General features: G+C 43.7%; 2 protein-coding genes and 2 long non-coding RNA genes across 5 annotated transcripts; 3 read left to right on the top strand and 1 right to left on the bottom strand.

Annotated features, from left to right (window-relative positions):
- Positions 1–10,121: 10,121 nt before the first annotated feature.
- LOC309346660 (phospholipase A2 inhibitor PIP-like) lies at positions 10,122–19,789 on the top strand. Its single transcript, XM_081870537.1, has 5 exons — positions 10,122–10,230; positions 12,067–12,174; positions 13,551–13,697; positions 17,728–17,859; positions 19,363–19,789. Exons 1-5 carry the CDS (start codon positions 10,182–10,184, stop codon positions 19,536–19,538), a joined length of 612 nt encoding a protein of 203 aa, XP_081726663.1. The 5' UTR covers positions 10,122–10,181; the 3' UTR covers positions 19,539–19,789.
- Positions 19,790–37,174: 17,385 nt separating this feature from the next.
- LOC309347427 lies at positions 37,175–38,632 on the bottom strand. The gene is made up of 3 exons (XR_014158944.1): positions 38,025–38,632; positions 37,643–37,795; positions 37,175–37,264 (listed from the first exon to the last, which is right to left on the bottom strand). It is a non-coding gene; the product is annotated as an uncharacterized lncRNA (long non-coding RNA).
- Positions 38,633–43,527: 4,895 nt separating this feature from the next.
- Positions 43,528–119,762, top strand: LOC309346093 (phospholipase A2 inhibitor gamma subunit B-like). 2 transcript variants are annotated; one of them, XM_081869777.1, is made up of 5 exons: positions 43,528–43,622; positions 111,890–111,997; positions 115,983–116,129; positions 118,823–118,954; positions 119,323–119,762. In XM_081869777.1, exons 1-5 carry the CDS (start codon positions 43,574–43,576, stop codon positions 119,484–119,486), a joined length of 600 nt encoding a protein of 199 aa, XP_081725903.1. In that variant the 5' UTR covers positions 43,528–43,573; the 3' UTR covers positions 119,487–119,762. The 2 variants fall into 2 exon arrangements, with proteins under 2 accessions (XP_081725903.1, XP_081725902.1); XM_081869776.1 differs by lacking the exon at positions 43,528–43,622 and adding an exon at positions 111,153–111,323.
- LOC309346615 lies at positions 48,528–59,221 on the top strand. Its single transcript, XR_014158709.1, has 3 exons — positions 48,528–48,654; positions 58,162–58,293; positions 58,837–59,221. It is a non-coding gene; the product is annotated as an uncharacterized lncRNA (long non-coding RNA).
- Positions 119,763–144,179: the final 24,417 nt, after the last annotated feature.

Raw genomic sequence — 144,179 nt, 5'->3', positions numbered from 1 at the left:
GTTATCAGTGGCTACTGACTCAGATGGTCATGCTGTATCACAACTGTTGGAGGCAGTAGTCTTCTGAATGCAGGGGTGTTGCATGAGTTGCTGGTGCCCAGAACATGACAGTTGTTGCATCCCCTGGTGGACTGGGCAGCAGTCTGTCAGTTTGCTGGTCTGCATCTAATCAAGGGAGTCACCAGGGAGCAGAGATAAGGCAGAGAAACGTGAAGCCCTGAGTGCTGTGGCTCCCTTGCCCTGCTGTCCTTGCAGTTAGGCACTCTGGGCAATGCACGGGGTTCCAGCAGTGCTGTCCGATCTTCCTCTTCCTCCCACTCCCTCCATCTCAACCAGCCCAGAGGTGGGGCACGTGCAGGCATCCCTTCACTGTTCACAAGGAGAAGGAGGTGACACCACGGCCCCAGCCCTGAAGGTCCAGCCCAGAGGTGGCTTGCCTCCCTGCACCTGTGACCTCAATAACCTGCTGTGGGGATGCCTTTGTTGCACTCCCTCAGAAATTTGCACTCCGGGCCACAGCTGCCTGGTCCCCAATGCTATGCTACTGTCTGAATGTTTGTTGCTGGGAATCACAAGTGGGGAGAGTGGTGTTGCTGTCAAGTCCTGCTTTCAGGCTTTGCACAGGCATCTGGTTGGCCATTGTGACAACGGGGTTCTGGAACAGCTGACCTGGTTCAGCAGGTTGATGTAAGCTCTGGCCAACTGAAGCTCGTGGGGAATCTAACATCAGCCAAATTTTAATTGCCTCAGAGTCTTACTCATCCAGTGTACCTGCTGAAGAAGAGTGGATTCATAATGTACTTGCTGAAAAAATGTGGTTTCATAATTTTGTCTAAAATAACCTAGCTGCTCATTAGGCTGAGTAAGCGAAGCTAAAAGAGATAAAAAAAAAAAACTGAGAGACTACGGTGCCCTTTTGTAATCTGTACCAGGGGTGAATAACCTGTTTCCTTGGGGTCAAATGCAGCCCCTGCATTCCCACATAAGTTAGAGGGAGAAGACTGGGAAGAGGAGGTAGCTTCATAGTCAGCTGGGAGATTCTATGGCAGAAAGAAGTCTAGAATCAGAAGCTGAAGCTGGCAGGTGGGAGGAGGGAGGTCAAAGGGCAAGATGAGCCTGGCTGTTGGAGAGTCATGGGTGTCTCCCCCTCCTGTTGTGACAAGTTCCTCTTCCTCCTCCCCACAAAAAACAGAAGAGGGATGAATAGGATGGAAGTCTCTGATTGCTTGGAAAAAACCCTGGAAAGTAGGAGACATAGACAGGTGTGGGGAGTCAGGGATCTTTAATCTCAGCAACTGATTCCCAAAGGGAATGAGTTGCTGTGCTCACTGGTCTGACACACAGTGAAGTCTGTGAAGATCATGTTTTTGCTAATAAAGAGTTAATTCCAATTTGAACTGTGTGGTTTACTGAGTATGTGAGACATACAGACAAATGACATATTGCAGACATGTCCAACACATCGATCGCTATCGACTGGTTGATTGCTGGATGGATTTTGATCGATTGCACTATGGCTAGGCAGAGCAGACTTTGCTCCTCCCTCACAGCTGGGGCTCTTGCTGTCCCATTGGCTAACGAGGCAACTGCAGGAGGAATAGAGTTCAATCTCTGCTTTTGCCTCCCATTAGCTCCAGAGCGTGCGCCAGCAGGCTGGATGGGGCTTGTGAGGGGAGGGAGAGAGCTGCGCCTCCGCTATTGCTGTCCTGTGAGCACCAGAGCTTTGCTCTCTCACTTCGCTCTGCTAAGGAAGCCTCCCTTGGCTGGGCAGCCCTTACTGGGTGCTTCAGGGCCTCGCTCGTAGGGGGGGGGGAGCATGCAGCAGTCTGCCTCAGGAGCAAACTAAAGGTGGTGCGAAGGTGCTGATGTTATGCATTTGGGACAAGGTTGGCTAAAAGGAGAGCGCCTTTCCTTCCTCCTCCATGCAGAGCATCCTGTAGCTTAATCAGCAGTCATCTTCATTTTAGGCAATGCATGGAAGAAGGCGATGAAATAAATCCGTGCTAAGGAAAGAAAGGGGTTTTTCCTTGCCACCAACAATGCCTTATCGTTTGCCTCTAAAGCAAAGAAACTGAAGTTTGACAATGTGAAAGTGTGGTAGATCACTGCCAGTTTTTGATACTGGATAGTAGTTCACAGCCCACATGAAGTTGGACATGCCTGACATATGGAACTGAATTTGGAAGGTAAGTAGAGGAATCATAAAGTAGACCTTGCCACTGGCTGTATCACAACCGAGTTTCTATCTCCAAAGGAAATAGAAATTTATATTGCAAAAAGTCCCCTTCATGGATCACTGCCTTGCCATGGCGAAGGGGCTTGAATAACTCAGAGAAACTATGAGCTATGCCGTGCAGGGCCACCCAAGATGGACAAGTCATAGTGGAGAGTTTTGACCAAACGTGATCCACCTGGAGCAGGAACCAGCAAGCCACTCCAGTATCCCTGCCAAGAAAACTCTATGGACAAAGGCAACAGGCATATAAAAGTTATGATGCTGGAAGATGAGCCCCTCAGGTCAGAAGGCGTCCAACATGCTACTGAGGAAGAGCGGAGGACAAGTACAAGTAGATTCAGAGCTGATGAAGCGGTTGGGCCAAAGCCAAAAGGACGCTCAGTTGCGGATATGCCTGGAAGCGAAAGGAAAGTCCAATGCTGTAAAGAAAAATATTGCATAGGAACCTGGAATGTAAGAACTATGAACCTTGGTAATTTGGATGTGGTCAAAAATGAGATGGCAAGAATAAATATTGACATCCTGGGCATCAGTGAACTAAAATGGACGGGAATGGGCGAATTCAGTTCGGATGACCATCATATCAACTACTGTGGGCAGGAATCCCGTAAAAGAAATGGAGTGGCCTTCATAGTCAACAAAAGAGTGGCAAAAGCTGTACTGGGTTGCAATCTCAAAAATGATAGAATGATCTCGATATGAATCCAAGGCAGACCTTTTAACATCACAGTAATCCAAGTTTATGCACCAACCACTGCTGCTGAAGAAACTGAAATTGACCAATTCTATGAAGACTTACAACACCTTATAGAAATGACACCAAAGAAGGATGTTCTTCTCATTATAGGGGATTGGAATGCTAAAGTAGGGATTCAAGAGATAAAAGGAACAACTGGCAAGTTCGGCCTTGGAGTTCAAAATGAAGCAGGGCAAAGGCTAATAGAGTTCTGCCAAGAGAACAAGCTGGTCATCACAAACACTCTTTTCCAACAACACAAGAGACGACTCTACACATGGACATCACCAGATGGGCAGCATCAAAATCAGATTGATTACATTCTCTGCAGCCAAAGATGGAGAAGCTCTATACAGTCAGCAAAAACAAGACCTGGAGCTGACTGTGGCTCAGATCATCAGCTTCTTATAGCAAAATTCAAGCTTAAACTGAAGAAAGTAGGAAAAACCACTGGGCCGGTAAGATACAATCTAAATCAAATCCCTTATGAATACACAGTGGAAATGAGGAACAGGTTTAAGGATTTAGATTTGGTGGACAGAGTGCCTGAAGAACTATGGATGGAGGCTTGTAACATTATACAGGAGGCAGCAACTAAAACCATCCCAATGAAAAGGAAATGCAAGAAAGCAAAGTGGCTGTCTAACGAGGCCTTACAAATAGCAGGGGAGAGAAGGCAAGCAAAATGCGAGGGAGATAGTGAAAGATACAGGAAATTGAATGCAGGTTTCCAAAAAAATAGCAAGGAGAGACAAGAAGGCCTTCTTAAACGAGCAATGCAAAGAAATAGAGGAAAACAATAGAATGGGAAAAACCAGAGATCTGTTCAAGAAAATTGGACATATGAAAGGAACATTTCGTACAAAGATTACCATAATAAAAGACAAAAGTGGAAAGGACCTAACAGAAGCAGAAGACATTAAGAAGAGGTGGCAAGAATACACAGAGGAATTATACCAGAAAGATATGGATGTCTCGTACACCCCAGGTAGTGTGGTTGCTGACCTTGAGCCAGACATCCTGGAGAGTGAAGTCAAATGGGCCTTAGAAAGCACTGCTAATAACAAGGCCAGTGGAAGTGATGATATTCCAGCTGAGCTATTTAAAATTTTAAACGATTATGCTGTCAAGGTGCTACACTCAATATGTCAGCAAGTTTGGAAAACTCAGCAGTGGCCAGAGGATTGGAGAAGATCAGCCTACATCCCAATCCCAAAGAAGGGCAGTGCCAAAGAATGCTCCAACTACCGCACAATTGCACTCATTTCACACGCTAGCAAGGTTATGCTTAAAATTCTACAAGGCAGGCTTAAGCAGTATGTGGACCGAGAACTCCCAGAAGTGCAAGCTGGATTTCGAAGGGGCAGAGGAACCAGAGACCAAATTGCAAACATGCGCTGGATTATGGAGAAAGCTAGAGAGTTCCAGAAAGACATCTACTTCTGCTTCATTGACTATGCAAAAGCTTTTGACTGTGTCAACCACAGCAAACTATGGCAAGTTCTTAAAGAAATGGGAGTGCCTGATCACCTCATCTGTCCCCTGAGAAATCTCTATGTGGGACAAGAAGCTACAGTTAGAACTGGATATGGAACAACTGATTGGTTCAAAATTGGGAAAGGAGTACGGCAAGGCTGTATATTGTCTCCCTGCTTATTTAACTTATATGCAGAATTCGCCATGCGAAAGGCTGGGCTGGATGAATCCCAAGCTGGAATTAAGAAATATCAACAACCTCAGATATGCAGATGACACAACCTTGATGGCGGAAAGTGAGGAGGAATTAAAGAACCTTTTAATGAGGGTGAAAGAGGAGAGCGCAAAATATGATCTGAAGCTCAACATAAAAAAACTAAGATCATGGCCACTGGTCCCATCACCTTCTGGCAAACAGAAGGGGAAGAAATGGAGGCAGTGAGAGATTTTACTTTCTTGGGCTTCATGATCACTACAGATGCTGACAGCAGTCACGAAATTAAAAGACGCCTGCTCCTTGGGAGAAAGGTGATGGCAAACCTAGACAGCATTTTAAAAAGCAGAGATATCACCTTGCCAACAAAGGTCCATATAGTTAAAGCCATGGTTTTCCCAGTAGTAATGTATGGAAGTGAGAGCTGGACCATCAAGAAGGCTGATCGCCGAAGAATTGATGCTTTTGAATTATGGTGCTGGAGGAGACTCTTGAGAGTCCCATGGACTGCAAGAAGATCAAACGTATCCATTCTTAAGGAAATTAGCCCTGGGTGCTCACTGGAAGGACAGATCGTGAAGCTGAGGCTCCAGTACTTTGGCCACCTCATGAGAAGAGAAGACTCCCTGGAAAAGACCCTGATGTTGGGAAAGATGGAGGGCACAAGGAGAAGGGGACGACAGAGGACGAGATGGTTGGACAATGTTCTTGAAGCGACAAACATGAGTCTGACCAAACTGCGGGAGGCAGTGGAAGACAGGGGTGCCTGGCGTGCTCTGGTCCATGGGGTCACGAAGAGTCGGACACGACTAAACGACTAAACAACAACACACTGTTGTCAAATGAAATTATGTACTCACTGCCTACTTGGTCATTTATATATGAGCATCTTTGTATCTCTGAAACATGAGCCAATAGGCAAATTTATTGTTGTTTTTGTGTTCAGTACCTCGAAATTGGTAAAAAATTTTTTTCCTATTTTCATTTCAGAGGCATCTTGTGTGTTGTGCAATATAACATCAGGAATAACTTTTTTACAGAGCTGTCAGGAGTCACTTGGGAGGTTGTGGACTCAATCATATACATGATCTTTAACTTGTCCATATGGTTTTAATTTCCATTTTCCTCCTTCTTTAATTACCAATTCACCATACGTAACCCATTTGTCTCTCATATTAATTTTCTTTACACTCATAACTTCCAATGGGGATAGCCAGTGTGGAACTCTTGGTTCCAAAAGATTTTTGTACCTGTCCCATACTTCTATTAACGAATTCCTGAAAATGTGGCTCCCAAAACCTTTATGAACTTTCTCCTTATCACACCATAAATATGCGTGCCATCCAAATCTGTAATCAAAACCTTCAAGATCTAATATTTCCTTATTTTCTAGTTTAATCCATTCCTTTAACCAACATAGGCATGCTGCTTCATAATATATTTTCATATCTGGCAGGGCGAAGCCTCCTCTTTCTTTTGCATCCGTTAATAACTTATATTTTATTCTTGGCTTCTTCCCCTGCCAGATATACCTTGAGATCACTCTTTGCCACTCTTTGCAAATCCCTACCCCCTTTATAATGGGGATAGTCTGGAATAGAAATAACATCTTTGGAAGCACGCTCATCTTTATCGTAGAAATTCTGTCCCAAAAGGACAGTTTCATTCTACCCCACACCTCCAGATCATTTCTTATACCCTTCCAAACCTGTACATAATTATTCTGGAACAGGTCAATGTTTTTAGGAGTTAACCAAATTCCCAGGTATTTTACCTTTTTCACCACCTCTATCTCTGTCTGTTGTTGCATTATCTCTATCATATTTTGCTCCATATTTTTAACCATTATTTTAGTTTTTTTCTTGTTCAATCTAAACCCGGCCACATTTCCAAATTGTTCAGTCTCCTCCAATACTTCTTTTACACTTTCCATTGGTTCTTCAATCGTTATTACCAGATCATCGGCAAAGGCTTTAACTTTATATTCATTCTGACCTACTGTCACCCCTTTTATTGATCTATTTTGTCTAATCACACTTAAAAAGACCTCCAGGACCGTTATAAATAACAATGGAGAGAGCAGACAACCCTGTCTTGTTCCTTTAGATATTTTTATATCTTCTGTAATTACATTGTTAACTATCAGTTTAGCTCTCTGTTCTGTATATATTGCCTTGATTCCATTAAAAAACTCTTTCCCCACATCCATGTACAGTGGTGCCTCACAAGACGAAAACAATTCGTTCCACGAGTCTCTTCGTCTAGCGGTTTTTTCGTCTTGCGAAGCACGGCCATTAGCGGCTTAGTGGATTAGTGCTATTAGCGGCTTAACGGCTTAGTGGCTTAGCAGCTATTAGCGGCTTAGCGGCTTAGAAAAAGGGGGGGAAGGGAAAAAACTCGCAAGAACTCGCAAGACGTTTTTGTCTTGCGAAGCAAGCCCATAGGGAAATTCGTCTTGTGAAGCATCTCAAAAACGGAAAACTCTTTTGTCTAGCGAGTTTTTCGTCTTGCGAGGCATTCATCTTGCGGGGCACCACTGTATTCCAAATTTTTCAACATAAAGTCCCATACTATGTTATCAAAGGCCTTTTCTGCGTCCACAAACATTAATATCGCTTGTTTCTCATTCCTGGCAGTCAGATATTCCAAAATATTAATTATATTCCTCACATTATCTTTCATTTGTCTGCCTGGCAGGAACCCTGCTTGGTCTTTATGGATGATTCTTATCAATATCTTTTTCATTCTCTTCGCCAAAATCCCCGCAAATATTTTGTAATCCGTATTCAACAGTGAAATAGGCCTATAATTTTTAACTTGTGTTAAGTCCGAGTCTTGTTTTGGAATCAAAGTAATAAATGCTTCTTTCCACGTTTCTCGGATCTCTCTTACTTTTAAAATATTGTTCATGACTTCTTTCAATGGTATCATCAAAACGTTTCTCATTTCTTTATAGTAACCTGATGTAAATCCATCTGGTCCTGGGGCCTTTCCCCTCTTCAATTCTTTTATAACCTCTTTAATCTCATCAATTTCTATTGGGGCATTCAGCTGGTCTTTTTGTTCGGTCGGGATCTTCTGCACCTTTTTATCTTTTAAAAATCTTTCTATTTTCTTCATATTATTCCTTTCCTTATTTCTATATAGTTGCCTGTAAAAATCCAAGAATCCTTTTCTAATTTCTTTCAGATTGGCTGTCTCTTCACCATTTACAATGATTTTGTTGATTGTGTTCTGTTCCTTTCTCTTTTTAATTTGCCACGCAAGCCATTTACCTGATTTGTTAGCGAACTCAAAGTTTTTCTGTTGCAACATTTTAATATTCCATTCTAGTTCTTTGTTTATTATCATTGCAAATTGAGTTTGTAGAATCTTAATTTCTTGCTTAATTTTTAAGTTGTTTGGTTTTTTAATTAATTTTTGCTCATTGTCCATAATCTGCTTTCAAATTTCTTTTCCCCCCTTTCCCCTGTGTTTATTCTTCAATGAATTCTGCTGAATAAAAAATCCTCTCATAACTGCTTTGCTTGCGTCCCAAACAATGTTCATCTTTGTACCTTTATCGATGTTTTCAATAAAGCATTCAGTTAATTTCTTTTGTGCTTTTTCTATGATATTCTGGTCATCCAACAGATAGTCGTTGATTCTCCATCTAAAAGTTCTGTCTTTAAAGCCTTTTAATTCCAATTTTATTGGGTTATGATCTGAAATTACTTTAGGTTGTATTTCAATTTGTTGGATTCTTGGAGTCAGTTCATTCGAAACCCATATTTGATCGATTCTTGACATTGACTGATTTGGTTCTGAGTAGTACGTAAATTGCTTCTCCAATGGGTGTCTAAGTCTCCAAATGTCAATCAAATTACAGTTCTTAGTCATTGTAAAGAAAGTCTTAGGTAGTTTCCCTTCTTTGTTTGTTCCTTCTTTTAGCCTGTCCATTTCCAATGAAACCACTCCATTCATATCTCCCATTATTATGATTTTCTGATCCATATATTCAAATAATTTTTCTTCCAAAACGTTATATAAATCAGTCTTATTTGCATTAGGTGCATAGATCCCGACAGTTATTAAATTTTCGCCTTGCCATTTGATCTGAACTGCTATAATTCTTCCTTCTTCATCTTTAAATATTTGTTGGGATTCAATTTTGTTTTTGATATACAGTGGTGCCTCGCAAGACGAAATTAATTCGTTCCACAAGTTTTTTCTTCTTGCGAGTTTTTCGTCTTGCGAAGCACGGTTTCCCATAGGAATGCATTGAAAATCAATTAATGCGTTCCTAGGGAGACCGCCTTCAGACCAGGTCCAGGGACAGTCTGTCCCCGGACCTCTTCTGAAGGCTGGTGGGGGGGGGAGAAGGACTTTTCTCCCCACCGCCAGCCTTCAGACCAGCCTTCTGAAGGCTGGCGGTGGGAAGAAAAGCCCTTCTCCCGCCGCCAGCCTTCAGAAGAGTTCCTGCAGGGCTGCCTAGGCTGCGGATAGCAGCCTGCTGCCCGGTGCGAGGGACGCTCTGAAGCAGAGCGCCCCTCGCGCGGGGCAGACATCTGCAGCTTGGGGAGCCCTGCAGGACTTCCCCGCAGGGCTCTCCAAGCTGCGGATAGGGGCAGCAGGCTGCTATCCGCAGCTTGGAGAGCCCTGCGGGGAACTCTTCTGAAGGCTGGCGCTGGGAAGAAAAGCCCTTCTCCCGCTGCCAGCCTTCAGAAGAGTTCCTGCAGGGCTGCTGTAGCAGAGCGCCCCTCGTGCGGGGCAGACATCTGCAGCTTGGGGAGCCCTGCAGGACTTCCCCGCAGGGCTCTCCAAGCTGCAGATAGGGGCAGCAGGCTGCTATCCGCAGCTTGGAGAGCCCTGCGGGGAACTCTTCTGAAGGCTGGCGTGGGAGAAGGGCTTTTCTTCCCACCGCCAGCCTTCAGAACAGCCTTCTGAATGTTGGCGGTGGGGAGGAAAAACCCTCCTCCCACCGCAAGCCCCAGGAACAGAGGAGAGGCGCTGCATGCCTTCTCCTCTGTTCCCGGACCTCCCACCGCAAGCCTTCAGGACAGGTCCGGGAACAGAGGAGAAGGCGCGCTGCGCTTCCCTGCTGTCCCCGGAGATTTCCCTATGGGCTTTCGTCTTGCGAAGCAAGCCCATAGGGAAATTCGTCTTGCAAAGCCGCTAAAAAATCGGAAAACCCTTTCGTCTTGCGGGTTTTTCGTTTAGCGAGGCATTCGTCTTGCGGGGCACCACTGTATAAGACAACCCCCTTTTTTCTCTTTATCCGAAGATATAAATTCATTCCCTAGTCTTTTGTTGATCAAAATTTTCCTATGTCTCCTTGCCACGTGTGTTTCTTGTAGGCATATAATCTGTATTTAATCTGTATGTAATCTGTATTTCCAAAATATCCTACCACTCCTTCTCTGCTGGAACTCCCAGGAACCTTTCCTTCGCCTATAAATTTTCTCAAGCCAACTTCTTCTTCCACAGGTCGCCTGGTGGTTCATTCCAAGTGCTCCTTGGCTTTTGATAGCTCTGGCATTATGAAGGCCTTCCTGAGTATGTGCTTTCTCTTCGTCCTAGTTTCTTCTGGTGAGTAGGAAGGTTTCTCTTAATCAGTGCTTTTTTTTCTAAAAAAAATTTTTTTAGGGGTACTCACATTTTCCTACTCATACAGTGGACCCTCGGATTACGTAATCACTGGGTTGGGAACGCAGCAACCTGGAAGTGTATACTTCAAGGTTTTGCCCAGCGCACATGCGCAGAAGCACTCTGCACACTGCACGCATGCACAGAAGGACACCTCTAGTTATGAAATTTTCGGGATACGGCCGGGCCTCCAGAACAGATCCCATTTATAACCGGAGGTACCACTGTTTTAAAATACTGCCCTTCAATGAGGACAAACTAAGATTCACAAAATGTTTAGGGGTATGCATCCCCCTGCATCCCCACCCCACTCTCAGCTGACTGCTCTCAATCATATCGGGATGGTTGTTAGCGGCGGTCAGATTGGGAAAGCTGAAATAGGTTTTTGGAAGAGAAAAGGAGCTGAGAATATGGATAAGAATAGGAGGATCTGAGAATCTGGACTCTAAATTTTGGAGAGGGGAGAAGACCAGTAAACTTCAGATACATGTTCTAAGTTACAGGTCTCATTTTGAAGTCTGGAAAGGAGCACTGCTTTTACGTCTATTTTCTTTCGATTGGGAGATGAGTTGAGTTGAGTATAATGGGTTAGAAGTGCATTAAAGGAGCCAAGAGAACATGGTTCTGAGGGTTAGAAAAGAGTGAAGACTATGAGTCATTCACAAGGATTTGTGAATGACCCATAGGATCTCAACTCAGTTTCAGCCGTAAGGAATCAGTGGCCCAGCAGAATAAAGGGACTGCTCCAAATTGCAAACAACTGAACTCAACCAAAAGGCAGTAAGTCATTATTTCTTGCTATTCAGAGTAAAACAAGTGTAAATAGAAGAGTGGAGTATTAGGAGTTTAGAATGGGGGGCAAATGTGTCCAACATGCATCATGGACATGCACCTCATACATACCTCACATTCAGATGGTGTAGCAAATTTTGTAAAGGTGGCTGTTACACTAGTAGAGAGTATGTCTGTTTCTTGAGGTCAGCTCAACAATGGGACTCCCAGATTCTTTCATATTTTTTTCTTCCTGAAGCAGTGATTGGTGACACCAAATGGAGAAATGGGGAGTGGGTGGAATAAAACACAGGGATCCCAGGTGCAGCATGACTTCAAGGTAAACAGTTGCGCTTCCTGTGCTGTTCTGGCTACCCTGTTTGGGATTGATACACTTTTCATGAAGACCTCATGAAGCCTGTAACAGGTTGCCTACCTGCCATCCCTGTGTTGGCAACTGGCAGTGTTTGGGAAGGAAGGTAGATGGGGAAGCATCTCCTGCTGCACCTTTCTTCCCATAACCTCCAGGCCCTCCCCATCTAGCCAACAGCTATTTGTTGGGCTGTTGGTAGCACACTTACCAGCACCAGTAATGTGGCTGTGTATGGAAGTGTGTGATAGGACTTATGAAATCCTATCTAAAAAGTCACTGCTCAAATGGTTGGTGATGGCAAGAACTGAGAACAACATTGGGACTGTGAGAGGGAGGTTTGAATCTTCTCATCACCATGTGTTGAGGTGCAGGGAAATGTGTGTAAATAGGAATAAGGCTGTGCATCTGTCTGTGTCTGTGTATATTTGTGTGTGAGAGAGATAGACACATGCAGCCTCTGCCCCACCATTAGAAGTGGATCTTGAGATAAGTAAGATTCCTCATGTCTGGTAATAGTGGTTTGAATCCAAGAGCTGAGATCAAGGAAAGATTTCTCTCTGTGAATGTACGTAGATGTCATTTCTCAAGGAATGAGAAACTCATGGCAATGAGTGTTTCCTACGCTTTCCTTCCAGATGTGCCACATCTATGTTACAATTTTTTTTACTATCGAATGGGAGTTTCAGAGGTCTGTCCTAATGGAGAGGACAGCTGCTTTTCTGATTTTACTGAAAATGAATTAGGTGAGTGTAAAACCTTTTAGCCCAATCATAGCTGAGTGTGTAGGCCCTAGATTATTTGGGGATGATGTGCATGTATGAATGCAAAATGACCACAGTGTGCTCTCGCCAAAATGTCAAGAAACACAGCCTGTTTTCAGTGTAGAAACCTTTCATGCATAGTGTGTGCTGCCGCAATTCACCTGTATTTCCTTGTTCATGCTTTCTTCTTTAAAGTCACATTCCACAACATTTAGAAATCTACATGGAGAGGCTGAAAATAATAAGAATTATTATTATTATTATTATTATTATTATTATTATTATTATTATTATTATTATTATTTTATTTACACTCCACCTTTCCCCCTGACGAGACTCATGACGGCTTACAGACAAAAACAAGAACCTCTAAAAACATAGACAAATCAACCATATTGCCAAGCAGGCCTGCAATATGGTGACAGCTCACATCCTCAAACTCTGACAGGTACACTCTAACATCAACTGAAGCCACAAGGGATCTATTTTTAAAATAGCAAACATCTATCATCTATCTGTCTGTCTATTTCCCCACAAAAGCTTACTTGCAAAACATTTTTAATTTTTGAGAGCCAGATTGAGGCAAGATCAAGGGAATGAAAAGAGTAAAGGGAAAAGGAAAGAGCAGGAAATAATACAACCTGCTGGGGGTCTTCAGGAAGTAAGAACATTATAGAGAAAGGACAAACCAACTTTCTTTTCTGTATCTCAGCAATAAATATTGTAACAATGCTGTAACAACAAATAATATTGTAGTGTAACCATAAAATAGGAATGTAAAGTTTCTGGGGTATCATTACTTGAATGAATTAACTCTGCCATGCCATAGTTTGAAATTTGGGCTAGTGAGGGTCCCCAAACCTTTTCCCCCATGACTAACTCGCCTGTTTTAAGCAAAGAGTGTAATATACTAGGTGATTCTTAATTGTAATTTTATTACATCCACAAACTCCTTTAGTATCATTGGGTGCAGCTCATCGGACACTGGAGATTGGAATTGCTTTAAAATAGCTAGGTGTTCCCTTGCCATGTCTTTTCCTATATTGGGTTACAGCTCCCTCCTGACATCCTTTATTATGTTATCAGCAGGTTGGGCGTCGTTTTTCTTTTGGGTAAAGATGTTGTCACTCAGCAACAATTATCTGACCTCTCCAAGCAGAGGTCCTACTACTGGCTTGTTCATTCTCTTGTTTCGAACATAACCAGAGAAACTACACACACACACTTTGCATTGTTGCATCAATATGTATATCAATATGTATATTAGGAAGCATCATATAAATTTCAATTATTAGGGGGTTGGTTTGAAAAATTTTGGTTTTGAATTGTACCTATTTCTTTCTTTGTCTCTCTCACAGGTGATGATATAGAAGACATATATCTATGGGGATGCACTACAAATTGCACCTCAGGGAATTACAGCTTTACTACACTAAATGATGCTTCTTTCTACCGTACAACCCACTGCTGTCACGATAGTTACTGCAATAACCAAAGCATGCCAGGTAAATATCTGCAGGCTTTTGAATCTTCCCCAGAAGCGGCTTAGTCATGCTGGCCACATGACCCGGAAAAACTGTCTGTGGAAGCGGACAAATGCCGGTTCCCTCAGCCTGTAAAGCGAGATGAGCGCCACAACCCCAAAGTTGTTCGTGACTGGACCTAATGGTCAAGGGTCCCTTTACCTTTACCCCTGAAAAAGAACATCATTCTGGTTTCAGGTTTCATCCTTGGGTACCCATAGAATAAACTAAAGATACTGATCTAGGCCAAGATTATTTTTTCTAGTTTGCATGGGCAGTGGCGTAGCGTGGGGGGTGCAGGGGGGGCCGGCTGCACCGGGCGCAACATCTGGGGGTTAGGGTTAGGGGGTGCAAATCCATGGGTTAGGGGGTGCAAATCCACGGGTTAGGGGGCGCAAATCCACGGGTTAGGGGGCGCAAATCCACGGGTTAGGGGGCGCAAATCCATGGGTTAGGGGGCGCAAATCCACGGGTTAGGGGGCGCAAATCCAGGGTTTAGGGGGTGCAAATCCACGGGTTAGGGGGCGCAAATCCACGGGTTAGGGGGCGCAAATCCACGGGTTAGGGGGCGCAAATCCACGGGTTAGGGGGCGCAAATCCACGGGTTAGGGGGCGCAAATCCACGGGTTAGGGGGCGCAAATCCATGGGTTAGGGGGCGCAAATCCACGGGTTAGGGGGCGCAAATCCACGGGTTAGGGGGCGCAAATCCACGGGTTAGGGGGCGCAAATCCACGGGTTAGGGGGCGCAAATCCACGGGTTAGGGGGCGCAAATCCATGGGTTAGGGGGCGCAAATCCACGGGTTAGGGGGCGCAAATCCACGGGTTAGGAGGCGCAAATCCACGGGTTAGGGGGCGCAAATCCACGGGTTAGGGGGCGCAAATCCACGGGTTAGGGGGCGCAAATTACTTGCCTTGCCCCGGGTGCTGACAACCCATGCTACGCCACTGTGCATGGGAGGTGGTTAGAATCAGCCTCACCACATGTTTCTTGAAAACAGGCAGCCTGTGTCAACAACTGATTAGCTCAGAGCTTCAGATGGCCCCTAAGGATGTGAATAGAAAAACCTGGATAAATTGGGGGATTAGAGAGAGAGATAAGAATGCATGTCCTTCTTGTTCCCTGATAGCCGTGCTGACCCTGACCGTTATCCAGTTGGGCCAATCTAAGGAGGAAGTGAGGGGAAGCATCTGTTGGTACTAATGGCCCAGGCATGGCCAACTTGGCCCTCCAGCTATTTTGTGACTACAACTCCCATCATCCCTGACCACTGGTCCTGTTAGCTAGGGATGATGGGAGTTGTAGTCCCAAAACAGCTGGAGGGCCACTACCAAGAAGGCCCCTCTGCCTACTACCCCGCAACCTCACTTATTGTAGTGAAGGAGCCACCAGAAAGCCCTTGGAACTGAACCTCAGTGTCCAGGCTGAATGATGGAGGTAGAGATGCTTCTTCAGGTATACTGGATTGTGGCTGTTTATAGTTTAAAGGCCAGCACCAACACTTTGAATTATGCCCAGAAAGGTATTGGGAGCCAGTGTTATGTGGTTCCAGCGGCTGCTCCCAGTCACCAATCTGGCAGCCTCACATAGAGTGTGCTGCCGTAGTCCAAGTGGGAGATAACCAGAGCATGCACCCCTCTGGCAGGACAGTGCACAGACAAGTAGGGTCTCAGCTTGTGTACCAGATGGAACTGGTAAATAGCTGCCCTGAACACAGAATTAACTTGTTCCTCCATGGACAGCTGTGAGTCCAGAATAACCCCCAGGCTGTGCACCTGGTCCTTCAGGGGCATAGTTACTCCATTTAGGACCAGGAAGCCCCCCCCCATGCCCCCCCCTGTCCCCTAGAAACAGCACTTCTATCTTGTTGACATTCAGCCTCAATCCATTAGCTGTCATCCATACTTTTTTTTCCTGAAGGGAAGGAGTGAGTGGGGTTAGTGGTTGGTGACTGATTGAGATAGAGATACTGGAGTGACTGGGTGCATGATGTGTTTTGTATGTATTAGCTGAACAGACTGGGATGAGTCATATTAAATATTATCATTTGTGCAGATGTAAGGCAGGATTTGACTGTGGTGTGTAGTGTTTAGTCCATGAAAGAAGGGATATTTCAAAATGTGTTGCTCTTTTTAAATATATATATATATTATTGCAATGTATTGTAGTTATATTGAAAACTCCATTTTATTTTATTGTGGTTACTCAGTTTCATTCATATATATATATATATATATATATATATATATATATATATATGGAGTGATACAGATGGTGCTGTGGTCTAAACCACTGAGCCTCTTGGGCTTGCCGATCGTAAGGTCAACTGTTCAAATCCCTGTGATGGGATCAGCTCCCATTGCTTTATCCCAGCTATTCCTAACCTAGCAGTTAGAAAGCACACGAGTGAAAGTAGATAAATAGGTACCGCTGGGATGGAAAAGTAAACAGTGTTTTTGTGCAAATTCGGCTGGACTTAGCTTCCTAGGGATCTCTTAAAAACACACACATACACACACACACACACACACACAGAGAGAGAGAGAGAGAGAGAGATATTTTGTAAACCACTTAGGGACTGTTTTATGTACTGAGTGGTATATAAATATAATAAATACAACATGAAAACAAAATTTATTTATTTGAGAAATTTATATACAGCCCCTCATCAATAGGTCACAGGTCAGTTTACAACACAGTAACAAAGTAAACAACATACTACAGTGGTACCTCTGGTTACGAACTTAATTCTTTCTGGAGGTCCATTCTTAATCTGAAACTGTTCTTAACCTGAGGTACCACTTTAGCTAATGGGGCCTCTCTCCGCCAATTCACGATTTCTGTTCTCATCCTCAGGCAAAGTTCTTAAACCGAGGTACTACTTCTGTGTTAGCAGAGTCTGTAACCCGAAGTGTTTTAAACCCGAGGTGTTTGTAACCCGAGGTACCACTGTATACCTACATAACATTATATTCATAAATATAACTCATAGTATTAAGTCATGTGTAACAATACATCATGGAATATAGTACATAATATATAACACATAAAGAGCATCCATTTCAGCTTATTCACTTTGACAGTCCAGTAATAATCTCCACAACTCATCCCAATCAAAAAAAGAAAAAAGATTATCTATTCATCTCAGATGCAACTATTAATAATAACACTTGTTTATCAACAATATGAAAGAGGGGGGGAGAGGGGGGAAAATATTCATACTTGAAGTCCCAAAACAGTAAACAAAGCATATTATTTGTTCCTTGTTTATTTAATCTGTATATTGCCCTCCATCCCAGGGAGGTTCAAAATAGAAAAATATAAAATGAGAAAACAATATATTTCTCTCTGTACAAAAGTAGCTCTTAAGCTCTCTCCCCAAATGACAGACCATCCTCAGTTCTCTTCTGGGAGCTTTCCTTTTCTCACCTAGCCTTGCAACCTGGGAAATCTCAACTTCCCACTTTTTTGACCACTTATTGAACACTTTCAGGGGATGCTGCCCCTAACGGTGCCCAAAAGAGAAAATGCCAAAGTGTGTTTGTGTGTCGTGGTGTTTGTGATCAAAGTCGTGTCACCCCTTCAGGGTCATCCTTTAAGGGCTGGCTGGACAGTCTGCCACCTGCTCAACTTATCTCTCCCCTTCCTCAAACACACCATCAAGGCAGGTGAGGTCCAGCAATCTGGCTGCTGGCAAGAATCTTGCCAATATGTTGATGCCAAGATGTTTCTTTGTCACCTCCTGCAGTAAGTCCACCTCTCCCCTCAATAGTGAAATTCACACATAGTGTGGATAGAGTCTCTCCAGTCTATCTCAGGACAGCAGCTCCCTTTTCTTCATAAACTGGTTGCCAGACACTTCAACTGCATTGTGTGGACGACTGATTCCAGAAGCAGAATGCGTTGGAAACAGTGCACGTGTCTCATAGGATTAGACAACCGAAGCCTAGGAATTAAAATAAAGACATCTGGTCTGGATTCATGTGTTGACTCTAACGCTTGCTTTTGGCAGTGCTGGATATGCTCTACAATGGTCTGGAGTGCCCAGGCTGCTCTGCTTCCAGCTTTGAAGATTGTCAGAACTCAGAGACTGTCAGGTGTAGAGGTGAAGAGAATCTGTGCATAGAGTTTGTGATGGCTAATTGTAAGTACTGTTTACAGATAGGTAGCCGTGTTGGTCTGCCATAGTCAAAACAAAATAAAAAAATTCCTTCCAGTAGCACCTTAAAGACCAACTAAGTTAGTTCTTGGTATGAGCTTTCGTGTGCATGCACACTTCTTCAGTAAGTACTGTGGTTAACCATTGAGTCAGAGGTGGGAGGTGGACACAGTTTACTAGGGTGTGTGGGTGGGTTGCTCTCTCATTCAGTCTGTGGCTTCCTGCCAGGAAATACATAAGATGTGTATGGGGGGGGTGAGTTTTCTTTCCCCAAAAAATATTAGCATTCCAATAGCCTTTGCTTTGCATATAATGTCAGCGGGTGGTGCTGTGGTCTAAACCACTGAGCCTCTTGGGCTTGCTGATTGGAAGGTCGGTAGTTTGAATCTCTGTGACGGGGCGAGCTCCCTTTGCTCTGTCCCCGCTTCTGCCAACCTAGCAGTTTGAAAGCACGTCAGTGCAAGTAGATGAATAGGTACCACTGTGTAATGGTTATAAGGGGTTGCTTGTGCGTAAGTTACCGTCGCTGCTGGCTAGATTCCCTGGTTAACCTTGTCTCGGCTGACAGCCCTTCATCCGTGGCCGTTCAGTCACTCGCAGAATCCATCAGTGGGCGTTTCTTGAGCCTCTTCCAGCAAAGAAGCTGTTTGACGCCAAGTCTCCTCCTACTCTCCCTGCGCGGAAATCTTCTGCGCAGGGAAGGAGTTGGCAGAGGTGTGCCCGTGCTCTCCCCACTAGTTTCGGGCGAAGAGTCTTGGAGACCCCTCTCTGGATCCTCCATCTCCCTCCCTTCTCTACTGGTGTTGTGCTGCTTTCCTTCCCCTCTGCTGGGCCCCTCTCCTGCATCGCTCGAGAGCCTTGCCCCCACCTCTCGCTCCGATGTCAGTTCCCTGACACACTGTGACAGAAAGGTAAATGGTGTTTCCATGTGCTCTGGCTTCCGTCATAGTGTCTTGTTTTGCCAGAAGTAGCTTAGTCATGCTGGCCACGTGACCCAGAAAACTGTTTGTGGACAAATGCCGGCTCCCTCAGCCTGACAGTGAGGTTAGCGCCACAACCTCATAGTCGTCTTTGACTGGACTTAGCCATCCAGGGGTCCTCTACCTTCTTTACCTATATGGATGAGACTGTGTACTTCTGTCCCTGGTGTGTATGTGTGTATGAGAAAGAAACAAATAATCTGTTTGTTGAATTACATTTATATAAATATATATAGGGAAAGCACATTTTAATGAACCTTAAAAATACAGACAACCTTAAAGCAGCCATGGATTTTGAATTCCATATCCATATGGGTTGGGGCCCTGCTACATAAGAACCAAGTTCTTTTTCTGGATTTAAACATCAGTGTGATATTAGGACGCATATTGTTCTATATGCACAATACAGTTTATAATGATTAAAATGTTCCCATTCTCTGTCTTCTGCACCCTGTGACCCTGGTACTACCCAAGGATTTGTATGACTATGCTTTTTTCTCTTTACTAGATGGCAGTAATCATTCTGATAAGGTGTTCAAAGGCTGTGCAACACGGGATTTTTGCGATCTTGCAAGGACATCAACGGATGATGACTTTTTTCGCGATATCTACCAATCACAATGCTGTGATCCTAAAGCACCACCAAAACACCACCAAAGAAGTCCAACCTTGATGAGTAATTAGAAGATAGCAAAGTCTTCCCCTTTGACATCCATGATTTGCAGCTGCATTGGGGGAGGAAATTGCTTGCCTGGTATTGGGAGTGCAGAGAAAGGGGGTTTCACAGGACTGCAGAGTCCCCTATTTGGCATTTAGTGTAGGGTGAATGGGATGCAGGGATGGAAAAGCTAAAGTAGAAAAGTGGGGCTTGGGGACTCATCCTCATGATATTATAATGTATGGTTAAAACTTCTCTTGATCATGATCACAATAAATTGGTGTGGCAAATAAAACTGTGTTCTGTGTCTGTATTTGTCAAATAAAGAATAAGCTCTTTTTCTCATGTTGAAGCCCTCTGGACCTCTCATGGAGGGGGCACACGAAGAATTTGCCAAATAAAGGGTCTTTGATGGTGTTGGGGATGGTGGTGAAGGGCAGTCTTTGCCGAGGGAAGAAATGGGTATGGTTACAAAAGTCGGGTGGCAAGAGCCCTGGGTGTTCCAGGCACTCACACAAGGTTTGTGCTCCTTTGGAGAACTGAGACGTATCAGAGAATGTTGTGGCTTTAAGAAATATGGTTTCTTCGCCTATTTAGACCTTCAGGTGAAGCATAGGCCTTTTAAGGTGGCATTGTACCCCACAGCAGTGTGGGTGGCCTTCTAGCAGCCTGCTCATAGAGGATCTCAATTCTTTTTCCTCCTTCTTCCTCCAGACACCCTTGTTCCAGGGGTAGTTACCCTGGCAACCTTCCAAATCCCTAGTTTCAGGGCAGAGGGAAGGAGTTGCATTGTTCATGTTCCTCAATTGCCATATATTGTTCTTTGATGGCCATAGCTCAGCCACAGGAATTCTTCTGCAGCTTGCATTCTCCCTTTATATCCCAAACAAGCAAAATCTGCTGGTTTTTAAATTAAGGATTGTTTTTTATTTCCTTTGTTCCTTTTTATTTCCTTTGTTCCTGTTTGTTTGTTTGTTTGTTTGTTTGTTTGTTTGTTTGTTTGGATCTGAGAGAGACTAGATCTAGACTGCAGGCGATGTAATTTTCTATTCTTTATATACCGATTAATGGGTGACCTTTTGGAAGAAGATGAAGGAAGGGGGAAAGGAGACTTGGTTTGAAAACCCTAAACCTTTTTTTTTGTTTTTTTATATTTGCTTTTTTTATGAACATATATATGTGGATAATAGAAAGGCCTTTTGAAGAGGCTGAAGAAAGAGACACACTGCTGAGAAAGATGATTTTGGGGAATGGAAAAGGTGACATTGAAAACCTTTGTTTGAGTTAAAAAAAGAAAAAAATTGAAAAATTGGGATTAAAAGCTTTCTTATTTCATTTTCTCTTTTCCCATAGCCTGGGAAACTTTGTGAATAAGCTGCAGTCAGTGGGAGAAAACAGGAAATAAGAAATCAAAGCAACAGATAAGGGGAAAGCACAGTGTGAGAAAGCAGAGCAAGAGAATAAGGATGAAATATAGTGATACAGTGTGGCTGGAAAAAGAATTGCAGGGGTTTTCTATTTTGTGCTATTAAGGTAAGGTAAGGTAAGGTAAGGTAAGGGGAATATGTAGGAGAAATAATTTTGAGGAGATATGGAAGGTGTTTGTAGAATTTGTACTGTTGAAATGGAAAGGGGTCAAACCGTCTCAAGAGGTGTTGAAATTTTGGGAGATCGGATAGTTACATTGGAATGGTCTCAGGGGTTGGGTGCATGTTTTTCCCCTTATTTATTTATTTATTTATTATTCAGGTGATCAGGAGTTTTCTTCATCAGGCATAGGTAAACTCGACCCTCCACATGTTTTGGGACTACAAATCCCATCATGATGGGAATTGCAGTCCCAAAACATGTGGAGGACCAAGTTCTCCTATGCCTGGTTTTTATCATTCTAGAAAGCTGAAGAGTCTGAAAGGAGTTTGAGAGGGAATTGATGCATGAACAGCCTTAATTGGAGGAAAGTATGGGAACCCCTTGCCAACACCCAGGAAAAATAGGTTAAGCACAGTGTCACAAATTGCTAGAATTCTAATAGCACTATATCATGATTTAGCATCTAGATCAAGGGAAGTAATAGTGCCACTGTATTCTGCTCTGGTCAGACCTCACCTGGAGTACTGTGTCCAGTTCAAGAAGGACACTGACAAACTGGAACGTGTCCAGAGGAGGGCAACCAAAATGGTCAAAGGCCTGGAAACGATGCCTTATGAGGAACGGCTAAGGGAGCTGGGCATGTTTAGCCTGGAGAAGAGGAGGTTAAGGGGTGATATGATAGCCATCTTCAAATATATAAAAGGATGTCACATAGAGGAGGGAGAAAGGTTGTTTTCTGCTGCTCCAGAGAAGCAGACACGGAGCAATGGTTCCAAACTACAAGAAAGAAGATTCCACCTAAACATTAGGAAGAACTTCCTGACAGTAAGAGCTGTTCGACAGTGGAATTTGCTGCCAAAGAGTGTGGTGGAGTCTCCTTCTTTGGAGGTCTTTAAGCAGAGGCTTGACAACCATATGTCAGGAGTGCTCTGATGGTGTTTCCTTCTTGGCAGGGGTTTGGACTCGATGGCCCTTGTGGTCTCTTCCAACTCTATGATTCTATGATTCTATGATTCTATGTGTCAGGGGTTCCGGAGGAGAGACACAGGAGGGGGAGCAAATGGAGAGTGAGGAGGAGGAATCCGAGGGAGGTGCAGGCAGTGACAGTGGCCAGAGTCGTTCCACGAGCCTCTCCAGCAAATTGGAGGACTCACAGAGGGGAGCGCCGATGGCCAGAGCAAGGGGGGCTCCAGGGGGGAAGTCCCAGGAGGAAGGGGCCAGCGGGGAGTCCCTGAGCAGCAGTTGGAAATCAGGACCAGCTTCCCCACCAGAGCGCAGTGGGGAGGGGGAGTCCCAGGAATCGGGACCAGTGCTCTCACCACCAGCGGGAGGAGAGGAGTCAGGTTTGGCCACGCCCACATCGGGAAGTGGGGAAATGGTCAGGAGGAAGGTTACCGGCTGGGCGCGCGCGCCAAGTTCAAATGTACAGGCGAGCGGCACAGCAGGGAGCCCGGAAAGGGAGCCAGGTCCTAAAGCCCACCGGAAGGAAGGGCAAGACCAAGGGGGGTCAGCGTCAGAGGAGTCCAGGAAGGAGGAAACCCCAGAGGGCAGAAGGACCCAGCGAAGGAAAGAACAGCGTAGGAGGTGGAGCCGGGCTAGGATCTTAAACTGGTGTGGAAGGAGCAGTGAGTCAGAGGGGACTTAGCCGGTCTAGAGTCAAGACGTAGGGCTGCGTGCCCTGGGGTTTGAAATGGAAACTAAACTTCAATAAAGACTTTTGTGCATTACATCAACCGGGCGTTGGTCCTCTGTGAGCTGGGATCTAGAGGCAGTCCTGACAGTAAGTCCCCTCTCCATATTTTACAACCTCGCGACGTGAGGGAACGCAGCGAGGGGCGAAGATTGATGCTTCACGAGCTCACGAATACCAGGCAAAATGACTACCGAAGAGCTAATAGCAAGCCTGCAGAACGCAGTGACACAGCTGAACGCAGAAATTTTGGCGTCCAGAAAGAAGGAACAGGAAGCAGCTGCTGCCTGCCAGTATCTGCGAACCAGGTTAGAAGTACTGACTACACAGGGGCTACCGGCAGCCAGACCAGAAGGGATTGGGCTGGGGAAGAGAGGAGGGAGCCTTGTGTCTCACTTCGATGGGGACCTGCAGCAGTATCCTAACTTCAGAGCAGATGTGATTTATGCACTACAGTTGCTGGAGAAAGAGTTTACAAGGGAGGGGGAGAAAGTGGGATTTATAGTATCGCATCTCCATGGAGAAGCTAAATCATGGCTGCGCAATCTCTGGAGAGATAAGGATCCAGCCCTCCAAAATGCGGCTGCCTTCATTAAAGCAATGGATGCGTGTTTTTTGTCAGAGATTGATGTGGATATAGCCAGGAGGGAGATTCACGGACTAAGACAAGGCAAAGCCACTGTAAGACAATATCACTCACGCTATTTTGCATTGGTGAACGCACTGGGGTGGGAGAGAGAGTCAGCTGCCGTCAGAGACCTGTTCTGGGAGGGGCTGAACGGAGCTGTGAAAGACGAAATTGCAAGGGGGGAGAGACCCCAGACCACCAAAGACGTGGTGGAGAGGGCACTCAGGATTGGAGTTAGGCTGGAAGAACGCCCTTGGGGCAAGGAGGAAGGGCGTTGGGGACGCATGCCAGCAAGAGCACCGCCCCTCTTTCCCAAGGAAGTGGCGCGCGCTCAATCCATGCCTCCGCTGGGAGGGGAAGAGGAGCCGATGGAGATAGGTGGTGCCAAGGCTCAGTCAGCAGCCAGAGCCCTAACGCCGGGAGCAGTCAAAATGAAGCCTCCTAGAGGGAACAGGAAGTGCTACATCTGCGACAGTGTTCAGCACATGGCGAAAGAGTGTCCCCACAGGTTTCACAAGCACACTGCAGCCTCAGCAACAGTAACTGAAGCAGTTCAGCAAAGTGAAACACAGCAGGGAAACGCCACTGTCTGGCTGGAAGTGGAGCCACTGGGGGCCAGCCAGACAAGTCAGTGAAACAATCCCCAGGAATATTACAGCCCACAGACCCCCTCCCACCCAAACCAGTGGTGCAGCTCACCGCATCTCTTCAACTTCCCAATGGGCTCACAGTGGAAATCCCCATTACCATTGATTCTGGGAGCAATGCAGATTTTATAGGCGTGGATTTCATACAGCAACATAGCATAGCCCTTCTGCCAGCGACGGTGCCCCTGAACGTCGTCACGGTGGACGGCAGGGAGCTCCTGGGAGGACAAGTGCTGCAGCAGACGCCGCCAATGGTGATGCGCATTGGTAATCACCGCGAAGTCATCAGCTTCAACGTCACCCGCCTGTCAGACACGCCCATAGTGTTAGGCATGAGTTGGCTGGATAGGCACAGCCCGGCATTAGCATGGTACCAGCGTCAACTGACCTTCGGCTCCTCCTACTGCGCAGAACACTGCATCCTAGCTAACCAGGAAGATGAGGGGCGCGAGGATGGACCACAGCTAAACTTGGGCATGTTGCAAGCGGTACCCAACAAGTACAAAGAGTTTTTGGAGGTCTTCTGCGAAAAGGAAGCGGACAAGCTACCTCCCCACAGACCCTACGACTGCAAGATTGACCTCCTGCCGGGGGTGACGCTGCCGACGGGGAAACTGTATTCCATGTCTGAGGATGAACTGCAGGAACTCAGGGAGTTCATAGACCACAACTTGAAGCGGGGATTCATCCGGGAGTCCAAGGCGGTGGGGGGCAGTCCCGTGTTCTTTGTGAAGAAGAAAGACACACCCCAAAAGAGGTTGGTAGTTGATTTCAGAATTTTAAATTCGAAAACCAAGCCGTCGGCCTTCCCCATGCCCAAGATCGATGACCTGCTAGCGACGGTAAGGAAGGGTCGCATCTTTACCAAGTTGGATCTACGCGGAGCGTACAATCTCATACGCGTGCGGGAAGGCGACGAGTGGAAAACGGCCATGTTTACGCCGCTGGGCACCTATGAATATAGAGTTATGCCTTTTGGATTACAAAATGGCTCCCACTGTTTTCAAGCATTCATGCACCATGTCTTGGCGGGTCTTCTCTACAAGAAGTGCGTCTGCTTCCTGGACGACATCCTGATCTTCTCGGAGTCGCAGGAGACTCACGAGAGAGATGTCAAGGAGGTCCTGCAGCGGCTGCGGGAACACAGGCTTTACGCCAAGCTGGAGAAGTGCCAGTTCGACAAAACGGAGGTGGATTTCCTGGGCTACAAGCTGTCCGACAAAGGACTCGCCATGGACAGTGCCAAGGTACGTTCGGTGCTGGACTGGAAAAGCCCACGCAATCGGAAGGACGTCCAGAGGTTTGTCGGCTTTGCCAACTTTTATCGCAAATTCATCAAGGGTTTTGCTATGCAGACAGCAGCCATCACCGACACCCTCAGTTCCAAGAAGAAGAAGTTCGTCTGGACGGAGCAGGCGGAGCAGTCCTTTCAGAAGCTCAAGCGTCTCTTCGCGTCCGAAGAACACCTGCTACACGTGAACCCCAGCAGGCCCATGAGAGTGGAGACGGACGCCTCAGACAGGGCCGTGGGGGCCGTACTGTTGCAGCAAGATCACCAGGGGGACTGGAGGCCATGCGCTTTCTACTCCAGGAAACTCAGCAAGGCGGAGCAGAACTACACCATCTGGGACAGGGAGTTGCTGGCCATACATGCAGCCTTCAAGGCGTGGCGGCACTTCCTCGTTGGAGCCAAACACACGGTGCAGGTCCGCACAGACCATAAGAACTTGGAGTACTGGTGCACGGCGAGGTTCCTGAACCAGAGGCACATCCGCTGGTCGGAGTTCTTTGCAGATTTCGACTTCAGGATAGAATACATCCCAGGAAACAACAACGTCATGGCGGACGCGCTGTCCAGGAAACCGCAGTATCTCGAGGAAGAGGCACCAGCGGCGGCCAAGCACATCTTCGCACCAAAGGCGTGGGCATGCGCTTCAGCCACGGTGGACCTGGACGCGGTGCGTCGCGCGCTGCAGACGGACTCCTTCGCTCGAGCCAAGATGGAGGAGGTGCGCAGCGGCACGGCGGGGGACGACGATTTCCAAATACACGACGGCCTGCTCATCCGCAAAGGGGCACTCTACGTACCGGGAGGCAACCTCCGCGCTAAAGTACTGCAACAGCTGCACGACGCGCCCAGCGCTGGGCACTTCGGCAAGGAGAAGACGGTGGACTTAGTAGCCAGAGACTTTTGGTGGCCCAAGATGCGGGGGGATATCGCGGACTACGTCAATAGGTGCGACACCTGCCAAAGGGCCAAGCCAGTACACAGGCCGCCGGCGGGCCTGTTGGAACCGCTACAGACACCGTTCGAGCTGTGGGAGAGGGTGGCCCTGGACTTTGTCACAGATCTGCCCAGCTCAAGAGGCAAGACGGCAGTACTCGTGGTGGTAGACTTGTTCACCAAGATGGCCCACTTCATTCCTTGCGTGAAGGTGGCCACGGCGGAGCAGACCGCTAAGCTGTTTATAGACCACGTGTTCAAGGTGCACGGCCTGCCACGGTCTATCTTGTCCGACCGGGGGCGCCAGTTCATCTCCAACTTCTGGCAAAAGCTAATGGGCTTCCTGAACGTCAAGGTCAGCCTGGCGTCGGCGAGACACCCGCAGACTAACGGACAGGCGGAGAGGGTCAACGCCATCATGCAGCAGTACCTGAGATGCTACGCGAACCAGCAGCCCTCGACCTGGGTGGACTATCTACCGCTGGCCGAGTTTGCCTACAACAACACGAAGCACGTGTCCACGGGGGTGACACCATTTTTTGCCAACAACGGGCGGCATCCCAGAACCTTCCCGGGTTTGGAGAAAGTGAGGGAGGGGGAGCCGCAGGGAGCAGAGGCCGTGGCAGCAGAGTTGCAGGAGGTCCACGAGCAGCTCAGGAGGCAGTTAGAGATGGCGAAACAGGCTTACAAAGTGCAGGCAGACCAACACAGGAGAGTTGGGGAGGACATCCGGGTAGGAGACTGGGTCTGGTTAGCAGCCCAGGCAGTTCCAGCCAGATCGTTGGCCAAGAAGAAGCTCGGGCACAAGCAGTTAGGGCCTTACCAAGTAGAGGCGCAGATCAACCCAGTGGCCTTCCGGTTGACACTCCCGGAGGGATCCAGAATGCACCCGGTCTTTCATAGATCAGTGCTCACACCCTACAAAGAGCCCCACAGGTTTCAGGCACCGGGGACAGCACCAGACCCGCTCAGGGAAGCGCCCAAGAAGGGGGGGTCGCCGACAGGGGGGCCACTCAACGAAGCCACAGAGATTTTAGACTCAAGGTGGGGGGAGGACGGGATTGAATATCTCCTCGCCACAGAGGACACCCCGGCCAGCGCCAACAGGTGGGTGCCGGATTATGCATTGGAGGAGGAGTGGCTCAAGGAGGAATTCCATACGCTTTTCCTGCACAAGCCCATGCCAGCGGACTTTTTCGACGACTGTCTGTTCACACCCACACTCTCAGCCAGCACTTTCCAGGGTTTCTCTTCAGCTGAGGAATCAGCTCCGGGAGGCAGTTCCCCAGAGGGATCGTTCTCAGGGTTTGGCACGGGGGGATCTTATTGGTGGGAGGACCAACCCGAAGTGGGCTGGCGCAGAGACCTGCCGAAGGGACCCTGGGAAGGGGCGTCACCTCAAGCGACAGGGGGAGAGGGGGTCTTGAGTGAATTGGGGGCGGACTCAGGTTTCGAACACACAGCCCAGGAGATGGAAGCGGAGGTGATCGCCATCGACGAGCCCATGGAGGACTTCCCAGACTTATCCTGATGGCTGCACGCCTCGGGGGACGAACTGTATCCTGAACTCACCCCCCACAACATTGGAGCACCCGGATCCCACACCTGAAGAGGGGGAGGGGGGAAGGGGGGCTTCGAGGGGGGGATGGATGTCAGGGGTTCCGGAGGAGAGACACAGGAGGGGGAGCAAATGGAGAGTGAGGAGGAGGAATCCGAGGGAGGTGCAGGCAGTGACAGTGGCCAGAGTCGTTCCACGAGCCTCTCCAGCAAATCAGAGGACTCACAGAGGGCAGCGCCGATGGCCAGAGCAAGGGGGGCTCCAGGGGGGAAGTCCCAGGAGGAAGGGGCCAGCGGGGAGTCCCTGAGCAGCAGTTGGAAATCAGGACCAGCTTCCCCACCAGAGCGCAGTGGGGAGGGGGAGTCCCAGGAATCAGGACCAGTGCTCTCACCACCAGCGGGAGGAGAGGAGTCAGGTTTGGCCACGCCCACATCGGGAAGTGGGGAAACGGTCAGGAGGAAGGTTACTGGCTGGGCGCGGGCGCCAAGTTCAAATGTACAGGCTAGCGGCACAGCAGGGAGCCCGGAAAGGGAGCCAGGTCCTAAAGCCCGCCGGAAGGAAGGGCAAGACCAAGGGGGGTCAGCGTCAGAGGAGTCCAGGAAGGAGGAAACCCCAGAGGGCAGAAGGACCCAGCGAAGGAAAGAACAGCGTAGGAGGTGGAGCCGGGCTAGGATCTTAAACTGGTGCGGAAGGAGCAGTGAGTCAGAGGGGACTTAGCCGGTCTAGAGTCAAGACGTAGGGCTGCGCGCCCTGGGGTTTGAAATGGAAACTAAACTTCAATAAAGACTTTTGTACATTACATCAACCGGGCGTTGGTCCTCTGTGAGCTGGGATCTAGAGGCAGTCCTGACACTATGATTTAAAGCACAGTGTGAAAAACAAATTAAATCTCTTACCTCTCCCAAGAACCCCAAGGATACGTCTCTCCTAAGCTGTGCCAACCTCAATTTCACCACCCTGGATATGGGGAAATGAGTGCCATCAGGTCACACTAGAATTCAACGCTCAGCGCTGAAATGGGATTAGATTTCCAGAAGCCAAGGCAATTTTGTCAGATTTCCCTGAGAGTCAGCTGCATGAAATTTTGTGATAGGGGAGAGGGGTGTCTTTCCACAGTTTCCTTTGTGGTACAGTAATAAAATGCACAGTGATTCGAGTGCTAGATGTCCTCGGCCCCATTAAATCCACTTGGCATAAAGAATATGGTCACTTGCTCTTTAGAATAAGTTGGTAGTAAGTGCAGGGTTAGGGGAGATCATTAACCAGAAAAGCTTGTGGACTTTAGGGGCTGTAATATACCCTAACACAGCTATATGTCCTTTGCTTTTGTTTCACTAGTGATGGTTCTGAAAGCCAAAGGCAGTGTGAAAGAAGTGAACTTTGGTGTTTGGATAATGAGAGAGAGGGACAGTGGCAGCATCACAGATGTCTAGGAGGATTTTTCTTTGTTTAATATTAGTATTATATATTTAAACAATATATATTTTTGATATAGAACTGACTTTTTAAGCTTAGGCCCTTCAATGTGTGTCTTCTAAAAATGAGAATGAGACATTGGGACTCCCATATCCTGGGAATCACATGGAGAAGGGGGAGAGTGCTTTTTTCCACCTTTCATGCATTCAGTTGAGTCATTAAATGTTGAACAATCAAATAACTAGAGATGATACAAGGTGTTTTTGTGAGTGAGTGAGTGAGTGAGTGAGTGTATATGTGAACCAGGCCTGTGATTCTGCCTAAAAGACCCTGTTGAGTCTGCTAACATATAATGGGCTTGCTATCTTCAAGGTATCTATTGTGGGGGCCCAGGTAATCCCTGCTCCACATAATCTCACATGACTCAATGCCCATCAACTTTATTGGGTGGGGTGATGCCCTCTCGGGCCCTAGGAATTGGCTCCTAAGTACATGGTGCTGTAACACACCCCTGTATTTTCTTTATCCAGATGTTTTGCTGTTTAGACTCACTTTACATAGCATTTAGAAGTTGTCACAGTGTAGCAAAGAACCCTCATAACTGTCAGTTGCTTATTACTACTACTACTATTATTATTATTATTATTATTATTATTATTATTATTATTATATTCCAATTTGTATACCACCCTTTATCAAAAGATCCCAGGGCCATGTACAAGATTACAAATAAATCACAAAACATCAGTGATAAAAAACATAGTAAAAAGCATACTGACAGACAACCCAATAGCAAAATAATCATAATAACGACATATGAGTGAGTGCAGACCACAGCATAGTTTTTTCGGTATGATTTAGTGATGGTCTGTATGAACTTTTCTCCCATTTGGTATTTTCAGAAAACTTCAGGGATAATAAGCAAAGGCCTTGTCAGAACCCAAGGACAGGAGGGCCAATGCTTTTGGTGTATGTGAGCAATTACAAATAACATCAGATCTCCGGGGAGCCGTGATTTGGACTGCTACAATGTCTGGCTGGTCAGAAGCACGGGAGGTAGGTGGGGCTTCACTTTCAGGCCTTTTAGCACACTCTAGGCTGCCATTTTGAAAAAAAATGCAGACTGCACTGTCCTCCATTTGCAGGCCAGTGAAGTTGTGGCCTAAATTCTGCCAATAATCAAAACCAAAATTTGAGTCAAGTGTGAATTTTTATTTTTATTTTGGGGGGGGGGGGGAGGTCTCTGGGTCTGAACATGCAAATGGTAATTTATGGAACTAATAGGTATCTAAAGCCATTTGCACATAACAAATAGGAGCCTGTGCAACACAAAACACTGTTGCTGTGTGTAGGTTTTATTTTATTTGTTTTTTATCTCATATTTTGGAAATTTCAATCCAGTTTTTTTCCTTTAATTTTTTTTTTTTTTTGGCCCCCAAGAAGTATACCTTGTTTAGCTTCTATGCTTGGCAGGGGGTTGGACTCGATGGCCCTTGTGGTCTCTTCCAACTCTATGATTCTATGATTCTAAATCTGGCACTGTATATGGGTTGGATCCATGTGTTAACTGTAGTCAGTGCTTTTGGCAGTGTATCATCTTAATGAAGAGAATGGGTGAAAGTGTGAGGCCTATCATTATTCTGGCTCAAAAGCTTGTCCAAACCCAAAAACTGTCAATTGTCGTGGTGATGAGACTCAAAGCGTTTTGTTTGCCATTGTTCACAGTAAGTTGCACTGCCAGCCAAGGAGTGGGAGAGGAGAAACCCAGCCTGCCAAGGTTGCTTTCTAGTTCTGTTTGCAGCTTCATGCTAGAAAAGAGATTGCATGTGTGATAGGGGCAGCTCCCCACCCCCAAAATATATTACAGAGTTAAAGTCACCTTTGCTTTGTATGTAAATAGACGAGCCTTTATCTTTCAGAGGTGGGGTGGGGGAGAATGAGAAGGATAAAGGAAATAATCTGTTAAATTATATGCAAAACTGTTTTTTTAAAAAATTAAAAAAATAGTGTTTTGTTTTGTTTTTAAAAAGTAAAAGCAGCCATGGAACCCCAATTCGGAATGCAATATCAGTGCAGAGTGGGGGCCCCCTCCCTTAATTAGAAAAAGAGACATTTATTTTTTCTTAATTTTAAAGAATTTTGTAATTCTGGTATGCTTTCTATACTTGCGTAATAGAGTTAATAAAAACTATTATCAGTCTTCTGCACACAACCAAACCTCTGTTACTACCCAGCACGCAAGTGACTATACCTCTTTCTCTTTACCAGATGATAGTTCGGTTCCTGATGTGTTTTATAAAGGCTGTGGCACCCCATCTTTTTGTGAGTTGGCCAAGAAATCACAGTATAATGAGTAGTTTTCAGGTGCTATAACTAATGTCCTATGCTGTGATGTTGCACCTTCGTCACAGCAGCTCAACTTTGAAGGGTAGTTTGGAGAGAACAACATCTTCTTCCTTCAGGATACCACAATTTGCAGCTTCAGTTGAGCTGTAAGTTACCTTCCTGATAACCCAAAAATAATTCAACGATGCTGGTCAAAGCACAGAGGAATAGAGAAGCTAAAGTAGAAAGGTGGTGCTTGGGGACTCTTCCTCATGATGATATGGTGTATGGTTAATAATAAATTGCTGTGGCAAATAAAATGTGCTCTGTGTTTATATGTGCCAAATCAAGAATATTAGGTGGAGGTGGTGATTAAGGGCAATGGTTATAGCTGGGTTATTATTTTATACAGATGGTTATTGTATACAGCACTCTGTATTTCAAAGAAATATCATAAAAAAATCTTCCCACCGTATTTTTCCAGAGGCGGGGCTGAAATGCAGCCCAATTTAGGTTTGTGACTGTTTGTCTGGAAACTTTGCATAAAACAATAGGCAACCAGTGCAGATGATTACTGTTTGACAGAACTCTGGGACCCACTACAGGAGTCAGGAATCAGGGACATAATAGGTTTCCCACTGATTCTGACCAAAAGCCCATTTAGTCCAGCATAGTGTTATCACAGTGCTTAACCAGATATCTGTCAGAAGCACATAAAACAAACAGAGAAAATCTGGACAGAGAAGATGGCGAAGTTGTTGAGGTTTTTTATAGTTTTGTTCAGTTTTGAGCTATTTTTCTGCAATATGTCAGGGAAATCACAGACATACGGCAACCCTAGAACATATAGGCATCATGACCAGTAGATATTTGTAGTAGGGATGTCCACAGACCACATGACTCAGTTTGGAACTAGGTTTCACAATGAAGAACTTTGAAGTCTGTCCAACTCAGTTTCAGATCAAAAGCCAAATCTGCTTAGGAAAAACAACACTTTGTTCTCCCCGCTTTCACTATTTGGGGGGAATAAAATGTGGCCATAACTAATTATTTGGCCATTCTGTCCTGCAACAACTCCTCATCACCTGCTGTCTGTTCATTCTTATGTCTGCTTGCTGGCCCTCTCGCCCAGCTGCATCCGTAGGGATGTTCAAGGATTTTGCTTGTTCTGCATTTTAGGTGCACCATGAATCACACTTCCTGACCTAATACATGCATCAAACTAGGTATCTCTTATATTTTCCAGTTCTCTAGTTTTTGTGCTCAAAGAAAGTGAAGACTTCAAAATACATTTTCTGGGGGTGTCAGATTGGGTGCCTCCACTTCCCCTCCCTACAGCACCAAAACATGTGATCACCTTCCACCTCCCATTCTCACTAACAGAAGAGATTCACAACCTCTGAAGCGACTCCAAACAGCTTTGACAGAAAGGTCTTCCTGGTGTCACTGTATAACACACATAATGCTTCTGAAATGAAAATAACCAATCTTTACTAATTTTAAACACGAAAAATGACAATATTATCTGTCAGTTGGCTCCTGTTTTGGAGATACAAAGATGGTCATTTATAGATAACCCAGTACCCATTGAGTACATCATTTCATTGGCAACAGTGTACTTCACTGTATGTCGAACTCCTGATTGCGACATATGGCATCATATTGCATCAGCCCAAGTGCAATTGCAAAATGGTTGCCATCCTGGAAGAGAAGATACAGAAACTTGAGGCCTGCCTAGCCACACTTTGAGCTACATTTCATTTCATTTATTTTATTTCTATGCTGCTTTTCACTCCCACGAGTCACGAAGTGGCTTACAAGCAATTAATAATAGTAACATAATTGAATATAACAATTACAACATAAATCAGTTAGAAGAATTAATAGAGAAAATTGGAAATTAAAATTATATTTAAAAAACAACCCAGCATTTTCTATCTGGGTATTCACTCCCCCACCTTTTTCAACATAGGTCCAGGAAGGGTGTCTCTGTCCAGAAGTCCACACGGGGAACATTGGGCTTTAGCAGCTTTCCCAGTGGCAGCCCAAGTGGGGTCAGTGCACTTGGTCCATGTCAGGGGTGACTCCCTATTTATCAACCAACAGATGGGCTGCTTGATACCACATTGATACCCAATGCCTTGGCGAAATCCTACTTACTTCTGTATTCAATAAAGTTGTGGACTATTTCAAATTATTACCTAACTCCTGTGGGGTTTTTTGGGGAAATTTTTTTTTGGCCTTTACTGCGGCAGCATGTGCTCATGACAGCAAATTAGAGTAGATTTTGGGATGACGTGTCCTCAGAGGAGATTGAGAGATGACCTGATCCTGCAGGCTAAGTTCTTGCCACTTGAAGTTGTTATGAAATCTGAGGGCAGCCATAATCTTAATTGTGTTGAAGCGGTGATCACCCAGTATACCTTGGAAGAAGAGTAGGTCCATTATGTACCTGCTGAAGAAGCAAGGTTTCATCATATTATCTAAAATGACAAATTGCTTATATCCCTTGCTTGCTTAGAAGGAAGTGTTTGTGTGAGTGTCTCTCTCTGTGTGTAAAGACACTTTTGATTGCTGTGTCATGGGGGCACCTGGTCATGGCTCCTCACAAAAAATGTGCCCAGGTGCATGCCCCCCATGCTCCCACACTATGAAACTGCTAAAATGGGAACACTCAGAAACACACAACTGCAATAAGCTGAAGTTAATTGTCTCTAACTGAACAACCAGCCAACAGGATTCCTTATAAGAGCCAAATAAGCATATCAACCTGATGTGTGTGGCTAAAACAGGCTGCAGAAAAGCAGAGAAGAAACCTAGAAAGTGGAATGGCCTGTGTGCCAGGGAGCATAATAAAATGAGGAAGGGGGAAGTTAGGAGTGAAGGTGATAATAGTGCGTGTGCATGTTCATTTCCGCAAAGGAGACTGCAGAGTGGGAGAGAGGTGAAGGAGTGGAAGTGGGGGACCTGTGTGCAAGGGAAAGTTGAGATGAGCAAAGAGAAGGAGTGGAAAAGGAGGTAAAGTAAAAGAAGACTGTGCCAGGAGGGTTGCAAAACAAACAAACAAACAAACAAGAAGGGAGCAGCTGGCATGGGGACATGGTGAAGACAAAAGCAGGGGCATGAAAGAGTCTGCAGAATAGGAGGGGGTGGCTTCCAAATTGGGTGGAAGGTGAGAAGGGGCATATTAGTTGTAGTCTGTGACAGGAGGAAGATACAGGAGGAAACCACACGCTGGCTTCCCTTCCAAGTGGGTTGCACAAAAAGAAGGGGAGGGAGCATGGGGTGCAAAAGGGAAATTGGGTGCAAAGCAGGCCTGCAAAATAGAAGTGAGAAGTGGTTTCAAACATGGGTCCTTGACAGGTTAAACTCAAGGCTAGTACTAGCTGCATCGGGTGGGAATGGGGAGGTCTACGAATCTGATGTGCAGAGGAAGCAGAGGAAAGCCTGGGTAACATCATGGAAATGTCAAAAAGAAGTCCAAAAAATCTACCCACCTATCTGCTTATCAAGAGGTTGATAATGCATAATAATAATAATCTTTATTGTGGTGCAATGACCCATAACATGGATTCAGAATAAAATACAGATTCATACAGACAACCCCCCAGGGAAGGAAGACCAAAGTGTTATTTGTTTAGTCATGGGTATGTTGACTAAACAAATAACGCTTTGGTCTTCCTTCCCTGGGGGGTTGTCTGCATGTATCTGTATTTTATTCTGAATCCATGTTATGGGTCGTTGGACTGCAATAAAGATAATGAATAAAGAATTTAACTGCAGCTGGCTTTGGGCTATAATGTACAATTCTTCTGGAAATTTGTTACACAGTTCATGGCAACCAGGGCAGATTAGTATTATTTGATAGGCCACTGGAGATGCACTGAGGAGTCAGGGACATAAGAGGATCCCTTCTGGACTACACAAAAAGCTCATTTAGTTCAGGATCCTGTTGTCAGAGAGTTGAAGCAGATGCCTTTGGGATTACTTCAAAACAAGGCATGAGCAGAGCAAACTCCCAGAGGCTTCTTGGCTTTCATACCAGAGGAAATGTAGCCATTCTGTCTAGTAACCTTCTCTCATAACAATAGAACCTGTGGACAAGCAATGAAACGGAAGGAGGGAAAATTCAGGACAGATGGAAGCAATAAGTGCATCACACAGCAAGTATTTAATCTTTGGAATCTGGTATCAGAAGAAGTAATGGTGGCCAACAACTTGGATGTGTTAAATTGCAGATTACCCTCATCCTCCATGAATTTGTGTATTGATGGCTACTAAACTTGATGGTTATGTTCTATGTCTGCCATCTGGGGCAGTTTGGCTCTTAATGTCTGCTTCTGGGAACCAGCTGTGGAGTTGTTCTCAGGTCCTGCTTGCTGGCTATGCCAGGCATCTGGTTGGCCACTGTGAAAATCGTTTTCTTGAACAGATGGCCTGATTTAGCAGGCTGATGCAAGTTCTGACCAGCTGAAATTTCCTGCATATCTTCTTACAGCAGCCAAACTCCTAATTGGCTTCAAGTGGGGCTCACCCAGTGTACCTGCTGAAGAAGAGTCTTTCCATAATGTACCTGCCAAAAAACTGTGCTTTTCAATCTCTAATTGAATACAATTGCTCATGTGCCTGAGTGAGGGAAGCCAAAAGAGACAACAGTTTGAGAAACTATGGGGCCCTTTTATAATATGTACCCAGGGTTGGGATCCCCTGTCCTGGGAACCAAATGCAGCTCCATATCTCTCTATCTGGGGTCTCAATAAACCATAAGAGAGGAGACTTTGACAGACTATGCACCCCCTTTATAATTGACATGGAGCAGGACTGTTGACACTTCATTTTTTATTTGATTTTATTTATTAAAGTTCCATCCCATCATTCCTCCCAAAGGAACTCAGGCTGAATATTCAAATGGTTTTTCAAAGTGCAGGACTCCTGAGGGTGCCTAGCTGTCATTGGATAAGAAGCCAGATCTGTTAAAAATCTGCAGGAAGCAGAATTAGGTGTTAGACGTACAATCCATAAAGGATCATTATTTTGTTTTCAGCCATATTCATTTATTAACATGTATTGCAACCCCACCATTCCTCCGAAGGAACCAGGACAGGTGACAACAGAAAAAGACACTAGTAAATATAAAAGTAAAATGTATATTAAGAAACTGATTTTTTACAAAAAATCTGAAAAGGTTGAGAAACATTAAGAACATTAAAAATTAGCAATAACTGGTTCCAGATAATACAGTAATTTAAAGGCTGCTAGGAGCAGTGCCTTTCAGACTTTAAATGCCTGGTAGAATAGGAATTTTCAAAATCCTCCAGAAAATGAAGAATGAAGGAGATGGATATACTTCAGCAGGAAGGAACTCCCTGTCAAGGGTACGATACGATAAATCTTTATTGTCGCTGTCCCATGCAGGACAATGATATTGGAAAAAAACTACATAAAACTACATAAATACTGCATAAAACTACCACAAAACTACATAAAACTACCTAAAAACAACCTAAAACTACTACAAAACTACATAAAACATTCAAAAACCCCTAAAAACTCTAAAACCCCATTTTAAATACACTATACTATAGAAACCCCTTATGCTGTGTTTAGAACCAGAATTGCATTTGCATAGAAACTGTTTCTCAGGCGGCTAGTCCTGGCCTTTATAACCCTATACCTTCTTCCAGAGAGGGACGTGGGTGGTGCTGTGGGTAAAACCACAGTGCCTAGGACTTGCCGATCGTATGGTCGGCGGTTTGAATCCCCGTGGCGGGGTGAGCTCCTGTCTTTCGGTCCCAGCTCCTGCCCACCTAGCAGTTCGAAAGCACCCTTAAGTGCAAGTAGATAAACAGGTACTGCTTTATAGCGGGAAGGTAAGCTGTGTTCCGTGTGCTGCGCTGGTGCAGGCTCACCAGAGCAGCGATGTCACACTGGCCATGTGACCCGGAAGTGTCTGCGGACGGCGCCGGCTCCCGGCCTCTAGAGTGAGATGAGCGCACAACCCTAGAGTCTGTCAAGACTGGCCCCTATGGGCAGGGGTACCTTTACCTTTTACCTTCTTCCAGAAGGCAGAAGCTGAAAGAGATCATTTCCGGGGTGCGTACTATCCTGTGCTATCTCTGCCGCTTTCTTATGGCACCTGGCAGCATAGATTTGATCTAAGGTTTGAAGAGTGCACCCAATTATTTTCTCTGCAGTCTTTACAACCCTAGATAGCATTGTTTTTTCCCTGGCCGTGCAGCTCCCGAACCACACACACAGACCATAAGTTAGTACGCTCTCCACAGTGCAATGGTAAAATGCCATCAACAGGTCCTTTGAGAGATTGTTTTTCCAGAGGATTCTCAGAAAATATAACTTCTGCTGTGCTCTCTTCACCAGGTCTTTGCTGTTCTCTCCCCAGGTTAGGTCGTCTCTCAACTCCATTCCCAAAAAACGAAACACTGAGACCTGTTCCACGCACTTCCCCTCAATAATAAGTGGCTGAATATTCAATTTACATTTCCTAAAGTCCACAATGATTTCTTTTGTTTTCTTTAAGTTAAGGAGTAAGTTGCTTTTCCTGCACCACTCCCCCAACTGCTCAACTTCCTTCCTATAGGCCGCCTCCCCCTCTCCAGCCATGATTAAACCAACCACCATTGTATCATCTGCGAACTTAATGATCTTATTACTGGGATATTTGGGGGCACAGTCAGCTGTATAGAGCGTATATAAAAGTGGGCTCAACACACACCCCTGTGGCGTCCCCGTATTTGTGATGAGATCTGCAGAGAAGTGGGAACCCAACCTGACCCTTTGGGAACGGTTTGATAGAAAATCTAATATCCACCTGCACAAACATGATGGAAGTCCCAGGTCTAATAATTTGGGCACCAATCTATGCGGAAGAATAGTATTAAAAGCAGAACTAAAGTCTACAAATAACAGTCTCACATAGTTCCCTTGCTTCTCCAAATGAGTCAGGGCAGCATGTAAAGCCATTGCTACAGCATCCTCTGTGGATCTCTTTGCCTTGTATGCAAACTGGTAAGGGTCAAGTCCCACTGGCAGACAAGATAAGATGTGGTTCCTCACCAGTTTTTCGGAACATTTCATTATAATGGGTGTCAATGCCACAGAGCGAAAATCATTCAAACTGTCTATCTTTGATGTTTTTGGCAGCGGTATAATGGTAGCGGATTTCAGACAGGGTGGAACAGTGGCTTGGGCCAGAGACTGGTTAAAAATCTTTATAAAGATTCCTGCCAGTTGGTCCAAACAATCTCTTAGCACCCTGCCAACCACCCCATCCGGGCCCATAGCCTTCCTTGTGTTTACCTCCATTAATATTCGCCTCACTTCTCACTCTTCCACCCTGGCAGCATTTCCTGTAGGTAGTGACGCCAATAGCTCTGGCATCCCTGTTGGAGTCACCTCAAATCGGGCAAAGAAGGTATTCAACTCTCCCACCAAGGAAGCAGTACTCTCTACCATTGATGAATTCCTTAATTTATAACCAGTCAGATGTTGGACTCCCTGCCACATTTGTCTAGTATCATGATTTCTCAGATGGTCCTCAATTTTTTCTCTGTACTCCGCTTTTACTTTCCTGATACCCCTCTTCAAGTTCGCTCTTTCTATACCATACAATACCCGGTCCCCAGTTCTAAAAGCAGAATTTCTGGCCTTCAATAATCTCCTAACCTCTCCCGTCATCCAGGGCTTCCTATTCAGATACAACTTAACATACTTTTCCCTGGTGACATTTGCTGTGCAGAATCTAATATAATCCAGGACCGTTGATGTTTAAGTTTCTAGATCTTGATGGTCGAAGATATTCCAGTCGGTCTCCTGGAAACAGTCCTGCAGTTGCTGAGAGGCTCCCTCAGGCCACACCGTAACCATTCGTGTTTGTATCTGGCCTTGTTTCCTGAGGGGTGTGTATACTGGTGTCAGAAGCAGGGACACATGATCTGAACCACCGAGGTGCGCTAAGGTCTTGACCTCATATGCCCGTCTAATGTTTGTATACACCTTGTCAAGAATATTTTCTCCCCTTGTTGCACACTCAATGTGCTGATGGAATTTTGGGAGTACTGCCCTCACATATGCGTGATTGAAGTCCCCCGCAATAATGCGCACAGCCTCCGGGTATCTGCTCAATTTAGCATTGATGTTTTCATGCATACTGCTCATGGCGCTGCATGCATTTGCAGTTGGTGCTATGTACACCGCTGTTAACACCACAGTTGTAAATTCCCAGGGAAGATAGAAAGGTCTGCATTTAATTGTCAGAAATTCCACATCCAGAGAACAGTAGGTATCCAACTTGACAGAGTCCGTACACCAGTTTTGATTTACAACACACACACACACACACACACACACACACACACACACACACACACACCTTGTTTCTTGCCAGAGTCCTGTGTCCTGTCCCACCAGTACGTTGTAAAACCTTGTAATTCAACAGCTGTGTCTGGAATAGCTGAATTCAACCATGTCTCTGTGAGTATCAGCACACAACAATCCTGGATGTCTTCCTCCACTCATACACGAAGCCTCCATTCGTCAAATTTTTTCGCCAATGATCTCACATTAGCGTAAAAGATACTTGGAAGAGGTAGTTTACATCGTTGTTTCCTTATCTTCCTTATCTTTATTCTCTCTTTCATTTGACCTTGTCCTCTACAGCCTCTCTTCTGCTTCCGCTCTCTCCTCCTCCTCTTCCTCCAACACCGCTGATTTACGATTTCTGGAATCTCGCACGCCTGTAGCTGCTCCCACACAGCACAGTTTCTACATCTGTATCTGCTGCTACTTCTGTCCCTGTACAACAGCATTTCGTATCTACTATAAATAATTCATCCTAACAAACCCTGACTTCCCTCCAGGGAGCTCTCAGCCGCAGCGTCTGCATGCGCCACCATCTTGCACATAGAATGCAAGGCGAGAGATGGGGAGGTTTAGTGCTCATTTACGTTCTTTGTTGTGAAACAATTCTTCTTGGGGGGTCTAAAGTTAAATCTGCTTCAGAAAAAGAAGGCATCATTCCTCTCCCCCCCCCCTTCATTATTTTGGAGGAATAGAAACATGGCTATATATAACTAATGCTTTCGCAGTTCTGACCTCAGATATCTCCACTTGCTCTCTGTATATTCTGATGGCCACTGGCAGACTTTGGGGTCAAATTTCAGTGGCACCCTGTGAGACACCAAAATTTGTCACATCCCCCCATCTCTCACCTTGTATTCTATGTTGTATAGTTATTTAGTCATGTCCGACTCTTCGTGACCCCATGGATCAGAGCACACCAGGCACTCCTGTCTTCCACCGCCTCCCACAGTTTGGTCAAACTCATGTTAGTAGCTTCGAGAACACTGTCAAACCATCTCATCCTCTGTCGTCCCCTTCTCCATGTGCCCTCAATCTTTCCCAACATCAGAGTCTTTTCCAGGGAGCCTTCTCTTCTCATGAGGTGACCAAAGTATTGGAGCCTCAGCTTCAGGACCTGTCCTTCCAGTGAGCACTCAGGGCTGATTTCCTTTAGAATGAATAGGTTTGATTTTCTTGCAGTCCATGATCCTCTAAATCTGCCTCTGTGGTGCTTCATCACTGGCTAAATACCCAAATGCTATACAGCATACAAGGATGCTCAGCGATTCTGCTATTTCTGCTTTTTATAAGCCTTGAATGACACGAGGATCAGAATAGGTATCCTTTAGCTTTTGTTCTACAATTTTGTGAAAGAACTCAGTAAAATTGGATCCATTTGATTATAATTTGAGAGGGGGACAAAAACACAAAATCTCCTCTCCTTCCTGATCAAATATATATAATTAGGATATTCTGGGATCAAATCAGAAACTTCTGAAAATCTGGGACAGTCCCTGGAAAATAGGGACACAAGTTCAGTTCAGTTGTGTACATAGATGCATTTTCTGGTGTGTATGTTTTAAATCATCCAGGGTGAGTGTCTGGAGGTGGTTGGTAGATGGATGGCAGCTGACAGATTGAGGTTGAATCCTGACAAGACAGAAGGACTGTTCTTGGGGATAGGGTGTGTGAGGGGGGGAACTCCCTAGACCTGAATGGGGTAACTGTGCACGCCTGGAAGAAGCGGACTGTTTGGATCCCTTCCAGTCATGGGACTCAAACTGCCTTGGTTGCACTGGTTGATGATCTCCGGTGGGCTAGGGACAAAGGTGAGAGCTGTTTCCTAGTTCTGTTGGATCTTTGCTGGATCTCTCTGCTTTTGACACCATTGACCATAACATCCTTTTGGACCATCTAGAGGGGCTGGGAGCTGGGGGAACTGTTATACAGTGGTTCTGCTCCTTCCTCCTGGGCCATGTTCAGAAAGTGGTGGGGGGGTGAGTGTTCAGACCCCTGGGCTCTCACTTCTGGGGTGCCTCAGGGTTCTGTACTCTCCACCATGCTTTTCAACATCTACATGCAACCGCTGGGAGAGATCATCAGGGGGTTTGGGCTAGGTGTTCAACAGTATGCAAATGATACATTTCTACCTCTCTTTCAAATCAGAATCAGTGAAGGCGGTGAAGGTCCTGTGTGAGTATCCAGAGGTGGTTAATAGATTGAGGTTGAATCCTTACAAGACAGAAATACTGTTTTGGGGGGACAGGAGGCGGGCAGGTGTGGAGGACTCCCTGGTCCTGAATGGGGTTACTGTGCCCCAGGTGCACTGCCTGGGAGTCATTTTGGACTCACAGCTGTCCATGGAGGCACAGGACAATTCAGTGTCCAGGGCAGCTGTTTATCAGCTCCATCTGGTATGCAGGCTGAGACCCTACCTGCCCACAGACTGTATGGCCAGAGTGGTGCATGCTCTAGTTATCTCTCGCTTGGACTACTGCAATGCGCTCTGCATGGGGCTACCTTTGAAGGTGACCCAGAAACTAAAACTAATCCAGAATGCAGCAGCTAGACTGGTGACTGAGAGCGGCCTCCGAGACCACATAACACTGGTCCTGAAAGACCTACACTGGCTCCCATTACATTTCCAAGCACAATTCAAAGTGTTGGTTCTGACCTTTAAAGCCCTAAACGGCCTCGGTCCAGTATACCTGAAGGAGCGTCTCCACCCATATCCTTCTGCCCGGACACTGAAGTCCAGTGCCGAGGGCCTTCTGGCAGTTCCCTCGCTGCGAGAAGCCAAGCTACAGGGAACCAGACAGAGGGCCTTCTCGGTAGTGGCACCTGCACTGCGGAATGCCCTCCCACCGGATGTCAAAGAGAAAAACAACTACAGTGGTACCTTGGGTTAAGTACTTAATTCGTTCTGGAGGTCTGTTCTTAACCTGAAACTGTTCTTAACCTGAAGCACTACTTTAGCTAATGGGGCCTCCTGCCACTGCCGCGCCGCCGGAGCACGATTTCTGTTCTCATCCTGAAGCAAAGTTCTTAATCCAAGGTACTATTTCTGGGTTAGCGGAGTCTGTAACCTGAAGCGTATGTAACCTGAAGCATATGTAACCTGAGGTACCACTGTACCAGACTTTTAGAAGACATATGAAGGCAGCCCTGTTTAGGGAAGCTTTTAAAGTTTAATAGATGATTGTATTTTAATATTTTGTTGGAAGCCGCCCAGAGTGGCTGGGGAAACCCAACCAGATGGGCAGGGTATAAATAAATAAATAAATAAATAAATAAATAAGTAATAATAATAATAATAATAATAATAATAATAATAATAATATGTTTAAAATAACTAAATTCCTGGTATGACTCAGCATTCTTCATTAAAAATATAGCCTTGTATTAGTTTCAATTTCTACTCCATGCTTTGTGTTCCAATATAAAATTACAAGATGTTTGGGAAAGCATGCAATCTCTACTGTCATCATTTCCCACCCCCTCACTGGACAAGTTCTGCCTAGGGCTCCTCTTCTTAGCCTATAAATGCTCCAAGACAGCCTTTTCCTCTGTCAGTTGCCTGATTCTTTGAACTGAGTTCTCCTCAGCTTTTGATCTCTCCAGCACTATGAAGATCTTCCTGAGTACTTGTCTCTTCTTGGCCATCCTTTCTGAAGGTGAGTAGGAAGCTGCAATCTTGAATTGCTTTTTCAAATGTGGGAGGGGATATGAAGTGGGTTAGAGAAAGCAAACTGATATTGGCTCTAGGAAGGATAAAGGAAGCTAAAGATATTGGAATCTGGGAATCTGGACTCCAAATTTTGGAAGGCAGCCTTATGGAATGTACTGCTGATTCATGAGCTTGTCTTTCTTCACATACAGCATGAGTGCTGCATGTAAAAGTATGCAATGGGACTGCTAAAATCCCATTGTGCACCTCACTGTGTGGAGGATGTGTCAGGATCATCCTACATGAGAGTAGGACTCTGATAGAGACACATGCCCGACTGGTATGTTCTCTCCCTCCTGCTCTGTCATTCGGGACCTTCAAAAGCTTTCTCCAGCCCGTGCATCACAGCAACTGATACAAGAGGCATCAGCACACCTCTTTCTCATCAAACAGCAAAGAGAAAGAGACAAAGGACAATAGTCCAACGTCACAGAACACAGTAACACAAACATCCTGTCTCCGTCACTTCCCACACTGTGGAATGAAAACATACAATGTCAGGTGATTAAAAAAATACACAATCCCATGACTGCAAGCACAGGGCAAGTATCCTAACAGGATGTTCCTGCTTTAGTGTATCTATTCATAATAGTAAATGGAATGAAGGCTGTGTGTTTCTCCATCTTTGTGTCTGGAGATGCTCCTGTGTGTGAGATAGGGGGAAGATGTGTGTCAGTGTGCATGCAGCCTCCAACCCACCCATGTGGATCCTGAAACCAATAAGGTTGCTCATGTCTGGCTTGGAAGACTGTATCCAGGTGGGACAGTAGATTCAATTTCTCAACGACTGAGGAACTGATGTATTTGGCACTGAATATGTCTTCTCTTGTCTCTGCAGTGGCAGCTGAGGTATGTATTGTAAGGAACTCAAAAGAAAAAAGGAAACAAAGAAAAACTTGTGTAACTACCGAAGGTGGCAGTTGCTTTTTGGGTTTTACTGCCAGCAATATGAGTGAGTATAAAGCCTTTCTGTCAGATTATAGAGTATGTGGGTCTGTCATTTGGACCCTGGGATATCTAGGTGGGAGCCACAGAATGCTGACCTCTCCCAATGTTGTAGAATTCATTTTTTTCAGCAATTAATTAAATATTAGTAGAATTAAATATATATAATATGTGTAAAATGTATCTATGATTACAATAAAAGTGGCACCAGCCTGTTCAATAAAAACAGTAATTCCCCAAAAGCCTGTTGGGACAAGGTCTTCACCTGCCAGAAGAAAGACAAGAGGGAGGGAAACTAGCTTCCAGTGTTGGGGGGAGATGAATTTTCTTATTTCTGTGGATTTTCTATAAGTATTTTGGTTCCTCTTTTATTCCCTTTTTCTTTATATTAAAATGAAAATATTTTGCTTTTAGAAAATAGGAGAGCCAAACATGCAGCTCCTCTTGGCTCTGTTCCTGGCTGTTTTCTTCTTTTTTATATACCTTGTAACTAAAAGATTTATAATCTTCAGTAGTTTTCTCCAACAAAGGGAAAAAATAAAGAAAAAGCTGTAGTTAATTTAGTCCTAGTGAAGTTTATGTCAACCTAAATGTTATTCCTGCTCTTCGTTCATAAGCATGTTCGGGTGTCTTATAGGCCACAGGAGCGTGAAAAGGGAGAAAATGTTAAATATTGAATATTGTTGTGCATTATGCTGGGTTTGTCAATAGATACCACATAACACAAAGTAATTTATTGCTTTTGCTAATTATATGTCAAGGAAGGGTTAATTGTGTGCAGTGTGCAAGTTATGCCCCTGGGTTCATCCCAAATAAAATCTTAAAATGTGTGTGTGTGTGTGTGTGTGTGGCTTCAGCTGCTGCCAGGGTGTAACCAAAAGGGTTTGAGGCTTAGGTTGTTTCTATATACTGCAGGCCTATTTGGCAGCAGCTGCTTGCTTTCAGAATGAGTGGTGGGGCATTGTACAATGTTCATTTGATGGGGCCAGGATCAGGTAAATTCTTTCTGATTGATCTGAGAATCTCCATTCCATCCCTCCTTTCCAGGAGTGCAGAATTGTTTATCTCCTGTGATATTGTACCATTCTGTGTGCCAAAATATGGGGGGAAATGAAGAACATGAAAAGAACATGAAAAGGAAGAAAATGTTAAATATTGAATATTGTTATGCATTATGCTTCAGTTTGATAATAGTATTTGCAGCTTAATTTTCTTGAGTTGTGGGTTTAAATGTTTTCCCTACAAACATGAGAATGCCAATAGATTAAATAAAAGTTAAAAATGATGATACACTTTACCGTTGAAGCAAGAAAGAAAGCAATAGAAACCACCTAACACAAAGTAATTGCTTCATTTTGCTAATTACACTAGTCAAGGAAGGGTAAGTTGTGAGCAATGTTCAAATTATGTCCCTAGGTTAAAAAAAATAATCTTAAATTGTGAGTTTAATAAAATCACTGCAAACACCACCCATAAATCAAACATACTTTTCAGGGTGGCATAAGCAGCATAGTCATTCCATGTTGTCCAACCATCATATGGTTGCTGCAAGCTGGAAAATATTGAGATGTCACTACTAGATATGTGGGGAGTGAGTCTGAGTATTTTCCCCATATTGGTTGGCATTTGTTATGTAAAGTAGGTACTTCCACCTGTGTGAGTATAAAATATTCTGCCTAAAAATGAATATGGAATCATTCCTTTCCAAAAAAAAATGGGGGAATGATAGAGAAAATACTAATTTCATGGAACTGTATCATTTGGATTACTCCATATTCTTTTGAGCCTAGGACCTATGGTTTTCTGGGAGACATACCTCCAGCGTATGAACCCTTTGAATCTACGCAACAATGGGATGGGAAGCCCGCTTCTCCCAAAATCTCATGCCATCTGGAAAGATGGCAGTCTTTGTCCCTAAACCCACCTCAGGGAATAAGAAAATTCATCTCCCCCCATATTTTGGCACACAGAATGGTACAATATCACAGGAGATAAACAATTCTGCAGGCTTGGTGCAGGCATGAATAGGAGTGATGACCTCAGGAATTTGGGCACCTTTTAATATCTGAAAGGAAATAAGCTTCAAGAATTTCATAGTCAGATACCACAAAATAACCAGACATGGATTTATCATGGTCATTTGTTTTACAAAAGCCATCAATATATAGACTCAAGTTGAAGAAAGGAATATCATTAAGATCTGGATGAGGTGTGACACTGAATTGTGGAAGGAACCTTGTTTGCTATTTTTAGAGGAGCTATTAATCTATAAATCAAATCAGGTTCAGGGTGAAAAAAAGAAAAGGAAAATGAACTAAAATTTCATGGAGGAAAAATTGCAAGAACAGGTTGATCCAGCAAACAGTGGTTACAGTAAAGGTAAAGGGACCCCTGACCACTAGGTCCAGTTGTGACCGACTCTGGGGTTAGAATCATAGAATCATAGAGTTGGAAGAGACCACAAGGGCCATCGAGTCCAACCCCCTGCCAAGCAGGAAACGCAGGGTTGCGGCGCTCATCTTGCTTTCTTGGCAGAGGAAGCCGGCATACAGTTTCCGGGTCATGTGGCCAGCATGACTAAGCCTCTTCTGGTGAACCAGAGCAGTGCACGGAAACGCCGTTTATCTACTTGCACTTTGATGTGTTTTCAAACTGCTAGGTTGGCAGGAGCAGGGACCAAGTAATGGGAGCTCATCCCGTCGTGGGGATTCAAACCGCTGAACCTCTGTTCGGCAAGTCCTAGGCTCTGTGGTTTAACACACAGAGCCACCCACGTCCTGTGGTTACAGTAGCAAAACCTAAAATATGTATTTTTAAATTAATTTTTATTAGTTTTCAGAATTTTAACAAATCAATCCAGATCATTTAAATTTAATACATATTTTAAATAAATAAATAGGTTTGCTGCTCCTTTCACAAACAAATGTCCATTGCTTCCTGATGTTGCCACATTCATTCTTTTTCTTTAATCACCTTCTATTAGTCATAATCCATTTTCCTAGCTAGCATTCTTGGGTTTTTTTACACGCAGCACCATTGTTATTTTCCAAACATATAAAATAACCATCTCATATGTGCAGCCTTTCCAGCACTCTGTTCACAGACTTAGAGTGGAGAGAGATTAATTGCCAACTTTCTCAGTCCATTCCATTCCTTTGAAAACATCCCTTCTGTTGTTCAAGGATGTTCCGAGTTATAAATAACTCCTGAGAAGATGCCTTCTCCGCCATTAAAATCCTGGGGATTGTTTTCCACAGCTCACAGTTAAAAATAAAAATCCCATTTATAAACTCATGGCAAGTGTAATTAGCAGTCCTTAGCAAACCACTCTCTCATCCACGCTTTCTTCATACAGTTCAAAGAAACTTTATATAAAATTGGTTCATCTTCAGTCGAGAGGGGAAGATATATTTTAAAAAATTGTAAAACCCTTAATCATTGGTCTTCTCTCTTCCTCCAGATAACAGATAACCTCTAAACGCCTACACATAATTCTTTCCTGTTGCAGGCTCAAGTCCAGTCCAGTTCAAGTCCAGTCCTTTTGGCAGCTGATTAGTTGCAGCCCTTTATCATATGCCATTACAGGAGCGCCCTTGCCATTCCAGGCCCTTGCCATTTTGTATGTGCAGGAAAAACAAGTCAACAATGTTTCATTTAAGGAACTATCCTGGAGTATTCACATGGTTTGGCAGAAAAAATTATACCGATACAGGAAGAAACTACCTTAAGGCTTAGCTTGCTAAATTCTGTACTTGCCAAAAAAAAATTCTTTATTCACCCATTTGCCCAATGTATGTATATAAGGGAGCATCACAAAAAAATCATTCAGGAGAGGAATGATTTGAATTTTTGCTGATCTAGGTATTTCTTCTAATGCTCTCTCACAGATGGCACTTATATGTACGAAGGTGAACAGGGATGTACTACAGATTGCACCCCAAAGAACTATACTTTCACCAGAGAAGATGGTCATTTCCTGCGGAGTTTCAGGTCCTGCTGTCGTTCTAGAAACTGTGGCAGTCTACTCCTTGAAAGTAAGTATATGCATATTTGTATATATCCTCGAGCATAAATAGCATTGAGGCTTTAAGGGTTTTCCTTGGTTGCCCTTAGACAATCGATATCAAACAGATGGCATTGGAGATATTTGATGAAGCCCAAGATAGATTGCAGCTTCCCTGTAGCTGGTTAGAGGACACCAAAGGTGGTCCCCATGATACCTCATAGTAAGGAAAAATGTAAAGGTAAAGGATCCCTGGATGGTTAAGTCCAGTCAAAATAGACTATGGGGTTCAGCACTCATTTCGCTTTTCAGGGTGAGGGAGTTAGCTGTTTGTATGCCGACAGCTTTCCAGATCATGTGGCCAGCATGACTAAACTGCTTCTGGTGCAATGGGACACTGTGATGGAAGGTAGAGCACATGGAAGCACAGTTTACCTAGTAGTAACTCCACCTCCGGAACACCAGCCACAGGGTGACATCCTGGCTCTTGTAATATGGTGTTGCAAGGTGCCTCAACCATACCTTTGGGGAACAGGAGGCTGAAAACTTCCAATAATTCTCCCCAGATAAAAAGACAGTAAAGTGAATAGGACACGAAACCAAAAGCCAACTGAAAATGCAAATGGCTCTTTTGCCATGTAAGTGTCCCTGATCCGCCATGGCTAAAGTTCCCCCTACTATGTGTAATAATACTACAGAAAGAAGCAACTGCACAATGAACAAGTGGTTGCGTGTCGAGGTCCCCAAGCCACCCCCAAATAACTCACAACGCACACTTAATTTTTGTTTAAGGTTTTTGGCATAATTTTGGCCACAACTTTATTTAAATACAAAACCGTGAGTGGTTGTTTAGGCATTGGTTAAGACTATCTGTCCCCCCGCCTGGGGACAGAACTGACTTCCGGGCACCACCGAAAGACAGTGCGGGGGAAAGCAAGTCGGGGAGAAATGGAGCTGAGTCACAGACCCTCAATTCTCATCCGCATGCTCCCCGAAGGCTTGCCGGCCCTAGTCCCATTCCAGGGATTGGACGAAAAGATGGCAAGCCCCAGGATTCCTTTAACGGAATTCCCTTTCCGCAGCAACCATGGAGGGGCAGGCCCAGCCTATCCTAACCCCTCCTCCACCAATTTATAACCAATGCCTAACTGCCAATCGAGCCCTTTACACTCGCCGCCAACCACTCACAATCCCAACCCAACCTTCAACCATGTAGTTACCACATCCAACCAAACATCATTTCCCAGTACAGAGAGATGTACCCCATCATTGCGGTAAAGGGCCAGAGCCTTGAAGGTAATATCCGGGCGGGAACTAACCAACCCACTCAATTCCGCCACCTTCTTACACACTGCGGAATTAATGCGCTTCCTGGCCCTTTCAGCAGCCTCAGGTCGAGAAATGCCGTGTCAATTGCGCCTTTGCAGCAATTGTGACCAAAATATTTTAACTGTGGGTATTAGGTCACCAATTCCCCCAAGTCTCTCTGAATCGTGGAGCGCAAAGTAAAGCAATCATAAGTTGCCACATCGTTCTCCCCCAGGTGAACCACAATTGCCATGGGGGGGGCATCCGAAAGCACCCTCCACTGCATTCTGTGCCTGGACATCCATAACACCTGCACATGCTGAAGGAGGCCAAGACCCAGTCCCCTTCCAGACTGCCTAGCTCTGATGCCAGCCCAGTAAACGATGCTGTGCCCCACAATCCAGATGAGGACTGGAGCTAGAAACATGGGCAGGAAGGCCGAGATGGCGCCCCCAGTCCAGACTTGTCAGGGTGCTTGCCAGCTTAGTGCATGATGCTGTGGCCGAAAGTCCAAATGCGCACAGCTGCTCCTATGAAAAAAGGAATGACAGGCATCAGCACAGGCATCATTGGCGATGCTTCCTGACATAACCTTTGTCAGCGTCAGACTTCCAATGACTTGTATTCACAATCCTGTCTACTAACAGGCCCCAGTGTGCAGCCTTTGCCACAGCACCTATTCAGAAGGAATGAGGTGTGATCAGCGGTAGGCAAGCCGCAAGCTGCAATAACTGGCGCACGACGTGAGCAATTAGATGCCCATCGAACCGGAACCCATTTCTGTGCACTAGGATCGAGCCAGCCCCCAGGGGAACGAAAAGCCAAATATTTCCGGTATCCAATAACAGGGCAAGGGCCCACCTCACCTGTGACTGGAAGCATGATGGTGGCAACCCTGCTCACTAGGTCTGACTTAGAGCTCCAGACACTTATGACAAGCTCCAAAGCAGATAAGGAAAAGTCCTGAGGCAATAAGCCTCCAAACTCTCAGCCCCGTGCTGGCTCCAACACAATTTCCCCAACCCTCAGTACACCAAAATTACAATGGAATGCTGAAATAAGTCTCGTCTTGATCTTGAACCAGCCGACAAGTCTTAACTTGTTGCGGATACTGCATAGGTCAGATTGACCGGCTTCCTGCCTGCTGTCCTGTGAAGGTTGGAGCCTATTCCAACCTTCCGAGACCCTGCACACGACACACTTTAGAAGGGTCTCTGAAAAATTAAAGCTTTACTCTAGCAGACATTGCAGCGGACTGAATTCTGATAGTTTTAACAGTGCATCCGATCAGGTGGGCGAATTACTGCAGGTCCTGCTCAGAGGATGGGGGCAGGTTCCTCTGAATGGCCGAGGACTGCCAGCTAAATTTTAAGAAATCAGTCCAGGCCTTCTCATAAGACCTGAAAGCGGATGTGGAAACGTAAGCTACTACTCCTCATAATTATTAATTGTTGCCAAGTGCCACAGGAGCTCCAGAAAAATCTGGCTATACCTGGGCGTCCAGAGCCCAGGATCTGAAGCTCTCCAACTGAAAAAACAGGATAGAGCGACAGCAAAAACATTAGATGATCCCGAAATAAAGCGAGCAGAAATGCAATATTAAACCTTAAGCAGTGCGAAGACTCTGCCAGAGCATGAGGACTGTTTTGCCAGGACTCTCACACTGCCTGGTTATTAGACCAAGACAGACCTGACGGTCCCTAAACTCCTCAGTCCAGATGTGCGCTGACACTACAATGGGGAAAACTCGAGAAAAGTTAGGTCACATGTGATTGCCTTGCCCTGCCAGGCTCAAGGCCACTGTACATGATGATGAAGGGACCCCGGGCCATGAGACCACCTGGCCAAGCAGGAATGGAATGGGCAGCCTGGGGCAACCACCCTGCATGCAAAATTTAACTGACCTAGGAATGATAGGATCTGACAAAGCAACACTTGCTTCAGAGGAAGTATTACAAGAATAACATCCTTCAAGGTAAACAGCTTTTCCACAGGCAAGCAGATGTTTGAGCAACGGTATCCAGCTAGCCCCCAAATATGTTAAAAGGGGCAATAGGACCCACTGTCCTCCACTGCCAACAGAATACCCAGCTCCTCAGGGAATAAAGGGGCATCTAGTAAGCTAAGCAGAGGCTGGTGTCACATGAGCCAGCCAGTAAAATAATCCAAAAAATGGTACCCCCAATTAAATGAGTCTTGACTTGCACTGTTCAATCCAGAAAGGCGCTAAAGGACTTGAGTGCTGCACAGTCTATTGTGCAACTCATCGGCATCGCTTTATCAATATAAGGAGCTCCATCCAAATTAAAGCCCAACCACTTAAAATCTCGAGGGTGAATCGGCAGCAGCCTAACAGCCGATTTAATATAGCATAATGCCAACAAGGCACCTCCTCCAATTTGTTGGTAAGCTCTGGTCCAAAGATGCATATTTCATGGAAAAATCCCGGAGGGATAGCATCATTCACTGAGGTGCCTTTGGGATGTGATAAATATGGATCAGATGGAATTATATGGGGCTTTATTAGGGACGATCCCCAATGGGGATAAATGAAAATTGGGACTAGAAGGAGAATCAAGGGGATCCCACCATACGTCCCAATGCAAGCTGCTTCCTAACCTTCTTTCTGGCTACCACAGGTAGCTCTCTAACTGGCTTTTGAGTTGCTGTATTCTGAGCCACTGGCTGAAAAGCCAGAGGAATCCAACACCTTGGGAAAAACCCTTCCCACAAGCACAAAGCTACTGACCCATCTAGATAACCTTTTAGCCAGGCTTTCAAGGGAGATATTTTTATGGAAATATGGGCGAGAGGTATTGAGTTATTGCTTGCCAGCCCCCGCTTGGGCAAGATGCCCTGCCTTGTGTTGCCACCATGATGTGTAAATCTACAGGGCCAACACTGGCCAGAAACCCTAAAGAAGTCCCAACAAAGCTGCCACCATACCAGCTTCAGGTTCTATTGCTCAGGGGATTTCCATTTGAAATGTGGAGCTGCGCAAGTGGTCCACATGTCCCCGTCCCTGCGATCCTAGCGAGCTGAGGGGATGATGGCAGCCCTGCGTCTAACATTCCCATCATAGTGAATTACCATTAATAGAATAGTGGGGTTGGAAGGGACTCCGAGGATCATCTAGTCCACTCTCCCACAATATAATAATGATAATGATAATAATGATAATAATGATAATAATAATAATAATAATAATAATAATAATAATAATGGTCTATTTGTACCCCGCCCATCTGGCTGGGCTTCCCCAGCCACTCTGGGCAGCTTCCAACAAAATATTAAAATACAGTAATGCATCAAACATTAAAAGCTTCCCTAAACAGGGCTGCCTTAGATGTCTTCTAAAAGTCTAGTAGTAGACATCTGGTGGGAGGGTGTACCACAGGGCGGGTGCCACTTCCGAGAAGGCCCTCCACCTGGTTCCCTGTAACTTGGCTTAGCACAGTGAAGGAACCACCAGAAAGGCCCTCAGCGCCGGACCTCAGTGTCCGGGTAGAGTGATGAGGGAGCATGCAGCTGTCCCATACAGGGACCAATCCTGCAACCTAGGCATTACCGGCACCATACACTGACCAGCTGAGCTATCCAGGATGATCCCTAAAGACCTGGAACAGCCTCACCCTGTTCCCTGGATAGGTCCAAGGTGATGTCTGAAACATCATCAGAGCCCAGGGATGGTTTACCTGCAAGGAGGTGTAAGCATCATCCCTGCTCCGCTTTTTCCTGCCTCTGAAGACGCTTCCTTCTGGAAGAAGGCACTTGGGGCATCAGCAAGTCATCCTCTGCAGGAGAGGCAAGCTCTGGAGGCATCTGCAAAGGCCCTGTCATAGTCTGCAAAAAGAAAAACCTAAACAATGTGAGGAACAGGTGAAACCAATGCTTTGTGCACCACATGGGGACGCTATTCAGGCCAGAAACGCTGCCAGAGGCCATCAAATTCTAGGGCCAAGCGGGCCAAGCCCTAGGATCATAAATGTTTCCAATGAGATAACAAACTCGAGGCAGCCCACCGCCTGTCCAGGTACCCCTGCTTGCCCTTTAGAGGGAAGCACCTCCTCAAGAAACCCAAAGTTCTTTTTGGGAGCAATAACACAAATGGGCCAAACTACCCAGCAACAAAATAGTCCAAAAGGAGCAGCTTGTTTTGCTTTGTTATAACAATGGCTAAGTGGGGGATATGAACCTTGTCTCCCAGGTCCTAGTCCTGTATTCTAGCCACTAAGCCACAATGGCTCGTCTCTAAAACGGCAGTCGCCACTATCAGGGAAAAACAAACTTGAAGAAAATAAACTTGTTCAGAAACAGCATAGTTAAAGAGCATACAAAGAGTGCTCATTGGAGGCACAGAGAGCCTCTGGCTCCACTCTGTCTGCCTAAGATATACATTAGCAACAAGTGAGCCTGCAAACAAACAGATATATTCTTAATAGAGAGAATGAGTCACATGTCACAGAAACTTAACAATTTACTGTACTGCTAACTGTAGCCGGCTTAGGCTTGAATGATATGTGCAGGCCGTGCAGGCCTCCCTGCTTCTGCTCTCTGCCTTTTTTGTCTCATTGCAAAATTAAAGGAACACAAAATAGTGCTCCCGCCCAAGGCTAAATTAAAATTCAGCCAACAGCACTGCAGTCACCCCAAATAAAGCCAACCTATGGGGATACTATAAACGAAAGTGATTCCAAGTAGGCTGTGAACAGCCCTGACTAGCCCAACAATTAAACAGACGAAAATGGGGAAAACCTTTTTGCAAAAGAAAGCCCCTAATGGGGGCTCTCTCCCTATTGGGAAAGGCAAGCCCAGGAGGATTATGCACAGGCAGCGCTCACAGGTACAGGGAGAATCTTCCCAAAGGGCAGGGTAAGGGGTGGGGTGGGAAATCAAACAGAGGGGGGGGAAGGGGGGGATTAAATTAATTAAGGGACTAGAGAAGATTAAAAAGAAGGGGAAAATAAAGAAATGTAACCAGACAATGAGACAATGAGAAGATCGCTCCACTGTCCTCCAGACGTTCCAGGTGATCCGTTGCACACAGCAAAGAGAAAGCTCCAGGCTGCATGCAGAGTATTTAAACATTTTACCCCTCCCACCAAAATTGCAACATAACTTTTACCCCAGCAACCTAGTGAACCAATCACTGCCCCAGGCCATCTTTAGAGACCCTGCCTGGTAACAGAGGGGTGGCTCAGCAGACCCCACCGCAACACGTGCTCTCCATGAAGGAGAACACGCTTTCTGTGCAACGATCTTGAACCAAAAGGGTTAATATAACAGATGGAGACATGGAATGTAAATTACATCTTTTACAGATTTTGAGATTAGTGAACATAAATCTATTTCACAATAATAAGCAATACATAAGACTACATAAACAATGATGCATCACAATGCATATTAGGCCATGGACAAAACATAGAAGTGGCAAATTAATCACATAGACAACCCAGCAATAAATTCCACAACCCACTCCCCAAAATAATCCTACTTGCCTATTCCTCTTAGGTTGAACTATGAAACACAATACATATTTAACAACAGACTGGGTGGAGTTTCTCTGGACTGTATTTGCACAGTGACAACTAAAATCACTCCCCTTTGATAACCCAGCTGCCAGCACTTCTGCCTCATCATTAGAGATAATACCTAGATCTACACCATCAGCACAATGAATTCCTGAAACAGAATGCAGTGGAGATGTAACCCTCTCACAGGACTAGGGAACTGAAGCCGAGGAATAATTGAAATATAATTTATTTGGCTACAATATTAGCAAGACAACTTAAGCAAGTGTTAAGATATTTGATACATGAAGATTGGACAGGAGTTCTGCCAACAAGACAGATAAAAGATAAAGGTAGAATTGTACAGAATGCTATTTGAAAAAGAAAAAGTGATTAGCAATTAGCTATGCTTTTAGATGCAGAGAAAGCATTTGATAATATTTCTTGGAGTTTTAGGGGGAAATTACAGATTATAATGGGGTTTGGGGATAGATTTGTGAAAAGAATAAATGCATTATATAAATAACAATTTTCACACATAAGAGTAAATGGTGTTCTATCAGAAAAATGCATTAATGCTAAGGGGAAAAAACAAGGTTGCTTTCACTGTTAATGTTTATTCTAGGGTTAGAATTACTGTGTAGGGATATTAGAGAAAATAATGATATATAAAGCCTCCAAGTGGGCCTTCAAAGTTACAAACTGAGGGCATTTGCAGTTGATGTGGTATTGTTCCTGGAAAACCTGATAGAAAATGTGGTTAAGGCATTGGATGTAATAAAGCAGTTTGGTAATTTAGCAGGAATTTTATATAAATAAGAATAAAACTAAAATGTTAACAAAAAATATAAACCAGCAAGGTAAAGAGAAACTGAAAGAAATAATGGGTATTAAGATGGAAAAGAAGGTGATATATCTGGGTATCTGGATAAAAAATACGAATGCAAATCTGTTAAAAATAATTAGCTGATTGTATGGAGTAAGATTAAACAAAACATGAAGAGATGGAGTAGAATGAAACTTTCTCTTTTGGGAAGAATCTCGGTGATAAAAGTGAATATTTTGCTTAAGATGCCATTTCTCCTTCACACAATTCTGGTAATACATGGACTGCTTCAAGTAATGGAAAAAAAGAATTATCAAAATTCATCTGGCAGGGGAAAGACCAAGGATCAAATTTAAAATGCTAATGGATGTTAAGGAAAGAGATGGATTCTCATTGCCCGATTTAAAAATTACATTATGAAGCAGTCTGGCTGATTTGGTTAAAGGAATGGATATCTTTACAGAATACTAATTTGTTAGATTTTGAAGCATATGGGAATTGGTATGGGTGGCATGCTTACCTGTGGTATTGTAAGGTAAAGGTACATAGAGAATTTTTAAATAATTGTATGAGGAGAAGTTTGTATAATGTGTGGACCTGATACCAAGACTTACATTCAAGAAATGCAAGTTTAATGGGAAACAAAAAAAAATAAAAAATGAGCTGGTTAAATCTGCAATGATACAATAGGCTAAAGATCTAGGACATAATATAGAAATGGATGCATGGGAAAGGTTGTGGAAAATTAATATGAAATGTACTGCCTGTTATACTCTAAAAGGAAATTACATGAAAATAATGTATAGATGGTATTTTTAACCTAACAAATTGGGTAAATGTTGTAAATAATTGTTGGAAATGTAAACTGCTACATTAAACTTTCATTTATAAGTGGTGGACATGTAAGAAAGTGATGGGGTTTTTTTGAAAATAACATATGATGAGATAAAAAAAAGGTGTCTAAAGTGATTATACACAAAAAAAAAAAACCATGGAAAGTTTTCTCCTAGAGATTATAGGGAAAGAAGTTCCAAAAAATCATGATTAAGTTGTTTATGTATGTAACAACAGTGGCTAGGATTCTCTATGCACAAAAATGGAAGGTAGTAGAAGTTACCACCAAAGAGGAATGAATAAGTAAGGTGATGAACTATGCAGAATTGGCAAAGTTAACAGGCAAAATAAGAGAATCTAAGGATGATTGCATTGTGGAAGAATGGAAGCCTGTTTCAGACTATTTAAGGAAATTATTGTATGATGAACTCACGAGCAGGATTTGAACTATGTTTAATAAATTGGAGTTCTTGTTATTAAATATACCAAGAAAAAAGCACACCAAGAACTCAGGCCAAGGTAAGTTTCAATAGTGGGAGTGATCCCTACTCACAAGTCAATAGTCAATAATTCATTACAAAGATTTTCTCTTTATACATATCTTTATGAGTTAGAGTTTGTAATCTCTAGTAGAATTTGAAATCTTTATTTGAGTTTGTAATTCTTGTCAGAATACATACTTCTGAATGGATTAGTTTTTGTTACTATTGACTATTGACTTGTGATTAGGGACCACTCCCACTATTGAAACTAACATTGCACTGAGTTCCTGGTGTGCTTTCTTCTTGGATTTAAACTGTGAGCAATATAAGTAATTAAAGAATAAAGTATTGATGTGTTGGTATAAGAGATAGATGGTATTGTGCTGAGGAAGGGAAGAAGTAAAAACGCCATGGAAAATGGGGTAGGAAGTCTGAAAAATTGATTATGCATTGATGTGTGTATATATCAATTTTTTGAAAATTTAATAAATTATTACAATGTAGGAAAAGGAAGGAAGGAAGGAAAGAGATATGGGCTGAAACCTTGTGTTGATTTTAGTTGTTGTTTTCCACAGATGGAAAACCTAAGTTGAATGGGCAGGAGTGTCCAACTTGTTGTCCTTCTCTCTCAAAAGCCTGTAAGGGCTCAAAGACCATCAAGTGTAATGATGATGAGACTCAGTGCATAGAGTTTGTTGTTGCTCACGGTAAGTAGGACTGCCAGCCAATGAGGTGGAGACAGGGTGGTGAGCTGCTCTCTTTTTCTGTTTGTGGCTTTCTGCCAGAAAATGTGCTATATGTGTTGGTAGGGGAAAGTTCTAATTTTCTGAAAATATAACTCCGTTAAATGATCTTTGCTCTGCATGTATATAGATGAGACTCCATATTTCTTGGGTGGAGATTTGAGAAAGGAAGCAAAATAATCTGTTCATTTTATCATGTGTAAAACTGCCTTTTAAAAGAAAGTTTTCACTAATATTTTAGAAGAAGTAAAGGCAGCCATGGAGCCCAGATCTGGAAAGCAATATTGATGAAGATGGGCCCCTGTCCCATAATTAAAAAATGGATATTTCTTTTTCTAAATTTTAAACATCTGTGTCAAATTGATCACATGTATGGTTCTGAGATGCTTTCTATACTTGCTCAATACACTTAATAAACAATAAAATGCTCCGATTCTCTCTTCTGCACACAAACTCACCTGTTACTACCCAGGCACTCATGTGAAAATGTCTCTTTTTCTTTACTAGATAACAGTGCAATTCCTGACAAGCATTTCCACGGCTGTGCATCACCAACCTTTTGTGCAATGGCCAAGAATTCAATGCATTTTGATGCCTTTTCGGGCACTATAACCAAAGCACGATGCAGTGATACTCTGCCTCTCCTAGAGCAGCTCAACTTTGAAGGGTAGTTAGGAGAGAACAATGTCTTCTTCCGTTTGGATCCCACTGTTTCTTGCAGCAGTGGAGGTGGAAGTTGCTTGCCTGGTGGTGGGAGTGGAAGAGCTACTGCAATTCACAGAACTCCTGAATCCTTTATTTGGCTTTTAATGCAGAGTGAATGGGATGCAGGGAATAGATAAGCTAAAGTAGGCATGTGGGGCTTGGGGGCTCTGTCTCATGATAACATATGGTATATGGGTTAAATTTATCTTTGTTCAAAATCAAAATAAATTGGTGTGGCAAATAAAAACTGTGTTCTGTGTCTGTATTCATCAAATTAAGAATATTTGTTAGCTGCAGTGGCAAAGGGCAGTGCTTTGAAAATGAACAAATGGACAACGATTTTATTGATTTATGATATATTTATACCACTCTATATTTCAAAGAAATCTGAGTGGCTTACAGTATCATAAGGGCATCACAAAAGTTCAAACAAATACAATAAAAAGCTCCCCACCCAACTTAGCAAGAGGAAAGATTGAAGAAAGCTCTAAAATGCAGTCCACTGTTTGCAGTTGTAGCTGCTTTTTTGGAGATTTGCCACACAGCACTAGGCACCCAGTGCATACTGCTACTGTTTGGTAGAACTCTGGAGAGCCAGCGAGAGATTCAGGAGTTAGGAACATAAGAGGATTTTTGTCTGGATTGCATCAAAGGCCCCTCTAGTTCAGCATTCAGCTTCCAGAGCACCAAACCCCAGAAAACAAGGAATGAGCCCAATAGCCCTCTCTCACCTGGGATCTCCACTAACTAGTTTAAAGAGCAGTAGAGGCTGGTCACCATGTGTGGCATAACCCTCCCACTGAAAATGTCAAACAATTTAAAAAAGGCATTCCCAGAAATCTCAAAGCTACACACTCTTTCTTATCCCACACACATTTTATATTTCCATTTCTGTCAAACCCTTATTCTCTGGCCAATCAGCTCGTTTCAATGCTAGAATCTTTAGCCCAACATGGGGTTCGCACCCACAAACTAGTCTCATGCTCTGCCAAGTGAGCTATCCCACTGCTTGAGCATTTCCTCCTGGTCTAGTACGAAAGCATTTTAAGTGCATAAATCTTTTATGTTTTGCAATTAGGGAAGCATGACGGGGAAAAGAAAACCCCAGATTAATAAATGCAACTAAGTGTGTGTGTGTGTGTGTGTGTGTGTGTTTGTACACAAACACATTAAACAATAAATACAACATTATAAAAACAAACATTATAAAAACAAACATTAAAATATATACATACATGCATGCATGCATGCATACCCTCCAACATTTCTCCATACAGCAGTTGTAAAAAAGGCAAATTCCACACCTAGGCTCATCAGGAAAGGAATTGAATATAAAAATGTCAATATCATTGACACTAGTATAGAAATATATGCTGTGACCATACTTGCATTATTGTGTACATTCTCTCTGGTGGTCACTCTCTGGCTGTAAATCTCCCTCAGTCCAGAGAGACCAGTGATAAGTGACCCCTCCCTCCTGAGAGGAGCACACTCGTCTTCTGACATCTCACAGCAAAAGAAAAAGACAATCAGTAGCTATAAACTACTTTATTTACAGTCCATATACAAAGAATCCATCAGCATGTCTGTGCTCTCTCAGCAGCGGTACAGGAAAGCATTTCACACAGAAGTGAAACTAACTTCTCAACAATACTCCAATAGTACTGAGACTTCCTGTCTCACACTCTCAGACACTCAACATAGTGCTACTTGCTGAGCAGCTTGCATGGATAAAAATCCTAACACATTCACCTCAACTCAAAAGGGTATTGTAGGGGACGACAGAGGATGAGATGGTTGGGCAGTGTATTTGAAGCTACGAACATGAGTTTGACCAAGCTGCGGGAGGCAGTGGAAGACAGGAGTGCCTGGCGTGCTCTGGTCCATGGGGTCATGAAGAGTCGGAAATGACTAAATGACTAAACAACAACAAAAGACTTAGAAAAGTTGCAGAAAGGGGGAATCTTGATGCTGAAGGGGATGGAATAATGCCCACACAAGGAAATGTTACAAAATTTGAGACATTTTAGTTTAGAGGAAAGACAAAAAAGAGAGATGGGAAACCTTTTTAAGATTATGCATGCCACAGAAAAAAATGGATATAGAAAACCTCTTCACCTTCTCTGATTATGCTAGACACAGAAGGAAATGGAATGCTGGAATATTCAGGACAGATCAAGGAAGGTGTTTTTTCAAAGTGTGCATAGTTAAACTCTGGAGACCATAAAATGAAAAACGTAAGGCATAAAACATAAAAGTAAAACATAAGCCTTTTAGGCTATGCACAGGCATCTGGTAGGCCACTGTGAAGATTGTTTAGTTGAGCAGATGGCCTGATTCAAGAGAATGATGTAAGTTCTGGCCAGCTGAAGATTCTGGGAAATCTGCTTACTACTGTCAAACTCTTAATTCAATCAATCAATCAATCAATCAATCAATCTTTATTATGGTCCAGAGACCCAACAAATAGTTACAAAGCAATCCACAATTCAGACAACCTACCTCCAAGTTAAACAAGCATTTTGTTCAGACTTAAAGATAGGGATCATTGTTTCTTGCAACCACCAATAAAAACTTCACCACTGCTAATGTTCTAGTGTTTGTCCAGTCTTCCAATAGGAACATGACATAGTGAGCCTTTGATTTTTCCGGGAAAGGTACCAGCAAGGGTAATATCAGTTCAGCCCTGCCTTGCTCATATTTCGCACAGTGCAGCAAAATATGTTTTATAGAATTGATGTCTTGAGCACACGAGCAAAGTCTGTCCTGGTAGGGAACTCCTCTCAACCTGCCATCCAACACTGCAGAAGGAAAGATGTTTTGGCTGGCTTTGGAGAATAACCTTCGATAATTTGGTACTGTCAGGTTTTTAATGTAAGGTGTTAACTTAAAGACATGCCCATATTGTACTCCTACTGCCAGCGGACTACAGACTGCATGTGATCGAGATCACAAGTCACTGTGTGTATAATCCCATAATATTTGCTTTAACATCTTTAGGGTGCCTTCATAACCCAGGTAATAAAGTTGGAGGGGGGGTTTGACAGACCAATAGAGGTGGCTTTTCTAGCCATGGTTTTCTGCCATTTGCTGCCAAACACACTTGGTCAGGTGTTGGTACAAACCCTTCCCTAGATCAAACACTGAAATCCTGAGCCAATGTTTTAAGGTAGCCCACCATGCTTTAGTTGAAATTGGGCATTCACCAGCTTCTAACAGAAGTATGGATTTAGGGACACAGTTGGATACCTGCAGCAGAGATCATAGAAATTTTGCCTGAAGGCCATCTAGCTTAGGCACGTCCCCTTTATGCCAGACATTTGCAGCATACAGGAGTTGGGAAATGGATTTAGCGTTGAAAACCCTTAAGGCTGCTGGAACATATTTGCCACCCTTTGTAGAAAAGAATCTGAGTATGGCTAGCTTTGTGACCTCCACCTTTTGAAGGGAGGTGTGCCAGTGGTGCTTCCAAGATCCTGTATGATGGAATATGAGCCCTATATAACTGAAGTATTTAATCTCTTCAAGGTTATGGCCATCCAGCACCCATTTAGACCAGGAGAAGCTTCTTTCTAATGCTAAAATTTTAGATTTTTCATAATTAATGGATGAACCATTTCCAGAACAGTAATCAGAAATCTTCCTCAGCAGATATTTCAAATCTGGTTGAGAATGTGAGATGATGGCCGCGTCATCCGCATATAACAACAAGGGGGTCCTTCTCATTCCTATTTTTGGAAGGTTTCCATCTGGGTCCATTAAGCTCTCTTCTAGGTCATTTAAGAATAGGCAAAACAGTGTGGGGGCCAAAATGCATCCCTGTCTCACCCCCCTAGTCATCTCGATACTGTTTGATAGCTGTCCCTGCCGACTGCATTGGACCTGCAGTTTGGTTCCATTGTACAGGGCTTTTACAAGAAAGAGGAGTCTTTGTCCTGCTAAATCAGATTTAATTTGGACCATAGCTGGGATCTGGGGATGGAATCAAACGCTGATTTCAGATCCACGAAGGCCACAAAGAGTTTACCTTGTAGAGGCCTGGTATACTAGGAAGGACAGCTAGGAAGGACAGCATTAGATGGTGGTCTGATGTTGAATGGTTCTCACGAAAGGCTGCCTGGGCTTCAGATAGTATATTATGTTCATTTAGAAAAGTTGTCACAGTTTGCTACTGAGGAATCGGCATGTTGTTGTTGTTGTTTAGTCATGTCCGACTCTTCATGACCCCATGGACCAGAGCATGCCAGGCACTCCTGTCTTCCACTGCCTCTCGCAGTTTGGTCAAACTCATGCTGGTAGCTTCGAGACCACTATCCAACCATCTCATCCTCTGTCGTCCCCTTCTCCTTGTGTCCTCCATCTTTCCCAACATCAGGGTCTTTTCCAGGGAGTCTTCTCTTCTCATGAGGTGACCTGGCTGTTAAGTTGTGGGTTGACATAGCAGACGACACAGCAATTTCTCCAAGTAGCTCTTTATTTCGTAAGCTGGAATAGAACTGACTGCAAACAGCTCAGCCGGCCTGCTTTTATAGGCAGCCGGCTGTCAACATTGTAGCAACAACAGCCCAGAGTTCCCGCCTAAAATAACTGACGCGGACCTGAGTGAAAACTATCTACAGACCTGAGTGAAAACTATATACAGTATCCCCCTGCTGGCCCAGGGTGAAACTTCACTACATAACACCCCTCCCCACCGAGATAAGGCGTTAGTTACAATCGTAATGGTTTCCTTATATACAGCATTACGCGTAATGGTTCAATTAGGCACAAAAGCATATCGGTTACATTTCCCATACTTAGACCAACAGTGATACCTGTCCAACAACATAGTCCTTTAAATAAGTTGGGCGCTTGGGAACTCTGCCAGACCGCCGGGGACTGGTAGCCAAGTCCGGAGGGCCACACAGTTCTTGCTGAGGCTGTGGTGCGACCCTAGATGGCGTTGGAACCAACTCCCCTGGATCCGCTGCTGTGGGTGGAGCCTCCGCAAGTGGAGTGGTCTGAGACTGTGGTAAGTCTGGCAGACCCTCTGAAACGGCTCGGTTCGGCTCCACGCTGGCAGTTTGCAAGGGAGGTGTAGGTGGGGCCTCGCCATCTGTACGTGTCTCTTCTGGAGCCGCAAGCACAGTTGGGGGCACCTCGGTAGTGTCCAAGTCCCCAACCCTGCGCCTAAGCTGTTCTATGTGCCGTCGCCACAAGCGTCCGTCTTCGAGTGCCACCTGGTACGAGCGAGGTCCAGTGACTCCCACTACTGTGGCTGGCACCCAAGGAATGTCCCCCACATAGTTCTGGGCAAAGACTTGGTTTCCTGGGACAAATGACCGTGGCGCGTTGGCACAGCCTGGGGGTTCAGCCACGGCAAAGTCCGGGTGTAGCCGGTCGAGCGGTGACCTGAGGCGGCGGCCCATAAGCAGTTCAGCAGGACTCCGCCCTGTGGCCGCATGAGGGGTGATGTGTTGCACGAACAAGTATTCGGCGACCCGCTCATGCCAGTCTCCCCGGTCCAGGCGCGCCAGTGCCTCTTTTGCCGAGCGCACCATTCTTTCCGCTTGCCCGTTGCTGGATGGATGAAAGGGTGCCGTTAGGGCATGGCGGATGCCCAGTCCCAAAAGATACCGCTCAAACGTGCCTGACGTGAACTGCGGTCTGTTGTCAGAGACAAGGACATCAGGACACCCATGCGTTGCAAACAGGCCTCGCAGCACCGGATGACAGCTTCGGTAGTGGTGGAGGGCATCAGGGCGACCTCCAGCCATTTGGAATAGGCGTCCACCACTACCATAAAGGTCCGTCCGTGAAAGGGGCCAGCCAGATCAATGTGCACCCTCGACCAGGGTGTCTTTGGCGTCTCCCAGGTGTGTCCCTTAGCTGCCGGTGGTGCAGGCCTCGACTCTTGGCACGCTTGACAGGCGGACACCCAGGCAGTGATGGCATCGTCCATATTAGGCCACCAGACGTAACACCGAGCCAACGCCTTCATTTTGACAATTCCCGGGTGGCCAACGTGCAGAGCCTTCAGGACGCGCTGACGGAGTCCCTGGGGAATCACAACGCGGTCTCCCCACAGCAGACAGCCGCGATGAGCTGAGAGTTCATGTTGTCTGGTTGCGAAGGGCTGGAACTCTGATGCAAAAGGCCCTTGTGGCCACCCCCTCCACACCCAGTTGAGCACCCGGCTGATGGTGCGATCCTAGGCAGACGTGGAGGCCACAGTGGCAGCCGATACAGGCGCTGCCGGAAGATCCTCAATCAGAAGGAGCGATGAAGCTGGAGCCGGGTCTTCCACAAATGCTGGAAGAGGGCAACGGCTGAGGGCGTCGGCATGGCCCATCGATTTCCCCAGGCGATGGATGAGCCGGTAGTGGTAGGCAGCCAGGAAAACAATCCATCGCAGCATGCGTGGCGAGAGGACCGGTGGAGTTGGACGATCACCGGCGAGGAGGCCCAGGAGTGGCTTGTGGTCAGTGATGAGGTCAAAGGTCCTGCCATAGAGGTATTCATGGAACCTCTTCACTCCAGCCACAAGTGCCAGTGCCTCCTTGTCGAGCTGGCTGTAATTCCGTTCCGTCGGAGATAGCGTCCTGGAAAAGTAGGCGAGCGGTGCTTCTCTTCCGTCTGGAAAACGGTGACTAAGGACAGCACCGATGCCAAAAGGTGAGGCGTCGCAGGCAAGGACCAGCAGCCTGGATTCACTGTACTGTACCAGCACACTGTCTGATGAAAGGAGAGCCTTGACCGCGTTGAAGGCCGCCGTCTCCCGATGACCCCAGGCCCAAGGCGTCTTAGTGCTAAGGAGTCGGTGAAGAGGCTCAGCCACTGTGGCTTTGTGGGGCAGGAACATGTTGTAAAAGTTCAGCAGCCCCAGGAACGCCTGCAACTCCGTCTTGTTCTTTGGGATGGGGGCCTGCTGGATAGCGTGGATCTTGGATGTGGTCGGGTGAAGGCCGGAGGCATCGATAAGATAGCCCAGGAACTCTACCTGTGGAACGGCGATCTGGCACCTCCCTCTTCACCTTGAGCCCGGCCTCTTGGAACCTGGTCAGCACGGCACGGAGGCGCTCGAACAGCTGCTGGTGTGAGTCTGCAGACACCAAGACGTCATCAAAATATGGTACCATGCCCGGAAGCCCTTGCAAGAGACGCTCCATAAGGCTTTGGAAGATGCCAGGAGCCACACTCACCCCGAACTGCAACCGGCGGCAACGGAATGCCCCCCGGTGGGTGACGATCGTCTGGGCTTCAGCAGTGGCATCATCGACTGGCAGTTGTTGATAGGCTTGGGCAAGGTCCAGCTTAGCGAAGACCTTACCCTCACCCAGGGAATGCAGCAGGTGTTGGACAACAGGAACCGGATAAGCGTGCTGCTGAAGTGCCTTGTTGATCGTGCACTTGTAGTCAGCGCAGATTCTCACCGACCCATCTGGCTTGACAGGCGTGACGATGGGGGTTTCCCACTTGGCGTGGTCAACCGGCTCCAAAACTCCTTGGGCGATCAGTTTGTCCAGTTTTCGTCCACCTTAGCCTTGAGAGCAAAGGGAACCCGGCGTGGCTTTAGCTTGATGGGGGCGACTTGTGGATCAAGGCTAAAGGAGATGGGCGTACCTGTATATTGCCCCAAGGTGCCGTCAAAAACCTCGGCAAAGTCTTTGACCAGACCCTCAGTCTCTGCGTTAGAGATACAGTTGATGCCGGTGACTTCCAGGCCGAGGGCATCAAACCAGTCTAGCCCTAGGAGGCTTGGCCGCTGACCTTCGACCACCACCAACCGGAGCAGGCCCAAAAAATCCTTGAAGGCGATCCAGAACCAGCCAACGCCTACCACTGGAATGTCGTTTCCCTGGTAGTCTCTCAGGTGTACGCGGTGAGAGTCGAGTTGCCTTTTGGACACTCTGGGTACCAGTCTTTTGATGGTGCTCCATGACACGATGGACAGGGCAGACCCGGTGTCGATCTCCATGTCACATGGAGCTCCTTCAATGAGCACCGTGACGTTCAGCTTGCGTCGCGTAGGCGAGTCGGTTTGGCCAATCGTGGTTCCAGACGGGCAGCGGCAGTTGGTGAGAGCGAAACAACTTTCCTTGGCAGACTGGAGTGAAGACTTGGACTTGCGAGTCGATGAAGGGGGGGGGGTGTCAGACGGAGCCGATCAGCAGACCTTAGCAATGTGGCCCCTTCTGGAACACTTCCTACAGATGGCGTCTCTGAATCGACACTTGGCATGGGAATGGTTGCCTCTGCAGCCAGCACATTCCGGTTGGCCCTTGGACTTCTGTTGGAACTTCCTGCGCTCCCGCTTTGTCTGGTGCACGTCATCGTCTTCACTGGAGGATGCCTCATCACTGCTGGCCTCTTCATGATGCACCGGAACTGGCTCCCTAGCAAGACACGGGCTGCTGGACTTGCGGATCTCCTGGGCGGAGCGTTCAGCAGCTTCTGAGGCCACAGCCTCCTCAATGGCTTTCTGTAGCGTGAGGTCTGGCTTGGTGAGGAGACGCCGTTGCAGATGGATGTCCCGGACCCCGCAGACGATTCGATCCATCAGGGCATCGTCTAAGTCTTGGAACTCGCAGTGCATTGCAGCCTGTCGCAGGGCGGTGTGTAGTTGTTGATTGACTCCCCCTCTGCCTGATTCCGGTGGTAGAACGCATGGCGGGCAGCAATCTTGGACGGCTTTGGTGCATAGTGGTTGCGGAGCTTCTCTTGGATCGTGTCCCATGGTGTTGCCTGGACTGCTTCAGGCGCAACCAATGCTCGGGCCGTCTCAAACACCTCAGGCCCACAGAGGCTGAGGAATAGGCCCCGCTTCCGATCCTTTGATACTGCTGTCAGCTCATTGGCTTGGAGGTAGCAGTCGAACCGAGCGAGGTAGGAGTCCCATGATTCAGAGGCTGACGCAAACGGCGGTAGAGGCACAAGTGAAGCCATGATTCCGATGCTGGCGTGAAGGGCGATGGATGGAACACAGTGCTCTTAGCCAGAACAGTCAGCCCTGAATTGGTTCTGTCCAGTGATTTCGCCCACTGATTTCGCTCTGTGATTCAGCTCAGTGATTCAGCTCAGTTCAGAGGCTGGCCGCATCTGGCTGTGCTCTGATGTCCATCGATCCCATCCTCGTCGACAGTGTTAAGTTGTGGGTTGACATAGCAGACGACACAGCGATTTCTCCAAGTAGCTCTTTATTTCGTAAGCTGGAATAGAACTGACTGCAAACAGCTCAGCCGGCCTGCTTTTATAGGCAGCCGGCTGTCAACATTGTAGCAACAACAGCCCAGAGTTCCCGCCTAAAATAACTGACGCGGACCTGAGTGAAAACTATCTACAGACCTGAGTGAAAACTATATACAGTATCCCCCTGCTGGCCCAGGGTGAAACTTCACTACATAACACTGGCCTTCTACCTCAAAGTGCTACCCTGTGGGGAAAGACCCCCTTCCACCATCTTTTCCGTGATGCAAAGCAATGGGTAGTGTTTTGCTCCTTTCCCTGGAGAGAGAGGCTCCGTGGTTTCCCCTGAAAGCACTTCATGGTGGCATTAATCTAGGCAGGCAACATGCCATGCCCCCCTTTCATTGTGACCAACAACTAGGATATGTTAAATTTTGGATTACCCTTTTCCTCCATGAATTTGTCTATAGATGGCTAGTAAACCTGATGGTTAGTTTCTACCTCTGCTGTTGGGGCAGTATGGCTCTGAATGTCTGTTTCTGGGAACCAGTAGTGGAGAGTGGTGTTGTTCTCAGGTCCTGCTTGCTGGCTATGCACAAGCATCTGGTTGGCAACTGGGAAAATAGCTTTCTTCAGCAGATGGCCTGATTTAGCATGCTGATGTAAGTTCTGGCCAGCTGAAATTTATAGGAAATCTTCTTACAGCGGCCAAACTTTTAATTACCTCTAAGTGGTGCCCACGCAGTATACCTGCTGAAGAGGAGTCATTACATAATGTACCTGCTGAAGAAGTGCGGTTTCAGAATTTCATTTCATTTGAGCCAACTGCTCATGTGGCTGAGTGAAGGAAGCCAAAAGAGAAAACATGTTGAGACAGTATGGAGCCCTTTTATAATCTGCTCCTGGGGTTGAGAACCGCTGGCCTGGGGTCCAAGTGCAGTCCCTACCTACCTTTCTATCTTAAGTTTCATTAAACCAAAAGAGAGGAAGCTTGGATGGTCTACGCATCTCCTTTATCATCTATTCATCTATATGAATCAGGATGGTTGATACTCATTTTATTATCGGGTTTATTTATTTCACCCTTCCTCCCAATGGAATGCGGGCTAGTTATTCAAATGGTTTTTCATACTTTTTATCATGAAAGACTGCAGAGGAAGCTTAGCTATCATTTGATAAGAAAGCAGTTCTTGTAAAAACAAGCAATTGGATAAAGAACAGGATAAAAGAATTAATGACCCTGTGAGAGTTTTATGGTAAGTTTGTTTACAAATTACATCTAAAGTGTGGATCCCAACTTGACACCATTGCAATGAGTTGGTCACTCTGAGCCTTCACCCTTGCCACAGCAGGAAAGATGCCAAAACCCAACCCTCCCCCTTCTGAACTTCCATTGCATTCTGACTTTTTCAGCTCTCCGAGAATGGAGGCTAGGAGGGTGGAAATCCTCCTCACTCTCAAAAGAATCACTCACTGTCCACTGTCTCTCTGCCTAGCAACCCCCCCACTGCTATCTATCTCTCACCTTTCTTGCAAGCTCCCTGTGTCTACTCTATCTCAGTCAAAGTATTCTTGGTAAAGGGGGTTTGAGCCCATCAGCTCCTGATCTTTCTGCATTTCCACAGCTGTGCAGCACCAACATTTTGTGCATTGGCCAAGAAGTCAATGCATATTTATGCCCTTTCAGGCACTATAACCCAATCACAATGCAGCTCAATTTTGAAGGGTAGTTAGGACAGAACAATGTCTTCTGCCTTTAAGAGTCCACTATTTGTTGCAGCAGTGGAGATGAAGGTTGCTTGCCTAGTGGTGGGACCACAGAGAGGCTGGGATTCACAGGACTCCTGGGTCCTCTCTTTGGCTTTTAGGGGAGGGTGAATGGGATGAAGGGGATAGAGAAGCTAAACTGGAATGTGGGGCCTGGGAGATCTGTCTTATGATAATATGGTATATGGTTCAAATTTATCTTTGTTCATAATCAAAATAAATTGGTGTGACAAATAAAAACTGTGTTCTGTGTCATGAAATTAAGAATATTTGTTAGCTGCAGTGGCAAAGGGCGGTGCTTTTAAAAGGAAGAAATGGGTAATGATTAGTTATTTTAGTGATTTATGAAATGTTTACACCACTCCAAAGAAATCTAAGTGGCTTAAAACATCATAAGGACATCACAAAAGTTCAAAAAATACAATAGAAATCTTCCCACCCAACTTATCATGAGGAAACATTGACGAAAGCTCTAAAATGCAGTCCACCGAGGGTATTTGTAGCTGCTTTTTTGGAGATTTGCCATGCAGCACTAGGCACCCAATGCAGACTACTTCTATTTGGCAGAACTCTGGAGAGCCAGCGAGAGATTCTACATTCTGCTCCCAGAGCGCCAAACCATATGTCAACAAGAACCCCAGAAAACAAGGCATAATAGCCCCCTCCCACCTGGGATCTCCACCAACTAGTTTAAAGAGTGGTGGAGGCTGGTCACCATGTGTAGCATGACCCTCCCACTGAAAATGTAAATGCAATTTTAAAAAGGCACTCCCACAAATCTCAAAGCCACATACTCTTTCTTGTCCCACACACATTTTATATTTCCATTTCTGGCAGTCCCTTATTCTCTGGCCAACCAGCTCTTTCAACTGTTAGCCCAATCCTCATTCAAAATAGAGCTACTGGGAACAGGGAACTTCATGATGTCTCTAAGGAAAAGCAAACAAACATGTGACTCCTTGGACTGCCTGGTAATTAGCCCTACTAGGAAGGCGCCATATGATGGTTTGAGGCCTATCCAAAACAGGCACTATGGGAGGATCATAGAACCATAGATTTGGAAGGGACCCCAAGGGTCATCTAGACCAGCCCCTGTACAGGTGTCGCGGCATACCCTCCAACATTCCTCACATGACAATGGGGACATATTCTTCATCAGTATTACAGAATCCAAGAATTTTAGAGTTGGATGGGAACCCAGCGATCATTTAGTCCAAGCCCCTGAAATGCATGAATCTTTAGCTCAACATGGGGTTCACACCCACAAACTAGTCTCATGCTCTGCCAAGTGAGCTATCCCACTGCTTGAGCGTTTACTCCTGGTCTAGTATGAAAGCATTTTAAGTGCATAAATCTTTTAATTTATGTTTTAATTTATGTTTTTGCATAAACACATTAAATAATGGAAACAACTTTATAAAAACAAACATTATGAAAACAACCACTAAAATACATACAGCAGACCCCCCCCCAGATACGAATGTAATGCATTCTGGGGGTCCGTACGTACCCCGAAAAATCCGCATGTAGCGGCACTGCTTCTGCACACGCACGCGGCACGATAGAGCACTTCTGCACATGTGTGCGCTGCTAGACCAGGAAGAATACACTTCCGAGTTTGCCGTGTTTGCAACCCGAGAGTTATATTAGCCTCGAATAAAATTTAAGATATTAACTGATGCTAATAATAATAATAATAATTTATTATTTATACCCCGCCCATCTGGCTGAGTTTCCCCAGCCACTCTGGGCGGCTCCCAATCAGTATTAAAAACAATACAGCATTACATATTAAAAACATCCCTGAACAGGGCTGCCTTAAGAAAGAGGTGGATTTGCCCTGCCAGACCTTAAACTTTATTATGAATCAGCTGCTTTTTCTGGCTGAGAGAATGGTTGCTTCTTGAAAACACTGACGTGCTGGATTTAGAAGGCTTCAATAATGAATTTGGCTGGCATGCATATCTGTGGTACGATAAGGTAAAAGCACATAAAGCGTTCAAAAATCATATTGTTAGAAAAGCATTGTTTAATGTTTGGATAAGATATAAGGATTTGTTAGAAAAGAAAACCCCAAGATGGTTGTCACCAATGGAAGCGAAGGCACAGAAAAAAATCAGTATGGAGGCCAGATGGCCGAAATATTGGGAAATTTTGGAACAAGATGGAGACAGAATAAAACTGCAGTGCTTTGAAAAATTGAAAAACAAAGTGTGAGATTGGCTCCATTATTACCAAATAATGGAGGCATACAATTTGGACAAAAAAGTTGGCTTCCAGGTGGAAAAATCAAAATTGGAAACAGAATTGTTAGATTCAAAAATTAAGAATTTGTCAAGAATGTATAACTTGCTGTTGAACTGGAACACTCAGGATGAAATGGTAAAATCAGCTATGATCAAATGGACACAAGACATTGGACATAACATAATGATGGCTGACTGGGAACAGTTATGGACCACAGGTATGAAATTCACAGCATGTAATTCCCTAAGAGAAAATTTAATGAAAATGATTTATAGGTGGTACATGACACCAGTCAAGCTTGCAAAAATTTACCATTTGCCCGATAATAAATGTTGAAAATGTAATGAGACTGAAGGTACATTCTTTCACCATTGGTGGACATACCCAAGGATTAAGACATTCTGGGAGATGATTTATAATGAAATGAAAAAGGTATTTAAATATCAAAAACTTGATGTTCTAACTAATGGTTATGTTCAACCTCTCTTGTTGAGGCATTATGACTCTGAATGTATGTTGCTTCTGGTTGGCCACTGTGAAAATGGTTTTCTTGAAGAGATGGCCTGATTTTGCAGTCTGATGCAAGTTCTAGCCAGCTGAAATTTACAGGAAATCTGCTTATAGGAGCCAAACTCTTAATTACCTCTAAGTGGTGCCCTCTAAGCAATGTACCTGCTAATGAAGAGTCATTTCATAATGTACCTGCTGAAGAAGTGTGGTTTCATCATTTTATCTCATTCAAGCCAACTGCTCATGTGGCTGAGAGAGCGAAGCCAAAAGAGAAAACGTGTTGAGACACTATAAAGCCCTTTTACAATCTTTACCTGGGGTTGAGAACCCCTGGCCTGGGAGCCAAGTGCAGCCGCTACCTACCTGTCTGTCTTGAGTTTCACTAAACCAAAGGAGAGGAAACTTTGATAGATTTTGCAGCCCCTTTATCATCTATATGGTTTTTTTTTAAAAAAAATAGGTATTTATTAAGGTTTTTTTGATACAAATGCACAAATAATAAACATTACTTACATCAAAACGTGGTTTCATCTCTTTTTTGGGCTCCCTCACGTCTCCCGCTCCCACTTACATCGTTAAAAAGTTTTTCCAAGCAAATTATCAACTTGTTTACAATCTTATATCCACCATTTAAGTACAATCTAGCAATTCTCCAAAAAAAATAATTTATATTTTCTTTAATCTCACTTATCCTCAAATTCCAATCTAATTTAGTGGTGGCCGATTATTTATAATCTAGCATCCTTCTTAACATTCAACCAAATTACAATATTTTTGTAAATACATCTTGAATTTCTTCCAATCTTCCTCAATCCTCTCTTCTCCCAAGTCTCGGATTCTGCCGGTCATCTCGGCCAGTTGCATATAGTCCGTCAGCTGCATCTGCCACTCTTCCAGTGTGGGTAGATCTTGAGTTTTCCAGTTCTTGGCAATGAGTATCCTTGCTGCCGTTGTTGCATACATAAAAAATGTTCGGTCCTTCTTTAACACCTTCTGGCCGACAATACCCAAAAGGAATGCCTCCGGTTTCTTAGTGAAGGTATATTTAAATACCTTTTTCAGCTCATTATATATCATTTCCCAAAAGGCCTTCACTTTAGGGCAGGTCCACCAGAGATGAAAGAATGTTCCTTCATTTTCTTTACATTTCCAACATTTATTATCAGACGAATGGTATATTTTGGCAAGTTTAACTGGGGTCATGTACCATCTATATATCATTTTCATTACATTTTCCTTCAGAGCATTACATGCAGTGAAGTTCAGCCCAGTGGTCCACAACCTTTCCCAATCCTCAAACATAATGTTATGCCCAATGTCCTGTGCCCACTTTATCATAGCCGATTTAACCAATTCGTCTTGTGTATTCCATTTTAACAGCAAGTTATACATTCTAGATAGTACCTTAGTCTTTGGTTCTAACAATTCTGTTTCCAGCTTCGATTTCTCCACCTGGAATCCTAGCTTTCTATCATTTTTAAAAACTTCTTTAATCTGAGCATAATGTAACCAGTCTCGCACTTTATCCTTCATTTTCTCCAAACTCTGCAATCCTTTATCATCTATATGAACCAAGATTGTTCATACTCCTTTTATTTATTTCATCCTTTCCCCAAACATACACCAGGTTACTCAAATGGTTGGTCATAGTGTTTTCACAAAAGACTCCTGAAGAAGCTTATGAGAAAGATAAATGACTTTTTAAAAGTAGGAAGCAGGAAAAGACCATTAAGAACATTAAAAAATCCAAACACCCTCCCACATTTTTTTTATTAAAAAAAATATAATCATTTTTTCAATACAAACAACAACCACAAAAGATTCAACAAAAACCATAATAACACTAATAACACAATATAACAATTTCAGATTTGAGTACTGATATACCTATGACTACACTTTTTAAACAATATTTTCCCACCTCTCCTCCCCCTACTTCCCACCACTGTCCACTTTATCTCTTAAATATTCTTTCCAGATTTCTTCATATTTATCCATTCTTGATTTGTGTCAAATTGCAATTGGTTCGTATGTAGCTGTTGTTGTTGTTTAGTCGTTTAGTCATGTCCGACTCTTCGTGACCCCATGGACCAGAGCACACCAGGCACTCCTGTCTTCCACTGCCTCCCACAATTTTGTCAAACTCATGCTGGTAGCTTCAAGAACACTGTCCAAGCATCTCATCCTCTGTCGTCCCCTTCTCTTTGTACCCTCCATCTTTCCCAACATCAGGGTCTTTTCCAGGGAGTCTTCTCTTCTCATGAGGTGGCCAAAGTATTGGAGCCTCAGCTTCAGCATCTGTCCTTCCAGTGAGCACTCAGGGCTGATGAATGGATAGGTCTGATCTTCTTGCAGTCTATGGGACTCTCAAGAGTCTCCTCCAGCACCATAATTCAAAAGCATCAATTCTTCAGCGATCAGCCTTCTTGATGGTCCAGCTCTCACTTCCATACATTACTACTGGGAAAACCATAGCTTTAACTATACGAACCTTTTTTGGCAAGGTGATGTCTTGGCTTTTTAAGATGCTGTCTACGTTTGTCATTGCTTTTCTCCCAAGAAGCTGGCGTTTTTTAATTTCATGACTGTTGTCACCATCTGCAGTGATCATGGAGCCCAAGAAAGTAAAATCTCTCACTGCCTCCATTTCTTCCCCTTCTATTTGCCAGGAAGTGATGGGCCCAGTGGCCATGATCTTCATTTTTTTGATATTGAGCTTCAAACCATATTTTGGACTCTCCTCTTTCACCCTCATTAAAAAGTTCTTTAATTCCTCCTCACTTTCTGCCATCAAGTTGTGTCATCTGCATATCTGAGGTTATTGATATTTCTTCCGGCAATCTTAATTCCGGGTAGGGATTCATCCAGCCCCGCCTTTCTCATCATGAATTCTGCATATAAGTTAAATAAGCAGGGAGACAATATACAGCCTGTTGTACTCCTTTCCCAATTTTGAACCAATCAGTTGTTCCATATCCAGTTCTTACTGTAGCTTCTTGTCCCACATAGATATTTCTCAGGAGACAGATGAGGTGATCAGGCACTCCCATTTCTTTAAGAACTTGCCATAGTTTGCTGTGGTCGACACAGACAAAGGCTTTTGCATAGTCAATGAAGCAGAAGTAGATGTCTTTCTGGAACTCTCTAGCTTTCTCCATAATCCAGCGCATGTTTGCAATTTGGTCTCTGGTTCGTCTGCCTCTTCTAAATCCAGCTTGCACTTCTGGAAGTTCTCGGTCCGCATACTGTTTAAGCCTGCCTTGTAGAATTTTAAGCATAACTTTGCTAGCGTGTGAAATGAGAGCAATTGTGAGATTGTTGGAGCATTCTTTGGCACTGCCCTTCTTTGGGATTGGGATGTAGACTGATCTTCTCCAATCCTCTGGCCACTGCTGAGTTTTCCAAACTTGCTGGAATATTGAGTGTAGCACCCTAACAGCATCATCCTTTTAAATTTTTAAATAGTTCACCTGGAATATCATCACTTCCACTGGCTTTGTTATTAGCAATGCTTTCTAAGGCCCATTTGACTTCACTCTTCCGATACCTCCTCCTCTCTCTCATCGACCGACGATGCGGGGAACCCCCTGAAGGAACTGTCATCATCTTCTGAGGATTCAAAACTGGCCTCCCATCCTCTCGTATCTCTTCCATCTGGCCGAGCCTCCCAGTTTGATTCTTCTCCCTCGGACATCTCCCCCTCCTCCTCCTCGGAGGCAGGAAACCCCACAAAGTCCCCTTCGTCGTCTGTGGTTCCAAATTCTTCCTGCCAGAATCTAGCTAGTGGTTTAGGTCTATCCGGGAACAAGCTATGAAACTCTTCCACCAGATACCCGTCCGTGATTGATTCCGCAGGGACCCAAGTGTTTTCCGACCTGGGTTCTCCCTCCCAGGCCACCAAGTACTCTACCTGGTGACCCTGCCACCTCGAACCGAGTATTTCCATGGCTTCGTTACAGAGTTCCCTCTCCTCTACCCGCGGATGGGTGGTAACCCCTCCCTCCCTTCCTGGGAATTCCCGCCCCTCCCTGTACTGTGAAAGTAGGGATCTATGGAACACCGGATGTATCTTCATGCTGTCGGACAACTTGAGTTTGAATGCCACTGGGTTGACCTGCTGTATTACCTCAAAAGGCCCCAGTCGCCTAGGCTGCAACTTCTTGCACCCTCCCTTTAGGGGCAACCCTTGGGATGACAACCACACCCGGTCTCCCACCCGTATGGCCTCCCCCTCCCGACGGTGCCTGTCTGCCTGCCTCTTGTAAACTTCCTTAGCCCTCTCCAAGTTCAGCCTGAGTTGCTGGTGTAAGGCCTCCATTTCTTCAGCAAATTGCTCGGCCGCAGGTACACTCCATCCTTCCTCCCCCCTCCCTGGGAAGGCCCTGGGGTAACACCCATAATTGGCCATGAAAGGGCTCAACTGCGTGCAAACACGCTACGAAATGGCACATTTTAGGCAGCAGAGTGACCACCACCATGACCGCTGTCTTCCCCCTTGACTTGGGCAGATCTGTCATAAAATCAATGGACACCACCTCCCAGGGCCTTTCCGGTGTTGGTAAGGGTTCCAGTAACCCTGTGGGGGTGGTCCTTTCCCCCTTTGCCCTCTGGCACTGGTCACACCCTCGTACATATTCTCATATGTCCTCCCTCACCTTTGGCCACCAGAATTGCCTGGTAACTAGTAGCATGGTCTTGTGCTGTCCAAAGTGCCCAGCTGTTGGATTGTCATGGAGCTGCCTCAGTATTTTGCCCCTCAACGTCTCTCCTGGTACATGCAGCGCCCCCTTGTAGTACAGTAGCCCTTCCTTTTCCGAAAACCCCCCATTGTCTCCCTTTCCACCTCTGAGCTCCCTGATTTTAGTGTGAGCAAACTCATCATCTCGGGTGAGCCCTGCTAGCTCTCATTTCCCTACCAACGTTCCCCCCCACACCCACCGGTCCTTGGGGAACACGTGCCTGGCCTCTGGAGGCCCTTCCCCCTCCATGTATTCCGGTTTTCTGGAGAGTGCATCCACCCCAACATCCCCCCCAGCACGTATTGTATCTTGAAGAAAAACTTGGCAAACTCCTGGGACCATCTGATCTGTCTCTGGTTAAGCACTCGCGCAGTCTGCCAGTATTTCAAGTTCTTGTGGTCAGTTCGGACCTGGATCTTGTGCCACGCCCCTATCAAGAGGTGTCTCCATTGATGAAATGCCGAGTAAATCGCAAGCAGTTCTCAGTCATACACCGTGTAGTTTTGCTCCGACTTACTCAGCTTCCGGGAGAAAAAGGCGCACGGTCTCCAGTTCTCCTTGAACCCGGGTTGCAACAATACTGCTCCAATGGCGTGGTCGGACATGTCCGTCTCCAGTCTCATGGGCTTCTCTGGATCCACGTGCAGGAGCTGCTCTTCCGAGGCGAACGCCTTCTTCAATTTCTCAAAGGATTGCTGCACCTCCTCTGTCCATGCGAACTTCTTTTTACTACTAAGACAATCCGTAATGGGTGCTATCAAGTGGGCAGAGTTCCTTATGAACTTCCTGTAGAAGTTGCTGAAGCCTAGGAACCTCTGCACATCCTTTCAGTTTGGGGGGGCCTTCCATTCCAGCGCTGCCTTCACCTTGCCTGGATCCATGGCCAGTCCCTTGTCTGACAAACTGTATCCTAGGAACTCGACCTCCCGAGCGTGGAATTGGCATTTTTCCAGCTTGACCCACAACTGATGTGGGAGCCAGGAAGTCATGCCAAAGGCTTGTAGTGCCACCTGGTGCCTTACTGACCTTGGCGACCAGCATGTCCGTGCCTTACAATGTATTAGAATGTATTGACCTTAAAAGGAGTTGTATTTCCTCTGAGCAGTGATTGACCAATGGGGTGAGGGGGGGGAGCCATGACCGGATGAGGTAACGTGAGACATTGGAATGCAGCCATGCAGCTGGGGAGAACAAAGAACAATAAAAAGTGACCGGAGAGGAGAAGAAGTCTGAATGAGCTGCTCTCTCTTATTATGGAAATATTGCTGGCTTTCTGTGTCTTTATTTTATGCTAAACAAGTGCCACTTGTGACGGCTGGCTCCGACAAACTGATGCTTCTTCAATCTCTGTAGCACCTCCCTGACGTCCTTGATGTGTTGTGCTTCATTCTCCGAATATATTAAGACGTCATCCAAAAAGGCCACGCAATTCTTGTACAGCAGTGGCCCAGCACATGGTGCATGAAGGATTGAAAGCAGGCGGACCCCGATTGTAATCCAAATGGCATAACTAAATACTCAAAAGCCCCCAGGTGGATGAACGTGGTCGTTTTCCTTTCGTCCCCCTCCTGTATTCTAATCAGATTGTATGCCCCCCCTTAGGTCCAGCTTCATAAAAATCTTTCCCTGCCTCACACGTGTCAGAATATCGTCGATTCTGGGCATTGGGAAAGTCACGGGTTCTGACACCAAATTCAAACAGCGGTAGTCCACCACAAGTCTGGACTCCCCCCCCCCACCGTCTTCGATTCCCTTATGAAGCCCCTTTTCAAGTTCTTGTCAATAAACTGCCTCAACTCCTCCATCTCCCGGTCGGACATGGCGTACAGCTTACCCACTGGTAACTGGGCCCCTGGAAGCAGGTTGATTTGGCAGTCATATGTTCTGTGGGGGGGCAGTCTATCCGCCTCTCTCTCGCTGAAACCTCCTTTTCCTCCAGGGCCGCCCCCAGCCTATCACCGAAATTTATATTTAAAGACGATCAAGGAAGATTTGTGGCAATTGAAATTCAACTGCAAGGAGAGAAATTCTTGATAGTAGGCGTTTATGCACCGAATGAGAGAAAATCAGAATTTTTAAAAAAGTTGCATGAGACTTTGTTGGACTATTTGGATTACAATATGATCATGATGGGGGATATGAATGGAGTAGTATCTACAAATATGGACAAGGCACAGAGACAGGTAGTTGTTGGTTTGCAAGCCCCCTCCATAGAGGCTGGCCCCTCTCACTGTCCTCGGAGCTTGCTTACCGGTAACCTCCTCTGGCTGATATCCAGACAGACCAGGGAGATTTTGATAGGTGACATTTTCCCAAGAGTGGGTAAAATGCACAACCCCTTCCTCCTGCTTCTGCAGGGGAAAGAAAAATAAGTCAGAAATCTATTTACATAATGTTTATTTCTGACATTACAGCACTAGAGAAAAACACGTCCTTTCAGTTCACTTCTTGCAGCAAGTCTGACAAACTTCCTGAACATGCGCAGTCAGAAGGCTTCAAGTTACACTCTTCACAAAGACTTACCCAGCCTGTGAACATCCTGGGAAATACTTCTTTCCCACAGATAAGCGCATCATGTGATGTCAACAAACTGACTGTCTGCAGCGGTGATGTTTCCATATACTGACAGTAGTTACTAAGGACAGCAGACTACCAAAAACCTTTTTTGAGATGACTGACAATTTGGACTTAGTTGATATTTGGAGAACAAAGAATCCCTTGGGTAGAGAGGGAACTTTCTTCTCTGAAGCCAAAATGACATGGACAAGAATTGACCAAATTTGGATAACTAGAGGACTGGTTCCAAAGACTAGAAAAGTGGAAATTTGTCCTAAAACCTGCTCCGACCACAATGCTGTGAAAATGGAGATGAAACTAACACCAATTGGCTCCTTCAGATGGAGGATGAATGACACCTTGTTTAGAGACGAAGAAGTGACCAAAAAACCTTGAGAGATTATTTTGAGATAAATATGAATACCACCGTTGAAAAAAGAGTAATCTGGGACACAAGCAAAGCGGTTATGAGAGGGTCTCTGATACAACAGAATGCAATAAAGAAGAGAACTCAAAATGAGAAAAAAGATAAATTTTTGGAGAAAATAAAAGGTGAGAAGAAATTGAGAGCAAAACCAAAGTCGCAAGAGATTCTGAGAGAAATAAAGTTATATCAAGTACAATATATGAAAATGATGAACCAGGAAAAAGAGTGGAAAATCAATCAGATGAGACAAAAGACATTCGAATCGGCTAATAAATGTGGGAAATTGCTAGCTTGGCAAATGAAAAGAAGACAAAAACTCAACACTATTACAAATTTGGAAGTGGAAGGAAAGCATATACAGAATCCAGTGGAGATTAGAAAATGTTTCCAGAGGTACTCTAAACAATTATATACACAAGGGCCACAGAAAGAAATTGATATAGATCAATTTTTGAAAATAAATGGACTACAAAAAATCTCTCAAGAAAATAAGTTAATGCTGAACTATAAAATAACTGAACAGGAGGTAGAAGGTGCCATACAGAATATGCAACTGGGTAAATTTCCAGGGCCGGACGGCTTAACTTCAAGATATTATAGATCCTTGAAAGATTGGATAATACAACCATTAAAGGAAGTTTGTAATGGAATTTTGGAAGGGAAAAAAGCACCAGAGTCGTGGAAGGACTTACACTTATACCGAAAATTGAGTCTGAGAAGACACAACTTAAGAATTACCGCCCCATATCTCTGCTTAATGTGGATTACAAAATTTTTGCAGATATTTTGGCTAAAAGATTTAAAAAAGTACTAGCGGAAGAGATACATAAAGATCAAGCAGGCTTTCTCCTGGGCAGACACTTGTCTGACAACATGAGAAATATAATTAATATCTTAGAAAAATTACAAGTGAATATTAATACTAAAGCAGTTTTGATATTTGTAGATGCGGAGAAAGCTTTTGACAACATTTCTTGGAGTTTTATGAAGAAGAATCTCTAGGGGATGGGGGTCGATCAAGGTTTTGGAAATGGTATAGGTGCAATTTATTCAGAACAAAAGGCCAAACTAATTGTTAATAATGTGGTGACGGAGGAATTTAAGATAGAGAAAGGGACATGACAAGGTTGCCCAATTTCCCCATTGCTCTTTATTTCGGTCCTGGAGGTTCTCCTAATTATGATCAGAAGGGACCAATTGGTTAAAGGTATACAAGTCGGAGCCAAACAGTACAAATTGAAAGCATTTGCAGATGATATAGTACTGATATTACAGGAGCCAGAATCTAGTACCAAAAGAGTATTGGAACTGATTCAAGAATTTGGTCAGGTTGCAGGATTCAAGTTGAATAAGTTAAAAACTAAGGTTTTAGAGAAAAATCTAACAGCGATTGAGAAAGAGAAGTTTCAGAAGGAGACAGGTTTAACACTGGTTAAAAAAGTAAAATACCTGGGGGTTAATATGACTGCTAAGAATGTGAATTTATTTAAAGATAACTATGAAAAATGCTGGTCAGAAGTGAAAAAGGATTTAGAAATATGGTCAAACTTGAAGCTTTCCTTGCTTGGTCGAATTGCTGTTATAAAGATGGATGTATTGCCAAGAATGTTGTTTTTGTTTCAATCATTGCAAATTATTGACAAGATGGATTGTTTTAAGAAGTGGCAGAGAGAGATATCTAGATTTGTCTGGCAGGGCAAAAAGCCCAGAATAAAATATAAGATACTTACTGATGCTAAAGATAGAGGGGGGTTTGCCCTGCCAGACTTGAAACTCTATTACGAATCAGCAGATTTTTGCTGGCTGAAGGAATGGCTACTTCTTGAAAACACAGATGTTTTAGATCTTGAAGGGCATGATAATGTATTTGGGTGGCATGCATATTTGTGGTACGGCAAGGTAAAAGCACACAAGGCATTTAAAAACCATATTGTCAGGAAAGCACTGTTCAATGTCTGGATTAGATATAAAGACTTTTTGAAAAGTAAAACCCCAAAGTGGCTTTCATCTATGGAAGCGAAAGCTTTGAAAAAACTTAATATGGAGGACAAGTGGCCAAAATATTTGGAAATTTTAGAACAGGAAGGTGACAAATTGAAATTGCAGAGTTATGAGAAGCTTAAAGAGAAGGTGCGAGACTGGTTACATTATTTTCAAATAAGAGAGGTCTTTAACCAGGATAAAAAGTGGGTTTCCAGGTGGAAAGATCAAAGTTAGAGACAGAACTGCTAGAACCCAATGCTAAGATTCTATCAAGAATGTATAATTTGCTGCTGAAATGGAACACTGAGGAAGAAACAGTAAAATCGGCAATGATAAAATGGGCACAAGATATAGGCTATAATATCATGTTTGCTGACTGGTAGAAGTTGTGGACCACGGGGATTAAATTTACGGATTAAATTGGTGTCAAAGAAGGATAGAACTTTCTTCATGTATGCTACAGCAGCAGCAAGAATACTCATCGAAAAGCACTGGAAGACACAAGACCTACCCACTCTGGAAGAATGGCAGATGCAAGTAATGGACTATATGGAAATGGTGGAAATGACTGGCAGAATCCGAGACCAGGGAGAAGAGCTGGTGGAAGAAGATTGGAGGAAATTTAAAATTTATCTACAGAAATACTGTAAAATTTTTGAAGGTTGATGACATTGAAATGAATTGAAGGGGTTCTAGCAACAAGGTTAAAAATAAGATTGGACTGATAATAGATAAGTTAATTGGATATGAATTTGCTGAATTAATTTCCAAAAGGGATACAAAAAAGGGAGATGTGAGGAAGTCAGGAAAATAAGTGAATCAAAGATGAGAATTTAAAAAGAGGGATTTTTGTTTTTTGCTTTTCTGTCTTTTTTCTTCTTTTTTATAAGTTAAATGTCTGTAATTCTTTTTTTGTATTTTGTAATTTTATATTTTTGTGTATGTGTTTTTTCGTTTTTTCTGTTTATTCATAAAACCTAATAAAATATTATTATATAAAAAAGCTATGGATGGTGTGAGTTGTGGTCCCAAAACATCTGGAGGGCCGAGTTTGCCTATGCTTGATGAAGAAAATTCCTGATCACCTGAATAATAAATAAGGGGAAAAACATGCACCCAACCCCTGAGACCATTCCATTGTAACTATCCAACCTTCCAAAATGTCAACACCTCTTGCGATGGTTTAACCCCTTTCCATTTAAACAGTACAAATTCTACAAACACCTTCCATATCTCCTCAAAATTATTTCTCCTGCATATTCCCCTTACCTTACCTTACCTTTACAAAATAGAAAAACCCCTGCAATTATTTTTCCAGTCACACTATATCACTATATTTCGTCGTTATTCTCTTGCTCTTCTTTCTCACACTGTGCTTCCCTCCTTATCTGTTGTTTTGATTTCTTATTTCCTGCTTTCTCCCATTGACTGCAGCTTATTCACAAAGTTTCCCAGGGTATGGGAAAAGAGAAAATGAAATAAGAAAGCTTTTAATCCCAACTTTTCCATTTTTTCTTTTTTTAACTCAAACAAAGGTTTTCAATGTCTCCTTTTCCATTCCCCAAAACCATCTCTCTCAGCAGTGTGTCTCTTTCTTCAGTCTCTTCAAAAGGCCCTTCTATTATCCACTTATATATGTTCATAAAAAAAGCAAATATAAAAAACAAAATAAAAGTTTAGGGTCTTTCAAACGAAGTCTCCTTTACCCTTTCCTTCATCTTCTTCCAAAAGCTCACCCATTAATCTGTATATAAAGTATAGAATATTTTTTTAAAAAAATAATGTTTATTAAAGTTTCAAAGAAGTTACAAAAAGAAAAAGAAGGGGGAAAAAGAAAAAAGAAACAAAAAATACAAAATACAGAAAAATAAAAACAATTAAAAACAAATCAGTCTTTCCATGTCCTGTCTTTCATTTGCTTGTTTCGCTGACCTCCTCACACCTCCCTTTTTTGTATTCTAATTCAATAGTTGTTTCAGCAAGTCCTTACCATTTTTGCTTTTATCTTGATATTTTATCTTAATATATTGTAACTTTACATTTTCACCTGTAAACAATCCATTTTTACATACCCCTTTGTAACATTATTGCTAAAACCACATAACTTCATTCCAGCATCCTTCTAACATTTCTTAATTTTACAGTGTTTCTGTAGATAGTCTTTAAATTTCTTTCAGTCTTCTTCTACCAACTCTTCTCCCTGGTCTCGGATTCTGCCAGTCATTTCCGCCAGTTCCAACTAGTCCATCAACTTCATCTGCCATTCTTCCCAGGTGGGTAAATCTTGTGTCTTCCAATACTTTGCGATGAGTATTCTTGCTGCTGTTGTTGCGTACATAAAGAAAGTTCTATCCTTCTTTGGCACCAATTGGCCGACCATGCCCAGGAGAAAGGCCTCTGGTTTCTTCAGGAAGCTATATTTAAATACCTTTTTCATTTCATTATAGATCATCTCCCAGAAAGCCTTAATCCTTGGGCACGTCCACCAAAGGTGAAAGAATGTACCTTCATTTTCTTTACATTTCCAGCACTTATTATCGGGCAAATGATATATTTTTGCAAGCTTGACTGGTGTCATGTACCACCTGTATATCATTTTCATAATATTCTCTCTTAAGGCATTACATGCCATAAATTTCATACCTGTGGTCCATAACTGTTCCCAGTCAGCCAACATAATGTTATGTCCGACATCTTGTGCCCATTTTATCATAGCAGATTTCACCATTTCATCCTGAGTATTCCATTTCAACAGCAAGTTATACATTCTTGATAATATCTTAGTTTTGGGATCTAACAGTTCCAATTTTGATTTTTCCACCTGGAAGCCAATTTTCTTGTCCAAATTGTAAGCCTCCCTTATTTGATAATAATGAAGCCAATCTCACACTTTGTCTTTTAGTTTCTCAAAGCTCTGCAATTTCAATTTATCTCCTTCTTGTTCCAAAATCTCCCAATATTTCAGCCATTTGGCCTCCATATTGAGCTTTTTCTGAGCCTTCACTTCCATCGGTGACAACCAGCTTGGGGTTTTGTTTTCAAGTAAGGCTTTATATCTTATCCAGACATTAAACAATGCTTTCCTGACACAGTACTCCAGGTGAGGTCTGACCAGAGCAGAATACAGTGGCACTATTACTTCCCTTGATCTAGATGCTATACTACTATTGATGCAGCCCAGAATTGCCTTGGCTTTTTTAGCTGCCGCGTCACACTGTTGGCTCATGTCAAGTTTGTGGTCAACCAAGCCTCCTAGATCCTTTTCACATGTACTGCTCTCAAGCCAGGTGTCACCCATCTTGTATTTGTGCCTCTCATTTTTTTGGCCCAAGTGCAATACTTTACATTTCTCCCTATTAAAATTCATCTTGTTTGTTTTGGCCCAGTTCTCTAATCTGTCAAGGTTGTTTTGAAGTGTGATCCTGTCCTCTGGGGTGTTAGCCACCCCACCCAGTTCGGTGTCATCTGCAAATTTGATCAGGATGCCCTTGAGTCCATCATCCAAGTCGTTGATAAAGATGTTGAATAAGACTGGGCCCAAGACAGAACCCTGTGGCACCCCACTATTCACTCTTCTCCAGGATGAAGAGGATCCATTGATGAGCACCCTTTGGGTTCGGTCAGTCAGCCAGTTACAAATCCACTGAGTGGTAGCATAGTCAAGTCCGCATTTTACCAGCTTCTTTACAAGAATATCATGGGGCACCTTGTCAAATGCCTTGCTGAAATCAAGGTAGACTACATCCACTGTGTTCCCTTCATCTACCAGGCTTGTAATTCTGTCAAAAAACGAGATCAGGTTAGTCTGACATGACTTATTTTTCAGAAATCCATGCTGACTTTTGGTGATCACAGTATTCCTTTCTAGGTGCTCACAGACTGTTTGCTTAATGATCTGCTCCAGAATCTTCCCTGGTATTGATGTCAGACTGACTGGGCGGTAATTATTTGGGTCCTCTCTTTTCCCCTTTTTGAAAATAGGGACAACATTTGCCCTCCTCCAGTCTGCCGGGACTTCGCCTGTTCTCCAGGAATTCTCAAAGATGACTGCCAGTGGTTCTGAGATCACATCTGCCAGTTCTTTTAATACTCTTGGATGCAGTTCATCTGGCCCTGGAGACTTGAATACATCTAAACTAGCCAAGTATTCTTGTACTATCTCCTTAGTTATTCTGGGCCGTGTTACCTCTGCTGAATCATTTACTCCAAATTCTTCAGGTCGGGCATTGTTTTCTTTATCGGAGAAGACTGAGGCAAAGAAGGCATTGAGGAGTTCAGCCCTTTCTGTATCCCCTGTTTGCATTTCACCATCTTCTCCTCTGAGTGACCCCACTGTTTCTTTGTTCTTCCTTTTGCTACGAACATACCCATAAAAGCCTTTTTTGTTGCTTTTAACCTCTCTAGCAAGCCTGAGTTCATTCTGTGCTTTAGCTTTTCTGACTTTGTGTCTACACGTGCTGGCTATTTGTTTGAATTCCTCTTTGGTGGTTTTCCCCCTTTTCCATTTTTTGTACACATCCTTTTTTAATCTTAACTCAGTTAAAAGTTCTTTAGATAGCCACCCTGGCTTCTTTAGGCACCTTCCATGTTTCCGTCTCATTGGTATTGCCTGAAGTTGTGCTTTTACTATCTCCCTCTTAACAAACTCCCAGCCATCATGAACTCCCTTTCCTTTTAGTATTACTGTCCATGGGATCTCACCCAGCACTTCCCTAAGTTTTATGAAGTCGGCTTTCTTAAAGTCAAGAAATTGAGTCCTAGTATGCTTGGCTGTTCCTTTCCGCTGTATAGTAAACTTCAGAAGAGCATGATCACTCGCGCCTAATGATCCTTCCACTTCTACTCCACTAACCAGGTCATCAACATTGGTTAGGACCAGATCTAAAATGGCTTTTCCTCTTGTTGCTTCTCCCACTTTCTGGACAATGAAGTTGTCTGCAAGGCCAGTGAGGAATCTGTTTGACCTTATGCTCTTGGCTGAGTTTGACATCCAGCAAATATCCGGGTAATTGAAGTCCCCCATTACTACTATTTCCCTTCCTTTTGCATGCTTGGCCATCTGTTCCAGGAAGGCATCATCTATGTCCTCCGTTTGGCTTGGGGATCTATAGTAAACTCCCACAATGAGGTCCCTGTTATTCTTCTCTCCCTTAATTTTGACCCAAATGTTCTCACTTTGGCTTTGAGGTTCTAAATCTTGGATCTCTTCACAGGTATACACATCCCTGACATATAACGCCACTCCTCCTCCTTTCTTGTCTGGTCTGTTTCTCTGAAATAGATTGTATCCCTCCATTATTACATTCCAGTCATGGGACTTATCCCACCAGGTTTCAGTGATGCCTATTATGTCATATTTAGTTTGCTGTACCAAGAGCTCAAGCTTATCTTGTTTATTACCCATGCTTTGCGCATTAGTGTACAGACATTGAAGTCCATTAATCATTCCCCCGTGTCTCTTATTTAAGGATTTTTTCCTCCCATCACTAGGTCTGCGTGCTGTTTGCTCCATTCGGTCTATGACATTTGGATGATCATCTTCATCAATTGATAGACTCCTACCTTCAGGAGCACTGTCTTCCTTCCCCACATTAGTCAGTTTAAAGCCCTCCTGATGAGGTTTCTGAGATTTTTGGCAAAAACATTCCTCCCAACCGTTGTGAGGTGCAGCCCATCTCTTGCCAGAAGTCCATCTTCAAGAAACTGCAGTCCGTGATCTAAGAATCCAAACCGTTCCTGTTTACACCATTTGCGAAGCCAGCTGTTCACTTCCACTATTTTTCTCTCTCTCCCTGGGCCACGTCGTTCAACTGGGAGGACAGATGAGATGACAATTTGTGCATTTAATTGCTTCAATTTCCTGCCCAGAGCCTCATAGTCTCTTTTGATCTTCTGGAGGCTATTGCTTGCAGTGTCATTGGTTCCCACATGAACCAAGAGGAAGGGGTATTTGTCAGTGGGTTTTATGATTCCTTGCAGTCATTCAGTTACATCTTGGATCTTAGCCCCGGGGAGACAGCACACTTCCCGAGACATCTTGTCAGGCCCACAGATCACTGCTTCTGTTCCCTTCAGTAGGGAATCCCCTATCACCACTACACGCCTCCTCTTAGGTTTGGTCGGGGTTCTTCCATGAGCTGTCCGTTCCAAGGTCGCCTGCACGTTCCCTGAGGACTGACTTTGCTGTTCGTCTTCATATACCTGATCAACTGTAATGAGGGAGAGATCCTCAAATGGAGTCTGCTCTTCGTCTTCCATGCTAGGGGAGAGGACCTCAAAGCGATTGTGTATTTCTAAACAATCAGAGCGAACCCTGGGCTCCCTACTTCTTTGAGTCACGTTTCTCCATATATCTGGCTCCTGTGTTGGTGAACTAGCCTCCTTCTCAGGGGAGTCCCCTGTCTCCTCCTTGGTGGAGACGGTGTGCTCTGTTGCTTCTAAGAAGAGCTCCAGCTCTCTAATTCTTTGGAGCATAGCTACACGTTCCTCCAGTTGCTGGACTTTGTCTTTTAAGAGGGCAATCAACATGCAATTGCTGCAGGTAAAGCTGCCTGCAACCTTTGGCAAGATGGCAAACATTGTGCAGGAACCGCAGGCGACTGCAGCTGTTCCCTCACTCTCCATCTTGAGAATGTGTCATTGGGGGTGGCTATAGTGGTCCTCCATCATAAGAAGCATGCAGACAGGACAAATAAATCCCCCCCAAAAAAACCCTAGGTCTCCCCCAACAAACGTTTGAGACTAGCTCCCCTAAATCTAAAAGATGGATCAAACTGCGCACGCCTCTGATAAGCTCCTCCCACAGCTAATCACCTACCTCAACAGAAACCCTGCCCCCTCTGACCTTTGCACAGGGAGAGCAGCTAATCCCTTCATGCAGGGATTTACTGACCTTTGGGACCTGGACTTGGGTCAGGAGGACTTGGGTCAGATTTGGAGGAACTTTGAAATACGTCCTGAAATATCTTTTGAATCTTAGTTTTAACTATGGAGATTTGGCTGACCTGTCGAGAAGGAATAAAAACATTGCTAGGTGGGAATTTCCCCAAGATCTACTCTTCAGCATCAAAGGAAGGAAAATAAGAACAAGATCAGGAGAAGACAAAGTAAAGTGCATGTATAAATATGAAGAAGTCTTGCAGAAGAGACTTGGAAAAGAGCCTCGGACAGAAGATCACCAGGTTGATGGACTATATGGAATTGACGGAAAAGACTGGCAGAATCCGAGACCAGGGAGAAGAGACGGTGGAAGAATATTGGAAAAAGTTTAAAGTCTCTATATAGAAATAATCTAAAATTAATGAGTGTTAGAAAAATGATGGAATGGAATTATATGGCTGTAGTAGAAATGTTATAATGAATTAAGCATAAATAAGTACTATAGTATTAATGGAAAATAAGGTTAAAATATGTTAAGATAACCATATGACAGAAAATAGAGAAAGATGGAAAGGATTTGCTGAAATAATTAATAGAAATGGAATACAAAAAGGGAGGTGAGAGGGGGTTGATGAAACAAGGGAATGAAAGAGAGGGTATTGAGATGGTATGATGTGTGTTTTCTGAATTGTTTTGGCTCTCGTTTTGTTTAATGTGTTAATGTTGTATTGTGTATTGTTTATATATTGTACTGTATTGTTTTTCTTTCTTTTTCTTTTTTTCTGTTCTTTTCTCCTTTTTGTAAGGTTTAAAAGTAATAAATATTATTATTATTATTATTATTATTATTATTTTTTTAAAAAAAACAATTCAAAGCTCAGCGCTGAAATGGGATTAGATTTCCAGAAGCCCAGGCAATTTTGCCAGATTTCCCTGAGAGTCAGCCACATGAAATTTTGTGATAGGGGATAGGGGTGTCTTTCCACAGTTTCCTTTGTAGTACAGTAATAAAATGCACAGCGATTTGAGTGCTAGATGTCCTCGGCCCCATTAAATCCACTTGGCATAAAGAATATGGTCACTTGCTCTTTAAAATAAGTTGGTAATACTTATTACCAACAGGGGTAGGGGAGATAATTAACCAGAAAAGCTTGTGGACTTTAGGGGCTAGTGATGGTTCTGAAAGCCAAAGGCAGCATGAAAGAAGTGAACTTTGGTGTTTGGACAATGAGAGAGAGGGACAGTGGCAGCATCACAGATGTCTAGGAGGATTTTTCTTTCTTTAATGTAAATATTATATATTTAAACAATATATAATTTTGATATAGAACTGGCTTTTTAAGCTTAGGCCCTTCAATGTGTGTCTTCTAAAAATGAGAATATAACCTTGGGACTCCCATATCCTGGGAATCACATGGAGAAGGGGGAGAGTGCTTTTTTCCACCTTTCATGCATTCAGTTGAGTCATTAAATGTTGAACAATCAAATAACTAGAGATGATAAAAGGTGTTTTTGTGAATGAGTGAGTGAGTGAGTGAGTGTATATGTGAACCAGGTCTGTGATTCTGCCTAAAATACCCTGTTGAGTCAGCTAACATATAATGGGGTTGCTATCTTCAACCCCTATCTATTATGGGGGCCCAGGTAATCCCTGCTCCACATAATCTCACATGACTCAATGCCCATCAACTTTATTGGGTGGGGTGATGCCCCCTCGGGCCCTAGGAATTGGCTCCTATGTACATGGTGCTGTAACACACCCCTGTGTTTTCTTTATCCAGATGTTTTGCTGTTTGGACTCACTTTACATAGCACTTAGAAGTTGTCACAGTGTAGCAAAGAACCCTCATAACTGTCAGTTGTTTTTTTAATTATTATTATTATTATTATTATTATTATTATTATTATTATTTCAATTTGTATATCACCCTTTATCAAAAGATCCCAGGGCCGTGTACAAGATTACAAATAAATCACATAACATCAGTGATAAAAAACATAGTAAAAAGCATACTGACAGACAACCCAATAGCAAAATAATCATAATAACGACATATGAGTGAGTGCAGACCACAGCATAGTTTTTTCGGTATGATTTAGTGATGGTCTGTATGAACTTTTCTCCCATTTGGTATTTTCAGAAAACTTCAGGGATAATAAGCAAAGGCCTTGTCAGAACCCAAGGACAGGAGGGCCAATGCTTTTGGTGTATGTGAGCAATTACAAATAACATCAGATCTCCGGGGAGCCATAATTAGGACTGCTACAATGTCTGGCTGGTCAGAAGCAAAGGAGGTAGGTGGGGCTTCACTTTCAGGCCTTTTAGCACACTCTAGGCTGCCATTTTGGAAAAAATACAGACTGCACTGTCCTCCATTTGCAGGCCAGTGAAGTTGTGGCCTAAATTCTGCCAAAAATCAAAACGAAAATTTGAGTCAAGTGTGAATTTATTTGGGGGGGGGGAGGTCTCTGGGTCTGAACACACAAATGGTAATTTATGGACCTAATAGGTATCTAAAGCTATTTGCACATAACAAATAGGAGCCTATGCAACACAAAACACTGTTGCTGTGTGTAGGTTTTATTTTATTTGTTTTTTATCTTATATTTTGGAAATTTCAATCCAGCTTTTTTCCTTTTTTTTTTTTTTTTTTGGCCCCCAAGAAGTATACCTTGTTTAGCTTCTATGTAAATCTGGCACTATATATGGGTTGGATCCATGTGTTAACTGTAGTCAGTGCTTTTGGCAGTGTATCATCTTAATGAAGAGAATGGGTGAAAGTGTGAGGCCTATCATTATTCTGGCTCAAAAACTGTCAATTGTCGTGGTGATGAGACTCAAAGCGTTTTGTTTGCCATTGTTCACAGTAAGTTGCACTGCCAGCCAAGGAGTGGGAGAGGAGAAACCCAGCCTGCCAAGGTTGCTTTCTAGTTCTGTTTGCAGCTTCATGCTAGAAAAGAGATTGCATGTGTGATAGGGGCAGCTCCCCACCCCCAAAATATATTACAGAGTTAAAGTCACCTTTGCTTTGTATGTAAATAGACGAGCCTTTATCTTTCAGAGGTGGGGTGGGGGAGAATGAGAAGGATAAAGGAAATAATGTGTTAAATTATATGCAAAACTGATTTTTTAAAATAAAAAAATAGTGTTTTGTTTTGTTTTTAAAAAGTAAAAGCAGCCATGGAACCCCAATTCGGAATGCAATATCAGTGCAGAGTGGGGGCCCCCTTCCTTAATTAGAAAAAGAGACATTTATTTTTTCTTAATTTTAAAGAATTTTGTAATTCTGGTATGCTTTCTATACTTGCGTAATAGAGTTAATAAAAACTATTATCAGTCTTCTGCACACAACCAAACCTCTGTTACTACCCAGCACGCAAGTGACTATACCTCTTTCTCTTTACCAGATGATAGTTCGGTTCCTGATGTGTTTTATAAAGGCTGTGGCACCCCATCTTTTTGTGAGTTGGCCAAGAAATCACAGTATAATGAGTACTTTTCAGGTGCTGTAACTAATGCCCTATGCTGTGATGTTGCACCTTCGTCACAGCAGCTCAACTTTGAAGGGTAGTTTGGAGAGAACAACATCTTCTTCCTTCAGGATACCGCAATTTGCAGCTTCAGTTGAGCTGTAAGTTACCTGCCTGATTACCCAAAAATAATTCAACGATGCTGGTCAAAGCACAGAGGAATAGAGAAGCTAAAGTAGAAAGGTGGTGCTTGGGGACTCTTCCTCATGATGATATGGTGTATGGTTAATAATAAATTGCTGTGGCAAATAAAATGTGCTCTGTGTTTATATGTGCCAAATCAAGAATATTAGGTGGAGGTGGTGATTAAGGGCAATGGTTATAGCTGGGTTATTATTTTATACAGATGGTTATTGTATACAGCACTCTGTATTTCAAAGAAATATCATAAAAAAATCTTCCCACCGTATTTTTCCAGAGGCGGGGCTGAAATGCAGCCCAATTTAGGTTTGTGACTGTTTGTCTGGAAACTTTGCATAAAACAATAGGCAACCAGTGCAGATGATTACTGTTTGACAGAACTCTGGGACCCACTACAGGAGTCAGGAATCAGGGACAAAATAGGTTTCCCACTGATTCTGACCAAAAGCCCATTTAGTCCAGCATAGTGTTATCACAGTGCTTAACCAGATATCTGTCAGAAGCACATAAAACAAACAGAGAAAATCTGGACAGAGAAGATGGCGAAGTTATTGAGGTTTTTTATAGTTTTGTTCAGTTTTGAGCTATTTTTCTGCAATATGTCAGGGAAATCACAGACATACGGCAACCCTAGAACATATAGGCATCATGACCAGTAGATATTTGTAGTAGGGATGTCCACAGACCACATGACTCAGTTTGGAACCAGGTTTCACAATGAAGAACTTTGAAGTCTGTCCAACTCAGTTTCAGATCAAAAGCCAAATCTGCTTAGGAAAAACAACACTTCGTTCTCCCCGCTTTCACTATTTGGGGGGAATAAAATGTGGCCATAACTAATTATTTGGCCATTCTGTCCTGCAACAACTCCTCATCACCTGCTGTCTGTTCATTCTTATGTCTGCTTGCTGGCCCTCTCGCCCAGCTGCATCCGTAGGGATGTTCAAGGATTTTGCTTGTTCTGCATTTTAGGTGCACCATGAATCACACTTCCTGACCTAATACATGCATCAAACTAGGTATCTCTTATATTTTCCAGTTCTCTAGTTTTTGTGCTCAAAGAAAGTGAAGACTTCAAAATACATTTTCTGGGGGTGTCAGATTGGGTGCCTCCACTTCCCCTCCCTACAGCACCAAAACATGTGATCACCTTCCACCTCCCATTCTCACTAACAGAAGAGATTCACAACCTCTGAACTGACTCCAAACAGCTTTGACAGAAAGGTCTTCCTGGTGTCACTGTATAATGCTTCTGAAATGAAAATAACCAACCTTTACTAATTTTGAACACGAAAATGACAATATTATCTGTCAGTTGGCTCCTGTTTTGGAGATACAAAGATGGTCATTTATAGATAACCCAGTACCCATTGAGTACATCATTTCATTGGCAACAGTGTACTTCACTGTATGTCGAACTCCTGATTGCGACATATGGCATCATATTGCATCAGCCCAAGTGCAATTGCAAAATGGTTGCCATCCTGGAAGAGAAGATACAGAAACTTGAGGCCTGCCTAGCCATGCTTTGAGCTACATTTCATTTCATTTATTTTATTTCTATGCTGCTTTTCACTCCCACGAGTCACAAAGCGGCTTACAAGCAATTAATAATAGTAACATAATTGAATATAACAATTACAACATAAATCAGTTAGAAGAATTAATAGAGAACATTGGAAATTAAAATTATATTTAAAAAACAACCCAGCAATTTCTATCTGGGTATTCACTCCCCCACCTTTTTCAATATAGGTCCAGGAAGGGTGTCTCTGTCCAGAAGTCCACACGTGGAACATCTTGGAACTTTGAAGTGTCAGGCATAGCTCTAATGGCTTTAGCCCAAACGTAGCAGAGTTTTCCTGCACAGCGAAGAAGCTAGTTGAGGTGGAAATGACTAGTCAGCTAGACTCAATAACTATTTACAGGATTTATTAAAAGGAAAAGAAACCAGCAGAGTTTCTGCATACAAAACAAAGTAAAATAAATCCTTTCTTTCCCTCTCTCTCTCTCTCAACCATACACAGCACTCCTTCTCCTAACACACCACGCCCCAAACGTACTAGCATTCCTAGATAACAGAGTTGAGTGCTGGTCGTTAACCAATCGGAGTGAGTAGTTTCTAGGTCAAGCAGACCTTGGCTTTCTGCCAAGAGTAAATTGACACTGCCTTGAGTTAATTGTGTGAAGCCAGAATCTGTAAGTTTTCATGAGAATCAATTAACAGAAACTGAACACCCCCTCACAGATTCTGCTGGACAATTAACATCAAATAACACCTATGTAGGAGATTATTTTTCCAGCAAACCTAAACCCTTGCACATTTGCTTGTTCTTTATCTTTGCCAATGGTTTAGTTAATACATCTGCTACATTTTCTTCACTTGATACATAAGTACATGTGATTATATTGTCTTGTACACAGCAACGTACATTTTGGTATTTTACAGAGATATGTTTGGAACGTGATTTGAAACCCTCTGTTTTACTTAAGGTTATACAAGCCTGATTATCAATGTAAACTTGTACTGGTTCTCCACAATTTACATTTAAATCTGCTAACAAATGCTTGAAATAAATCACTTCCTTGCACAATTCACTCAATGCGGCGTACTCGGATTCCGTTGATGACACACTTACAACATCTTGCTTGCGTGACCGCCAGCTGATTAAAGCTCCACCGACCATTATGACTAGTCCTGTGACAGATTTTCTGTCTGGCAAATTTCCCCAGTCACTGTCACAGAAGCAACTCAACATTTCATCCTCTGAAGAATTTAATTGTAACATATAGCCAATTGTCTGTTTGAGGTATCTCAGAACTTGTTTTACCCCTTTCCAGGCATTTAGTGTGGGTTTTGAGACCAATCTACTCAATATGCCTACTGCATAGCTAATATCAGGTCTGGACCATTGTGCTAGATACAATAAACTTCCAATTACAGAATGATATATATCAGGATGTTCAAATTCAGGACTCTCGTCTATATGAAGTGTTTTTATGAAACCTGGATCCATAGGCACCACTGCCCCTTTGCAATCCTGCATCCTGTATGTAGTCAATAGTTGTTTAACTTTGTTCTGCTGACTAATTAGGCAGCTGCCATCTTGGGCCCAGCACACTTCCAACCCTAGATATGTCCTAACCGGACCTAGGTCTTTCATTTTGAACTTACTGGACAATTGCTTGGCAAACCTTTTAGTTTGTTCATCTGTTTTGCAAGCATACAATACATCATCTACATAAATCAGACAAAACTCTTGATCACTGCCTGTACCACGTACATAAACACAATTGTCAGCTGTACTCTGCTTGAAACCAAATGACACTAAGGCCTCATGGAAACATTTGTTCCAAGATCTTGCCGCCTGTTTGAGACCATATAAAGCTTTATTTAATTTTAACACTCTATTGGAACCTGTCTCATAACCAGGCGGTTCGGCTAGATACAGGTCTTCTGATATTGATGCATGTAAATATGCAGTCTGGATATCAAAATGGTTTAACAGGAGTTTTCTCTTTGCTCCAAGCGCTAGAATCAGCCTTACACTGTCCCCCTTAGCAGTAGGGGAAAAAGTCTCGTCATAATCTTTTCCAGGCCTCTGAGAGTATCCTTGAGCCACTAAACAAGCTTTGTATTTGTACTTTCCTGTCACCAGAGGTTTAAGTTTGTACACCCACCTGCAGCCTACAATCTTTGCCCCCTCAGGCGCTGCTACTGGTGTAAAGACCTTGTGCTCATTCAGAGAGGACATCTCTTCTTCCATTGCCTGTTTCCAGAGCTCTGCCTCCTCTTTTGGTAACTTTAACACCTCCTGAAAACTCTTGGGCTCTGCAATTACACTAAACACGTTTGCAGTATCTGGAGAAAAGCGCACCGGAGGCACTCCTTTGTTTTGTCTTTTAGATCTTCTGGGAGAAAATTTTTCTTCTGACCCACTTTCCTCCTCAGAACTATGACCTCTCTTTTGTTGCTTAGTAACTGGTCTCTGGCTAATTCCACTTTCTTGAGAGCTCTTATCTGAACTTTCCTCCCCCTCAGACTCTGATTCTCTATGTTTACCTTCAGAGTCATGAAGCTCCTGGGAAGGTTCAAACCAAACCTCAGTATTGGCATGTAGTCTCTCCCAGCCACTATGTTCACAAAAACTGGCATTCCTGGAGATCACAATGCCATTTGTCCCTTCAGCAAAGTGAAAACCTTTTCCCAGCTCCTGGTAACCCACAAACACTAACAGTTTGGTCTTAGGATCTCCCTTCTTTCTCATTTGTTTTGGAATTAGTACCCAGGCTTTTGATCCAAACACATGCAAATGGTCAATTTTGGGTTTTTTCTGAAACAATTTAAAGTATGGAGTTGTACCTATTGTTTGATGAAACAGCCTATTTTGGAGATAACATGCGGTGAGCATGCTCTCCCCCTAATAAGACATGGGCAAATCAGCATCATCAAGCATGGCAAACATCATATTTTGTAAAGATCTGTGTTTTCGCTCTGCAACGCCATTCTCCTCTGGGGAAAAAGCGTTCGTTTTTCTATGCCCAATGCCACGCTTTTGTAACCAATCTCTAAAAGCATTTAACATAAATTCGCCACCTCTGTCCGTCTGAATCCTTCTGAGTTTAATGGACAGGAATCTTTCCGCAGATGCCACCCAGCCTTTAAACTTAGTGAACACGTCACCCTTATTCTTCATGGGAAAAACCCAAGAGTAATGCGTGGCGTCATCCACAATTGTTAATGAAAAACGTGATCCACCCCTGCTTACAGCAAATGGACCAATTACGTCCATGTGAACCAGCTGTAGCAGTGACTCACTAACTCTGTCACTTCTGGGGTAAGAGACTCTGTGGGTTTTAACCTTTTTACAGACATTACAATCAAGGTACTTGTTACAACTCTTTAAATTACCCCCATCAGCCAATTCAGACATTTTTAGTACACTTTTCCAGCAAGCATGCCCCATTTTCCTATGCAATAAGTGCACACAGTTGTCATGTATAGCTTTGTTATTCACTGCAGGCTGAGATTTACTGACTACTGCTGCAACTTGAGATCCTGCTTTAAGCCAAAACAAGCCTCCTTCTGACTTAGCAGTGCCTAAAATCTCACCAGCCTTCTTAATAATGCAACTGTCTCCTTCAAAATACACTTTAAACCCAGCTTTTAGCAAACAATCTACAGACATCAGATTGCTCCTTAATGAAGGCACACAAAGTACATTTTGCAGGCATTCACGAAAACAAGGAACAAAAACTGCACCCCCCGAAATCACTTCGGAAGTACTTCCGTCTGCTAGGGCCAGTGCTTCCGTCTGCTAGGGCCAGTGCTGAGTTCTTGGAAACAGTGCTGCGCTGTGCTGAGTTCTTGGAAACAAACAATTCATCTGAATTTACGATGTGCCGAGACACGCCCGAATCGACCACCCAGACAGTTTGTTTCTCATCAGCAATCTTGACCTCGGCGGTCACCAGCTGAGCAGACCGTTTTCGTTTGAAGAATTTCCTTTTACGCTGCTGCTGCTGCTGATCTCGTCTCTGCTCCTGCACCGGCCACTGAGACTTGACCAACTCTGGACATTGTCGTTTTAGATGCGCTGAAGACCCACATCGGAAACAACGCCTAACAGCAAACGCTGACTCCTCACCGGTATGCTGCTTTTGCTTCAACTCTGGCACGGCATGAGAACTCCTTTCAAACCACCCGCCTGTAGAAGCCTCTGCAGCAAACGACCTTTCTTGCCTCTTCTGCCATTCTTCAATCAAACGCCCAGTAACGTAACTGACTGATAAATCATGCTCCTGCATGCCTTCTAGAGACAAAAGTAAATTATCCCAGCTTTCCGGGAGAGAACTCAAAATAATAGCCACCTTCTCCTGCTGGTCTAACGCACAGTCTCTTTCCTGTAGAGCAGCAAACTTTAACTGTAAACTGTGAAGGTGTTCCTGCATTGTAACCCCAGGCTGTAACATTGCCTTGTACAATGCCCTGCGAATGAACAGCTTGGAAACCGCTGTCTCACGCACATGAAGTTCTTTAATTGCTTGCCACACACCTCTAGCTGTCTTGATTCCCCTCACATACGGCAACTGGGAATCTTCCAGCCCCAAAACAATTGTGGCCCTTGCTCTTTGGTCTTTATCGAGGTCTTCATCATCAGGCTTCGCAGGAAACTTACTCACCACTTGCCAGAGACGATCCCTCTGCAGCACTGCCTGCATGCGTTCCGACCACAGCAAGTAATTGGAGTCATTCAGACGCTCAAAAGCCATCTGAACTGGTTGAGAGGCCATCCTGAGAGCGATGTCCCTGGAACCCGGAACCAGCTACTCACGACCACCGAGAGAGAAAACAGGAACCACAGCACCCAGCACTCACACACTGTAGCTGTTGTCCTTGTGTCCACTGCGTCACCAGCTCACAACAGTCAGGAACCAGCCAGTGTCCATCTGCTGCACCAACAGGAACAACAACTTCTGGAACTACTGGAACCAACACCGTTGATGCTGACACCACCACAACTCAGGCTGGCAGCACAATACCCATAACCTCTTGGAAACTTTGAAGTGTCAGGCATAGCTCTAATGGCTTTAGCCCAAACGTAGCAGAGTTTTCCTGCACAGCGAAGAAGCTAGTTGAGGTGGAAATGACTAGTCAGCTAGACTCAATAACTATTTACAGGATTTATTAAAAGGAAAAGAAACCAGCAGAGTTTCTGCATACAAAACAAAGTAAAATAAATCCTTTCTTTCCCTCTCTCTCTCTCTCAACCATACACAGCACTCCTTCTCCTAACACACCACACCCCAAACGTACTAGCATTCCTAGATAACAGAGTTGAGTGCTGGTCGTTAACCAATCGGAGTGAGTAGTTTCTAGGTCAAGCAGACCTTGGCTTTCTGCCAAGAGTAAATTGACACTGCCTTGAGTTAATTGTGTGAAGCCAGAATCTGTAAGTTTTCATGAGAATCAATTAACAGAAACTGAACAGAACATTGGGCTTTAGCAGCTTTCCCATTGGCAGCCCAAGTGGGGTCAGTGCACTTGGTCCATGTCAGGGGTGACTCCCTATTTATCAACCAACAGATGGGCTGCTTGATACCACATTGATACCCAAAGCCTTGGTGAAATCCTACTTACTTCTGTATTCAATAAAGTTGTGGACTAGTTCAAATTATTACCTAACTCCTGTGGGGTTTTTTGGGGAAATTTTTTTTGGCCTTTACTGTGGCAGCATGTGCTCATGACAGCAAATTAGAGTAGATTTTGGGATGACGTGTCCTCAGAGGAGATTGAGAGATGACCTGATCCTGCAGGCTAAGTTCTTGCCACTTGAAGTTGTTATGAAATCTGCGGGCAGCCATAATCTTAATTGTGTTGAAGTGGTGATCACCTAGGATACCTTGGAAGAAGAGTGGTTCCATTATGTACCTGCTGAAGAAGCATGGTTTCATCATATTATATCATGTGACAAATTGCTTATATCCCTTGCTTGCTTAGAAGGAAGTGTTTGTGTGTGTCTCTCTGTGTGTAAAGACACTTTTGGTTGTTGTGTCATGGGGGCATCTGGTCATGCCCCCTCACAAAAATGTGCCCAGGGGCATGCCCCCATGCTCCCACACTATGAAACTGCTAACTCAGAAACACACAACTGCAATAAGCTGAAGTTAATTGTCTCTAACTGAACAACCAGCCAACAGGATTCCTTATAAGAGCCAAATAAGCATATCAACCTGATGTGTGTGGCTAAAACAGGCTGCAGAAAAGCAGAGAAGAAGAAACCTAGAAAGTGGAATGGCCTGTGTGCCAGGGAGCATAATAAAATGAGGAAAGGGAAAGTTAGGAGTGAAAGTGATAATAGTGCGTGTGCATGTTCATTTCCGCAAAGCAGACTGCAGAGTGGGAGAGAGGTGAAGGAGTGGAGGTGGGGGACCTGTGTGCAAGGGAAAGTTGAGATGAGCAAAGAGAAGGAGTGGAAAAGGAGGTAAAGTAAAAGAAGACTGTGCCAGGAGCGTTGCAAAACAAACAAACAAACAAACAAACAAACAAACAAACAAACAAGAAGGGAGCAGCTGGCATGGGGACATGGTAAAGACAAAAGCAGGGGCATGAAAGAGTCTGCAGAATAGGAGGGGGTGGCTTCCAAATTGGGTGGAAGGTGAGAAGGGGCATATTAGTTGTAGTCTGTGACAGGAGGAAGATACAGGAGGCAACCACACGCTGGCTTCCCTTCCAAGTGGGTTGCACAAAAAGAAGGGGAGGGAGCATGGGGTGCAAAAGGGAAATTGGGTGCAAAGCAGGCCTGCAAAATAGAAGTGAGAAGTGGTTTCAAACATGGGTCCTTGACAGGTTAAACTCAAGGCTAGTACTAGCTGCATCGGGTGGGAATGGGGAGTTCTACGAATCTGATGTGCAGAGGGAGCTGCGGAAAGCCTGAGTAACATCATGGAAATGTCAAAAATAAGTCCAAAAATCTACCCACCTATCTGCTTATCAAGAGGTTGATAATGCATAATAATAATAATAATCTTTATTGTGGTGCAATGACCCATAACATGGATTCAGAATAAAATACAGATTCATACAGACAACCCCCCAGGGAAGGAAGACCAAAGTGTTATTTGTTTAGTCATGGGTATGTTGACTAAACAAATAACGCTTTGGTCTTCCTTCCCTGGGGGGTTGTCTGTATGTATCTGTATTTTACTCTGAATCCATGTTATGGGTCGTTGGACTGCAATAAAGATACTGTATAAAGTATTTAACTGCAGCTGGCTAGACAAGCAATGAAATGGAAGGAGGGAAAATTCAGGACAGATGGAAGCAATAAGTGCATCACCCAGCAAGTATTTAATTTTTGGAATCTGGTATCAGAAGAAGTAATGGTGGCGAACAACTTGGATGTGTTAAATTGCAGATTACCCTCATCCTCCATGAATTTGTGGATTGATGGCTACTAAACTTGATGGTTAAGTTCTATATCTGCCATTTGGGGCAATTTGGCACTTAATGTCTGCTGCTGGGAACCAGCTGTGGAGTTGTTCTCAGGTCCTGCTTGCTGGGTATGCCAGGCATCTGGTTGGTCTCTATGAAAATTGTTTTCTTGAACAGATGGCCTGATTTAGCAGGCTGATGCAAGTTCTGGCCAGCTGAAATTTCCTGCATATCTTCTTACAGCAGCCAAACTCCTAATTGGCTTCAAGTGGGGCTCACCCAGTGTACCTGCTGAAGAAGAGTCTTTCCATAATGTACCTGCCAAAAAACTGTGCTTTCATGATTTTCTCTAATTGAATACAATTGCTCATGTGCCTGACTGAGGGAAGCCAAAAGAGACAACAGTTTGAGAAACTATGAGGCCCTTTTATAATATGTACCCAGGGTTGGCAGCTCCATATCTCTCTATCTGGGGTCTCAATAAACCATAAGAGAGGAGACTTTGACAGACTATGCACCCCCTTTATAATCTACATGGAGCAGGACTGTTGATACTTCATTTTTTATTTGATTTTATTTATTAAAGTTCCATCCCATCATTCCTCCCAAAGGAACTCAGGCTGAATATTCAACTGGTTTTTCATAGTGCAAGACTCCTGGGGGTGCCTAGCTGTCATTGGATAAGAAGCAAGATCTGTTAAAAATCTGCAGGAAGCAGAATTAGGTGTTAGATGTACAATCCTTAAAGGATCAGTATTTTGTTTTCAGCCATATTCATTTATGAACACCATTCCTCCGAAGGAACCAGGACAGGTGACAACAGAAAAAAGACACTAGTAAATATAAAAGTAAAATGTATATTAAGAAACTGTATTTTTTAAAAAAAAATCTGAAAAGGTTGAGAAACATTAAGAACATTGAAAATTAGCAATAACTGGTTCCGGATAATACAGTAAATTCAAGGCTGCTAGGAGCAGTGCCTTTCAGCCTTTAAATGCCTGGGAAAATAGGAATTTTCAAAATCCTCCAGAAAATGAAGCATGAAGGAGATGGATTTACTTCAGCAGAAAGGCACTCCCTGTCAAGGGTTTAGTGCTCATTTACGTTCAAGAAAACAGGCCTCTTTGTTGTGAAACAATGCTTCGGGGGGGGGGGTCTAAAGTTAAATCTGCTTCAGAAAAAGAGGCATCATTCCTCCCCCCCCTTTTCATTATTTTGGAGAAATAGAAACATGGCTATATATAACTAATGCTTTGGCAGTTCTGACCTCAGATATCTCCCCGCCACTTGCTCTCTGTATAATCTGGTGGCCACTGGCAGACTTTGGGGTCAAATTTCAGTGGCACCCTGTGAGACACCAAAATTTGTCACCTCCCCCCATCTCTCACCTTCCATTCTATGTTGTTTAGTCATTTAGTCGTGTCCGGATCTTCATGACCCCCTGGACCAGAGCACGCCAGGCCCTCCTGTCTTCCACTGCCTCCCGCAGTTTGATCAAATTCATGTTAGTAGCTTCAAGAACACTGTCAAACCATCTCATCCTCTGTCGTCCCCTTCTCCATGTGCCCTCAATCTTTCCCAACATCAGAGTCTTTTCCAGGGAGTCTTCTCTTCTCATGAGGTGGCCAGAGTATTGGAGCCTCAGCTTCAGGACCTGTCCTTCCAGTGAGCACTCAGGGCTGATTTCCTTTAGAATGGAGAGGTTTGATCTTCTTGCAGTCCATGATCCTCTAAGTCTGCCTCTGTGGTGCTTCATCACTGGCTAAATACTCAAATGCTATACAGCATACAAGGATGCACATCGATTCTGCTATTTCTGCTTTTTATAAGCCTTGAATCACACGAGGATCTGAATAGGTATCCTTTAGCTTTTGTTCTACAATTTTGTGAAAGAACTTGGCAAAATTGGATCCATTTGCTCATAATTTGAGAGGGGGACAAAATTACAAAATCTCCCCTTCTTCCTGGTCAAATATATATAATTAGGATATTCTGGGATCAAATCAGAAACTTCTGACAATCTGGGACAGTCCCTGGAAAATAGGGACACTTGGATGGTCTGAAACATTAGTCATGGCTCTGAACTAATTTTGGAAAGGATCCAGGATAGATGGGCTCTGAGTTTGTGGGGCTGGACTGTGGCCCAAGTTCAGTTCAGTTGTGTACATAGATGCATTTTCTGGTGTGTATGTTTTAAATCATCCAGGGTGAGTGTCTGGAGATGGTTGGTGGATGGATGGCAGCTGACAGATTGAGGTTGAATCCTGACAAGACAGAAGGACTGTTCTTGGGGATAGGGTGTGTGAGGGGGGGAACTCCCTAGACCTGAATGGGGTAACTGTGCATGCCTGGAAGAAGCGGACTGTTTGGATCCCTTCCAGTCGGGATTCAGGCCTCATCATGGGACTGAAACTGCCTTGGTTGCACTGGTCGATGATCTCTGGCAGGCTAGGGACAAAGGTGAGAGCTGTTTCCTAGTTCTGCTGGATCTCTCAGTGGCTTTTGACACCATTGACCATAACATCATTGTGGACCATCTAGAGGTGCTGGGAGCTGGGGCCACTATTATACAGTGATTCCGCTCCTTCCTCCTGGGCCATGTTCAGAAAGTGGGGGGGGGGTGAATGTTCAGACCCCTGGGCTCTCACTTCTGGGGTGCCTCAGGGTTCTGTCCTCTCCGTCATACTTTTCAACATCTACATGCAACCGCTGGGAGAGATCATCAGGGGGTTTGGGCTAGGTTTTCAACAGTATGCGAATGATACCCATTTCTACCTCTCTTTCAAATCAGAACCAGTGAAGGCGGTGAAGGTCCTGTGTGAGTATCTGGAGGTGGTTGGAGGATGGATGGCAGCTAACAGATTGAGGTTGAATCCTTACAAGACAGAAATACTGTTTTGGGGGGATAGGAGGCGGGCAGGTGTGGAGGACTCCCTGGTCCTGAATGTTGGTTTCTGCTCTCTTCACTGTGCAGCGAACTGCTTGTCACAAGACAATGTTTACATTCCACAGTCAGCGTACTGTTGGTTTTTCCCATGGGAAAGGGAGACTGGATGTGACGTACACTGGTTTCCTGTTTTTCACTGTCCTTTGCAGTTCAGTGTGTGCTTTAGAGGAGAGAGGATGCTTTTCTCTGCTCCGGCAGAGGCAAGATGTTTTCTGTAACATACCAGCTTTGAAGTGTAAATAAAGCAATATACAGTATGTAGCACGTACTCCTCATCCTTCCGCTGTGCACGGGACTACTGCTTATCAACAACATTTGGTTCCGGGCCCAGAAAAACGCAGTTATCTTAAGAATGGGCTTCAGAAGTCGAATCGGAGTGCCGGCAAAGGATCGGAATGCAGGGGGACAGATCGGAACGGAATCTGCTCTGCGCGTCAAGATGATTGATGAGGTATGTGCTATTGCTCCGGGCAGCCTGCCAGCTTCTAATTAATGGCTTTATGGCTGGACTTTGAACTTTTAAGGCAGTTTTGCCGGGCTGGGGAACTCGAAAGTAACTTTTAAAAGTGCTCTTGGAGGAAAGCAGCTGCAGAAAATAGTGACGCAGCACTATTTATGGCAGCAGAGAGAAAGCACTTTAGAACTTTCCTTTTGAACTTGCCTTTGGAATAAGGTATGAAGCAGCTGCAGTTAAGCAGAATGGCACAGGCTCACAGAGGCTGTTTTGAACTTGCCTTTGGAATGAAGCAGCACAGACGCAGCTTGTATAAAGCAGCCTGATTTAAAGCAGCAGTGATGACGCAGAAGGCTAATACCAGAGTCATGATGGCTAGCTGCAGAAGGCTGGCTGAGGCAAGTGGGGAATCTGTTACCACTGATCAGCCAAATGCTCAACTCACAGTAGACTATGTTACTGCCGTGATTCTCAATGAAGCAGACCGGCGGGGTGCTAGCTGCATGGGTAAGAGGGAGACTTCACAGACGTCATCCCATAGTGCAGTGGAACCACCAGATGGCGCCAAAGCTTTGAAGGCAGTGAAATGCTACTCGTGTGGACGTCTAGGCCATATGAAAAGGGAATGCAAATATCCCAGGGCCAAGACAGAGCAGCGCAGCGGAAGCTCATCGCGTGGAAAAGGCCAGAGCAAAGGCAAAGGTCCGGTGTCCAGGACAACGCAGCACAAGGCAATGGTCTCACGCTTCACTCCAAAAGTTGCAGAGGTCCAGAAGACGTCTAGATCTTTCTTCGTTGTTGATTCAGCGGCAACGCACCACATGTGCAACGATAAGCGACTGTTCGTGTCTTTTACACCGCAGGAAGGTGCGATTCACCAGGCAGATGACCACACAATCCCCAGTAAAGGCTACGGAACTGTTGTTCTTCACAGTTTGGACTTATCGATACAGAATGTGCTTTATGTGCCGGATGCCAAACATAATCTGCTCAGCGTTGGACAGCTGAATGAGCGGAATATTGACGTTTCCTTTAAGAACAAAAGGTGCATCATCACAAAGAAAAATGATTATGTATTGTATGCTGAATTTGTTGATCGTTTGTTTGTTTTGTATTATGATGATGTTGTGCAGGATGACACTTGTTGCATTGCAGGTTCTAACAAAAGTTTGCATGCAGAATGTATTCACGATTTTCACAGAAAATTTGCTCATTTGCATTTTGAGGCAGTATCTAAGATGCCTGCCTTGGTTGAAGGTATGACTATTAAACCCTGCAGGTACCACATGAAGTGCAGAGCATGCGCAGCAAACAAGGTGAAAATGGCTGCGAAAGGTAAGGTGTCTAGTAAGCAAGCTACAGAACCATACCAGGTTGTTCATGCTGATTTGGTTGGACCACTAGCGCCCTCTTTGGGTGGAAACAGGTACTTCATGGTTCTCATTGATGCATTTTCCAGGTATATTTATGTGTACAATCTCAAGCAGAAATCAGAGGCTTTTCCTAGGTTCAAGGAATTCTGTGCTTGGTTGGAAAATGTGCATGGTAAGAAGGTAAAGACTCTTTTCAGTGATCGCGGGGGAGAATTCACTTCTCAGCAGTTTGAAGCTTTTCTGTCTGAGAAAGGAATTCAACATGATTTGTTTAGTCCTCGCTCGCCATGGCAGAATGGACTTGCGGAACGAGCAAATCAGACATTGCTTCAAGGGTTAAAAACCTTGCTGCATGATGCTAATCTTCCAGAGAGTTATTGGGCCGAAGCTCTCTCATGTTTCACTTACAGTTATAATCGCAGGTTATCTTCAGCGATTGGTTGTACCCCGTATGAGAAGATGTTTGGCAAGAAGCCATACATCAAACACATGAAAATTTTTGGTTCTGACATGTGGGTTCAATCACCACAAAACTCCAAGTTAGACAAGCGTGGATTGCATGGTATCTTTCTAGGTTATCAGAAAGGGTCTTACAGAATAATGATGACTGACTCTAGCAAATTAAGCTCACAAGAAGTGTTGAGTACAATGCCAAGTGGGGGGAGAATGTGGGAATTTTCCAATGTTATCCTGATGACAGTGATGAGACTGAGGATAGTCAAAAGCAACCGCAACAACCCACACCCACTGATGAAGGTTCTGATTCTGAGTCTGAAACTGAATCAGGTGATTCAGAGGATTTCAAGAGTGCGAAAGCCTCTATGCGACCCTCTGAAAGCTCTGATCAAGAATTGGAGGAACCATTGTTCACAATAGGTCACTTTTCTCCTAAGAAGGAAGAGGAGAGTGTTGAAGACTTAAGGCTAATTCGTAGGTCACAGAGAGCCACAAAAGGCAGACCTCCAAAGAGATTTGCTGATGAGTTTGCTAAGATAGCAGTAACAGCTGTTAAAAGCTCCAAGAAGGTTTTTGAACCTTCAAGTTTCCAAGAAATCCAGGATTTGGATTCAAAGGAAGCTGAGCCATGGTTAAATGCCATGAAGGCTGAGCTTGATTCCTTAGAAAGGAACAAAACATGGGACCTAGTTCCAGTAGTTCCAGGAATGAAATTGCTTGGAAGCAAATGGGTCTTCAAAGCGAAGACTGATCAAATTGGCAAGATAGTCAGACACAAAGCCAGATTGGTAGCCAGAGGTTTTGCACAGGTACCAGGTGAAGACTATCACGAGACCTACTCACCCACAGTGAGGTATGAGAGCATTAGGCTTATGCTCAAGCTAGCTGCAGAGGAGAATCTACACATTAGTCACCATGATATAAATACAGCTTTTCTGTACGGATCTCTAGATGAATCACTTTATATGCTTCCACCTGATGGCGTACAGGTAAAACAGGGATTTGTTTGTGCTCTGAAAAAGTCCCTTTATGGTCTCAAACAAAGTGCACGGTGTTGGCACACAAAACTCACTGAAGTATTGTTTTCTCTAGGTTTTAAACAAGGGAAAGCTGATCCATGTGTATTTGTCAAAGAGGAGGGGCAAAAGAAACTGTATTGTTTGTTTTATGTTGATGATCTTTTATTCTTTTGGAAGGATGTCACAATGTACAATAATGCCCTAGCTCAACTGAAAGAGCACTTTGACATGAAAGATCTTGGTGAGGTAAACAACTACCTATCTCTGGAAATAGAGAGAGATCAAGATGGTAACATTCTAGTACACCAGTCACGGAAAATTGCTGATGTGTTAAGCAAACTAAACCTGATGGATGCTAACCCTGTAGACACACCGATGACAACAGGTTATCAGGTTGATGACACTGAAGAAGCATTTTCTGACACTACACTGTACAGAAGTGTGCTAGGCAAGCTAAACTTCATTGCCAGATGTTCAAGACCAGACATTGCTGTTAGCTGTAATTTGCTAAGCAGACAAGTCAACAATCCTACTGTTAAGGATTGGAAAGCTCTGAAACGCATAGCGCGGTATTTGAAAGGCACTATGCATTACAGACTGAGATTTAACAATCAGAAGTCTGGTGGTCTTGAAATATTTGCAGATGCAAGTTTTGGAAGTGACACTACAGACAGGAAAAGTACGTCTGGAGTTTGCTATATGTACAATCAGGGTCTATTTGATTGGTCATGCAAGAAGCAAACAACAGTTAGCTTAAGTACTTGTGAAGCTGAACTGAATGCACTGTCTTATTCACTTAAAGATTGTGAATGGTTGTTACAATTGTGCAAAGACATGAAAATTCCTGTCAAATGTCCAATCCAGGTTTACCAGGACAACAAAGCATGTTTGGCTTTGCTGAATTCTGAAGGTTGTAAGCAAAGCACGAAGCACTTGCCATTGAAGTTGCAACATGCTAGGGAACGTATTCAGAAGGGACTCGTAACGGTGTCCTATATGCCAGGTAATGAAATTCCTGCTGATGTATTGTCCAAGATTGTAGCAAGGGATCAACACTGTACCTATGTGCAGAAGTTGGGTTTGTACTGATATTGTACGAACACGCTGCCCAGTGATGTTCACAGAAAGGGGGAGGATGTTGGTTTCTGCTCTCTTCACTGTGCAGCGAAATGCTTGTCACAAGACAATGTTTACATTCCACATTCAGCGTACTGTTGGTTTTTCCCATGGGAAAGGGAGACTGGATGTGACGTACACTGGTTTCCTGTTTTTCACTGTCCTTTGCAGTTCAGTGTGTGCTTTAGAGGAGAGAGGATGCTTTTCTCTGCTCCGGCAGAGGCAAGATGTTTTCTGTAACATACCAGCTTTGAAGTGTAAATAAAGCAATATACAGTATGTAGCACGTACTCCTCATCCTTCCGCTGTGCACGGGACTACTGCTTATCAACAACACTGAATGGGGTTACAGTGCCCCTGAAGGACCAGGTGCGCAGCCTGGGAGTCATTTTGGACTCACAGCTGTCCATGGAGGCACAGGTTAACTCTGTGTCCAGGGCAGCTGTCTATCAGCTCCACATGGTACAAAGGCTAAGACCCTACCTGCTCGCGGACGGTCTCGCCAGAGTGGTGCATCTCCCGCTTGGACTGCTACAATGCGCTCTACGTGGGGCTACCTTTGAAGGTGACCCAGAAACTACAACTAATCCAGAATGCGACAGCTAGACTGGTGACTGAGAGCGGCCTCCGAGACCACATCACACTGGTCTTGAAAGACCTACACTGGCTCCCATTACATTTCTAAGCACAATTCAAAGTGTTGGTTCTGACCTTTAAAGCCCTAAATGGCCTCGGTGCAGTATACGTGAAGGAGATTCTCGACCCATATCGTTCTGCCCAGTATACGTGAAGGAGCATCTCGACCCATATCGTACACACTGAGGTACAGTGCCGAGGGCCTTCTGGTGGTTCCCTCACTGCGAGAAGCCAAGCTACAGGGAACCAGACATAGGGCCTTCTCGGTAGTGGCACCTGCACTGTGGAATGCCCTCCCACTGGATGTAAAAGAGAAAAACAACTACAGTGGTACCTCGGGTTAAGTACCTAATTCATTCCGGAGGCTCATACTTAACCTGAAACTGTTCTTAACCTGAAGCACCACTTTAGCTAATGGGGCCTGCTGTCACTGCCGCGCCGCTGGAGCACGATTTCTGTTCTCATCCTGAAGCAACGTTTCTAACCCGAAGTACTATTTCTGGGTTAGCGGAGTCTGTAACCTGAAGCGTATGTAACCTGAAGCATATGTAACCTGAGGTACCACTGTACCAGACTTTTAGAAGACATATGAAGGCAGCCCTGTTTTGGGAAGCTTTTAAAGTTTAAGAGACAATTGTCATTATTATTATTATTATTATTATTATTATTATTATTAAGATAACTAAATTCCTGGTATGACTCAGCATTCCTCATTAAAAATATTGCCTTTTTATTAGTGGAGTCATGATGTGATTAATGAAGGTAGGGAAATTATTTTGCTGTGCATAAACAACATGAGTGGCTATACTATGTAACTAACACCATTGAATTCTTTGCTCAGTATTTCCAACATGATGTGTGTTCTAGCCACTTGAACCTAGAAGGAAATATTCTAATAGTAGTCAAACTCCAATTGTCTCAAAGGGGTGTTCATTCAGTGTACTTTCTGAAGAAGAGTGGTTCCGTAAGAGTGGCTCCCATTGTGGTGAAATTGGGGTGGGATAGACTGGAAAGTTATTTGGTGAATTTTCATGGGCTTTCCAAAGGTGATTTAAGGATTTAAAATATATGTTTCTTATCCCTGAGAATGCAAAAGAAGAGGCAGCTGTCAGAATTTCACACAGTTCCCAAAAATGACTTAATGCAATTTCTACTCCATGCTTTCGTTCCAATATAAAATTACAAGATGTTTGGGAAAGCATGCAATCTCTACTGTCATCATTCCCCACCCCCTCACTGGATCAGTTCTGCCCAGGGCTCCTCTTCTTAGCCTATAAATCCTCCAAGTCAGCCTCTTCCTCCATCAGTTGCCTGATTCTTTGAACTGAGTTCTCCTCAACTTTTGATCTCTCCAGCACTATGAAGATCTTCCTGAGTATTTGTCTCTTCTTGGCCATCCTTTCTGAAGGTGAGTAGGAAGCTGCAATCTTGAATTGCTTTTTCAAATGTGGGAGGGGATATGAAGTGGGCTAGAGAAGACAAACTGATATTGGCTCTAGGAAAGATAAAGGAAGCTAAAGATATTGGAATACTGGGAATCTGGACTCCAAATTTTGGAAGAAAGCCTTATGGAATGTACTTCTGTTTCATGAGGTTGGCTTTCTTTACATACAGCATGAGTGCTGCATGTGAAAGTATTCAGTGGGACTGCTAAAATCCCATTGTGCACCTCACTGTGTGTTGTGGGGGAGGACGTCCCTGCTTTAGTGTATGCATTCATAATAGTAAAATGGATGAAGACTGTGTGTCTCTCCATCTTTCTGTCTGGAGATGTTCCTGTGTGTCAGATAGGGGGAAGATGTGTGTCAGTGTGCATGCAGCCTCCAACCCGCTCATGTGGCTCTTGAGACCAATAAGATTGTGCATGTCTGGCTTGGAAGATTGTATCCAGGTGGGAATGTAGATTTCATTTTTCCACAACTGAGGAACCGATGTATTTGGCACTGAATATTTCTTCTTCTCTTCTCTTTGCAGTGATAGCTATGCAATGTAAAGTAATGAAAACAAATAAAAAAAACCCAGGAACTTGTGAAACTACCGAAGGTGGCAGTTGCTTTGCTCGTACTACTTCCACTAATATGAGTGAGTATAAAGCCTTTGTGTAAGATTATACCTAAGTGTGGGGGTCCAACATTTGGACCCTGGGATATCTAGGGGGAAGCCGCAGAATGCTGATCTCACCCAATGTTGTAGAATTCATTTTTTTAACAATTAATTAAATATTAGTAGAAGTGTGTGTGTGTGTGTGTGTGTGTGTGTGTAAAATGTACCAATGATTACAATAAAAAGTGGTAGCATCCTTTTCGATAAAAACAGTAATTCCCCAAAAGCCTGTTGGGACAAGGAGGTCTTCACCTGCCAGGAGAAGGACAAGACGGGAGGCAATCTAGCTTCTCCTGGGAGGGAGTTCCAGTGTTGGGAAGCAGGCACTGAGGTGATTCATTTCCATGTCAATATCTAATAAAGTGTGCCACCTCCCCCCCCACACCTTCACAAAGGTCAGCCTCTTAGCCTTGGAGAACCACTGGCAACCTTCTTCTGAGCTTTGCCAACTGATTAAAGTTAATACATTCTGAATGAATATTCAGGCCTCAGCTTTCTCTGGCTTTTGCCTTACAGCTCCATCACCAACTGGTTTTCCCAATGGCCAAATCCTAAGTAACAATACCTCACTGGCAGGTCACTCTCCACTCATTAGCACCCAACATAATCATAGTCTTTGTGGGTTCAGACACAAGTGATACAGCGGTCAGGTGTGCAGCCAGTGATGAATACAAGGAGACATGTGTTGGTTTCAGATTAGTCCACAACTTTATAGATTATAGTTGAAAACAGGTTTGGTGCAGGCTTTGAGTATGTAACCAATGATCATTCAGTCCACCTGCTGGTTGAAAGACAATTGGGGTTTACCAATGTTAGGGTTCACCTATGGCAACATCTAGCAAACCCCAAGAATTTACTGGTAAGGGTTGCCCCTGAGCTGGGTGTAGGGACAAAGATTGCAGTCTTCCCAGATGGCATGAGATTTTGGGGGACAGGGGCTTGCCATCCCATTGCTGGGTAAATTCAAATGGTTCAGAGACTGGAGGTATAATTCAAATGATACAATTCTATGGAATTATTATTTTCTCTATCATTCTCCCGTTTTTAAAAAAGGAAAATGGTTCCATATTCATTTCAACATGGTACCTTTCTTAGGTAGAATATTTTATACTTTTTAAATTTTTTAATGCTTTATTAATTTTAGAAACATAACAAAACAAATAGAAAACAAAACAATATGCATCAATCATCAAAAGGCAATTGAGTAATTAACACTCTACACACCGTACATACATACTGAAAAAGAAAAGTTTAAGTTCATCCATCGCTATTTCTGACATGACTTCCAATCCCCCCACTGTGGTTCCTAAGTTTCATTACTCTGTGCACTTAACTCTCTCCTAAATTCCTCTGTTATTTTAATTATGTAACGATTTCTTAAATCATGCACAAATTATTCCAGGCCTGCCAAAGAATTTATATCATTACAATGTTCTTTTAAATATTCTCTGTAGATATTCCACTCTCTATTGAATCTTTGATCTGTAGGTTCTTGGAATCTCGCTGTTAATCTTGCTAGTTCTGTATATTCTAGCTTTTTTTATTTTGCCAATCTAATTTTGAGGGGATAGAATCCCCTTTCGATACTTTAGCAATTAGAATCCTAGCTGCTGCTACCGCATACATAAAGATTTTCCTTACCCTTTTTGGAATTTCATTGCTCATTATACCTAGCAGAAAGGCTTTGGACTTCTTTGGGAAGGAATATTTAAACATAAGTTCATTGTAAATCATTTCCCAAAATTCCCTGATTTTTTTTGCCGTGCTACCACATGTGGATCATGGTGCCGTCCATCTCCCTGCATCTCCAACAGATGTTTGATCTAGATTTATACTTTCTGGCCAGTTTTACAGGTGTTAAGTACCATCTGTAGAGCATCTTTATGCAATTCTCTTTCAAATCATAGCACACTGTGAATTTTAGGTCCTCCCTCCACAACCTCTCCCATGATTCCATCTGAATGTTGTACCCAAAATCTCTGGCCCATTGTACCATGACAGATGTTACTCCTTCCTCCTTCACCTCCCAGTCTGTACAAGTAAGAGTGTTTTTTCTGTGTGTGTCTTTCTCAAGTCTTGAAATTTCTGTGGAAAAGCCTTTCTGTTTGTCCTTTTGGAATGTTTCATTTAGCTAAGAATAGTGCAACCAATCAGTCAAATGTGTCCAAATTTCTTAAAATTTCTTTAATCTCTCAGGTAGAATATTTTATACTCACACAGGAGGAATTACCTATTTCCAATAACAAGTGCTATACCAGTATGGGGGGCGGGTTCAGACTCACTCCCCACATATCTAATAGTGACATCTCAATACTTTCCAGCTTGCAGCAACCATATGAGGGCTGGACAACATGGAATTACTATGCTGCTTATGCCACCCTGAAAAGTATTTAATGCACCCTATGTTTGATTTATGGGTAGTGTTTGCAGTGATTTTATTAAACTCACAATTTAAGATTTATTTTTACATAACTTGAACATTGCTCACAACTTACCCTTCCTTGACTAGTGTAATTAGCAAAATGAAGCAATTACTTTGTGTTAGGTGGTTTCTATTGCTTCAACGGCAAAGTGTATCATCATTTTTAACTTTTATTTAATCTATTGGCATTCTCATATTTGTAGGGAAAACATTTAAACCCACAACTCAAGAAAATTAAGCTGCAAATACTATTATCTAACTGAAGCATAATGCATAACAATATTCAATATTTAACATTTTCTTCCTTTTCATGTTCTTTTCATGTTCTTCATTTCCCCCCATATTTTGGCACACAGAATGGTACAATATCACAGGAGATAAACAATTCTGCACTCCTGGAAAGGAGGGATGGAATGGAGATTCTCAGATCAATCAGAAAGAATTTACCTGATCCTAGCCCCATCAAATAAACATTGTACAATGCCCCACCACTCATTCTGAAAGCAAGCAGCTGCTGCCAAATAGGCCTGCAGTATATAGAAACAAAGGGATGCTGGTGGCGCTGTGGGTAAAAGCCTCAGCGCCTAGGGCTTGCCGATCGAAAGGTCGGCAGTTCGAATCCCCGCGGCGGGTGCACTCCCGCTGCTCGATCCCAGCGCCTGCCAACCTAGCAGTTCGAAAGCACCCCCGGGTGCAAGTAGATAAATAGGGACTGCTTACTGGCGGGAAGGTAAACGGCGTTTCCGTGTGCTGCGCTGGCTCGCCAGATGCAGCTTGTCATGCTGGCCATGTGACCCGGAAGTGTCTTCGGACAGCGCTGGCCCCCCGGCCTCTTGAGTGAGATGGGCGCACCAACCCCAGAGTCTGTCAAGACTGGCCCGTACGGGCAGGGGTACCTTTACCTTTTACCTTATATAGAAACAACCTAAGCCTCAAACCCTTTTGGTTACACCCTGGCAGCAGCTGAAGCCACACACACACACACACACACACACATATGAAAAAGGAAAACCTTTGCAGAAATTTCCCCGTAGCAAGATGCATGAAAAAAGATTTATTCCCTTAAGATAGCCGGTCAGAAGTGAGATCAAAAGAAGGAGAAAAATAGAGGAAAGAGAAGTCTGTATTCTCCACTCTCTGAGATATATATTACATAGTATAAGACAGATTCTTGAGTCAGCCAATGGATCAACTAGTTGGATATCCATTGGGTGGCAGATCAACCTATTCCAGGCCCTTGCCATTTTGTTTGTGCAGAAAATACAGTCAATCATGTCTCATTTAAGTGCAACTTTTAAAGGAACGATCCTGGAATTTTCACATGGTTGGCAGAAGAAATTATACTGTAATTATGAGGTGATTCTGGAAGGAACTACTTTCAGGATTAGCTTGCTAAATTCAGTGCTTGTGAGATACTTTTTTTCTTTATTCACCCATTTGCTCAATGTATGTATATAAGGGAGCATCACAAACATTTCGTTCAGGAGAGTAATAATTTGAATTTTTGCTGATCTAGGTATTCCTTCTAATGTTCTCTCACAGATGGCTCTCTTAAGGCCGATACTGAAGAGGGATGTACTACAGATTGCAGCACGCAGAACTATAGTTTCACCAGAGAAGATGGTCGTTTCATACTTAATTTCAGGGAGTGTTGTTATGGTATAAAGTGCATCGAGAAATTTCTAAAACGTAAGTATATGCATATTTGTATATACCGTTGGGCATAAATAGCATTGAGGCTTTAGGGGTTTTGCATGATTGCCCTTTGACAAATGATATCATATAGCTGGCACTGGAAATCTTAGATGAAGCCCAAGATGAAGCTTCCCTGCAGCTGGTTAGCGGACACTAAAGGTGGTCCCCATGCTGTCTCTTAGTAAGATAAAAGGTAAAGGACCCCTGGATGGTTGAGTCCAGTCGAAATCAACTATGGAGTACAGCACTCATCTCGCTTTTCAGGCAGAGGGAGCTGACGTTTCTCTGCAGACAGCTTTCCAGATCATGTGGCCAGCATGACTAAACTACTTCTGGTGCAACGGGACACTGTGATGGAAGCTAGGGCTCATGGAAACAGTGTTCCCCTAATAGAAACAAAATATAAAAAAAATTCCTTCCAGTAGCGCCTTAGAGACTAAGTTTGTTATTGTTAGGAGCTTTTGTGTGCATACACACTTTTTCAGATAGTTTCCCTAGTAGTAACTCCACCTCTGGAACACAAGCTACAGGGTGACATCCTGGCTCTTCTAATATGGTGTGGCAGGACCCCTCAACCATGACCTTGGGGAACAGGAAGCTGAAAACTTTCAGTAATGCTCCACAGATTGAAGGAAATAAAGTGAAAAGGACAAAAGATAGACAACTACCTGACATTTAGAAGACATCTGAAGGCAGCACCGTTTAGGGAAGTTCTTAATGTGTAACATTTTAATGTATTTTTAATCTTTGTTGGAAGCTGCCCAGAGTGGCTGGGGAAACCCAGCCAGATAGGCGGAGCACAAATAATTAATTAATTAATAATTAATTCATAACAAGAAAGCAAAAGCCAATTAAAAATGCAAAGGCCTCAAATAACAGGTTTAACTTCTGTTGACAGTTTGCATTGCTAGGGAAGGGAAGGAAGTCTCCCAAACTAACCCAAGCAAATAAAAGGGAGTAAAAGACAAAGAATAGCTTGAAGTCCAAGCCTAAACCAGCAACTAATGCAGGCTGAGAAAAGAGGATGGGTCACTTTCCTATTCTCCCTCCCCTGCCTGAAGATGCAGGATAGTTGCACAAGAAGCCATGCAGGGTCTTTGGTTATTTAAGTATTCCTTAAGTGTTATGTCTCATCTTTAGAGATAATAGCTAGATCTACATCATCAGCATAATGAATTCCTGAAACAGAATGAAGTGGAAATGTCGCAACCATCTCACAGGACTGCGAACTGAGGCCTAGGAATCATAGAAATATAAATTTTTGAAAATTCATCTGGCAGGGGGAAAGACCAAGGATCAAATTTAAAATACCAATGGATGTTAAGGAAAGAGATGGATTCTTATTGCCAGATTTAAAATTATATTATGAAGCACCTGGCTGATTTGGTTAAAGAAATGGATATCTTTACAGAATACAAATTTGTTAAATTTGGAAGGACATGGGAATCGGTATGGGTGGTACGCTTACCTGTGATATGGGAAGGTAAAGGCACATTGAGAATTTTTAAATAATTGTATAAGGAGAAGTTTGTATAGTGTGTGGACCTGATATCAAGTCTTACATGAATGAAAAACATATCGGGGGTTTTTAGGAAATGCAAGTTTAATTGAAAAAGTTAGAAGAAATCCAAGATGGGTGATACCCAAGCTCATAATCCTTCTGACTTTTCCAATATTTTCAAATTAATGTGTATTTTTGAAAACATGTATTTAAAGGTTTTATGGATCAAAGTTTTGACTTTGTAAAGGTTCTGCTTGAAGAAAGAGAAAAATTGATTAAAAAAATGTATAAAATGTTATTAGAATGGGAAACAAAAGATGAGCTGGATAAACCTGCAATGATAACATGGGCTAAAGGACATAATATAGAAATGGATGCATGGGAAAGGTTGTGGAAAATTGATATGAAATATACCTCCTGTTATACTCCCAAAGGAAATAGTATGAAAATAATGTATAGATGGTATTTATTACCTAACAAATTGGCTAAAGGTTGTAAATAATTGTGGAAGTATAAATGGTACATGGAACTTTCTTTTTATATGTGGTGGACTTTTAAGAAGGTGAAGGTTTTTTGGCAAATGTTACATGATGAGATATAAAAGATGTCTAAAGTAATTATATACAAAAAAAAAGCAGAAAATTTTCTCTTAGAGATTATAGGGGAAGAAGTTAAAAAAAAATGTATTTTAAGTTTTTTATGTATGTAACAACAGTGGCTAGGATCCTCTAAGAACAAAAATGGAAGGAAGTAGAAGTTACCACCAAAGAATGGATAAGTAAGGTGATGGATTATGCAGAATTGGCAAAGTTAACAGGCAAAATAAGAGAATCTAAGGATGATTGTTTTGTGGAAAAATGGAAGCCCATTTCAGACTATTTAAGGAAATTATTGTATGATGAAGTCACAAGCAGGATTTGAAATATGAGCAGCATAAGAAATTAAAGAATAAAGTATTGATGTGTTGGTATAAGAAATAGAAGGTATTGTGCCACAGAGGGAAAGAAGTAAAAAGACCATGGAAAATGGGGTGGGGAGTCTGAAAAATTGATTATGCATTGATTATATCAATTTTTTGAAAATTTAATAAGAAATTATTACACTGTAACAAAAGGAAGAGAGGGAGGGAGGGAGGGAGGAGAAATGGGCTGAAACCGTGTGTTGATTTTGGGGTTGTTTTCCACAGAGCCAAAACGTCAGTTAAATGGGAAGGTGTGTCCGACCTGTTTTCCTTCTCTCTCAAAAGCCTGTGAGGGCTCAAAGACCATCAAGTGTCATAACACTGAGACCCAGTGCATTGAGTTTGTTGTTGCTCATGGTAAGTAGCACTGCCAACCAATGAGGTGGAGACAGGGTGGTGGACTGCTCCCTTGTTCTGTTTGTGGCTTTCTGCCAGAAAGTGCTCTATGTGTATTGGTAGGGGAAAGTTCTGTTTTTCTGAAACCATAACTGTGGTAATGATCTTTGCTTTGCATGTATATAGATGAGACTCTATATTCCTGGGGTGGGAATATCTAAATTTTAAACATCCATGTCAAATTGATCACATGTATGGTTCTGAGATGCTTTCTATACTTGCTCAATACACTTAATAAACAATAAAATGCTCCGATTCTCTCTTCTGCACACAAACTCACCTGTTACTGCCCAGGCACTCATGTGAAAATGTCTCTTTTTCTTTACTAGATGACAGTGCAATTCCTGACAAGCATTTCTACGGCTGTGCATCACCAACATTTTGTAAATTGGCCAAGAATTCAATGCATAGTGGTGTCCTTTCAGGCACTATAACCAGAGCACGATGCAGTGATACTCTGCCTCCCCTAGAGCAGCTCAACTTTGAAGAGTAGTTAGGAGAGAGCAATGTCTTCTTCCTTTTGGATCACACTGTTTCTCGCAGCAGCTGAGGTGGAGGGTGCTTGCCTGGTGGTGGGAGAGGAAGAGCGACTGCCATTCACAGAACTCCTGAGTCTTTAATTTGGCTTGTAGTGCAGGGTGAATGGGATGCAGGGAATAGAGAAGCTAAAGTAGGAAAGGGGGGCTTGCAGGCTCATGAAAATATGGTGTAGGGGTTAAATTTATCTTTGTTCATAATCAAAATAAATTGGTGTGGCAAATAAAAACCATGTTCTGTCTCTGTATTCATCAAATTAAGAATATTTTTTATCTGCGGTGGCAAAGAGGAATGTTTATAAAAAGAACAAATGGGTAATGATTAGTTATTTTATTGATTTATGATATATTTATACCACTCTATATTTCAAAGAAATCTGAGTTGCTTACAATATCATAAGGGCATCACAAAAGTTCAAACAAATACAATGAAAAGCTCCCCACTCAACTTATCATGAGGAAACATTGAAGAAAGCTCTAAAATGCAATCCATTGCTTGCATTTGCAGCTGCTTTTTTGAGATTTGCCACGCTGCACTAGGCACCCAGTGCAGACTACTACTGTTTGGCAGAATTCTGAAGAGCCAGTGAGAGATTCAGGAGTCAGGAACATAAGAGGATTTTTGCTGGATTGGATCAAAGGCCCCTCTAGTTCAGCATTCTGCTCCCAGAGTGTCTAACCCCAGAAAACAAGGCATGAGCCCAATAGCCAATAGAGGAAACTGCAGTATTTTAAGTGCAGCATTGTTTTAATTTATGTATTGCAATTAGGGAAGCATGAGGGGGAAAGAAAGCCCTAGATTAATAAATGCAACTGTGTGTGTGTACACAAACACATTAAAAAATACAACTTTTAAAAAAAAGCATTACAAAAACAAACTTTAAAATACATACATATATGCATGCATGCATACATACATACATACCCTTCGACATTTCTCCACACAGCAGTTCTGAGAATGGCAAATTCCACATCTAGGCTCATCAGGAAATGAATTGAATATAAAAATGTCAATATCATTGACACCGGTATAGAAATATATGCTGTGACCATATTTGCATTATTGTGTACATTGACCTCAACTCACAAAGGGTATTTTAGATTTAGAAAAGTTGCAGAAAAGGGGAATCATGATGCTGAAGGGGATGGAATAACGCCCACACAAGGAAAGATTACAAAATTTGAGACATTTTAGCTTAGAGGAAATGAACCAATGGTTTATCAATGGGAATGTATTCTAAATGTTTTGTTTTTTAAAGGGTTTTCCTATATAATAAGGTTCCAAAAATATAGTAGACTTCTGGGCAACCTCCACTGACATTATCGCTAAGGCATGAAGTCACATATGCTGTGATCTGTCAGGGAAGGTTGCTAAGGTAATGGGAGTCAATTAGGGCAATTGATAAGCATTCTTGTGATATTTTTCTGTTCTGTTGAGTGAATGAAACTTGTCAAGATACCTCAGATTATTAGTGCCCAGTGTAAATCTTGTTTAATTGACACTGAGATGGAGAATGGATGTATATTACTTACAGTTTAACATGGACAATTCCTTTTTTTTTTAATGGATATTTATTGGCATTTTCAAAAAACCACACAAAAACAAAAGTAGACAAGAAATAACAAAAATACAAAAATCCACAACTTAAAAAACAATTAAAAACACATAAAATTTCAGTTACTTATTTTCATTTGACTTGTTTCTCAGACCTCCTCACACCTCCCCTTCTTGTATTCCAATTTAAATTATTAACTCAGCAAATCCTTATTACTTATTTCTCAACTTTAACTTAATAATTTATTTTAACATGTTGTTATTTTACTTTTCCTCTTCTTCCATTTCCTCAATTTATTTCTGCAAACCTTATTTTCATTTAATTTAAACCATTTTAAAAACCAATTTTAACTTATCCCAACTTAAACATCAATACTTATACATCGTTACTCATTCTTAAACATTTTTCCTAAAGTCAACCAAAATTTCCCTTCCACGACTTTCCCAATTTCCATACAGATAGCTAGACAAAATAAAAACAGAACAAGTTATAATTCTATACCCTTTGGATTCCCAAACTCCACCCACCCCTTTCCCGGTTTCAGTCCCCAACAAGTGTCCATCAGTCTCAATATACTGTTTAGCCTGGAGATCTCACATCCGAGACTCTTAAATCTCTTTCAATTCCTCTCTGCCAGTCTTTTAGATAGTCCTTAATGTTAAACCCCAAATCTCGGAGAGGCTATGGCCCAACAGGATCCATGTTTCTTCCAGCCAAACCTCCATACTTAAAGATAAAGCCTATGGGGTATTCCAAATCTTGTTTCATGCTCCTTTCAAGTCCAAATGTCCCCAAAGCTCCAACCTCCACCTTAGTCAAATTTATAATCCTTCAGTCTTCAGATCTCCACATAAGGAGATCTCTCAGTTTTTCACTCTCCAATTCAGGCCAGACTTTCCACATCAGGTTTTTTTTTCCTTTGTTGCCATCATGTCAGGCCACAAATTGCAACTCTCCTTTAACATCTGCAAAATTACAGCTCCTCCTTCCTTTTCTTCAGGGGCAACATATGTCTCCTTCTCCATATTCTCATGACTCTCAAGTTTCTCTATTTGTCCAATTGAATAGGCTTCCTGCTTCAAATCCTTATCAGATTCAACCATGTTATTTACTGTTAAGTCCAGAGTTGTGACGTTTGTAGCCAAAACATCGATTTGGCCTTGTAACTTTCCCAAGAGAACAAATGCTCTTTCCAATTCAACCTGGATTTTCCCTCCTCCAGCCATTATTGTAATGTCCCTAAACCCCCTCTAGGGGGATTTTGGTTCCTTAATGTACCTTTCAGCTCAAATCCAAAAATCAAGTTAGTATGTATCAGCCCTTCCTTATTTTCAACAAATTGTAACAGATATTGCCAGCAGAAGCAACAGAAACAAAGTTCTCTTTTTCCTTTTGACAGCTAACTTGACAGCTGTCAAACTCTTCAATGTTTCATCTACAGGCTCTCTCACGGGACGCTCCCGGGTCCGGGGGGGTGAAACTTCAGCTCCCAAAGTTAATTTTTTATCCTCCAGTAAAGTTTCTTCTAATGTCAAACCGTGAAAGTTAAAGTCTTTTAGAAAAAAAGAAAGAAAGGATTCTCTCGACCTTAGATAGCAGGTCCTTTGCTTTAGGTTATTTACAAAGAGGGGGGCAGACTTCCTTTTTAACCCTTCCCCGCTCGTTCCTGATTCAACAAAATTTTCTTTAAATTCCAATTTCCGTACTACTCACGGGTTGTTACTTTAAAGTCCAATTGTTCCACGGAAAAAGTCAGCGCTCTCCGACAATGGCTTGCGGCTTCACTCCGCAGAAGGAACAGTCTACTCACAGCACCACCCCGCACCCCGTCCCCATTCCGGAGCCTTTAAAAAGGCTCCTTCGCAGCTTGGGGGGGCGCAAATGGTGCCCGCCGAGTCACCACGCTCACAGGCATCCGTGCCTGTGATTTTTAAGGGTCCCCGCGTCGCCGCCGCGGGCAAGACCCGATCCTGTGGAGCCAATTCCCTCCGGAGGGAATCCGCCATTAGTCGCTGGCGCTAACCCGGAAGTCCAAGGGTAACATGGACAATTCCATAGAAGCTAAAGAAGAGCAAGGAAAGCTCTCTAGCTGTTTAGCAGGTTGAGGGTTAGCTGTTAATGTTCTCAGTTCTGTCAGATGCCTAACTTCAATCACAGAAAGAATCACCCTATATGTCCTTGTTAATCTACAGGTCTCCATTTTGTGTGAGGTTTTTGTTCTCAAGCAGCCAAAGACAAAGGATGCGCTCTTGGAGCAAACAGCTTTGGGCTGGAATGAAGGCCAATGGCGTCCACGTGCAGAGAGACAGATCTATAATTTTTGGTCTGCTATAATTTTTTTTTGTATTTTGTAAGAAGCTTAGCCTGTGCTAAACAAGCACAATATATTCTATGCAACTATTTGGGTTGTATCACTATTGTTTTTGTTCTGTTTTGAAGACAATTCTGCAAGTAAAGCTTTGAATAATAATTAAGGGTCTGGGTTGTCTGAACATTTTTTTTTTTAACAAAAGGAGTTGGTCTTTATGCATACAATTGCTTCTGCAATAAATCTTGGCCGGAATGTGTGAGGCCTGCAACTGACAAACTATAATTCTGTCTTGTCACTCCTCCTGTTTTCTGTGGAGTTTAACTGACGTATGTCTATGTTCTGCTGCTGTTGGTGGGGAGGGATTTCTTACCTATGGGCTGGAAACGTCAAAACTTTTTTTTAAAAAAAACCTCATTGTTCAGGGTCTTCCGTACTTTGTCCTTAGAGAGGTTGAATCTTTGTTGCAACAAATAAATGACCAAATGCTTACTTAGCCTGCTTTGCTTTTTATATTCCACTTTATTTCCCTGCTCTGACCGAGCGAACCTAGCAGAACGTAGTGAGATTGTGTGTCTCTTAGTGGGGGGGGGGATTAGTTGTAGCAGCAATCCCGCTTTTTGTGTAACAAAAGGAGAGTAAAAAAGCCAGGGAGGAAGAAAAAAGTGAGTGATAATGATGCGTGTGCAAAGGAGACTGCAGAATAGAAGAGAGGAGAAGGGGTGGAAATGGGAGATCTGTCTGCAAGGAAGAGTTGAGGTAAGTAAAGAGCAATAGAGGAAATGGAAGAGCAGCTGAAAACAGGTGTGTAAGGGGGGTTGTGAAAATGGAAGGCGTAGCAGGCCTGGGGACATAGTGAATCAAAAGCAGGAGTGTGAAAGAGGCTGCAGAATAGGAGGGGTTGGTGGCTTCATATGTTGGAGAAAGGTGGGAAGAAGCCTTTGTAGTTGCAGTGTTAGGCAGGAAGTTACCACAGGCTGGTTTATCTCTGGGGGGCAGGCGGGTATATACAAAAGGAGGGAGTGGTAGGACATGGACATGGGTGTGAACATGAAAAAGGATTACCCTTACCTCCCATGAATTTGCCCATGGATGGCTAGTAAACCTGATGGATATGTTCTACGTCTGTTGTTGGGGCAGCATGGCTCTGAATGTCTTTTGCTGGGAACCAGTAGTGGAGAGCGTGGTGTGGCCCTTAGCTTCTGCTTTCTGGCTATGCACAGGCATCTGGTTGGCCACTGTGAAAGTAGTTTAGTTGAGCAGATGGTCTGATTCAAGAGACTGATGTAAGTTCTGGCCAGCTGAAGATTCTGGAAAATCTGCTTACAACAGCCAAACTCTTAACTGCCTCCAAGTGCTGCCCACTCAGTGCACCTGCTGAAGAAGAGTGTTTCCATAATGTACCTGCTGAAGAAGTTTGTTTCATAATTTCATCTCATTTGAGCCAACTGCTCATGTGGCTGAGTGCGGGAAGCCAAAAGAGAAAACAGGTTGAGACACCATGGAGCCCTTTTATAATCTGCTCCTGGGGTTGAGAACCCCTGGCCTGGGAGTCAAGTGCAGCCCCTACATACCTATATACTACTTCATGTTTCATATTTCAAAGCAATCTCCAGGTGGCTTACAATATCAGAAGGACATCACAAAAAGTTAAAACAATACTGTACACCATGAAAGCTTTCCACCCTATTTATTAAGAGGGGAAAATTGAATAAAATTCTAAAAAACAGTCCTCTGGGGGCATTTGTAGCTGCCTACCAACCTCACTGTATGCTTGTGAAACAGGCGAACTAATGCCAGTGTACTGGAAGAAGCAAAGATCATCAGTGTTGAAACGATGATTCTTCCACACCAACTTTGTTGGACTGGTCATGTTGTGAGGATGACTGATTATCATCTTCCAAAGCAACTTTATTCCAAACTTAAAAATAGAAAGCGTAATGCCAGTCATCAACAAAATAGGTTTAAAGGCAAATCTTTCAAATCTTTCAAAAAAAAAAAAAGTAGTATAAACACCAACAATTGGGAAACACAGGCCTGCAAGCTCTCAAGTTGCAGAACAGCCTTTACCAAAGGTGTCATAGACTTTGAAGACGCTCGAACTAAGGACAAAAGGGAGAAATCTGCTAAGAGGAAGCCATGCTTGGCAAACCCTCACCATGATCAACTCCTCCCTGGAAACCTATGTCCTCACTTTGGAAGAGCATGTGGATCCAGTATTGGCCTCCATAGTCACTTACGGACCCACTGTTAAAACCGTGTTTATGTAAAACAACCTTACTCGGCTACAAGGGGTCACCAAAGAAGAAAAAAATGATGTAAAATGGCAGGACGGGGTCCAGTGCTCCCAGGCTGCAACTCTGCAGATGGCCACCTTAACCCAGCCAAAGCTTCAGGGAACTGGAAGGGACAGCATGAAGGCTTTGCCCTTGTTTGGTCCTCCTTGGGGATGGAATGTGGAGAGGGAGCAGAATCAAAAGGAAAGGAGAAGAAAGGAAAGGAAGATAAGTTTCTCTGGCCAAGCTGGCAAAACCTTCACTGCATGAGCAGAGGCAAGCAATTGGAGAGGATCCTTAAGTTGGCACACAAGAGAAACATAGAAGCAGAAATAGGAGAAATAAAGGGCAAACTGGGACTTCCGGCTTAGCGCCATCAGCAATGGCGGAGCTCCTCTGACTTAGAGGAACCCGCTCCGCGAAAATCGGGTCTTGCTGCCACAGCGAAGGCGGAGACCCTTCAAAAATCCCAGGCAGAGGAAGCCTGGGAACGTGGGATTTGGCTGACACCAGAAGCGCCCCCCTACCCGCAGGGAAACCCCTTTTTGGGGGCTTTGAAACGACGTGGGGTGAGCGGCGCGGTGTTTTGAATCGACCGCTATTTTTACGGAGTGAAGCCGCACAGCCGTTGCTGGAGAGCGCTGACTTTTTCTTGTGGACAATTGGATTTCAAACAACAACCCATGAGTAGAACAGGAAATTAGGTTTTTAAAACAATTTAATTTGGCAAGGAACGGGGGAAGGTCTAAACAGGAAGTCCACCTCCCCCTTCTGTAAATAGACTGAAGCAAAGAGTTTGTTAACTAAGGTCTTGGAAAGTTCTACGTAAAGGATTAAAACTTCACTGATTGAAACTATTACTTACACTCCCTTTGGAAGCAGGGGAAGCCTGCTGAAGAAGGTAAAATTTAGGAACTGAAGCGTCACGTCTCCAAACCCGGGAGAGGTCCGCGAGGAGCCCATCGACGGTGAATAGAAAGGTTTGACAGTTGTCAAATTTGACAGTTAGCTGTTAAGATACAAAGAAAGACTTTGTTTCCATTGTCCATTTTTGCATCTAAAAAGAAGGAAAGGCAACTGGAATTGTTATTAATTTACTTTTGAGACTTTTGGGACTGTGCTGGAAGGATTGATAGACTGCTTTTCGCTAGAGGGAGTTTTGGGACATGGTCATAAGAATGCAGCTGGGAAATTAGCCTAAAGATAAAAACTCTGAGAAATTAGCTTTGACCTTGGACATTTCAAGGATGTCGGTGGAGAAAAAAGTTACGCTTGAATTGAATAGGACATTTTATCTGTTGGGAAAGCTGCATGAACAGATAGATGCCATGGCTACCAGCGTTGATATTTTGGGAACAAAAGTAGGCATCAGTAAAGAAGTCGACAAGAATCCGGCACAAGAATCTTTCTCAATTGAACAAATTGAAGAATCAGAGAAGGAGAAAGATGTTGTCAAAGTGATGCAAGGGGGAGCTTTAACCCTACAGAGACAATTGGAAGATTACAAGTTGAGGCCTTACATGTCTGTAATTAGGAGAAGCCAGTTTTTGGAGATGGGAGCCTGGCTTGATTTGGAAAATGAAACGTGGAGAGATCACCCTATGTGGGGATCAAATGACTTTTGGGATATGAATTTGAGCCAGGAGGGGTCCGAAGTTTCTGGGGCCTTTGGACTCAGAAGAAGTGTGAAACAAGATTGGGAATACTTTATGGGCCCTATCTTTAATTATGGAAATCTGGCAGACTTGATAAGAAGGAATATGACCATCGTTGGGTTGGAGCTCCCCCGAGAACTGTTTCTTAATATTAAAGATTACCAAGAAGATTGGCAGATGGGATATGAAAAAGACTTAAGAGCCTCGGATTTGAGATCTCCAGGTTGATGGACTGTTGTAAGCTGATGGAACTGTTGGCAGGGGCTGAGACCGGGGAGGGGAGACGGTGAAAGAAAATTGGGAATTTAAAGTGTATATATTGAGAATATCTTTTTTTTAAAATTGTTTTTAATGAGAGATGGAGAAATCATGGAATGGAATTTTTATGACCCTAGGGGAAATGTCTTAAGAGAATAGGTTTAAATATATCAGTTTTAATGAGAAATAAGATTAAATAAAGTTAAAGTGGATGGCTAATTGGTGAAAGAGAGAATGGAAAATTATACTATATTAAGATAAATTATTAGGATAAAAAATAAAGATGAAGGATTTGCTGAAACATCTATTTGAACTAGAAAACAAAGAGGGGAGGTGTGAGGAGGTCAAGGAAATAAGTCATAGAAAGAAAATTATGTAAAGGTTTAACTTGGTTTTTTTCTGTTTTGATTGTATGTATTTTTCAATTATTTCTTTTTCCTTTTTATCTGTTCTTGTTTTTTTTCCTTTTTTCCTTTTTTGCATTTTTTCTTGGAAATGTCTTGGGGTTTTTTTGTATTCTGTTTTCTGTTTTGTTTTTTTTTGTAATGTTTTAAAACCTGAATAAATATTATTAAAAAAAAATAAAAATAAAGGGCAAACTGTTGTGTATTGAATGAATATAGGACACAACATTTTACTTTGAAATGAGGGACAACCCTGTATTAAACAGGATAGGTGGCAAACCTATATCCCACCCCAAAAATTGCACCAACATTTTCTCTCCCCTTTGATAATTCTCTAAGGAAACTTCAGTTCTAATTAATTGTTGGAGAACACTTTTTAAAAAAAAAACAAAAAAAATAAAGGGAATTTTGTTATTTGTAAAATTGATACATTTAAGCAACTCTCTAAGCTACCGTATTTTTCACTCTATAGGACGCACTTTTCCCCCTCTAAAAATTAAGGGGAAATGTGTGTGCGTCCTATGGAGCGAATGCAGGCTCCTTTGCTTCAGCGATAGCAACGCGAAGCCTCCGAAGCGCAGAGGGAGCGCTCCCTCCCCACTCCTTGGCTTCACATTGCTTTTGCTGAAGCCTGGAGAGCTGAAGCCCTCTCACTATCCAGGCTTCAGGGATAGCCACCTGAAGCCTCCGGAGCACAGTGGGAGGTCTTGCTGCACTCCGGAGGCTTCGGGTTCCTTTTGCTGAAGCCAGGAGACCAAGACTCTCCTGGCTTCAGCAGAGAGGGAGAGCTGCGCAGTGCCCCTTCAGCGGACGGGAGGAGAAATGGAAGGGGCTCTGTTTCTCCTGCTGCTTCGCTGAAGGGGCGCTGAGCAGAGAGGGGAAGATTTTTTTTTCTTGTTCTCCCCCTCTAAAACAAGGTGCATCCTATGGTCGGGTGCATCCTATAGAGTGAAAATACGGTATGTGGTGACCCTCTTGTTTATTCCCAAGTGGTGCTGACCTGGCCTTCTACTTCAAAGTACTACCCTGGGGGAAAGACCCCCCTTCCACCATCTTTTCTGTGATCCAAAGTAATGGGTGGCATTTCGCTCCTGTCCCTGGAGAGAGAGGTTCTGGGGTTTGCCCTGAAAGCACTTCATGGTGGCATTAATCCATGCAGGTAACATACTGCACCCCCCTTTCATGGCTCTCTTATAACGCAGAAGAGTACCTACGAAATCAAGTGGGAAACGACAAGGCTTGTTTCTTTTAAGTTCGCATTAAATGTGAGGGTGTGGGAATCTGTAGCCCAGAAAGGGGTGGGTTCCATTTGTGCCTTCCCATGCCTGTTGCACTTTCGCCAGCCCTCCGCTTCCCATGGGCAATGACGGGCAAAACCCTTGGGGGTGGCTGGCGGCAGACAGGGCTGGTGGGTGGGGGGCATCCTCCTGGAGAGGGGGCAGCCGTGCAGATCCTTGGGGGAGATAAGGGAGTGCCCGGTCGCTGCACGCTAACTCTGTGGGGGCTGCAACTCCCTCCCCCGCTTCCCCCCAAGGAGTCTGCACTTTGGAGTGCAAAAGGCAAAGGCTCATCCCGTTCCCTCAAATCTGAGGTTATTAAGGGGGGTAATGTTGTTGGGGGGCTACCTGTCCCCACGAGTCTGCATGCCCCCTCGCCTGCAACCCTGGGGGGCATTCCTCTTTCTTTCTTTCTTTCTTTCTTTCTACTATTAATCTTCAAAAATGACAAAAAATAAACAATAACAACAATACAAAAACAAAACAAAACAAAACAAAAACAAAAACAAAAACAAAACAAAACAAAACAAAACAAAACAAAACAAAACAAAACAAAACAAAACAAAACAAAACAAAACAAAACAAAACAAAACAAAACAACTTGACTTCCCTGTAGTCCCTTCTTTGGTTCCATTCCTTTTCAATATACTGCATTTCTACTGTTCAGTTTGAACCTTATTTAAATTACTTATTAAGTAATTTTTAAAACCCTGCTAATGTATTAACTTGTGTACAACAACAACAACAACAACAACAACAATAATAATAATAATAATTTATTATTTATACCCCGCCCATCTGGCTGAGTTTCCTCAGCCACTCTGGGCGGCTCCTAATCAAGCGTTAAAAACAATACAGCATAAAATATTAAAAACTTCCCTAAACAAGGCTGCCTTCAGATGGGAGGGCATTCCACAGGGTGGGCACCACTACTGAGAAGGCCCTCTGTCTGGTTCCCTGTAACCTCACTTCTCGCAATGAGGGAACCACCAGAAGTCCAGAATGACTGCCAGGCTGCACACCTGGTCCTTCTGGGGCACAGTTACCCCATTCAGGACCAGGGAGTCCCCTACACCTGCCCATCCCCTGTCCCCCCAAAACAGTACTTCTGTCTCTCACACAGGACCTTCACCGCCTTCACTGGCTGTGATTTAAAAGAGAGGTAGAGCTGGGTGTTACCTGCATACTGATGAACACCCAGGCCAAACTTCCAAAGCATTAGTTATATATAGCCATGTTTCTATTCCTCCAAAATAATGAAAAGGGGGGGAGGAATGATGCCTCTTTTTCTGAAGCAGATTTAACTTTAGAACCCCTCCCCCCAAGAAGAATTGTTTCACAACAAAGAGTTCTGTTTCCTTGAACGTAAATGAGCACTAAACCTTTAACAGGGAGTGCCTTTCTGCTGAAGTATATCCATCTCCTTCATTCTTCATTTTCTGGAGGATTTTGAAAATTCCTATTCTCCCAGGCATTTAAAGGCTGAAAGGCACTGCTCCTAGCAGCCTTGAATTTATTGTATTATCCAGAACCAGTTATTGCTAATTTTCAATGTTCTTAATGTTTCTCAACCTTTTCAGATTTTTTTTAAAAAAATACAGTTTCTTAATATACATTTTACTTTTATATTTACTAGTGTCTTTTTTCTGTTGTCACCTGTCCTGGTTCCTTTGGAGGAATGGTGGGGTTGCAATACATGTTAATAAATTAATATGGCTGAAAACAAAATACTGATCCTTTAAGGATTCTACATCTAACACCTACTTCTGCTTCCTGCAGATTTTTAACAGATCTGGCTTCTTATCCAATGACAGCTAGGCACCCTCAGGAGCCTTGCACTATGAAAAACCAGTTGAATATTCAGCCTGAGTTCCTTTGTAAGGAATGATGGGATGGAACTTTAATAAATAAAATCAAATAAAAAATGAAGTGTCAACAGTCCTGCTCCATGTAGATTATAAGGGGGGTGCATATTCTGTCAAAGTCTCCTCTCTTATAGTTTATAGAGACCCCAGATAGAGAGATATGGAGCTGCTTTTGGTACCCAGGACAGGGGATCCCAACCCTAGGTACATATTATAAAAAGGCCCCATAGTTTCTCAAACTGTTGTCTCTTTTGGCTTCCTTCTCACAGGCACATGGGCAATTGTATCCAATTAGAGAAAATTATGAAAACACAGTTTTTTGGCAGGTACATTATGGAAAGACTCTTCTTCAGCAGGTACACTGGGTGAGCCCCACTTGAAGCCAATTAGGAGTTTGGCTGCTGTAAGATGATTTCCTGTAAATTTCAGCTGGCCACAACTTGCATCAGCCTGCTAAATCAGGCCATCTGTTCAAGAAAACGATTTTCACAGTGGCCAACCAGATGCCTGGCATAGCCAGCAAGCAGGACCTGAGAACAACACCACTCTCCCCACAGCTGGTTCCCAGAAGCAGACATTAAGAGCCAAACTGCCACTGTATAACAGTGTATAACCACTGTATAACAGTGTCACCAGCTCCCAGCCCTTCTAGACAGTCTAGAAGGTTGTTATGGTCCATGGTGTCAAAGGCTGCTGAGAGATCCAGCAGAACTAGGAAACAGCTCTCACCTTTGTGCCTAGCCCACCGGAGATCATCAACCAATGCAACCAAGGCAGTTTCAGTCCCATGGTGGAGGTAACAGATTGGAATTGATCCCATGTAACATGACTAGACAGGACTCTAGCACTCTCCCGGCCCTGCTCCCACAGTGGAGTCTTCCTCCTTCCAAATTTGAGCAACTTTATCACCGGGGGGGGGGTGTGCAGCGGGGAGGTCGGTACACTAAAAGGAATCCTGTACTACTCCTATTGCCCTATTGCCCAACTTCCAGAACATGCACTCCAAAAACTGGGTCTTCCCAATAGGACTCCTGGTATAAACTAATGTCTTCCTAAAAATCACTGCAACCCCTCCTCCCTGCCCACATGACCAGGGGTGTTGTGCATAAGAGAAACCTGGTGGACAAGCAGCAGCAAGGACAAGCCCATCTGCTTCATCCAACCAAGTCTCTGTCACACATGCCTGGTCAAATCCTCCATCCACAATCAGGTTGTGGATGGCAGTGGTTTTATTCATAATTGACCTGGCATTGCACAGCAACACTTTCAGGTCATGTGGGTTTCTCTTGCTGATTCCAGTATCCTTCTGGTCAGGACCAGACCTGGAGGCAGGGATAGTCCTCAAACAACGACTAAGCCTGCCTCCTTGGTAATGACATGGTCTGGTCTTAGCTTAACTCCTTCTCCTGCCCGTGATCACAGATTGGGTGTCCCAATACATACCTCCTGTGGAACCTGCCCTAGCCATTCTGTTGGCTGAGACCCACTCCCAGGCAGCCCTGACCCTTCTTTTTAAAAAGCAAAATGCAAACTATACAACTATACAAACAATAACTTAACAAAATAATGAAAGTAAAAACAAAGCAAGAAACAATTAAGCTAAAATTAAACTAAGCCCCAACTAAACATTTGTCCCACCCCAAACAGAAAGAAAATAATAAAATTATATATACCACCATTCGAGGTGCAGTGGATTAAGAACACTTAAAAAACATCTACTGACAAGACTGGTTTATCAGTATGCTTAATATGTGGTGAGAAATTTGCAAACAACAAAAAGTCAAATTTTGCAAGATATTTCCAGAATAATCAGCCTTTGCTGAAAAACATTCAGATGGAGATGATAGACGAAAAGCCGCTGCAGAACTTATGAGGAAGGTTGATAGGAGCAAAAATAATTTCAAGAATTGGGTGAAGTCTGCAAATTCCACAACGTATGCTAGTTTTGTAGCTGCTCTGGAAATAGTCAAGCACGGGAAGCCGTTCACAGATGGAGAGTATATAAAAGAAGCATTCATTAAGATTTTGGAACATGTATACATGGACTTCACCAACAAGAATGAAATTGTGCAGAAAATCAAAGACATGCCTCTCTCTGCGAAGACTGTTAAAGACAGAACCCTAAAAATGGCAGAAAACATTAGCAAACAGCAAATTCAAGACATTAATTCAGCTGTGGCGTACTCCATTGCCTGTGATGAGTCCAAAGATAAAGGTGATATTGAACAAATAGCGCTGTTCTGCCGATATGTGAACTCTTTTGGGCCACAGGAAGAACTGATTGAGCTGATACCAGTAAAAGACCAAACAAGGGGTGAGGATTTCTGTAAGGCTGTCCTGGACTTTTTAAGTGCTAAAAAAATAAACACCAACCACCTGGTCTCAGTGGCTACTGATGGGGCACCGAGCATGAGAGGAGCACAGAAGGGCTTTGTGGCTCTACTGCAGAAGGCGCTGGGTAGAACGCTGCTGTCATTTCATTGCATCCTGCACCAAGAGGCATTGTGTGCTCAAACATTTCCCCCCGAATGCACAAAAGTGATGGATGTGGTCATTCAGATTGTTAATAAGATAATGGCAAAGGGTTTAAACCACCGCCAGTTTCGTTTGCTATTGGATGAGGTGGAAAGCACATATTCTGACCTCCTGCTCCACAACAAGGTCCGGTGGCTGTCCAGAGGCGAGGTGCTAAAACGCTTTGTCACATGTTTGGAAGAAGTAAAAACCTTCCTGGCCAGCAAAGAGCTCACCTTTGCTGAGCTGGAACAGCCAGAGTGGCTGGAAAAATTACATTTTATGGTAGACATGACAGCCCATCTAAACACGCTAAATACAACCCTTCAGGGGAAAGGAGGCACAGCCCTGCACATGCTGGAGGAGGTTTTGGCATTCAAGCGCAAGTTGACAGTGTTTGTCAAAGATTTCCAGAGAGGTACACTGTCTCACTTTCCCTCTTTGAGAGAGTTCAAACAAAGTCATGATACGATAAATTTGGAATATTTCAAGTCTGCAATCACCGCAATGCAAAGCTCGTTTGGGAAACGATTCTGTGGTTTCAGAGAGGAAAAAACCACATTATCCTTCCCTGTCACTCCCCTGGCGATCGATCCATCCCTATTGAATATGACTTCATTTGCAGGTGTAAGTCAACCTGATCTTGAGCTGGAACTGGCCGATATAGCCGACAAAGATATATATATGGGTGTCCAAGTTCAAATGCTTGACCGCTACTCTTGAGGATGCTGCCCATCAGAAGGCCATTCTGGCTCAGAATCATAAATGGAGTGATATTGAAAACCTTCTCAAACAGGACAAATTTGTATTCAAAACATGGAATGCCATCCCCAACACTTATATAAACATGAAAAAGTATGCATTTGGAGTCCTGTCGATCTTCAGTTCCACATATGTATGTGAGCAGGTCTTCTCCAACATGAACTATATTAAAAACAAACATCGATCACGCCTCACAGATGACAGCTTGCAAGCCCGTGTGAAAATGAAGGTGACGTCTTACAGCCCTGATGTGCAGACACTGAGCACTGAGGTTCAGGAGCAAAAGTCACATTAACCTGGTTACCTGGTTGTAAATTAAATATTTTAATTAGCTATTAATTTGCAAAAATATATTTTACATTGTTAAGTGAAAGTCCTTTTTTTCTTGAGATTGACAGCTGACTGCACGATCCTGTATATATAGCATTAAGGTAAGAAACAATATATGCAGTGTTATAATTGTTTTAAATGTCGCAATGGTTTTGTGGCTCCCAGTTGTTGTTTTTTCTTCGGAAACGGGTCCAAGTGGCTCTTTTTGTCTTAAAGGTTGCAGACCCCTGAACTATACAAACAATAACTTAACAAAATAATGAAAATAAAAACAAAGCAAGAAACAATTAAGCTAAAATTAAACTAAGCCCCAACTAAACATTTGTCCCACCCCAAACAGAAAGAAAATAATAAAATTATATATACCACCATTTGAGGTGCAGTGGATTAAGAACACTTAAAAAACATTTAAAATCATTTTTGCCACTTGCTGCAGAGAGCTGTTCAGAGTATGTGTGAGTGTAGACCCTGCCCCTTGGGTCCAAGGGAATTGGCTGAAGGAGGGAGTGGTCATCCCAAACACTCACAGGAGCACCAACAGCAGCATATACAATGCTTCTGTATTTATGCAATAAACATTTTCCATTCTTCCTTAAATTTGTTGTCATCTCTTCCTCTTAATTTCATTGTCAGTTTTGCCATTTCAGCATATTCCATTAATTTAACTGGCCAATCTACTTTAACTAGGACATGTAGTTGTATACATAAACAAATTCTTTTGTGATTTTGGTAGGTTCGCTCCTATAATACCTAATAGGAAGGTTTCTGGGCTTTTTTTTAAACAAAGGTTATTTTAAACATCTTCTTTATTTCATTATAAATCATTTCCCAATATTTCTTTATGATTTTACAATCCCACCACATATGAAAAAATATCCCTTCTGTAATTTTACATTTCCAACACTTGCTTTCCTTAGACTTATACATTTTTGCTAATTTAACAGGAGTTAGATACCATCTATACATCATTTTCATATAATTTGCTTGGATTGCTACAGATGCTGTAAACTTTATGTCATTCTTCCATAGTTTTTCCCATTCCACCATATGAATATTATGACCCACATCTTGTGCCCATTTAATCATAACAGACTTAACCTCTTCATCTTTCGTTTCCCATTCTAGCAGCAGATTGTACAATTTCAAGATTAATTTTGCGTCATTTTCTATTATTTCTCTCTGAAAAGTTGAAATTTCATACGAAAATCCTAACTTTTTATCATTCTTAAATATTTCATTTAGCTGAAAGTATTGTAACCAGTCTGTTATGGTCTTTCTAATTTCGTTAACTTCTTTCAATTTTAATTGGTTTTGATTCAAGTAACAATTCTCTATACGTAACCCATTTAGTGTCCATATTTAATTTGGTGGGGGCCTTCCACACCACCCCCAAGCTACAGCCCTGCTCCCGAGTAGGAACAACAAACTGGTAGGAGGCCCAGGCACATCAAAACCCGACACTCGCCCAGCCTTGCGCTCGCTTGCCAGTGTCACCGTGGCTCTAATTGCACCCATGAGCAGAGCAGGAAGGCAGGTTGGGCACAACCAAGCATGGTGGTCGGGAGGCAGAGCTGGTGCAGAGGTGGCCTGGGGACATAGTGAAGACAAAAGCAGGGGTATGAAAGAGTCTGCAGAATAGGAGGGGGTGGCTTACAGATTGTGTGGAAGATGAGAAGGGGCAGATTAGTTGTAATCTGTGGCAGGAGGAAGATACAGGAGGCAACCACACGCTGGCTTCCCTTCCAAGTGGGTTGCACAAAAAGAAGGGGAGGAAGCACAGAGTGTAAAAGGGAAAATGGGTGCAAAGCAGGCCTGTAGAATAGAAGAGAGAAGTGGTTTCAGACATGGGTCCTTGACAGGTTAAACTCATGGCTAGTAGTAGCTGCATGGGGTGGGAATAGGGAGGTCTAGCATATCTGATGAGCAGAGGGAGCTACGGAAAGCCTGAATAACATCATGGAAATGTCACAAAGAAGTCCAAAAATCTACCCACCCTATCTACATATCAGAGGTTGATACTGAATGATAATAATAATAATCTTTAGTGGTCCAATGACCCATAACAATTCTTGGCAACCAGGGCAGATTAGTACTCTTTGATAGGCTACTGGAGATGCATTGAGGAGTCAGGGACATAAGAAGATCCCTTCTGGACCACCCAAAAAGCTCATCTAGTTCAGCATCCTGTTCTCAGAGAATTGAAGCAGATGCCTTTGGGACAACCTGAAAAAAGAAGCAGGAGTAGAGCAGACTCCCAGAGGCTTCTTGGCTTTCATATCAGAGGAAATGCAGCCATTGTGTCTACAAGCCTTCTCTCATAACAATAGATAGATGATAGATAGATAGATAGATAGATAGATAGATAGATTCTTTATTGTCATTACACAAGTGCAACATTGCACAATTGCAACGAAATTAGATGCCATCCCTTAAAAACAACAAAAGCAAAACAACAACAACAACCAAACAAACCACATTCCAGCCACACCCAAGAACACAATAGAACCTGTGGACAAGCAATGAAATGGAAGCAAGGTAAATTCAGGACAAATAGAGGCAATAACTGCATCACACAGCAAGCATTTAATCTTTGGAATTGGGTATCAGAAGAAGTAATGGTGGCCAACAACTTGAATGTGCTAAATTGCGGATTACCCTCATCCTCCATGAATTTGTGGATTGGTGGCTACTAAACTTGATGGTTAAGTTCTATGCCTGCCATTTGGGGCAATTTGGCACTTAATGTCTGCTTCTGGAAACCAGTTGTGGGGAGAGTGGTGTTGTTCTCACGTCCTGCTTGCTGGCTATGACAGGCATCTGGTTGGTCACTATGAAAATTGTTTTCTTGAACAGATGACCTGATTTAGCAGGCTGATACAAGTTCTGGTCAGCTGAAATTTACAGCAAATCTTCTTACAGCAGCCAAACTCCTTATTGGCTTCAAGTGTGCCATAATGTACCTGCCAAAAACTGTGCTTTCATAATTTTCTCTAATTGGATACAATTGCTCATGTGCCTGAAAAAATCTGAAAAGGTTGAGAAACATTAAGAACATTGAAAATTAGCAATAACTGGTTCCATATAATACAATAAATTCAAGGCTGCTAGGAGCAGTGCTTTTCAGCTTTTAAATGCCTGGGAAAATAGGAATTTTCAAAATCCTCCAGAAAATGAAGAATGAAGGAGATGGATATACTTCAGCAGAAAGGCACTCCCTGTTAAAGGTTTAGTGCTCATTTACGTTCAAGAAAACAGAACTCTTTGTTGTGAAACAATTCTTCTTGGGGGGAGGGGTTCTAAAGTTAAATCTGCTTCAGAAAAAGAGGCATCATTCCTCCCCCCCCTTTTCATTATTTTGGAGGAATAGAAACATGGCTATATATAACTAATGCTTTGGCAGTTCTGACCTCAGATATCTCCCCATCACTTGCGCTCTGTATAATCTGGTGGCAACTGGCAGACTTTGGGATCAAATTTCAGTAGGAACCTGTGAGACACCAAAATTTTTCGCCTCCCCCCATCTCTCACCTTCCATTCTATGTTGTTTAGTCATTTAGTCGTGTCCGACTCTTCATGACCTCATGGACCAGAGCATGCCAGGCACTCCTGTCTTCCACTGCCTCCCGCAGTTTGGTCAAACTGGACTGTGGCCCAAGTTCAGTTCAGTTGTGTACATAGATGCATTTTCTGGTGTGTATGTTTTAAATCCTCCAGGGTGAGTGTCTGGAGATGGTTGCTGGATGGATGGCAGCTGACAGATTGAGGTTGAGTCCTGACAAGACAGAAGTACTGTTCTTGGGGGATGGGGTGGGGGGAACTGTTGGTTCTCAAGCCTTGTCAGAGGAACTTGCCACTCTCCAGGCACCCGGCTTGAGTTCCTTGTTGACCTCCCTGTCTGCAACTCCCGGCAGGAAACAGGCAAGGTCTTTATCAGCGATTCTCCTCAAACGTGAGAAGAACACACCACTCTTCCCTCCTCCCTGTCTTCCCCAGGAGGGGGAAAAGAGACAGACAGAAATGTATTTACATGCCTTTATTTCTGTCTACGCAGCAGTACAGAGAAACATGTCTGTACTCTCCAAACACCAACAGCAGAGAGAGAAAACTCCACCCCTGTACTTCCAGTACAGATCAGGTGACACTCTGATCTAATATCCGGTGCTCAGTACAGTGAATAGACTGTCATTCGTTCCCACGGTACAGTCGCAAACATCAACATCCTGTTTGGCTTTCCAGCCAGCTGCAGCTCGCTGCTGCATTGGTCCTTTTTGGTAACATACACCCCAAAAGAATCAATGCGTGTTGCGAGCAAAGCTTGATCCAGAGAGGAAAACAAACAGTTGTTATACATATAACATTCCCCTGTTGTTTCAGTTCCACCCTTGGAACTCCCCGCCACTGGTTTCCCCAGTGTACCTCTTTGGATGTCTGGCTTCCAAGGAATGAGGGCTTCTGCATTACCTTGGTTAGCAACTCTCTGTTGTGCCTTTGTCTCTGACTTAGACACAGTTTCAACCTGTCCTTGGTTGTGTACAACAGCAATACATGCAACAGCTAAGTTGGCAAACTCTTTTGAATACCTCTTTGGTGGTACACCCTTTGTAACTCTCTCAGACCTACGTATGAGGTGCTGATCCTCTCTGCTTGCTGGTTCAGTTTCAGGACTCTTTGGAGAACCAGTTCCAATAGTGAACAATGGTTCATCCTCCACCTGTGAGGGTCTAGCCATTGTGTAAGACTTCCTCTCAATGACTGTGTCTACTGAGCTCCCTGAGCTATCACTGTCTTCATCAGTACCACTGTAATCAGTAAAATCATCATCATAATCTGAATTGTCCTCTGTGGGAAATGTGTGAACAATTACTCTCTCCTGTTCAGGAGCACTCTCTAGAAACTTTGTGAGAATCACCTGACCAGATTCAGACAAAATTACTCTGTAGAGACCCTTTTCATATCCCACAAAAATGCCTCTGGCATTCTTTAGTCCCCCTGGAGCCTCTGTCCTCACATGAGACCCAAAAACCTTGAAATTGGCAACAGAAGGTTTTCTATGGAACAGCTTCTCAAAAGGAGAACTTCCCAACTCTTTTGAAAACTTTCTCAACCACGTATAACAATAAGACATTAGTGACTCTGCCCAGAACTCATGTGGCAGATGTGAACTAAGCAATTGCGCATGCATTCCCTTTTGCAATTCTTTGTTCACCCGTACACAGACACCCCTGTTCCACGCTTCCGCTGAAACAGCAATTTTGTGCCTTATCCCTTTCTTCTGCAGGAAGTCCTGAAATTCCTGTAAAAGAAATATTGGCTTCTCATCTGTGAAAAGACAATCAATGTTAGCATCATGCACATATTTAACCTTGTCACAAAACTCTTTAAACCTTTCTAAGGCTTCTCGTGGTTTCTCCAACATATACACTGAAACATAATGAGAGAAACAATCCACACACACAAGGTAAAATCTTGCATTGCCTCTAGATGGTGCTAGAGGACCAATCACATCAGCATACACTCGCTGAAATGCTTTGTCGACTCTGGTCTGCTTCCTGGCGTATTTTGCCACACCTGCAAGAGAAATTATGTTAGAATCAGATGAATTACATTTCATGTAATCACTTTGATCAAAAGTCAACAAATACAGTCCATCTTTCTCTCTGGCAGAAAGATACAACTCTCCATCTTTGAAGATCTTGCAGCTTTGAGCATCATAGGACAGTTTCAGCCCTTTCTTTGCGATCTGTGAAACACTCAGCAGATTGAATTTCAACTCAGGAACCAAGTACACATTGTCTATAGTCAAGTTCAGACTCTCAAGATACACAGTCCCAACTCCGGTCGCTTCCAGCTCCTGACTGTTGGCCTGCTTCACAGCGAAGCTTTGCTTCTTAAACGTTGAAAACAGTTCTCTGTGATGGGTCATGTGAACGGTGCAACCCGTGTCAATGACAAAAGCGTTCTTCACTTCTGGCGTGGTTCCTTTCGACATCAAAGCCTTTGCAGGTTTCACCTGGGACTTGGTACAACCTTTGCCTGACGCCTCAGGCTTTGCAGAGCTCCACTTAGCTCCTTTCTGTTGACGTGGCTTCTTACAGTTCCGCTGAAGATGCCCAGCCTGTCCACAATTGTAACAACGGACAAAGTTCAAAGCTACAGCGTCCTCTCCAGTAGCAGTGGGGGAGCTAGAACTCCGTTCCTCCCTCCCCCTATCCTTGACTTCCAGTGCAGCAAGTCTGTCATGTTCATTAAGAACAACTGCGTACACCCTCTCCGTGGTCAGATTGGCGGCAGGAAGGGAACCAAGCTGACTGGCAACCGTTTTATAGGTCCGATTCAGGCTGTTTATAACCATGAAGCAAAACACTTCCTCCTGTAGATGAAAATTGCGCTCCGCCATCTGTTGGCGCAGAAACTTCATCTCCGTCAGGTGCGCTTGAACATCTCCATCAGGCGCAAGCCTCAGATTTGTCAGCTTTTCAAAATGCAGCAACGCTGAAGAACCAGCATCTCTCTGATGTGTTCTACGAAGCGTCTCCCAAATCTCTCGCGCGTACTGCAAATACTGTAAATGCACCAGCTGATCATCTGCGACACACAGAATTATGGCCGTCCTGGCTCTCACATTCTGTGAATTCCAACCTGGCGTTGGTGCAGCAGGGATGGGGTTCTCAATCACCCCAAAAAGCCTCTGATTCTGCAGCAGGGCTTTCATCTTTACAGACCATGAGGCATAATTGTCATTAGTCAGGGGAGGTGGGTAAGGCAAGCCTCCCCCCTTCTTGGCATCCATTTTGAATCTAGGCCTCAGCTCTCACTCTCTGGAGCCTGTAAAATCCCAAAGGCCTTTCTTAGTTGTTTACTGCCTTTTACCACTTGGCAGTAAAACCGCAAGCTGCACAAAAGTCCTTGCAAAGAACAGCGAAGTAGACAAAACACACTCTGTGTTCCAGCCCCAAGTCAGTAGCTTTCCACTGTACTGACTTTACGTTGCTTAGCAACTGTGCATACCAATCTTATCTCGGCATGTAAGGTATGCGGCTGCTTCTCATCCACAGTGCTGGTTTTTTTCAAACGCAGACACTTTTGTGAACCGAAAACTTTTCCTTAACGCGTTCACTTTACAGCCAATAAATCTCCAAACCTTCGTCTCGATGGCAGCCGTCTGATCAGCCTCCAGCTGCACGCAGACGTTATCTTCCTTCCCTTAGTTCAGAGGAAGGCATACGATCCATCAACTTCTCACGCAGATTTCCATGGATCAGAACCATCAGCAAGGCTACCACTTGTTGGTTCTCAAGCCTTGTCAGAGGAACTTGCCACTCTCCAGGCACCCGGCTTGAATTCCTTGTTGACCTCCCTGTCTGCAACTCCCGGCAGGAAACAGGCAAGGTCTTTATCAGCGATTCTCCTCAAACGTGAGAAGAACACACCACTCTTCCCTCCTCCCTGTCTTCCCCAGGAGGGGGAAAAGAGACAGACAGAAATGTATTTACATGCCTTTATTTCTGTCTACGCAGCAGTACAGAGAAACATGTCTGTACTCTCCAAACACCAACAGCAGAGAGAGAAAACTCCACCCCTGTACTTCCAGTACAGATCAGGTGACACTCTGAGCTAACATCCGGTACTCAGTACAGTGAATAGACTGTCCTTCGTTCCCACGGTACAGTCGCAAACATCAACATCCTGTTTGGCTTTCCAGCCAGCTGCAGCTCGCTGCTGCATTGGTCCTTTTTGGTAACAGGGACTCCCTAGACCAGAATGTGGTAACTGTGCACTCCTGGAAGAAGTGGACTGTTTGGATCCCTTCCAGTCGGGATTCAGGCCTCATCATGGGACTGAAACTGCCTTGGTTGCACTGGCCAATGATCTCTGGCGGGCTAGGGACAAAGGTGAGAGCTGTTTCCTAGTTCTGCTGGATCTCTCAGTGGCTTTTGACACCATTGACCATAACATCCTTCTGGACCTTCTAGAGGGGCTGGGAGCTGGGGGCACTGTTATACAATGGTTCCGCTCCTTCCTCCTGGGCCATGTTCAGAAAGTGGGGGGGGTGAATGTTCATACCCCTGGGCTCTCACTTCTGGGGTGCCTCAGGGTTCTGTCCTCTCCACCATGCTTTTCAACATCTACATGCAACCGCTGGGAGAGATCATCAGGGGGTTTGGGCTGGGTGTTCAACAGTATGCGAATGATACCCATTTCTACATCTCTTTCAAATCAGAACCAGTGAAGGCGGTGAAGGTCCTGTGTGAGTATCTGGAGGTGGTTGGAGGATGGATGACAGCTAACAGATTGAGGTTGAATCCTTACCAGACAGAAATACTGTTTTGGGGGGATAGGAGGTGGGCAGGTATGGAGGACTCCCTGGTCCTGAATGGGGTTACTGTGCCCCTGAAGGACCAGGCGCGCAGCCTGGGAGTCATTTTGGACTCACAGCTGTCTATGGAGGTGCAGGTTAACTCTCTGTTCAGGGCAGCTGTCTATCAGCTCCACCTGGTACACAGGCTAAGACGCTACCTGCCCGCGGACGGTCTCGCCAGAGTGGTGCATCTCCCGCTTAGACTACCGCAACGCGCTCTATGTGGGGCTACCTTTGAAGGTGACCCGGAAACTACAACTAATGCAGAATGCGACAGCTAGACTGGTGACTGAGAGCGGCCTCCGAGACCACATAACACTGGTCTTGAAAGACCTACACTGGCTCCCATTACATTTCTAAGCACAATTCAAAGTGTTGGTTCTAACCTTTAAAGCCCTAAACGGCCTCGGTCCAGTATACCTGAAGGAGCGTCTCGACCCATATAGTTCTGCCCGGACACTGAGGTACAGTGCTGAGGGCCTTCTGGCGGTTCCCTCACTGCGAGAAGCCAAGCTACAGGGAACCAGACAGAGGGCCTTCTCGGTAGTGGCGCCTGCACTGCAGAATGCCCTCCCACTGGATGTAAAAGAGAAAAACAACTACAGTGGTACCTCGGGTTAAGTACTTAATTCATTCCAGAGGTTCATACTTAACCTGAAACTGTTCTTAACCTGAAGCACCACTTTAGCTAATGGGGCCTGCTGTCACTGCTGCGCCGCTGGAGCACGATTTCTGTTCTCATCCTGAAGCAACGTTCTTAACCCGAGGTACTATTTCTGGGTTAGTGGAGTCTGTAACCTGAAGCGTATGTAACCTGAAGCATATGCAACTGTACCAGACTTTTAGAAGACATCTGAAGGCAGCTCTGTTTAGGGAAGCTTTTAAAGTTTAATAGACAATTGTATTTTAATATTTTGTTGGAAGCCGCCCAGAGTGGCTGGGGAAACCCAGCCAGATGGGCAGGGTATAAATAAATTAATTATGATGATGATGATGATGATGATAATAATAATAATAATAATAAGAAGTTTAAGATATCATTCCTCATTAAAAATATAGCCTTGTATTAGTGGAGTCATGATGTGA

Source organism: Podarcis erhardii (genome assembly GCF_964252035.2).
Source record: "Podarcis erhardii genome assembly, chromosome: 7".
NCBI classification, from domain to species: Eukaryota; Metazoa; Chordata; class Lepidosauria; order Squamata; family Lacertidae; genus Podarcis; species Podarcis erhardii.
The sequence above is the reverse complement of the archived record's forward strand: the minus strand, read 5'-3'. Positions and strand labels throughout refer to the sequence as shown.

Bases quoted from the DNA above. Each gene is read 5' to 3' on its own strand.
- LOC309346660 (XM_081870537.1), top strand. From the start codon at position 10,182: ATGAAGGCCTTCCTGAGTATGTGCTTTCTCTTCGTCCTAGTTTCTTCT. The intron at 12,175-13,550 runs GTGAGTGTAAAA...TCTCTCTCACAG, and splicing joins TTTTACTGAAAATGAATTAG to GTGATGATATAGAAGACATA. The intron at 13,698-17,727 runs GTAAATATCTGC...TGCTTTTGGCAG, and splicing joins CAATAACCAAAGCATGCCAG to TGCTGGATATGCTCTACAAT.
- LOC309346093 (XM_081869777.1), top strand. From the start codon at position 43,574: ATGAAGATCTTCCTGAGTACTTGTCTCTTCTTGGCCATCCTTTCTGAA. The intron at 43,623-111,889 runs GTGAGTAGGAAG...TTCTCTTTGCAG, and splicing joins CTTGGCCATCCTTTCTGAAG to TGATAGCTATGCAATGTAAA. The intron at 111,998-115,982 runs GTGAGTATAAAG...GTTCTCTCACAG, and splicing joins TACTACTTCCACTAATATGA to ATGGCTCTCTTAAGGCCGAT.